The sequence below is a fragment of the Nicotiana tomentosiformis genome, chromosome 12, assembly GCF_000390325.3.
Source record: "Nicotiana tomentosiformis chromosome 12, ASM39032v3, whole genome shotgun sequence".
Lineage (NCBI taxonomy): Eukaryota > Viridiplantae > Streptophyta > Magnoliopsida > Solanales > Solanaceae > Nicotiana > Nicotiana tomentosiformis.
Genome location: NC_090823.1, coordinates 34,032,714 through 34,176,892, shown reverse-complemented (window position 1 = coordinate 34,176,892; position 144,179 = coordinate 34,032,714). Strand labels below are relative to the sequence as shown.

The following is a 144,179-nucleotide window of genomic DNA, read 5'->3' as shown; positions in this document are numbered from 1 at the left end:
ACACTTCGCTCGATTATTTTAGGGCATGAGTAGCTCTGTATGATGTAATATGACTTATGTGAATCATCGGTTTTGGTTTTCAGGTTATTCGGAATTGATTTAAAAGAATGATTATCACCTAGAAGCTTTAAATTTGAAAGAGTCGACCAAGCTTGTCTTTTTGTGAATTTGAACCCGGAACGGAGTTTTGATTGTTCTATTAACTCCGTTGGGTGATTTCGGACTTAGGAGCACGCCAGATTGTGATTCGGAGGCCCGTGGTTTATTTGGGTCGAAATGGCAAAAGTTAAAATTTTGGAAAGTTTGACCGGGAGTGGACTTTTTGATATCGAATTCGAATTATGATTTCGGAAATTTGGAATAGCTTCGTTATGTTATTTGGGACTTGTGCGCAAAATTTGAAGTCATTCTGGATTGATTTGCTATGTTTCGGGATGAGTTATTGAATTTGAAAGTTCAAAGTTCATAGATTTCGATTTGAGGTGCAATTCGTCATTTCGATATTGTTATGCATGATTTGAGGCATCGAATAGGTACGTGTTATGTTATTAGACTTGTTGGTATATTCGGGTGGGGTCCCGAGTGGCTTGGATGAGTTTGGAAGAGGTTCGAATCATTTTACTTCATGTTGCCATTGCTGGTTCTGGTGTGACCGCACCTGCAAGTAGGTTGCGCAGGTGCGATGGTCGCAGAAGCGACGAAGGGGTCACAGGAACGGAAATAGTGCTGGGAGAGGAAGAACGCAGAAGCGGAGATTTGGGTGCATATGCAGATACGCAGTAGCAAGGTATTTTGCAGGTGCGGATGGTGGCTTGCACATGCGATGTCGCAGAAGCAGATATGTTATCCACATGTGTGAGGGTCGAGTCCTCAGCTGATTCCGCAGAAGCAGAGGTTATGTCGCAGAAGCGACGCCGCAGAAGTGGCTAATGTGCCGCAGGTGCAAAAATGCTAGCAAAAGCTATAAATCGAGGTTTTGGTTCTCTCTTCATATTTTGAGATGTGGGGCCCAGATTGAGGCGATTGTAGGAGTAATTTTCATCACAAGGATTGGGATAAGTGTTCTATACTCGGTTTTGGTTATGTTAATGAATCCACCTTCGTTTCTGGTAATAGGATTGTGAATTTCAAAGAGGAAATTGGGGGTTTTGACCTAAAGTTTCATAATATGAACTTTTGAGTTTTGAACATCGAATTGGAGTCGGATTTGAGCGAAACTAGTATAGTTGGACTCGTAATTGAATGAATTATTAAATTTCGTAAATTTTATTGGGTTCCGAGGTACGGGCCCGGGTTGAGCTTTTAGCCGATTTGGGCTTTTGATTCAAGATTTGATTTTTTTCGATCGAGATTGGTTCCTTTAGCATTGTTTGATGTATTTGAGTTGTTTTTGATTAGTTTCTAGTCGTTCGGAGGTCGGAACGCTCAGGATGGCATTTTAGAGCATCGCTTGGCTTGCTCGGTGTTGGAAATGGTTTGTTCGAGATAAGTAACGCTTCTAATCTTAGTGCTGAGGGTATGCAACCCTGTAATACGTCTTATGTGATTGGTATTGAGGTGACGCACATGCTAGGTGATGGGCGTGTGGGCGTGCACCATGCTCTTGGGACTCTATTGTTTCTATGGCACTGTATAGTGGTCCTATTTTGTTGCTATCCGTGTTTTCACTGAGTGATAAAGTAATTGAGCTATCAATCATGCTAGATATCATGTTTAGGCATTATGCCGATATTGTTTGGACCCATAGTGGTCGTTTCTTACTGTCATCTCACTGATTTTATTGATATTTCATACTCAGTCATATCCGTGCATTCATACCATATCTGAGTCTCAGATATTATTTATTGATACATCATATCATTGTTGTCGGGCTAGTTTCATAACATTGTGAGCCCGCGAGTGAGACTGGAGATATTGATGACTGAGAGAGGCCGAGGGCCTGAGTGAGAGTGAAATTTTATATTGATCGGGTTGCACGCCGCAAAGAGCCTTAGGGTTGTGTGTATATATATATATATATATATATATATATGGATCAGGTTGCACGCCGCAACGATCCTTATGGCTATCTATATGTTATGGGATCAGGTTGCACACCGCAGCGATATAGCGCTTGGGCTGAAGAAGCCCCTCCGGAGTCTACACATCCCCATTGAGCGCAATCGACTATATATATGCGTGGATCGGGTTGCACACCGCAACGAGCCTTATGGTCATATATGAATCGGGTTGCATGCCACAACAGGTATTATACATTGAGTGATTGAGTGTGTCGAGCATTGAGCATAATGAGAGAGAATGTGAGGCGATGAGATTGAGTACTCTAAGAGTGTGAGTACATGAGCTCATCGCTGAGATGCATTGCATTTGACATGCGTACTTGAGATACATGCATAGAGATATTTTTCCTTCTGCTACCCAGTTTTGAGGACATTTATGATTTTACCTGTATCTTGGCATGTAGGCATAGGGAAGTACTTTCCTCATGCTATCTGAAAATGAAACATCTTACTATTTGTTGAAAGGAGTTTTGGAAAAAAACCACAGTTTTCAAACTTATTCGTACTTTGGCTTTTTCGGTAAAAGATTTGGGTTTTCACTAAGATACTTGAAAAGACATGCCTATTTTTCTGGAACTATGAATGAACTGAGCCTTTTATTTCAAAGATACCCTTTTGTTATTATACTATGCTGTTATGAACTGTGGTGGAATATTGGTGTTGTACCCGACCTTGTTGTTAGCTCGTCACTACTTTCAACTTGAGGTTAGGTTTGTTACTTATTGAGTACATGAGGTCGGTTGTACTCATACTACACTTCTGCACCTTGCGTGTATATATTGGTTGTTGATGTTGCTGTGTTCGATGATAGCTGGATTGAAGATGTACCTGCATCTCGGTTGTAACTGCCCTTTGTTCGTGGGAGCTTTAGGTATATAAAACTCTGTTTATGTATTTTTCAAATAGACGATGTATTTATTTCATTTCAGCTTTGTAAATTCTATTCTTAGAAGCTCGTGATTTGTACTACCAGTTCTTGGGGAACGTATCAGACTCAAATTCAGATAATTTCTTTACTTAATTGCTTTATTAATTATTATTGGAATTGGTTAATGGTTAACTGGCTTACCTTGCAGGTTGGGTTAGGTGCCATCACGACTAGTTGGATTTTGGGTTGTGACAAGGTGGTATCAGAGCCCTAGGTTCATAGGTTCTACAAGTCATGAGCAAGTGTTTAGTAGAGTCTTGCGGATCGGTATGATGACGTCCATAACTATCTTCGAGAGGCTACAGGATATTTAGGATATACTTCCCATCTTTCTTTCCTTATCATGCATCATTGATTCAACTTGAAGTGTAACTCTTTGAATTCCTTCCATGCATTCGTATGCGCATGTGAGCGCTCGGTATCGGCTGTGCGCCGATGGTTTGTGATTCCATGGTTGAGGTACGAGATATGATTTTGGCGTGCTGATGATGGGCCAGTCTGGAGGACTTGAGGTCGGGTTTTGACGGTGGCTTGAGCACAGAGATTTCAGTTGTGTGAGCACGTAGTTTTGGGACTTATATGTCTGGTGGTGTCCCTATTAGAGGAATTTGTGATTAGATGACTATGTGGTGAGTATGATGAGACTGTGATATGTATTCAAATTGTTCAAATGTGACGAGAAGAGTTTACTTGAGATATAGCAAGGACTATGGGGTATTTGATTTTTGTCTTGATTTGGCATATGGTCTCGAGTTATGGGTGTGTTGAGGGATATCTCATGCTATTTAGTTGTGGAGTGAAGTAGATTCTCATGTCTTGTTGATGAGTTCAGAATCAAGAAGATTAAGTGATTGTGTAGTAATCGTGACTGTGGAAGGGTATAGAGAGATATCTGTTTGAGGCAGAGTACGCGGGTTATCTTCTGCGAGGTGTCCTGAGGTCGTGTGGTCCTTATGATGTTTTGTAAAGAGTTCTCTTTTACCAGTGAATGATATATGTTGCAATTTGAGTTTGGATCGCTTGTGGGAGTTGGCTTGACTATTACAAGGGTAAATGCGAGGTTTGCAGAGAATTTGAGGTATTATATGGTTTGTGTTACATGGTCTTGCGAAGGATTTAGTTGAATTTCAGTGCGGGATTCTGGAACTAATAGAGCATGGGTATCTTGATGTTATCGACTGTTTTGTTCTATGGCTTTGAGCCAAGTGGGGGAGTCTTCTATCGATGAGTTATTTGCATGGTTATATGTCGTATTGGTTTCGGTTCGGGGTATACTGGTGAATCAGTTATGACTTGCAGAGGTCGAGATCGAGGATGACTCGGGTAAAGGAATGTCTGGATACAGGCTGTATTACGCTCTATGGGTATATGGGAATCATAAGATAATTGAGTGATATTTGAGAAGGATGTAAGGTACATGGAGTAGGAATTTGCTCGATTGCTTAGAAGTGTGGACTACTCCCTTGGGTGTTGGTGTACTAATGGGGCACCCGTCGTTCGGTTTGTTTGGTCGGTTCAATTGAGATTTGAGTAGAGTGGATGACTCTCGAGAATGGTTCTAATGGATTCAAGAATTATATGTAGAAATTGAGAATTTTGGATTGGAATATGGCTAGGATCAGATATTTGCATGGGATGGTGTCAAGACTTGTGGCATTTTTATATCATTTTGGATTATGCATTTCAGTAACAAGAAGGTGAAGGAAATAATTTTAGGTTCACATAAGGTCTCTTTAGAGTGGGTATCTCGATTTTGGTGCTTTGGGGTGCTTAAGAGGGAAGTCAGCGGCTTATGGGCCTTAGGGTGTGGTGGTTTTATACTAGGGCCTCTTTTGTGGTGAATTTTGGTTAAGGATCGTAATGATCCAGCAAGGAGAAGTATCAATTTCAAGGCAATTTGGAAGGGACTTGGAGAAATAAGACAACATGGTAGTAGGTTGGGTTAGCACAGTAATGGGTATGATCGGTTCTTTGGGTACTTATGACGTGGCTAGTCTCTACAGGTGTTTCATGGCAATGCTCTTGGGTCTTGGCAACCTGTGTGGTTGGGTAGTGTTAGAGAGATTCGGTTCAGATAGCTTGGTTATGTGCAAATGGGTTTCGAAGAGTTCTCAATGGTTTGTACCAAGGTTCGAGGGGTATATTTCTAGCCGGTGTGAGGAGCATGTGGTGTATAGTGAATTTCTCCTGGATGAAATCAAATAGAAGGTCATTGGCTAATTGAGTATGTAGTTATTTGTGACTCGGAGTGGACTATGAAGTTCTCCTATTTTTCATATGATGGAATGGTATATGCGGTGTGTTATGTGGGATTGAGACTTACGTAAGCGGGATCACAGTTCTGTTTAGAATGGAAGATCATAAAAAACAATTCGTAGACAGCATGGACAGTTTCAGATGACTAGGTAAATGATATTACTATTTGGTATGGCTTGATGAGAGTATACATTTCATAAGGGGCAATGTGTTTTAATTTATGGATACTTCACTGCTATTGCGGCACTCTCTTGGTTGATCGACTGCTGATATTCAAATTTTGCTAGGTGGCACGGGAGAATTTTAGAAGTATTCCTCGTGGGATGACCGTGTATGAGAGATGTGTTAGACATTCGGGCGATGGAGATGGAATCAGAAATGGTGATTCGTATGTTCTATGGATTTGGAGACTGAGAGTTCTTAGGAGTATATTGTTTCATGATTGAGGACTGTGAAGTCGTGGCCGAAGCTAGCCAGATGATAGTATGTGTTATGATTCAGTCATTGTGGGATTTCAGAGTGTTATTTATCTATTTGTGGGTGGCCGGCGTTGATTTGGTGGTCCCTTTATAGGCTCAATTAGGATGTGTATTCTACACCGAGCCGGATTGGTTGGCTCCATACTGCTATTGTTGAGAGATGTACCATTCGGTTGTTGTTGAACTTATTCGTGGCCGGAAATGATCTGTGAGTTACTCTTCTATGCTATGAGGAGTTGTGATGCGTTGGTTATAAGCACACCTGGTGAAGTTCTATTTGGGCTTTATAGCAGAATTTGAGCGAGATTAGTAATTGGTATTGCATGGTTGATGGCATATGGGTTATGTTCTTTTGGGTTTTGCGTGGCATTGTGTCATCTGCTTCTCCGTGGTTATGGTAATGCACTTTGAGTACTTGATATCGGATTGCGCGTGGTTATTGATTTTGAGCATGGTGGCTGAGGTATTTCATATTGATCAGTATTTGGATGGGGTCGCGCATTTTGGCAGAATTATGTTGAGATATGATCCTTGGTGTTAGATGTGTGTGTTATGGTTCTACGGTGTGTGATGGGTTCTTAGCATTGCGTTTGGGTGGTACCCGTCAAGCTTACGAGACGGTTCTCTTGTTTGAGTCATTTTCGTGATTAAGTACATCTGGAATGTTGCTTATTGGTGCACAGATTGCACGGGTTATGGCTTTAGATAGTATTGGTGTGGCATGTGAGTAGACTAGCTAGTATTTGATGAGATGAGGTCATTGTACCTAAAATGGATACTATCGGAATTGATGTCAGCATAGTTGGAAGGATAATATCGAAAGTCGTCTTAGAAATTTGCTATAGTTCTTGTCAAATGAGATGAAGTACCATGACTTGTTGATTTGATGAAGGGTTATGAGTTCTGCATGTTTCTTTTATCATTGGCAGTGTACGAAGGTTTAGAACGCGGCTTTGTTTGATATGAGGTTGTTATCTATATTGGGTTGATTTGAGCAGCTACTGTGATTAGAAATCTTTGCTTCAAGCATTTGAGCTATGTGGTATATGAGTTATGGTTATGGCTTTTGGTACAACTTGTTTAGACTTATACAGTGTGTAGGTTGCAGGATTCAGATCTTATAAGAAATTTTGGAGGTTGGAAATTGGATTCGAAGGCTTGTGGGCTAGGTTAAATTGAGAAATTTCAGTTATGTTGTGTTATCGGACCTGTATGGGATAGGGTGACATGGGATCACTCCCGGGTATGTGCATGGTAAGGTTATACGGTGGTTTGATGGCTTTGAGAACAACTCTGGACACGTTCGAGGATGAATGTATGTTTAAGTGGGAGAGGAAGTAACGACCTGTCCGGTCGTTTTGAGCATTTACACTTCGCTCGGTTGTTTGAGGGCATGAGTAGCTCCGTATCATGTAATATGACTTAAGTGAATCATCGGTTTTGATTTTCAGGTTATTCGGAATTGATTTAAAAGAATGATTCTCAGCTAGAAGCTTTAAATTTGAAAGAGTCGACCAAGTTTGACTTTTTGTGAATTTGAACCCGGAATGGAGTTTTGATTGTTCTATTAGCTCCGTTGGGTGATTTCGGACTTAGGAGCACGTCCAGATTGTGATTCGGAGGTCCGTAGTTGATTTGGGTGGAAATGGCAAAAGTTAAAATTTTGGAAAGTTTGACCGAGAGTGGACTTTTTGATATCGGATTCGGATTGTGATTCCGAAAATTTGGAATAGCTTCGTTATGTTATTTGGGACTTGTGCACAAAATTTGAAGTCATTCCGGATTGATTTGCTATGTTTCGGTACGAGTTATTGAATGAAAGTTCAAAGTTCATAGATTTCGATTTGAGGTGTGATTCGTTGTTTCGATGTTGTTATGCGTGATTTGAGGCCTCGACTAGGTCCGTGTTATGTTATTGGACTTGTTGGTATATTCGGACGGGGTCCCGAGTGGCTCGGATGAGTTTTGGACGAGGTTCAAATCATTTTACTTCTTGTTGCCATTGCTGGTTCTGGTGTGACCACACCTAAGACTGGTTTGCGTAGGTGTGATGGTCACAGAAGCGACGAAGGGGTTGCATGAGCGGAAATAGTGTTGGGTGAGTAAGACCGCAAAAGCGTAGATTTGGGCGCATATGCAGATGCGCAGGAGCGAGGTGATGGAGCGCAGGAGCGAGGTATTTCACATATGCAGATGGTGGCTTGCACCTGCGATGTCATAGAAGCGGATATGTTGTCCGCATGTGCGAGGGTCGAGTCCTCTGCTGATTTCGCAGAAGCGGAGGTTATGTCGCAGAAGCGACGCCGCAGAAGAGGCTAATGTGCTGCAGGTGCGAAAATGCTGGCAGAAGCTATAAATCGAGGTTTTGGTTCTTTCTTTATATTTTGAGATGTGGGACTCGGATTGAGGCGATTTTTGGAGCAATTTTCATCACAAGGATTGGGGTAAGTGTTCTCTACTCGGATTTGGTTATATATCATGAATCCACCTTCGTTTTTGGTAATTGGATTGAGAATCTTAAAGAGGAAACTAGGGATTTTGGCCTAAAGTTTCATAATATGAATTTTTGAGTTTTAAACATCGAATTGAAGTCGGATTTGAGTGAAACTAGTATGGTTGGACTCATAATTGAATGGGTTGTTGAATTTCTTAAATTTTGTCGGGTTCGGAGGTGCGGTCCCGGGTTGGGCTTTTGGCCGATTTGGGCTTTTGATTCAAGATTTGATCTTGTTCGATCGGGATTGATTCCTTTAGAATTGTTTGATGTATTTTGAGTCGTTTCGAGGTCGGAAAGTACGGGATGGCATTTTGGAGCATCGCTTGGCTTGCTCGGTATTGGAATTGGCTTGTTTGAGGTAAGTTACATATCTAATCATGGTGGTGGGGGTATGAAACCCCGTAATACATGTTATGTGATTGGTATTGAGGTGACACACATGCTACGTGACGGGCGTGTAGGCGTGCACCATATGAATTGGGACTCTGTTGTTTCTATGGCACTGTATAGTGGTCCTATTTTGTTGATATCCATGTTTTCACCATGTGATAAAGTAATTGAGCTGTCAATCATGCTAGTTATCATGTTTAGGCATTATGCCGATACTGTTTGGACCCATAGTGGTCGTTTCTTACTGTCATCTCACTGATTTCATTGATATTTCATACTCAGTCATATCGATGCATTCATACCATATCTCAATCTCAGATATTATTTATTAATACATCATATCATTGTTGTCGGGCTAGTTTCATGACATTGTGAGCCCGTGAGTGAGACCAGAGAGTTTGATGACTGATTGAGGTCGAGGTCCTGAGTGAGAGTGACATTTTATATGGATCGGGTTGCACGCCGCTACGAGCCTTATGGCTATTTATATGTTATGGGATCTGGCTGTACGCCGCAGCGAGCCTTATGTCTATTTATATGTTATGGGATCGGGATGTACGCCACAGCGATATAGTGCTTGGGCTGAATGAGCCCCTCTGGAATCTGCACACCCCGAAGGAGCGCAGTCGACTATATATATGTGGATCGGGTTGCACACCGCAACAGGCCTTATGGTCATATATGGATTGGACTGCACGCCGCAACAGATAATGTACAGCGCTGAGCGATTGAGTATGCTGAGCATTGGGCATAATGAGAGAGAATGCGAGACAATGAGATTGAGTACTCTAAGAGTGTGAGTACATGAGCTCATCGTTGAGATGCATTGCATTTGACATGCGTACTTGAGATACATGCGTAGAGATGCATTTTCTTCTGCTACCCGATTTTGGGAAAATTTATGATTTTACCTGTATCTTGACATGTAGGCATAGGGAAGTACTTTCCTCATGCTATTTGAAAATGAAACATCTTACTATTTGTTGAAAGGAGTTTTGGGAAAAATCAAAGTTTTCAAACTTATTCGTACTTTGGCTTATTCGGTAAAAGATTTGGGGTTTCGCTGAGATACTTGAAAAGAAATGCCTATTTTTCTGGAACTATGAACGAACTGAGCCTTTTATTTCGGAGATACCCTTTTGTTATTGTACTATGTTGTTATGAACTGTGGTGGAATATTGGTGTTGTACCCGACCTTGTTGTTAGCTCGTCACTACTTTCAACCCGAGGTTAGGTTTGTTACTTATTGAGTACATGGGGTCGGTTGTAGTCATACTACACTTCTGCACCTTGCGTGCAGATGTTGGTTGCTGATGTTGCTGTGTTCGATGCGAGCTGGATTGAAGATGTACCTGCGTCCCAGTTGTAGGTGCCCCTTGTTCGTGTTAGCTTTTGGTCTATGAAACTCTGGTTATGTATTTTTCAAACAGGCGATGTATTTATTTCATTTCAACTTTGTAAATTCTATTCTTAGAAGCTTATGATTTGTACTATCAGTTCTCGGGGAATGTATCAGATTCAGATTCTGATAATTTCTTTACTTAATTGCTTTATTAATTATTATTAGAATTGGTTAGTGGTTAACTGGCTTACCTAGCGGGTTGAGTTAGATGTCATCACGACTAATTGGATTTTGCGTCGTGAGAGTCAGTCAGTGTGTTTAACTTAGACACTGCAATCTAGAAACTTGCCTATAAGAGAGTGCATGCTCATGCTTAGAATTACCATCATTAGTCAATTAGAATAAGTTGCAATCGTAAGGGTGGAGAAATTGTTGTTTGAAATTGAAGTTGGACTCGAGTGGTCGAGTCATCCGCTGCTGTTGTTCGATCTTGGGCCTGGCCCCTAGGTTTGGATCATGCTGGAGATTTAGAAGGCCCAACAATTACCTGGGCTGTATCTTTTCTGATTGTGCCTTCATTCGACTTGGGCCTGTATTATTTTACTTCTTCCATTTTGGTCTGTAATAACTTGTTTGTAAACAAACTGCTGGGGATATAGTGAAATGGGCGTGGGGAGCTTTATTTACATGCATGCTTGGATACAAAACACGTCCATATGTCTTAATTTATTTTTCATTAGAAATCAAGCTCTTAGGAACCCAAAAAATATCATATTATTTATATGCTAATTTGCTTTTCGATTTCAAATACATACCTGCATGATCTCATACACACTAAGCCTATAGGGATTCAAATACATACTTTGTATCTAGATAACATGCCTACATGATTATGTCTATCTGACTATCTCTAATAGATTTACTGGTTTTATCTCTACACTTAGAAATCATACTCATAAGATTTCAAATACACTATGTCATTCTTTATTCATCTAGGAATCACGTCGGATTATAATTGAATAATTTGTAATACTTAATTATTTGTCCAAGTTGTCCCACGTTTTGCGCGTGCCTGCTAATTCTGCTTCATATATTACAAATCATGCTTATTTGACTAACTGTTCAGATAATCCTTATGCTTAAATCTGCCCGTTAGTGCCTTCAAAAAATCATCTAGATATCATGCCTATAGGTTTATTTAAACTTACAACTTGAAATAACTCGACAACTTAATAACTTTCTAGACAATGCTTTCACATGCTCAAACTGATTTTTTAGCTTAACCTACATCAGCATTTTAGACTGCCACTTCCTAATACGCCTCTATTTAATTTACCCATTTATATGAAGTGTCTATTTGGGAGGCTAATTGAGCCATGTGTGAGTATGTACTATGTGTTTAAGTCCTACATGCACCTCTTATTTGATGCCTTAGTTTTAATTTTTGAGCAGTCATTATGATCTTTTGTATTTAGAACTATCCCTTATAGTTGTCCAACACCTCATGGACTATAGGTATGAGACAAGTAGGCACTCATAAGGCACGGGTTAGAATTGAATTAGTATACTTTAGGTAAACAACTTAAAGATAATAATTGGGTATCAGGAGATGATAGTTTGTGCTCGCTGGAAAATATGAGCAACCATTTCACTTGGATTGCGAAGTATTATTTATGTTGCACGGAATGATTCTTTAGGCTTACAAATTTAGTTTCTCCACCCTTTCATTAATTAACCATTTAGTAATAAGTACACTTTATTTAACCACCTTAATTATTTACTTTTAATTGATGTGCGTACGTGACCACTTAGGATTAATTATAAATTTTGCAACCTACAACCTAGTTTAATCGGATAATCCCCACATAGTTAAAATTCAATAGAAAACCATATTTGTGAATTTCGAAAAGTGCCTAACACCTTCAATGTAAAGTAATTTGAACCCTTACCCGATCTTTGGTGACGTTGACTAATCAAATCAAAATTATTCATAAATAGGCGTCCTAATGTACTTTAATAATCATTAGGTGACAACTGTTTTTTTACCCATTTAATAGAGTTATCATATGTTGAAACCCTTATTTTGAGAGAAAATGGGGTGCGATAGCCAATGCTGGTGCTAAAAAGGCGGGTCTGCAAAGTACCGTGAGTCAGTTGAGTACCTGGAGGGCGGCTCTTGAGGAAGTTGTCTTTGGTGCCATAGATCCTAATGAGAGGCTCAAGGAGGTCTGGTTCCTAGAAATCAATGCTTTAACCGCCCTACAATCCTGCTAGAGTTGTTCAGAAGACGACCTTGGTTCGGGGGACTCATTCAGCAAGGAGAGCGAAGATGTTGAGGAGAAAGGTACAAAACCATATTCTAGGGTTGTGCATAGTTTGGTAAATACTGAATTACCATACCGAAATTGAAAATTTTGGTATTTGGTATGGTATTTGACTTTCGGTATTTTGGTATTTGATATGGTATTTTGGTATTAGGTATGGTATTTGATATTTTAAAATAAAATACCGAAATATCGATACTGTACCGATATATATATATTATATTACACAAAATACATATTATCAATTATAACATAAATATAAAAAATCTAAAATTTTACTTTTCTTTATTCTCTAAGTTCATCAATTAGCTTTAAACAAGTAACAAGACATTTCTAATGATCAAATTTATTCTTTTATGTATAATTTTCTCTCTATGGGTCGATATTTGCTGGTTTTGGACAAAACTTTTGTCAACAAACATTTTCAGTTTTGTATTTTTGAGTATTTAATTAAGAATAATAGAGTTTATGGCATTATGAAATAGTTAGTATTCAAACCGAAGTTACCGAATCGAATAAACCGAAATCGAAAGGAGAAAAACTGAACCATACCGAATTTAATTAGGTACGGTATTGGTAGAGGATTTTTAAAAACCGAATACTAAATCGAAATGTCTAAATACCATATTGTTCTGATCGACGAATACCCTTGTTTACCCCAAAAATGGATAGAGTTAAATTTATACGTAGTTCTAAGGGTATGTGGTATAACTTGACACAAATCGTAAGAGTAAATAGAAATATTGAATATTGACTGTAAATGATGAAAAATAATCAAATTTGAAAAGAAGATGATTTATGGATTAAACAAGATGAATCAATCTATGGAGCTAAAAAAAGATAATTCTTCAATATGGGAGTGTATGATATCTGAGTTACAATGTATCCAAAAACTGCCTTGTTACAGAAATATAGCCATCGCTCTTATAGTGGAGGAATCCTACTTTAGATATAATTAAAAATACATAGTGGGAAACCCATGATAAATCAACTTTTTCTTAATCCCCGCCGAGATTCTCTCCCTTAATGCGGTTGTAACGGCTCTTGTCTATAAGCTCGATTCTGACTGGGCTCGGTATTTGTCGGTTTCTAAGTTTAGAGCTCGATGTGGGTTCGAACTTGATGTTGACTCGGGGTCCAGTATTGGGCCGGTATTGGTTGGCCTCTAGACCTTAAGCTCGATTCCACCACTTCTCATCATAGTTCGATTTGGACCCGAACTCAATAATGACTTCGAGTTCGGTATCGACCTGTCCCCGAAACTCGAAGATCGTTTGTGCCTTCTTCGGATCCCATCTCGATCAGTCGTACGAAGGCTGAAATCAGTTTCGACCTTATATAGATAGTCCTCTCATTTCTCGGGAAGTATGTAGCGAGAAACGATATGATTTCCCAACGGCTCGATTGGATGTATACTGACGTTTGCATCGAACCCGACCATGACATGCGTGATAGTTGTCCCGTCGGTTCAGTTTACCAAGGCATTTAATGCGTGTCGGACGGTGGTCGGACACCGCTGATATTGAACCGTCATTATTCAATCTATAAATAGCCCCTTTTTTTTTTTTTTACCATTTATCACTTTTACGTCTCCAATCTACAAATTTCCAAGTTCTTTCTCGCACCTTCCGAGTTTAAGCCTATGATTTTTACTGAAAAACCTCTCTTCTGTGATTTTCATTGCGAAACCTTTCTTCAAAATACCATATCTTCGCCATCTCCTTCTATTCTCGATTTCCAAAACCAAAATGGTAAAAACATCAAAAACCGTTCCTCAAAAAGAGAAAGTTTCTTCCTCACAGCTTGTCACCGACAAAACACTGATGGAGCCACGGCTTGAGGAGTGCGTTCCTGGGGCATGTGTTCTTACCTCATATTTTAAGGTCGACAAAGGCTTGTCGGTTCCCGGCCTATATGAGCCAGTATCGAGGTATATGTGCTCGATAACCAAGGGACATCTCGAACAGATAAGGAAAGATTGCAATTGGGAGAACAAAGAAATAGTAATCCCGTCTTCTGAAGAAGATATCACCACTCATGTGAAAGTATTTTTAAGTGTGTATACTTACCCTTTCACGTTAGGTCCTCTCGACCGTGTTATTATCGATTTCTGACGTCAGTACCAAGTAACCCTAGGCCAGATCCACCCTTCTTCTTGGCGGATCGTTATTTTGATCCGTTTCTTCGTGAACAAAATTGAGGGGATGCCTTTCACCCTCGACCATCTCATTTGATTGTACAACCATTGCCTCGTTCAAGGCGGGTTAATAAAACTTCAGCGTCGGGCTACCAAGGCTCCATTCTCGAGCATAGACGAGGACAAGGATCGAGGCTGGATGGGCAGGTTCGTTTGAGTGAAGACTTCGGACCTGATTCCGACTAAAAAGATGCCATTTTCCGAGGAGTGGAACATGAAGCATAAGTGTAATTCTGATGTTATCTCCTACTATTTTGTCCCTTCATTTCTTTCTCACCGATATCTCCTTTTTATGATATAGCGGTTCCTTGGATGCCCAGTGCAGTTCCCGACCTCAAGAACTGGGTACATGATCTAGCTTCGACCTCCACATATGCCGAGTACTCATGGCGTGATTTGTCAAAGGACCAATAGGAGGCCAAAAATCATGGTAAGCCTCTTTCTCGTATCTTTGGTAGTTCGAACGAGATGCTTTCCATATACTTAAATCAATTTTCTTGTATGTAGATATGGGCAAAGATGCAGTTTTGAGGCCCCCGCCCATTGAGGAACACGCTTAGACCTCTGTTCCAAAATCAGTGAAGGATAATAAGAGAACTCTGCTACCGAAGATCCAAAATCGAAGACGAGGATGGCTCATAAGTCGAGGAAGAATACCATCCCTTTAACCATAGAATCGGTTCTGCATCTAAGGGATGAAGAAAACGACGGGTCCGTACTGGTGGCCCGAGTGAAGAAACCCATCGATGCCCCAAAGGCAGCTGGATCAATGGTGGTTCGTGTGTCTCCGCCTCGGACTGAGGTGATATTTGAGAAGGATTCGGGTAAAGTCCCCGAGTTAGTGGAGGTCGAGGATGCCTCCCACCGAAGTTGATAACCAGTGGGTATATCCGAGAGGGCCGATCCCGAAGCTCTCAGAACCGAGGAGAACGCTCCAAGTGACTCACTTGGGGAAATAGTAATCGGAGAGTTGCCTACTCTCCCTGCCTTTTCCGAACGGGTGATTCGAGAGGCCCAAGCTTTGGGTGTCCTTGAGGTAGACGGGCCTCATGGAGGAGAGGACCCTTTTCGTGACATGTTTACCGGTATCGAGGATGATGCCGACCCTAGTGATGCATTGGGTCTTTTCCACGAAGTACAGCAGGCTTTGAATCGGGTAAGCCCTAATTCCCTTCGTTGGCACCACTTTTATCTTTACTATTCTTTTCTAACTTCTTTTCTTCTTTCTTCAAAGGCTACGGAGATTCATCGAGAAGCATGTTCTCGGTCTCGAGCTGAGCTGCATTGGTTCGAGGCCGACCTCTGATGGGTTACGGAGGAGAGGAACGCCCTTAGACTCCTTTACGGGCAAAGGGAAGAAGAAATCAAAGGCCTTCGAGCTGAGTTGGCCAAGGCTCATCAAGACCAAACCGACCTGACTGAGTAGGTAATGATAATCTTAAAAACTCATGGGCTTTATTTAGGATCGGAGGCTAATATTTTGATCTCACACCTGCAGCAGAAGCTCGAGACGATCATGTAACTTGGTGAGGAAGTTGATATAATAAGGGCGGAGACCATGGGATGGAAAGATGGAATGGACTGTCTTGCTGTAGAAAAAGAAACTGTTCGGGCACAATTATTATCGGCTGCAAGCAAACTTCAAGGCATGAAGGAGAAGAGCTTGGTTAAAGCGAGAAGAATAGAGGAACTCGAGGCTCGATTGGCCTATGAACTTGCTAAGTCCAAATCTGATGCCGAGGAAGTAATGGCAAATGCTGATGCATTCGTGGCCGTCTATCGGGCCGATGCTGAAGCTGCTCAGGTACATGCAAGAAAAGCAACTGAGACCACTGAAGCTCGAGCATATTGGGTTTTTGAACTTGCTAAATGCCAATCTCGGAGGGAGACCCTCGAGGAGATCCATTCTCGAGGTTTCGATCTCACCGAAGAGATAAAAATGGCCAAAGAGCTCAAAGCCGATGCTGAAGTATTGGCTTCCGATGATGACGATGACGATGATGGGAGAGAGGGTGGGTCTGAGAGTAGGGAGGAGCCCGATGGAGAAGAGACCGCCGCTAGAGATAACCAGGAGACTTAGAGTTTTTTTATTTTTTGGTTTTTTGTGTAGGGTCCTGTTCGGACGTTGTAAACACTTATATATATATATATATATATATATATATATGAAGATATTTTCTTTTCCCGACTTGCCTCTGTTTTATTTTCTGCCTTGTGAAGATTTTGTTTCATTCATGCCTCATAAAGGTTTTCATAAGGCCTTAGGCAATTTGATCGAATTCGGACCTTGTAGACTTTATAACCGAGTGAGTGCTTGCTCGAACTCGCAATAAGGTAACTCATAGGCTTAGTAGTGATTGCTCGAACTCGAAGTAATATAGCTCGTAGGCTTAGAGGTCGAGTGAGCGATTGCGCAAACTCAAAATAAGAGTATCCCGTAGGCTTAGTAGTCGAGTGAGTGATTGCTCGAACTCGAAATGACGTAGCCCGTATGTTTAGTAGTGGAGTGAGAAATTTCTTGAACTTAAAATAATGTAACCCGCAGGCTTAATGGATGAGTGAGTGATTTATCGAACTCAAAATAAGAGTAGCCCATAGGCTTGGTACTCGAGTGAGTGCTTTGCTCAAACTCGAAGTAATGTATCTCGTATTCTTGGTGATTGAGTGAGAGATTCATCGAACTCAAAATAAGAGTAGCCCGTAGGCTTGGTAGTCGAGTGAGTGCTTGCTCGAACCCGAAGTAATGTAGCCCGTAGGCTTAATGGTTGAGTGAGTGATTTCTCGAACTCAAAATAAGAGTAGCCCGTAGTCTTGGTAGTCGAGTGAGTGCTTTACTCGAACTCAAAGTAATGTAGCCCATAGGCTTAATGGTTGAGTGAGTGATTTCTCGAACTCAAAATAAGAGTAGCCCGTAGGCTTGGTAGTCGAGTGAGTGCTTTGCTCGAACTCGAAGTAATATAGCCCGTAGGCTTAATGGTTGAGTGAGTGATTTCTCGAACTCAAAATAGGAGTAGCCCGTAGGCTTGGTAGTTGAGTGAGTGCTTTGCTCGAACTCGAAGTAATGTATCCCATAGACTTTGTGGGACTTGATCTCGTTGATTTTTCGGTTGGCAGTCCCCGATTTATGGGGTAATGGTCGGCCAATAAGCCTGTTTGCAAAATAGGTCACAAAATCGAGGATGGATTCTGAGATATAAGATACCCGTAAGAAATTCTCTTTATGTCATTATACATGTGTTTATGTTCTATTCCAGGGATCGAGCAAGCTACACAAGCATGGTTCATTTTGACCATTTGGCTCTTACAATTTTTCCCATCGAAACCTTGTTGTCATGAAGTAACTTTTCATGCTTCAAACTTGATATATTCGAGGGTAGGGTAATGCCCCCCAGTATTCGAGGTTGATTGTAAAGAGGCCTTGGATACTGTTGAATTGTTCTAAGTTAGCACGATCAATGGTTAAATATTCTGTTGGCCCTGTCGCTTAAATATTCTCGAAGGTGCCCTTTATTGAATAACCGGACTACCTCCTCTCTTAGTTGCCTGCAATCTTCCGTTCTGTGTCCATGGGTGCCATGATATTTGCACATTTGATCAGGGTTCCTCTTGGCAGGATCGGTCTGCATGGGTCGAGGCCATTTAGTGTCTTTGATGCGTCCGATAGCCGACACGATGTCGGATGCATCGATGCTGAAGTTGTACTCCGATAACCTTGGTGCTTCCTTAGGTCCGGTATGCCTACCGAACCCATTTCTGTTCATCAGCCCCCGAGACCCTTGGCTTCGATCATTTCTCTTTTCGCCTCGTATGGGGTTGCGTGAAAGTTTGCTACCCCTACGATCTCCGTTGTACTGCCTGTATCGATCCTTGTTTGACCTTGGTTCTCAATCGGTATCCCATTTAAAATCGGACCCAGAACCCAGCTGGTCATCTTCGACCCTTATTTTAGATTGATACCGATTGTGCACATCAGCCCAAATAATAGCTGGGTATTTGATTAGGTTATGCTTCAGCCGTCGTGAAGCCATTGAGCTTCGTTCATTCAGACCTTGAGTGAAAGCTTGAACAACCCAATCGTCTGTGACTGGTGGTAGATCTATTCGCTCCATTTGGAAATGAGATATAAATTCAATTAGCATCTCGTTATCCTTTTGTCTTACCTTGAATAGATACGACATCAGGGTCTCAACTTTTGTGGCCCCGGTATGTGCTTTTACGAAATAATCTGCAAGCATAGCAAAAGAATCGATAGAGTTAGACGGTAAATTATGATACCATATCAATTCCTCCTTCGACAGGGTTTCACCGAATTTTTTCAATAATACAGATTCGATCTCATCATCCTCTAGATCATTCCCTTTAATGGCACATGTGTAAGAGGTGACATGTTCGTTGGGGTCGGTCATTCCATTATACTTAGGAATTTCGGGCATGCGAAACTTCTTTGGGATTGGTTTAGGAGCCGCGCTCGGGGGGAAAGGCTTCTGAACGAATGGAATCTAAGCCTTTTAATATCGGGGGTGCCCCCAGTATCTGATCAACCCTCGAGTTGTATGTTTCTACTTTTTTGTTGTTTTCTTCGATCCTTTTTTCTCCTGACTCTATTTATTTTGTCAGTTCTTTGAATATCTTAACAATTTCGGGATTAGTCCCCGATTCTTGCTCATTTGACCTTACTATAGCTGATCTCGTTTTGTGGGTAACTTCTTGGGTTGGACTGGGCTAGAATCTGGTTGGTGCTTGGGTTTGTCTCTGCAACTGGGCTATTGCTGCTTGTTGATTTTGTAACATCTCGAAGATCATACGTAAGCTGATTTTGTTTTCCTCAGCAGTTTGAGTATTCCGAGCTGGAGACCGAGTTCCTCCTTGAACACTATTTTCAGGGTCGGAACGTTGGTTTGCCTCGATGGTCACATGTGAATTAACGTCTATTGGCTCTTCGACCTGAGCTCCAACGACGTCAATAAGCGGTCTTTCGGCCATGGGCTTCAAGTTGTTGTTCTCACCTTGAAGGCCATTTAATTTGAGAGCTTGTCGTTGCTAATTCGAAATCAAAGGCACTTCCGAAAACAAACGTAAAACAGTGTGTCTTCGCAGATTCATATCAAATAATCATTATTATCCTGAGCCCCACAGTGGGCGTCAAACTGTTTACCCAAAAAACGGATAGAGTTAAATTTATACGTAGTTCTAAGGGTATATGGTATAACTTGACACAAATAGTAAAAGTAAATAGAAATATCGAATATTAACTATAAAGGATGAAAAATAATCAAAGTTGAAAAGAAGATAATTTATGGATTAAGCAAGATGAATCAATCTATGGAGCTACAGAAGGATAATTCTTCAATATGGGAGTGTATGATATCTGAGTTACAATGTATCCAAAATATAACACCCCGGAAAAAATTTGAAGAACTTAAGTGTAAAGCCTGGTAAAATTTGCAAAGAAAATAATGTTTCATGGTGCCGGACTAGGTTTATGTGTTTAAGGATTGTAGAATAATGCACCAGAAAGTAAAAAAAATGTTTGGGGGAAAAGCGCAATTCTGCGGTCCATTATGCGAGCGCAGAATCACTTTGCGAACCGCATAATGGCCTCAGAGTGAGACAGTTAATTGGGCCAATTAGAAGCAATTATGTGGTCGACTATGCGACCGCATAATGGTTATGCGGACCGCATACACAAGCAACCTTTTTGATCATTTTGTCAGCAATTATGCGACCGGTATGCGGTCCGCATAACCACTATGCAGTCGCATATATGCGACTGCAAAACCTGTTCCGAAGCTTCATTTTTGGATTTTTAAAACCCGACCCTATTTCGTTAAATACATTCTTTGGGTCATTTTTGAGCTATTATCTAATATTTTAGAGTGAGAGAGAGTTCTCTAGAGTGAGAAGTTGTTCTTCAATAATTGTTCTTCAATTCTTGCTCAAGTTTTGGAAGATTAAGAAGGGAAGCTCACTAGGTCTTCATCCTAGAGGTAAGATTCTACATCCTAAAACCTAATTTCGAAATCTTCTGAAAATGGGTAACTAGCAAGATAATTTTTGGGCATGAGAGTTGTTTATTTTGCATGCAGGTGTTATCAAAGGGTGTAGGAAGATTGTTGAGCTAAAAATGGTAAAGATTGGGTTGTGGGATGATGGAATCCTTCATAAAAAGGACATTGAAACCTTATGCACACCTAATGTTTGATAAAATGCTCAAGTGAGCTAGAACCATGATCATCTTCCAAATTTTGATTTAAATTGTTATATTTCTACAATAGATTGAAGTTTCTAAGAATTCCGAAACGTTTTAAGAGTTTAAGGAATCTCAAGTGAGGTATGTTGGCTAAACTCTTCTCTTAGAATTGAATCCCACGATATTCATGTAAATTATGTAAGTCCCGAGTGATTCATTATGAAACTAGCTATTCCAAGTAAGATTGGGTTGAAAGATATATGCTCAACAAGCATCCCAAATTCTTTATTTATGTTATGTTACCAATTGAGGATGTGTTAAAATATGGGCTGTGCATTAATAATGTTTCGACTTTAAGTCAAGTTCAAATGAAGGCTATTATGCCAAATTTTGTAAAATATCTCTATGAGCCTTAGACTCTAAATTGCTCACATGCGTATTACACACCTTGATTTGAATTGTATTTGTTGTTGATGATGATAATGATATTTGAAATTGATAAGGTGAGCATGAAATAATGAACATGGCCAACGTGCCAAGAATGATCTTATAATTATGGCCATTAGTGCCAATGAAATGAAAAGATGTGAAAGTAATATGAAATGCGATGATTGATATAAAAAGGTTGATGTCTCAAATAAGATGGCCTAGCCAGTCGGGTCATGATCGGACACCATGCCGTACACATGGTGGTGATTGTGCTGGAAATTGTAATTGAAATTGTGATTGTGGTCGATGTCCTTAATGGATGGCCTAGACGATCGGGTCATGATCGGACTCCGTGATAAAGATGGTGGTATTGATATTGAGAGAAATTATGGTTGATGTCTCTAATGAGATGGCCTAGCCGATCGGGTCGTGATCAGACTCCGTGCTAAGAGTACGGTGGTACTGATTTTGTGGTACTGGTTTTGTGAATAATGGTATTGTGGACAATGGTATATCGATACTAAAAATCTCCCAATGTGAGATATGGAAATTAATTTGAACACTGTCTTGATCCTAAATAGTGGTTTGATGTTAATTAAGGCTTTCATTGATATTATGATAATCCTGTTTGTATTATTTGTCATTCTATTGAGAGGTTGTTTAGTTATACATACTAGTGCTATTTGATGGTACTAACGTCCCTTTTGCCGGGGGCGCTGCATCTTTAAATGGATACAGGTGGTTCCATAGCATGATATATTGATCAGTGATAGTAGTACACATTCTTCCCAGCTGACTTGGTGAGCCCCACTTCATTCCGGAGTCATGTATCTTTTGTACTTTTGTATTCGGTTTGAGGTATAGCCGGGGCATTGTTGCCGGTATTATCATTATACTCTTCTTTATCTATAGAGGCTCCGTAGACATAGTGTAGGTTGTGTATTGGTGCTGGGAAAAGACAAACTATGTTATGTTGTGGTTGCATTACTTGTCCATTTGAGACTTTAAAAATGATGAAACTATTGGAAATGAATTGGTATTGTAGACATGAACACATTTTCGTCTAATTAATGATAATATGTATTATCTCTATTCGTGGTTGAGTTTGGGTAGAATGAAATTTAACAGGCTTGCTCGATCGGGTTCACTCGGTTGAGCGTCGGTCGCGCTCCTCGATTTTTTAGGCGTGATACAAAAACTGCCTTATTACAGAATTATAGCCATCCCTCTTATAGTGGAGGGATGCTATTTTAGATATAATTAAAAATACATAGTGGGAAACCCGTGATAAATTAACTTTTTCTTAATCCCCGCCGAGATTCTCTCCCTTAATGCGGTTGTAACAGCTCTTGTCTATGAGCTTGATTCTGACTGGGCTCTGTATTTGTCGGTTTCCAAGTTTAGAGATTGATGTAGGTTCGAGCTTGATGTTGACTCGGGGCCTAGTATTGGGCCAGTATTGGTTGGCCTCTGGCCCGTAAGCTCGATTCCACCACTTATCATCATAGTTTGATTTGGACCCGAGCTTGATAATGGCTTCGAGCTCGGTATTCGACCTGTCCCCGAAACTCGAAGCTCGTTTGTGCCTTCTTCGAATCCCATCTCGATCACTCGTACAAAGGTCGAAATCTGTTTTGGCCATATACAACCCCTACCATATTCTCCTTTGCAAGATCTGGATCCTCCCTCATCTGACCCTCAACCAGTCACTAGCAATTCTGAAATCTACCAGTGATAGCAGTTTGCTTACTCCTATGTAGATGTTTGAATTTATTTATTTTTTCACTTTTTGGGCACCTAGGTGAGATGTTTTAGACCCCTAGCGCGTGAATAATATTTTCTCTCGTCAACAAAATTTAAACTTTTCCTAGTTGTATACATAATTAGGTTACTCTTTTTTGTTTTATAAATGCTTGCTCGCTTTCTTGTCCCAATTTTATTGTCATTTTGCTAGTTTTCGATACTTAGATTTATTTGAATGTTGTTTTTGTGATTGATCGTAAGCTAATAATTCTTTAGAAATTTGGGATATGGGACTTGGATATATGCAACCTTGGAGTTCCCTTAGTTGATTATTTAACACTTAACTGTGAAAGTTTTCACGCTTTACCCTTCTTTTGGAACTATGTTTCCTGGGAAAGTACTCCAGGATTGGGTTATAACTCTAGTTGGCCTTGAAGGATTTTTAGTTTTTTATTCCTTTTCTAAGATAGAGTTTCACATCAAAATCGGGTACGCAGAATCTAGAGGCATCACTATGATCGGGAGTTATCCATTCGATTCATGAACAAGAATACTTAACTGTAAGGTTCATTCCTCTTTGACCCCTTTTTTTTAGAAATAAGTTCGTACTTGCGCAACTAAGGAATATACTCAAGGATTATGTGAAAATTTTGGCTGGCTTAGAAGGAATTTTTCCTCCTTTCTAATCCTTTTATCGGTACTGAATTTTGAACTGAATCCGAGTATGTGAATTTCGATTGCATGTTATGATCGGGAATTAACCATCCAACTCATACAAATGAGGGCCCTTTTTATATTATGCTTATTAGGAGGATTTCTCGACTTCAATTCTAGGTACAAGTTCCTTTTAAAACTTTACAATTTTAGTCTAGAGATTGTGTCGTGTGTTTGTTGCAAATTTTACGATGTAAGTCTGAAGATTGTAATGCATATTTGTAGCGAGATCAATTACGATGAAAGTTCGGAGACTGTATCACATGTTTGGTTTTGACGAAAATTGTACGATGAGTCTGGAGACTTGCTGCAATAAAGAAAAATGAGAGAAAATATTTGATACTTACTTTATATTCTTTGAGAGGAAAGCGGCCCTATCTATACATGAACCTTTGCGAGTTTCCTCGTCTTAGGTTGTGAACTTTAACATGGCATGAAAAAAGAAGAAACTCTCCACTGCAGACCTGATCGTTTGGGTCGTCTCTGTCCGGTGGAGAAATCTCGGTATTTCCTCCCCTACTGCTTAAGTACGAAAGATGAATACTTGGGCACTGATGTCCTTTTACGGATCTTATATTCTGGAGTCCTGGTATATTCTCATGGTAATACGCTTTACATTTGTTGCCTCGTTAAAAATCTTACCCGAAAAGTCCATCCAGGATAAACACCTCAGCTATGGAAAAAAGTACAACACGAATCTTCAGATTTCTTGCTCGTCTTGTTACTAGACATGCAACCGTGTGTGAAGTCACAGTCTAGTGGGTGCATTATTTTTGTAACCAGAAGTTAGTAAAAATAGTAAGAATTTTGAATACAAAGTGCACATGTGTTTTAGCAATAATATCGCTTCAAATGGATAATATTCCAATTGCTTGTAATTATTCACTGGTCCCTTTTGCAAGTCAGTATGCACATTTGTCAGCAATCCCAATGTCTCGATAAGGTCCTTCCCATCTTTGACTCAATTTTATTGTGTTAATTATTTTATTACGGCTGTGACTTTCCAAAAGATGTAGACCCCGACTTTGAAGTTCCGCAGTTTAGCTTTCCGATTGAAATATTTTTCAACTTTTTATTTTTGCGCCATAGTTCGATGAGAGCAACGTCCCGCTGTTCCTTAGAGGCAAGTTCAATCCGACGACCATGGCCTCAGAATTGAATTCCTTAGTATCCTAGATAAATCTTATGCTAGGTTCCTCTAAATCAATCAGTATCAGATCCTCTACACCGTAAACGAGAGAGAAGGGTGTCTCTCTGATGCTGGCTTTTGTTATGGTTCGGTAAGCTCATAATACTCCGGGCTCCTTCGACTATTTCCCCTTAGCCTGCTCCAACTTCTTCTTGATATTTTGTACCAGAGTTTTGTTTGTTGACTCCGCTTGCCCATTTGTGCTAGGATGAAAGGAAGTTGATATGATTCTTTAGATTTTCAATCATTCAAAGATTTGTGTTACCTTGGAGCCCATGAACAACAGTTGTTATCAAAGTCTATTTACTTTGGGACACCAAATCTACACATGATATGGTCCCAAATAAAGTCGATCACCTCTCGTTCTCTAATCTCGTGGTAGGCTCCTGCTTCAACCCATTTTGAGAAATAGTCAGTCAAAACTAATAGAAATTTTACCCGACCAGGTGCTGGAGGCAATGGGCCTACTATGTTCATTCTCCATTTCATGAAGGGCCATAGTGAGATGATCGAGTGAAGGGGTTCCACTTATTGATGAACCATCCAGGCGTGCCACTACTATTTGCCACACTTTTGCACAATAGACTTAGCGTCTTGTGCTATTCTGGACCGGGAGCACTCAACCCTCATTAATTTTTGAACTAGTGACTTGTACTTGAAGTGGTTGCCACAACTACCTTCGTGTATTTCCCTCATCACCTAATCCGTTTCCTCTGAGCATAGGCACTTGTCTAGTAGAGCCATGAAAAGACATTTGGTACAATTTACACCCAACCAAGCAGTACCGGGCTGCTTTGGTTCTGAGGGCCTGGGAAGCTTTTCTATCCTCGGGTAAGGTACTGTCCTGCAAATAACCCATAACATCATTGCACCAGTCCCAAGTTAGCCTAGTGGAATATACATTGTTTTGATTTGATTCCAGGGCATAATGAAAGAGATGCATGATCAAGTTCGACCCGAGTCCGTGATGTCAGATGATGACCGAAGGTTGGCCAGGGCGTTCACCTCTACGTTCTCTTCACGTGGGATCTATGTCATCTTCCATTCCTTGAACCGGGATAGCATCACTAAGATCCTACTTAAGTATGTCTGCATCAATTCCTTTTATGCTCCGTAAATACCGAGGACCTGTTTGACTACTAGCTGCAAGTCACTTCTCAATTCCACATTCTCGGAGTCGAGTTCCCGCGCCAATTCAAGACCTACAATTACAGCCTCATACTTGGCCTCATTATTAGTTAAAGGAACACATTTTATAGCTTGTCTGATCGTTTCTCCGAACATAGTGGTCAGTACTATGCTAGGACAAGTGCTTTGTGTTAGAGGCATTGTCCATATACAAGGTTCATACCCTATAAAAATCATTTATCAACTCCACATTCTCGGAGTGAAGTCCCCGCGCCAATTCAAGACCTGCAATTACAGCTTCATACTTGGCCTCATTATTAGTTAAAGGAACATATTTTATAGCTTGCCTAATCATTTCTACGGATAGAGTAATCAGGACTACGCTAAGACTAGTGCTTCATATTAGAGGCACCGTCCATATACAAGGTCTATACCCTGTGTACAGTCCTTGAAGCAAGCATTTCATCCTTTACTGTGTCATGCATCATGCTCGGACTGAAGTCAGCTATGAAGTCGGCCAAGACCTGCGACTTAATGGCAGTCCGGGGCCGATATGTTATATTGACCGACCATTTGACCAATCATCCCAAGAGCTCTGGCTTATTCAGGATGCTCCATAATGGAAAAGTGGAGTCTACACAAATTGAATGACATTGAAAATAAGGCCTTAGTTTGTGAGCAGCTGTCACAAGTGCCAATGCCAATTTCTCTAAATGTGGATACCTAGTCTTAGCATCCAACAAGTTTTTGCTGACATAATAAATAGAGATTGTATACTTTTCTCTTTTCGGACCAAGACTATGCTTACCGCTACTTTAAACACGGCCAGGTACACGAGAAGTTGTTCAACAACCCTTGGTTTTGCAATCAGTAAACTTGACAGGTATCTTTTTAGATCCCTTAGTGCTTACTGGCAGATGCCCAACCAAAATCCTTCTTCTTATTTAAAATTTTAAAGAATTTGTGACACCATTTTGATGACCTCAAAATAAATCATTCCAACGTTGCTAACCTGCTCGTGAGCCTTTGCATGGCCTTTGTATTCGTGAGTATGTGTGGTATCTCTTCAATTCCCTAGATGTTTCCCGAATTCACTTCTATCCCTCGTTTGGATACGAGGAACTAGAGAAATATTTTAGAGTCACCCCGAAAGTGCACTTCTCTGGGTTCAGCTTCATATTGTATTCCGAAGGATGTATAGGGTTTCCTTCAAATGAATTAAAATGTTCTCTGTTTCCAGAGACATAACAAGTATATCATCAACTTAAACTTCCATAGTCTTCCCTACCTATTTTTCAAACATATTATTTACCAACCTTTAGTAAGTGGCCCCGACATTTTTGCGCTCAAAAAGCATGACATTATAATAATAAGTGTCATACTCCACGATGAACGAAGTTTTTTCCCGATCCTCGGGGTGTAACCTAATTTAGTTGTACCCGGAGTAGGCATATTTTAAAGCTGAGCAACTGGTGCCCGTTCATCGCATCGATTGTTTGATTGATATGGGGTAAAAGGAACGATTATTGGGGCATGATTTATAACATATTTGAAATCTACACACATCCAAAATTTGTTGAGCTTTCTAGGAACTACGACTATGTTAGCTAATTGTCCCGAGCATCCTACTTCTTGTATTGACCCTAGTTTAAGCAACTTAGATATCTACTCCTTGACAAACTTGTTGTGAGCGAAGGAAACCAGCTACTTTTTCTGCTTCATAGGAGGGTGATCCAGACCAATGTTGAGCTTCTAAGTAACCATATCCAGTGGAATACCTGTAATGTCTAAGTGGGACCAGTCAAACCAATCTATGTTAGCTTTTAAACTCTATAAATTTGAGTCTGATGTCAGGATTGAGGCCGGAATCTAGGAATACCTTTCTTTATGGCTGATTGGCAAAGAGGATGACTTCCTCGAGATCTTCTGTTGTTGATAATGGTATCCTCTCAATCTTTGAAGGCTCTTGAAATACTAGGCAATTCTGATTCCCGACTAATCTGTCTTTGACCTAGGGTCGACCGAAGGTATCAGCTGCAATGATTTCTATTTAGGATCTGCCCCGTTATGGTTTATCTAGTTGCTACAACTAGAGCACTCAATACGCGAGCCGCCAGTGGCTCTCCTCGAATTTCACTTATCCCCCATGGAGTAGGAAACTTCATGACTTGATGGAAAGTTGACGGGACCGCTTGCATGAAGTGGAGCCAAGGCTTTCCTAGAATGATATTGTAAGATATGTCACTGGTCATGACGTCGATCATCGTATCTTGGATCATCTCTCCGGCATAAATCAACAATTTGATCTCCCCCCAGGTATTTTCGCTAGCCATGTTGAACCCGACTAGTAGCTTTGTGGTCAAAATTATCTTATCAACTAACTGCATCTATTTTATAATCCGGAGTTGCATGATGTTGAACAAACTACCTGGATCAATTAGTACACACTTAATTTAAGAATTTAAAATACGAAGGGATTTTCCAGTGCGGATATGAGATCCCATTGCAGTCCTCGCTGTTCAAACTGATTGAATCATGCTTTGGGTACTCTTGATATCTCTTCCCGGAGGAGATGGAGACTTTAGTCTTTTGGAGGTTGAGTAGGTGACACCGCTGACCGCTTCTCCTCCGAAAACTATGTGGATTGTCTGCTTCTGTGGTAGTGGCTTCTTTGGTTCCTCGCCATTCTAGTTCCTGCTTAGGTTATGCTTGACTCGGTCACTGAGGAATTCCTTCAAGTGCCCGGCCATAAGTAGTTGCGCTACCTCGGATCGCAAATACTTACAGTCCCCAGACAAGTGCCTGTGAGTGTTGTGTAAATCACACCATAGGTCCTGATTCCTCCTGTCGAGGTTGGAATGGATCTTTCTTGGGAATTTGTGTCCTTAATATCTCTTAAGGCCATGACTAATTCAGTAGGTTCGATGTTGAAATTATATTCGAATAGCCTCGGGGGGCACATATCTCTTGGAGGTGGTCTAGAGAGGACCGCAATATCTCTCCTAACCAGCCCCCAATTACATCTAACATGATCTAGTCTCGTGATAGGTCCTATGCTATCGAAGGGTTGAGTAAGATTTGAACCAGCCACTCGGATTCCTCTGCCTGGATTTTGGTATGCCTTTGGGTTTTCCTGGAAGCGACCTTTCATTTCGATCAGCACCGGATCTATAAGGTCATCTTCAATTTCCTTCTTGGTTATATATATGTGGTTCACTACATTCTAAGTTTTAGTAGGGAACTCCCTCAGACTTTCCTTTAACTTCCACTAAGCATCAAAGTTGTTCGGGTCCAAACCATTGGTAAATTGCGCTGCATCCCAATCCTATCTATCTTGTTGTGAGCAACATCATTCTTTACCATTAGAATCTCTCCACGAATCTTTGGAGTAATTCTTCCTTGTGCTTCTTTATTTTGAATATGTATTCCTTGTGGGTATCAACCTTTTGAGCCCCGACATGAGCCTTTACGAACTCATCGGAAAGCAATAGCAAAAGAATCAATAAAATATTCTAGTAAAAGTGTATACCAGTTTAAAGCTCCCTTTGTGAGTATTTGGAAAATATTCTTGAGCATGACATATTAGATCTCATCTGGTTGTGGTCATTTCTATCGATGCCGGTTGTATAGGCTGTCACGCACTCATGCAGAACCGTTGTCCCATCATACCTCGGTATATCTATTATTTTGAACCTTTTTGGGATGAGCGTCGGAGCCGCACTTGGTTTAAATTGCAGCTTTGTATGCTCTTTGGTGTCTGCGCCACTGAAAATGGATGGGACCTCAAGTATCTTATCCATCGGGGCGTGTATCTCCTGCACGAAACTGAGGAGCTCGTCCCTGTACTTTTTTCTGACGATTGCATTGTTCTGGATCCTCTTTGTTTTGACCCCCAAACTACAAAGAACCTTTACTGCTACCATATTGGTTGTAACATTCGCTGGGGTCTTAGTCTGTATAGGATGATGGGGCACGGATGCTCCAGGATGAGTGTTGTTGGTGAAGATGGCCATGGCGTCCTCCATATGCGTCATGCATGTGTTTTTGTAGCCATCATGTCTTCCACTACTTTCTTGAGTCCGGATCTTCTGTTGTGATACATCCCCATTATCTTGGAATGATGTTGTCAACCTCTTCGTGGGGCGTATCCTTCTCTTTGATAACCGTTGTCATCATCACTTTCATCATTGGGAGCTCCAGCTTCAGCTATAGGTCGGATTTGATCTGCTTTACGTGGACAGGACTGGTTGTCCTCCTACTCGTGTCTTTTGAAGTGTTATGAACCCTGCAGGTCCTCATACACCTTTGGGCTTGGCGGGTTCACCAAATACCTCGATATGACTTGTTGACCATCTACGTGTGGGTTTTCATGTTGAGTACTAAACATGGCTAATGTTTGACACTAGGTAATCTTTTGGTGGTTTTACAAAACGGTTTAAAGCAAAAATATTAAGACGATATCATAACTGCCTATCCCCATAGACGATGCCAAACGGTTTACGAGAAAAAAATGTTATCCTTTTTAACAGTTATTTTAATAAAATGGAGGAACTAAAGACAAGTAAATCGTGAACAATCCAAAATCCTTTATTCCATAGAGCGATCAGTATAACGTGAATGAAAGCAAAGACAAAAGTTACATCAATGAACAACGAGGCTAGAGTCAAAGAAAGTGCAATAGTAAGCTTTGTATTACTTGCCAATGTTCTTCCAGAGAGAACAAAGAGTGAGTGAGAAAGAGAGAGATGATATGTTACAAGTTATGTCCTAGATCATGCCTTAGAGGGATGATAACCTCTCCTCTTTGGCTTCTCTGAGAAGCTAACTATATAAGGGAAGACAGAACTTTTCTGTGACAAAACCACTCGATATTGCAAAAAGGACTATCAAAAATGCATATTAGGCTAGGCACAGGACTCAATGCTAGCTGGAGTTAGAGGGTAAGCGAGAATGCGCTACAGTTGGCACCAGTGTCATGACCAAAGAAAAAGATCCATTGGGCCCGATGTCATTGCCCAACTCGTTAGCGATGGCTTTGATCATTCCGAGACGACACTGTTGTCTTGAGATAGAGATGATAATACCTTATAAGTCCCCAACTTAGGCCACCGACAGCAATATCCCCGAGTGCCTGACTTCTACTGGACACAAGCTGCCACATGCCGTATCCTTATTATTCCACCCAGCAAGTCCGAATTTTCACCCTATGCAGTTGCATGACCCCTCTCTCAGATGGACCATTAGAGATAATATATTTTTAATTATTTATTTCACATAAATATTTTAAATTATTTATATAAATAATTTTAATAATAATAATAATAAAAATAATAATAATAATAATAATAATAATAATAATAAAAAGTTCTCTCTTATTATCAACCAGTAGATATCACATACATGAATTTTTGTCTTCCATTATGTCCTATCTTTAGCTAAGTCTGCATTGACTCTAAGGAATAATTAGTCGAACTATAAATCATTGGAATCAATACAGACTTAGTTAAAGATGCGGCAAAATGGAAGAGAAAAATCCATATATGTGATATCTACTAGTTGAAAATAGGGTTTAGACTTGGTAGAGAATTTCTATTATTATTATTATTATATATATATATATATATATATATATATATATATATATATATATATATATATAAAGAGAGAGAGACACACTTATCTTTTTTTTTTACTTGCTTTTCTATTTTATTTTGTTAATTATGATGATATAAGTTGAGCTTAAGGAAACGAATGATGATTCATATCGTCGATCCCAACTTGTTAAGGAATGAGGCATTGTAATTGTTGCTATTGTTATAATTATGTTTCAATATGAGCTTTCACGTATAAATTTAATTCTTCTTCGTACATCAAACATATGAAAATATTTTTTTCTGTTGTTTAGCGTTAAGATTTGAATTCAGATCTTCTTGTATCTCTGATCGCTAATTATAGAGCATATTAGAGTTGTAAGGTAAATAAAATAAAATAAACCTTTTTATAAACAAAAAGCGGACAAAAAATCTCGTAACTTATTGAATTTGTCTTAAAAATACTCTCCTTCCGCCTATTGCATTATAACTTCAATGTTATTTTTTTTTCTTAAAAGCACCCCTAACACTAACGGTTGACTAGTTGACCAGGTGGGGCATTATAAAGAGCGACGTGGCACTCTTCTTTTGGTCTACGTGAAAGGATAAATTTAAAAATCGTCAACCACTGCTACCCACCCATACTGTTAACCTGCCCCATAAAATATTAACCCAGATAATAATCAGCCCCCTAAACCCAACCTCGATGTCTTAAATCTTACCCCATTTCACCTTCACTTTTCTGCAACTCTTGCTATAACTCAATAATTACTATTCTACTTTTGGCTTTACGTTTTACTCCCTTTCTCCAAAACACTAGAGAAATTGTACTAGGAGCATTGATATCTTTATATCCCATTTCCTTTCATCTGATAGTTAGAGTTCTTGAGAAAGCTCTGCTTCAATTTCACTTCAATATATAACGTACCATAGATAATACTATCACAAGAAATCAAGTGAAATAAAAAATGTTAGTTGTCTTGCATAACATCCCACGGATTTATATCCAAACTCAAAAAAATTTACCCTCATTTTAATGAAAATCCAGAGTTTAATGCGAAAAGAAGAGACAAAATTCATTGATCTTCAATAACTTACCCAAAAGAAATGTCGATATCAATGTGAAATTTTTTAAGGGAACTGCTGCATGATTTGGTTATCGTCTGTCCAAAGGTTTCACTCTCTAAAACCTAAATCATATATCCATATGTGAAATAGAATATTTGAATGCAAGCTTAATATTAAAAAGGGAGAAACAAGAAAAAGAAAAAAAAAATTCAAAGCTAGGGTTTGAAGGTTGATTCTGTGTCGGTTGTTGTGGTTGCGGTGTTCATTTGACTGTAGCAAGGCCATTAATTCCTTCCGTTGCACGAAGGAATTTGGTAATCTTGTTTCCTTGAAATTTGCATGTGTAGACTTCTTTTCTTGTCGGTTTTGTCTAGTTGAAATGTCGGACGATTGTCCTTCCCCTTCAATTATCTCTTCTTCTCCCTCTTCTCGCCCTACTTTTCATCAGGATGATTATACGCATCCTTGTCACCCTCTCTATGTTCACCCTTTCGATGTTCTGTAGTCTTCATTAGTTTCAATATAGTTTGATGGCACTTGCTATGGGAGTTGGAGACGCACTATTCTAGTTGTTTTGTCTCTTAGAAACAAATTGGAATTCATCCATAGTTCCTCTGCAAGACCTCCTGATGGTTCTCCCTTGGTACGACAGTGGCAGAGGTGTAATGATTTGGTAGTGCCCTGGCTATCTAACCCTCTGACTAAAGAAATAGCTTGTAGCGTTGAATATTCAGAGCTTGCTAAGGATATTTGGGGGAACTGGAGGAGGGGTATGGTCAAGCAGATGCTTCTCGAGTTTTTGAACTCAAAAAGGAACTGGCACACATATCTCAAGGTTCGCTTGACGTTGCCTCCTACTTTAATAAAATCAAGCAACCCTGGGATGAGATTACTGCCCTCTCAGTGAGCCGTGTGAGAACTTGTTCATATGAGTCTAAATTAGACTATAAAAGAGATGAGGATGTCCAAAACCTTTATCAATTTTTAATAGGCTTAAACGATACCTACATTCAAACTAGGAGTAATGTATTCATGATCAAGCTCTTTCCTTCTGTTAGCACTGTGTACAACATTTTGCTCTTGGATGAAAAACAGAGACAAGTGTCTACCTCACTTGAATTTTCCATTAATTCTGCATCTTTTAATGTCAGAGTGCCTAAGCAAGTGTTCCCTTTAGAGTTAGCTTTGATATTCAGAAGCCTACCCTTATTTGTAAATACTGCAAGAAGTCGGGTCATACCATAGATAAATGTTACAAATTGGATGGGTTCCCTCCAAATTTCAAGTTCACCAAAGGGTTTGGACCCATGTTTACTAATGAACCTGGTCCTAGAAAGATTGTTGCTCATGTTGAAGTTGCTTCACCTAGGTCTTCTTATGGCTTGGTTTCTAATACTAGTTCTGACCCTAATAAGTCTTCTGAGGTTATTCCTGCTTCTGTAGTACCTGCTTATCCAAGGATCATATCTCCCAGCTAGTGGTGCCACTTTAGCAATCTCAAATCAATTCTGATCTATATTCTACTCCAAATCTCTTAGCTTATATTAATTTTGATGGTAAGTTGTTGTCCGAAAGTGTTTTGCTCAAATCTTGCATGATTTCTCAAGTGGATAATTTCATTAGGATTATAGATTCTGGAGCTACTAATCATATAACTTTTCACAAAGACTTACTTTTTAACTTCCAGTCCCTACATGTTCCCTGTCTTGTTTCTTTGCCAATAGGTACAAAGTTGTCACAACCCAAAATCTCACCACAGTCGTCGTGATGGCACCTAGTCTCTAAGACTAGGTAAGCCGATTTCTATTACATTTTGAAGTCATTTTTTTTATTTAAAATCTAACAGCAGAAATAATTACAATACACAATCTCCCAAGACTGGTAGTACTGGGTCACGAACTCTACTGAATATATGAAATGATCACGAGGACCGAATATACAATACTATTTGATTACAAATTAACAGTACAATGAAATGAAAAGACTCCAAGGGACTGCGACGACCAAGCAGCTCTACCTTAAATCCTTACAATTCCACTTTAACTCTGCTCAAGTCTGTTATCTTCAATACCTGGCTCTGCACAAAAATGTGCAGAAGTATAGAGTGAGCACACTACAGCGGTGCCCAGTAAGTATCAAGACTAACCTCAATAGAGTAGAGACGAGGTACAGTCAAGACACTCACTAGTCTAATAACCTGTGCAATATAATATATAGAATAATAGAAAACAAATAATAATAAGGGCAGGATAAAACAACCAGTGATATGCACAACAGATAACATGAATACCATTAATATCACTCAACAATTAATAAACACAATTACACCCAATTAAATCCAGCCCTTCAAATAAATGTATTTCACATAGTTCTTCCACATAACTCTCTTTCAAATATAATTTTCTCAAATAATTATTTTTCAAATATAATTCTTTCAATAAATCTTTTCAAATACAATTTCCTCAAATAAATATCTTTCAAAATACAATTCTTTTATATAATACTTTCTAACTTAAAATCCTTCCAAATAAATATTTTGAATATAATTCTTTCAATTAAAAAGTCACCATGTGACACCTCATTTCAAAATCATCAAAATACGGGTCTCAGCCCATTTTCATATTTTTCGTAAATACGGGCCTCAACCCATTTTCATATTTTCACAGCACCTCGTGCCCATAATTAATTCATCATATTTGCCCGGCACCTTGTGCCCTTATTTCATATCACAACTGTACGGACAATTCACGTGCCAAATATCATTATCATTTCATCACAGCACCTCGTGCCCACATTTTATATCACAACTGCACAGACAATTCACCTGCAAATATCCCCATTTCATATCACAATTTACGGCACCTCGTGCCCACATTTTATTTTATAAACTGCCTAGCAATAGCCACAGGCTCCCAATTTCAACATAAATCAGATTATTATCAATTTACTAACAACAAGACAAGTTGCACAAGGTATAAAAATAAACACAAGAAAATCACAACATCACATGAAAATTATCAACACCACAACCCCACATCATCACATATCGTCCCTCACAATAGCCACCCTTATCGCTCCTATTGCCACCGTTATCGCTCCTATAACCACCTTTATCGCTCTGCCCAGACAATATCAATAGCCACCCTTATCGCTCCTATAGCCACCCTTATCGCTCCTATAGCCACCCTTATCGCTCCGCCAGACAATATCAATAGCCAACAAACACAACAGAGAAATGCCACCTTTATAACCACATAATATCAACGGTGAAATGCCACCCTTATCTCCCAAAAATAACAACTCACCCAACACAACAATTTACACGGGAAATTATCACAACAACATAACAAAAATCAATTCATATCACAATTTGTCAATGGCCACAACCAAATTTCAAAGCTACAACCAAGTCAATTAATTTCACAGCAAATAGCCAAATACTCCCCACAATATGTACAACACTCAAAAACAATCAATAGAGATAGAAATTACTTAACATAAAGCAAAGTCTTCATAAAATATTAAATTTTCAATAATCATATAAACACCTCTTCTTAAGCTCATTTAATTAATTATTTGCAGAGGAGAAAATCCAAAATAAAATTAAATTTCAATAATTATCAAGCCAGCAAATTCACGAAATTTCATAAATAATCAAATAACAATCACCTCACATTGTCATATAACAACAGAGTCAACAACAAGGGTTTAGGCACGACAAGTAGATGATTAAATATATGCCAACAATTATCTAATTTACTACACAATATGCTCAAGACTTTAACTTAATAAAATTTGCACATATAAACCAAGTACGTACTCGTCACCTCGCGTACATAGTTTTCAATTACCCAAGTTGCACATAAGACTCAATGCCTAAGGGGAATTTCCCCCACTCGAGGTTAAGCAAGACACTTACCTTTTGAAGTTAGGTTGATATTCCAAAATAGCCTTCTTGCTTGAATTGACCTCCGAGCCTTTCAAATCTATCCAAATTAATTGTATAACTTCATTAAAATTCATCAAAAAACCGGATAATAATACGTCGACTTAAAAATTTACTCCAAAAAGTCAACAAAAGTCAACACGGGACTCGCCTCTCAGAACCCGACACAATTTTTATGAAATTCGAACACCCATTCCGATACGAGTTCAACCATACCAATTTTATCGAATTGCAATAACAAATCGACCTCGAAATCTTAAATTTTCATTTTTGGAAGATTTTACGAAAATCTTGATTTTTTTCCATTAAATCCGAATTAAATGATGGATTCAAAGACATAATCATGAAAATTAATCAAAACTGGATAAAAATCACTTACCCCAAACACCTATGCAAGAATCTCTCCAAAACTCGCCTTCTACCGAGCTCCCAATTTGATTTTGATTTATGAACTCAAACCTCCATTTTTGGGATTTTTAATTCTGCCCAGATACACCTTCTTCGCGTTCGCGAAGGCCAAAATCCAGCTGCCTCAAATCCTTCTTCGCGTTCGCGTGACAAGCGTCGCGTTCGCGAAGGCCAACTGCTTCTGCCCCATCATTTCCTCTTCGCGTTCGTGAAGTCCTCGTCGCGTTCGAGATGACCAGATGACCAACTCCTTCGCGTTCATGTTCCAAGCTTCGCGTTCGCGAAGGCCAAACGACCCAGGCCCCTATCTTTCTTTTCTTCTTCGCGTTCGCGTTGCCTGGGACGCATTCGCGAAGGCTTGCCCTGCTCCTTCTTCGCGTTCGTGTTCACATCTTCGTGTTCGCTAAGGACAAATCATCAACCCCTCAAACTCCTCTTCGCGAACGCGAGACTTCCTTCGCGTTCGCAAAGAAGGAAATCAGCAACAGCAGTCCAAACAACTCCAATTTGGTCTGAAACCACCCCGAAAGACACCCGAGCCCCTTGGGACCCCGTTCAATCATACTAACCAGTCCCATAACATATCACAGACTCGCTCGAGATTTCAAATCACATCAAATTACGCCGAAAATACAAATCGCACCACAAATCGAACTGATAAACTTCAAAAACTTCCAACTTCTAAAACTCGTGTCGAAACCTATCAAACCAACCTAGAATGACGTAAAATTCTGCAGGCAAGTCCCAAATAATATAACGGAGCTGTTCCAACTCTCGAAATCTCATTCTGACCCCGATATCAAAAAGTCACCTCCCGGTCAAACTTTTCAAAATTTTGAGTTTCGCCATTTCAAGCTTAATTCTACTACGAACCTCCAAATAATTTTCCGGACACACTACGAAGTCCAAAATTATCATACAGAGCTAACAGAATCGATGGAACTCCATTCCGGAGTCGTCTTCATACAGTTCCGACTACGGTCAAAATCCTAAGACTTAAGCTCCCTTTTAGGAACTAAGTGTCCCAAATCACTCTGAATTATCCGTAATTCAAACTCGACCACACACGCAGGTCATAATACATATTGCGAGGATGCTCGAAACCTTAAGTCACTGAACGGGGCGTAAATTCTTAGAACAACAAGTCGGGTCGCTACAAAAGTCAAGGTCCACAATTTAGGATTCTTGACTTTGTTCACCAACTTCAACATTCACTAGGTGCTTTATGTTTCTTCGTTCTAGTATAACCTCTGCTGTGCATATTCAATGGGATTATTTTATTTACCAAGACTCTTTGTGCTATACATGCCCCTTCACTGAGGATGCCGCCAGTTCTTAGTAAATTGGATCACAATCTCTATAAGCTTATTCTGCCTCTTGTTGCTTCTGCTACTGCATCATCTTGTACTTCTATTTCACCTTCTAATTTACATTATGTTTACCTCTTTTTTACATTGTCTGTGAGTTTCCTCCTAGAATATATGAAAATGTAAATAGTATTGAATTATGTGATAAGCATGTAAATATTGATGCAAGTTTGAATAATATCAATAAAACAGATGTGGTTTGGCACTATAGACTTGGGCATACTCCTTGTTCTAAAATGAAATCCATATATGCATTTGTTTCAATTTTCTTCTCTAAGCAATCATTCCCCTGCCAATTTTTCCCCTAGCAAGGCAAGATTACCTTTTCATGATAGTAGTAGACAAATCACAAAGCCTTTTCAACTAATACACATTAACACTTAGGGGCCATATCATTCTACCATATATGATGGCTCGAAGTACTTCCTAACCATTATTGATGACTTCTCAATACCTACTTGGACTCACTTAATGGGTGCCAAGAGCAACGCCTTTGACTTCTTAAAAACCATTATTTCCATGATAGAAACCCACTTTCAACTAAAAGTTCAAACTGTAAGAAGTGATAATGCCGTGGAATTCGGGTCTAGTATAATTGGTTCCAAGTTTTCTCTGAAAAAAGAATATTGTATCGGACAACATACCCTCACACTCCAAAATAACATGGAGTAGTAGAGAAATAACGCAAATATCTTTTAGAAACTGCTAGGGCCCTTCTCTTTCAATCCAATCTTTCTATTAGATTCTAGGAAGATTGTATTTTAACTGCTACTTACCCAATAAATAGATTTCCTTCAACTCTATTGAAGGATAAAATCTCATATGAGGTTATCTATAATAAGTCTCCCACTTATTCTTACCTCAGAACTTTTGGATACTTGTGGTACTCAACTGTACCTAAATCTTATAGGGACAAGCTTCAACCTGAAGCAATTTCTTGTGTCTTTTTGGGGTATCTTTTTTCCAAAGGTGTGTAAGTTGTACAACTTGAAATCTAAAACCTGCTTTGTGTCCAGGGATGTCATATTTCACGAATACATATTTTCTTTTGTCAAGGGTTCTATTGGTTCTTATGTCATGTCCAACTTTCTATTCTCTGTCTATTTTGATCGTCCTCTTAAGCACAGCTCAACAGATACACCTTATCATTCTTCACCCCTACCCCCAACAAGTTCTTCTTCTTCTTCTTCTTCTTCTTCTTCTTCTTCTTCTTCTTCTTCTTCTATTCAGTCTCCAGCTCTTCTTTCTCCAAACATAAGTTCTAGTTTTATTCCTACTTCATCTTCCACTCAGTCACCTATTCTTGTTTCTTCAGATTTATGTTCCAATACACCTTTTGTTCCCGTGTCTTCTTCCTTTGTTCTAAGAAGACCTTCCAGGACTCATAATCCTTGTGCATACCTTCAAAATTATGTTTGCAACCTTCATCAAGCTAGCTCCAGATCTACTAACTCCGCTTCTATCACTACATCTAGTCAGCATCCTGTCATTGAGCCTCACACTTACTTGTAGGCAACAGTTTCCCCTGAGTGGAAGGATGCTATGGGAAAAGAGTTTGAGGTTTTTGGAAGCTAATGAGACTTGGGATATTATAGAGCTACCTTTTGGTAAAAAGACAGTTGGTTGCAAATGGGTTTACAAAGTAAAATATAAAGTAATGGAACTCTGGAGAGATATAAGGCTAGAAATGTAGTTAGAGGTAATACACAAATTAAATGTATATATTTTAATTAGATATTCTCCCATGTTATGAAAATGTGCATTGCTAAGATCTTAATTGTTGTAACTATGAAACGAGGTTGGCCCTTGTTCCAACTGGATGTAAATAATGTATTCTTATATGGAGATTTAGATGAGGAGGTCTTCATTAGACTCCTTTCTGGTCTTTCTGTCCACTTCTTCTTCTTCTTCTTCTTCTTTTTCTTCTTCCTCCTCCTCCTCCTCCTCATCTTCCTCTGCCTCTTCCTCTTTCTCTTCCTCTTCTTCTTTTTCTTCTTCTTCTTCTTCTTCTTCTTCTTCTTCTTCTTCTTCCTCTACTTCCTCTACTTCTTCTTCTTCTTCTTCTTCTTCTTCTTTTTCTATTTAGTCTCCAACTCTTGTTTCTACAAACAGAAGTTCTAGTTTTATTCCTACTTCATCTTTCACTCAGTCACCGTTCTTGTTTCTTCAGATTTAAGTTCCAATACACCTTTTGTTCCCGTGTCTTATTCCTTTGTTCTAAGAAGACCTTCTAGGACTCATAATCCTTGTGCATACCTTCAAAATTATGTTTGCAACCTTCATCAAGCTAGCTCCATATCTGCTAATTCCGCTTCTGTCACTACATCTAGTTAGCATCCTATCATTGAGCCTCACACTTACTCATAGGCATCAGTTTTCCCTGAGTGGAAGGATGCTATGGGAAAAGAGTTTGAGGTTTTTGGAATCTAATGAGACTTGGGATATTATAGAGCTACCTTTTGGTAAAAAGACAGTTGGTTGCAAATGGGTTTACAAAGTAAAATATAAAGTAATGGAACTCTGGAGAGATATAAGGCTAGACATGTAGTTAGAGGTAATACACAAATTAAAGGTATTTATTTTAATGAGATATTCTCCCATGTTATGAATATGTGCATTGTTAAGATCTTAATTGTTGTAACTATGAAACGAGGTTGGCCCTTGTTCCAATTGGATGTAAATAGTGTATTCTTACATGGAGATTCAGATGAGGAGGTCTTCATGAGACTCCTTTCTGGTCTTTCTGTCCACTTCTTCATCCTCTTCTTCTTCCTCCTCCTCCTCCTCCTCCTCCTCCTTCTTCTTCTTCTTCCTCTTCTTCCTCCTTCTTCTTCCTCCTCTTCCTCTTCTTCTTCTTCTTCATCTTCCTCTTCTTCTTCCTTTTCCTCTTCCTCCTCTTCTTCCTCCTCCTCCTCCTCCCCCTCCTCATTTTCCTCTTCCTCTTCCTCTTCTTCCTCTTCTTCTTCCTCCTCTTCTTCTTCTTCTTCTTCTTCTTCTTCTTCTTCTTCTTCTTCCTTCTCTTCATTTTATTCATCTTCCTCTTCCTCTTCTTCCACCTCCTTTTCTTCTTCCTTTTCCTCCTCTTCTTCCTCTTCTTATTCTTCCTCCTCCTCCTCTTCCTCTTCCTCTTCCTCTTCTTCTTCTTCCTCCTCCTCCTCCTCCTCCTCCTCTTCTTCTTCTTCCTCTTCCTCTTCTTCTTCTTCTTCCTTTTCCTCTTCTTATTCCTCTTCCTCTTCCTCTTCCTCTTCCTCGTCTTCTTCTTCTTCCTCTTCCTTTTCTTCTTCCTCTTCTTATTCTTTTTCCTCCTAGGGTCCTTTAGTGTGTAAGTTAAGAAAATCTCTGTATGATTTAATGAAGGTATTTAGGCAGCGGTATGCCAAATTATCATGGGCCTTGAGCTCTAGAGGTTATATTTATTCACTTAAAGATTATTCATTATTTACATGGGGATTTGGTATTTCCTTGGTTATTTTAGCAGTGTATATGGATGATATAATCATTACTGGAACTGATTTGGGTGAAATATCTTATGTGAAATCTTTTATACTCCAAGATTAATGATTTGGGTCATCTTTACTTCTTGGGGATTGAGGTGTTATATATAGATTGTGGGATTTTGCTTCATCAGAAAAAGTTCATCCACGACTTGCCGGGTGAGTTTCATTAATCTGATCGTAGTTCAATTGTGTATCCTTTTGAAATGCATGAAAAGCTCAAAGCTAAGGAAGGTACTCCTCCGCTAAAGCCTGAAGTTTATAGATGCTTCGTCGCTAAAATAAAAAATTTAACTCATACAAGACTTGATATGTGCTTTACTGTGCAACATTCAAGTCAATTCATGCAGGGGCCATGTCTCCCTTATATGGATGCTGCTTTACACCTTTTTAGGTATCGCAAGCGTACCTCTTATTTTGGTATTTTCTTTAAAAGTTCCCTTGATCTTTCTCTAAGTGTGTAGTATGATAATGACTGTGGCACTTGTCCGGATAGTAGGAAGTCTGTCGGTGGGTTTTGCATATTATTGGGGGGGGGGAGGGGTAGTTTGGTTGGATAGAAGTCCAAGAAATAACCTATGATTTCTCTGTCTTCTGCTGAAGCAAAATACAGATCCATGAGTAGGGCTACTGCTGAAATCACCTAGGTTTTCAGGCTTCTTTCTAATTTTGGTGTTACTAATTTTTCTCCCATTCCTTTGTTTAGTGACAACCAATCAGTTATTCACATCGCCAAGAACCCAGTATTTCGTGAATATACCAAGCATATCGAACTAGATTGCCACTTCGTCAGAAGCAAGTTGGTTGAGGGTCTAATTCAGTTGTCTCACACTTCAAGTCCACTCAATTTGCTGATCTGTTCACCAAGCCTTTAACTGGTGCAGCTCATCATGTACATCTTCGCAAGTTGGGGTTATTTTACACTCTAACTTGCAGGGAGGTGTTGGAATATTTGAAAATGCAGTTACTTAGTGTATTGGAAAATGTTTCTTTGTATTGAGTCACGAAGCCCACTTTGTTTTTGTTCTACAAGTTTTAGTTTAGTTGAGTAATAGGCGCAAGTATAGTGTTTTGGGTTTCCATAAATAGCGAGGCATAGATATTTTGTACAGTAATTTTTAATTTTTATTTTTTCTAAAATGAAAAGTCGACTTTCTCTCCCATTGCCAATATAAACCCTAACACAATTTGTTTTGATCTATCACGAATTCACCAAATTATTAAAAATATTCATATAATAGTAATGAGATGGCAATCACGAGGGCTTTAGTTAAATGGAAACAATAGTACAATATGTGAGCAAGGGTTATTCCCTCCGTTCCAGCTTATGTGAACCTATTTCTTTTTTGATTCGTTCAAAAAAGAATGACCCCTTTCTAAATTTGGAAATAATTTAGCTTAAATTTTCAATTTTACCCTTAATGAGAAGCTTTTATAACCATACAAATACTCTCGACTCCTTTTTGACTTATTTAGGACCACATATTTCAAAAGTCTTCATTTTTTCTTAAATTCCGTGTCCAGTCAAACAAGTTCACATAAATTGAAACAGAGAGAGTATTATTTTATGAGGCGGGTTAACTATATGGTCGGGTACCAATGGGTTAGGGCTTTTTAAAGTTATCCTTCTACGTGGACCGATAAAAGAGTGCCACATGGCTTTTTCAATATGCCCCACCTGGTCAACTAGTCAACCCTTAGTGCTAAGGATAGTTTTTAAGTCAAAAAAATATCATTAGGGGCATTTATGAACCACTCGATGAAAAAAGGGTATTTTTAAGACAAATTCAATAGATTAGGGACACTTTTGGCCTTTTTTATTTTATAAAACATTCTTAAGATACAGAAAAATTTACGGTAAGCAAAAACTATTTAACAAGTCACAAAGGGATACCTCAATAATTAAACAAGTGAAATATGAAAAGCAATATAAATAAACAATAATAGGTCCACTAAATTTGTCCAAGTCTCAAGGATGCAAACAATCCAACTAGGACAGATATACAACATTTAGATTTTCAAGACAATAATCGTAAAAATACAGAAAACATAACTAATGATTCTCACATCCCATGCTTTCTCCACACTCATATGTTTCATAGCATAATTTAGACTTTCCAGTTCCCAGTGTTGAATACTTAATTTGTCACGTGTAATATATTAAACAGAAGTTCTACAAGTGAACAAAAAATTATTAAAGTGATTTAGAAGTAAAGTATTTTAAGTTTAAACTGAAATTTTAACACTCATCCTTGATCTTTTTAATGTGTATAACTCTCCCATGACCATCCTCAATATTTCGTAAGTTTTCCTCCTTTTTTTCTTTGCTTTTCTTTTTCCTTTGAGTCGATCATTTTTTCCTTCTATTTCTTACTATTTTTACTGCAGTAAATAGAAAATCCCCACCAATTTTTCTTTTACTCCCTCCTATTAGAACAATAATTTTGTCTACTTTTACTAAACTTTCGTTCAAGTCACCTGTACTTCGATTAATGGAGAACGAATTGGAAGTAAAAGGAAAGAGGAAAGCCGAAAAACAGAAAAGGAAGGGAAAGAGAAAATGTATATGTCATAGAATAAAATAAAAATAATTTTTTTCATGTTTGGTGGAGTAGCATATTTGAACTCATAAGACAAATATTTTTTTTATTAACTCATTTTTCTTTACAGGCACTTCAAAACTCGATCCCTATCCCATGCCCACCCCACCTTTTGCACCCGTCCCAACACACCCGACCTAAAACCCGCTCCCCTCCACCCGACCTAAACACACCTGCCCCCTCCGACCCAAAACCCCTCTTCGCGACCCCACCCTATCCTCCGACCCATCACCCATCTCCATAACATTTGTCTAGATTATATATAAATAATTTTAGGCTAATATGTTCTACTTACTAATTAAATACTAAAAAATAAATAAGAAAATTACTTATTTTTTGAGAAAATATTTTCCTTCATACACGAACACCCTTATTTGAGTGTGATTTTAGACTTTTGAAGACCAAACAAATAGAAGACATTCAGTTTGGCGATAATATTTTATTATGAAAAATCATGTTGGAGATGATGAAGCTTTGCATTAAAATGTCTAAGATTTTCTGATTATGAAGTACAATTACTACATTGGTCAAGAATATTCCCCTAGTGCCCTGCACCATGTACTTTAATTGTTTATTTCTATTACTACATTGTTCCATAATATTCCCATAGTGCTCAGCACATTACACAATATATTTTTAATTATTTCTTCCTTTCTTGTATTTTATTTTATGTACAAATTCATTCCTTTTGTATATAATCCTAGGTATGCAGAGTGATTAAACACACATTTTTGCTGAATATACAACAGAAGGAAATCTTCAAATCATTCTCTCATTTTCTCATGGTTTCAGAGTAGATTTGATTCTGCTTTCTCAGTCATAAATCAACTTTTCTTCTTCATTTTTCTTCTTCCCTTAAGCTTGTCTGCTATGGATTCTTCACCACAGTCGGTTGATACTCTAGCTTCTGCTACTACCATCACCAATGCTCCTGCACCTGCAGTTACCAATGCTTCAGGAGTGATTGACTTTACTCACCCTTATTACTTTCATCCTTCTGACTATCCAGGGATGAACCTTGTGTCCTCAGCTTTTGATGGAAACAGATATAGAGATTGGAGAAGGGCAGTCATTATTGCCTTGTCTGCAAAGAACAAGCTGGAATTTATCGATGGTACCATGGTTGTCCCTAAGGCTGATTCTGGAATCCAGCAAGCTTGGGCTAGATGCAATGACATGGTACTTTCATGGCTGCTTAACTCCCTGTCCAAAGAGATAGCTGAAAGTGTTCTTTATTCACAGAGTGCAAATGATTTATGGAGTGACTTGAAAGACAGATTTGGTCAAGTAAATGGAGCAAAGTTGTTCCAACTATAAAAGGAGCTAAGTTCAGTGGTGCAAGGAAATTCAAGTGTGGCAACTTACTTTACCAAAATGAAGAGCCTATGGGATGAACTAGATGCACTCAACACATTTTCTGCTTGTGTTTGTTAGTGTGAGTGTGGAGCAAAAGTCAAAAGCTTGAAAGCACACCAAGACGAGAGATTATTGCAGTTCCTAATGGGACTGAATGGCATATTTATTGGGGTAAGGAGTAACATTTTGTTGTCATTACCTTTACCTTCCATTGGACATGCATATTCTCCTGTGATTCAAGATGAGAAACAAAGGGAGATACATGCTACTTCTGCATACTCAGGGGAATCTGCCTCATTCATTACTGCAAACCAACCATGAAACTTCAGGAAATTTAATGAGAACAGGATGCAGAAAACAAGTTTTGAATCTAAGAAAAATGCAGGAATTTGTTCTTATTGCAAGAAGCATGGACATAGTATAAACAAGTACTATATGATTCATGGGTTTCTAGCAGATTTCAAGTTCACAAAGCAGAAAAGGTTTTAGGGAGGTGCCCAGGCAAACAATGCTTTCTTTTAAAATGAGGAAAGTGAACAGGGAGCAGAAAATGCAATAAGAGGTCAGAATCTTATCAAGGAGAATATGGCTGAACTGCTGCAGCTCCTTTAGCAAGTGAAATTGGGACAAAACAATGCAGGAACCTCTGATGTTGCAGTAAATGTGAGCTATGCTGGTATAACTAATTTCTTTGACTCTTTTGCCTGTTTAATTCAAATCAATGATGATTCTTAGATATTGAATAGTGGAGCAACAGAACATATGTCTTTCAACAAACAATCTTTCACAGATTTAAAAATCTTGCCTGAACCTCTCATGGTTAAACTCTCAAACGCTTACAGAGTTAAAGTCACTCATTCAGAAACTGTTTCTCTTTTGCCTAATCTGATTCTGCAAAATGTTCCTTACATTCCATCCTTTAAATATAATCTGTTGTCTGTGCACAAGTTGTGCAGACAACTCAAGCAATATATTTTATTCACTCCCTCTTCATGTTTTCTTCTGCATGGCCCTTCAATGAAGAGCCCACTGGAGATTGGTAAAGAGGAAGGAGGCATCTACATTCTCAGATACATACATACAACAATAGTGTCTAAGAGTTCACCTAAGTTTAGAAGAGTTTTAATTCCAAGAAGGAATTCTGTTTCCAATCATGGTTTATAGTCATGTTTTAGTTTTTCTGATTCAAGTGTAAAGGAAAAGTTGTGGCACTACGGATTAGGCCATATGCCCCTTAGCAATATGAAAAATGTTTCATCAATTTCTATATCTAACTGTTCTAAATCTTCCACTCCATGTATTATTTGTCCTATGGTAAGGCAATCCAAACTTCTTTTTCCCTCTAGTTCTATTTCTACCAAGAAAGTGTTTGAATTAATTCATGTAGATACCTGGGGACTATACAATAGTGCTATATATGATAGTTTTAAGTATTTTCTTACAATTGTTGATGATTTCAGTAGAGGAACATGGACTTATCTACTAACCAACAAATCCAATGTATTCACTATTCTAAAAGGCTTTCGGGCCATGGTAGAAAGGCAGTTTAACAGCAAGGTCAAAATTATAAGATCAGATAATGTCTTTGAATTGGGAAGTGGGAACATTCAATCAGAATTTTTTCAGTCACAAGGTATTATTCATCAAACCACTTGTGTGTCCACACCACAATAAAATTGAGTTGTGGAGAGAAAGCATAAGCATTTATTAGAGACATCCAGAGCCTTGTTATACCAATCACACCTACCTATATCATACTGGGGTGACTGCCTTCTTACTGCAACCTATTTGATCAACAGGTTTCCTAAGTTTTTTAAAATTTAAAACTCCTTATGAAGTTCTCTTTAAAAGCAAGCCAAATTACTCTAACCTTAGATGCTTTGGGTGTTTGTGTTTTGCTTCCACTCTCTCAAATCATAGAACTAAGTTTGAACCAAGGGATACTCTTTGTGTGTTCTTAGGTTATCCTCATGGAAAGAAAGGTTACAAAGTGTTAAGCTCAAGAATTTAAAACCCTTCCTTTCTAGAGATGTTGTATTTCATGAAGAATTCTTTCCATTTGCTTCTATTAAGTCTAATTCTTCTTCTGATGTTTCTTTAACCACTCCTAAAGTTAGTATAAGTAACCGAACTCCAGAACTTTCACCCTTTGCTACCAGACCTCACACTGAAGTTTCCCAAGAGCCTACTGAATTATCAATTGATTTCTGTTCTTCTCTCATTTCTTCAATTTATCCTAGCACACCTATTTTCTCTAGCTCTTCTTCTAAGTTCTCTCCCGATTCTCCAGTATCACCCAGTCAATCACATACATTTGCACCTATTTTTCCTTCTCTAAATTCTAATCTTATGATGAATGTTCTTATTAGGAAGTCTACCAAACCACACACAACTCCAAGGATTATATTCATTGTGTAAGCAATTTTTGGTATTTCCATTGCGTCTGAAGGCTTGATGACATCCCATAAAGAAGTGCTGAACATCAAACAGTATAGTTGGTGGATTCTTCAATGAAACACATAAAGCCCACACATTATTTTATGTTTAATGTAACTTGTAATTTTGTCAATTCTAGGCTTTATTATGATGATTAAACTAGCTATTATTCTTAATTACTGTGGCAAAATATTGAAATATTTTTTTCTTTTTCAGTTATCTATATTGGATCATTTTCAAGAACCAATGAATAAAGGGACAGAATTGTGTGAAAATGTGCGCTTGCACCCCCATAACGTTCATAATAATGGACCTTTCTTTTGGATTCGAAAGAGTAATATATTATATATTAGGAGGTAATAATTATGTACTAATAATGGACTTTGTCGTATTATGTAGCACATCAATTTCTTTTTAGAGGAGGTGTATTAAACTAAGACTGTCCAACGGGACGGGACGGGAAGGGACGGGACCAAATAAACAGAACGGAACAGGACGGGACGACATTTAGCCGGGACAATAACGGGGTGGACCTAAACGGGACGGGATAAATGGGACGAACGGTAGGCACATCCCATCCTACTAACAAACAGGAAAGGACGGGACGAGACGGAACGAGACGAGACGGTTTCGCGGGCCTTAAGTGGGCCGTTTTTTTTAAAAAAATAATTATTTAAGCATTAAGTTTGGCAACGGCTAATATTTTGACAATGACTAAATTTTTAAAGTTTGCAACGGCTAGTTTTTTAACTTATTTAATAAACTTAAAACTTAATAAATTATAAGGAAATTAGGAAACTAAGTAATTAAGAATTATAAAATATTAAAATAAAAGACTTGTAATGAAATATTTTAGTAATTACAATAGAGTTATAATTTATTTAATATAATTTTAAGTCATTAAGTAACTAAGTAAGAGTGTAAGACAATTCATAAAAAAATTCAAGGCTTAGAGCCTTTTATTTCATACTAATATTTGTATACTCATATATAGTTTCGTTGTAACTTATCTATAATTTTCCTCGGACATTGTTATGGAATTGACAATATTGATTGATGTTCCATGAGTTCCATGCCGTCATCGCTCCCAGTGTTAAGTATCTCATTGTATTCTTCTTCTTCCTAGTGGTTAATTTTTCAAAACCAGGATTTCTTCTTTCTGAATTAATCCAATCTCTGAATAAAACGGAAATCACTAGGCTATCCTCCACTAATGAATGTCTATGATCTCCGATTTGAAATCTTGCCGCGCTAAAAGCACTCTCCGATGCTACTGATGATGCTTGAATAGCCAGGATATCTCGGAGCATTATTGAAAGTGTTGGAAAAGCCTTGTCACGCTCCCTCTACCATGCCAAAAGTTGTTCATTACCTTCTTCATCTTTAATACTTTTCAATCCTTGATTAAGATAAGAATCAAGTTTATCGTCAATAGAGAAATAAAAACATATTATATCATCCATACCTTCCCATAGAACTTATATTTTAGCCTTAGAAGTAGAAGGGGCAATTTCACCACATGTTGTTTCCATAGATCTATATTTATCAAATATTGATCTAGTATAAGAATATATGTTAGCTTGGTAGTCTTCGAGTGATGGTTGTTCATTTTCATGAATTACTAAATTCTCATAAATTTTATGAACAAGTCCCTTTGTACCTCTTAATTTTCATATATAGCACGTTGATGGACTTTATCATATTTAAAAAAATTTCATACAAGTGATGTTTTGGCATGTTCACCCTTAGGCTTACCCCTTACAGGAGGTACATGGGGTAAAGCTCCAGACCGAGATTGACTCTGAGTTGGAGCTTGTGTTGCGGGACTAGTGGGTGTTTCATCTAATTCTTCTTCCTCATTTTCTTCATCCTCATTTTCTTCGTCCTCAATAAAAATATCATTGCCAAATTGTCTTTGTAAAGTTTCATGATCTAGTTGTTCTCCGAAATTAATATTATAACATGCGGGGGGGTGTGTGGGAAAATGAAGCTTCATCAACATGAGTCATTTCATCTATATGTTTTCTAATTCTAGGAGAAGAAGTAGGATTAGGACTAGGATTAGGATTACTACTACTATCACCTTTACTACTTTTTTTAAAACATGCCAAATATATTTTTAGGTGCCATAATTTAAATACAAAACTAAATTAAAAAGTTAACACAAAAATTAAAAACACAAATGAAATACAAAAAAAGAACACGTAAAGTAAACAAACAAATTAAGCACTAAAATGATACACAAAAATTATATATTAAAATTAGGAGATGGAACAAGTGCGCCGTGATTAAATATTGAAACTTGAAGAAATTGCCCAAAAAATTGCTCCAAATACTTGATGAATTAATTTGAAGCTTGAAAGTTGCTCCAAATATTTGCCCAAATACTTGAAACTTAGTTGATCACTTGATTGTGAAAAAATTGAGAGAATAATATAGATAGAAAGTAAGAGATTTGAGAAAGAATGATTGATTTTTGTGGGAAAAATGAAAAAGCATGGGGTATTTATAGTTAAAAATATGGCCAAATTATAATTTAATAAACTTAAGGGTTATATTAAAAGTTTGGGGGAAGGGGGTATTTTTTTTTTTTGGGGGGTGGTGGGGGGAGTGGGGCAAATATAGCCGTTTATGGCCGTTGCCCAACGGCAATATTTCAAAAATAAGAAATTAAAAAATACGCGGTACAAACAGGATAGGCGGGACGAGACGAAAATGGGATAAACAGGACAAAATGGGCATCCCGTCTCATCCCGTATACCGTTTAACATGGGCCCATCCCGTTTAGATTTAAGTGGGCCGTCCCGTCCCGTTGGACAACCTTATATTATACTGCAAGAATTCGACATAACCACAGCTGAGAAGATTGAAAAAAGCTCATTAAACCTTCCTCTCCAACCCCTTTAACTCAAAAATGTCACAAATTTTCTCTCATTGAACAAGCCCAAACACACACTTATGTACCTTTTGGTTTTACTACTACAAATATCAATTAGGTGAACTTTCTAATCAACCTAACAAAATATCAAAACTTCTTGAAAACTCCCTCTCCAAAAATTTAGTCTCATATTATCCATATGCAGGACACATGAAAGATAACGCCGCGATCGATTGTAATGGCAAGGGTATTTAAGTTCTTGAATGTGCAAATTGATGCACCAATGTCTCAAGTTCTTAATCACAAAGATTGTAATGTCAAAGACTTGATTTTTCCTCCAGGTGTAGCATGGGAGAATGATTCTCAATATGGCTTGGTTGTGATTCAATTAACTCATTTTGATTGTGGAGGAATTGCAGTTAGTACATGTTTGTCACACAAAATTGGAGATGCATGTAACAGCTTGCAATTTTCAATTGATTGGGCAACATTAACTCGTGATCCAAATGCAAAAACAATTCCACCTTATTATATAAGTGACACTATATTTCCATCACCCCAAGTGGTAGTGCACTTAGGTCCTATATTGTTTCTGAATCAAAAGTGAAAAATCCTACACCTACTGAAATCCTTAGTGCACTTCTTTTCAAATGTGTTGCTAAAGCAGTGACCGAGAACTCGGTTTCCTTTGTCCCTTTTAAATTAATCCAGTATGCAGATTTACGCGGAATGATTTCACCAAAGTTACCTCCAAACTCTGTTGGAAATGTTTTGTCTCACTTTACTACACATATTTCCAATGAGTCAGACATGAACTTACCAGAAATAGTAAGTCTCATTAGGAATGAAAAGCAACTTTTTAGGACCAGAGACAATATCAAAGAAAATGCATGGGCATTGGAAATACTTGAATTAGCTAAAGGATTGTCACCAGAGAAAAAGGAATTTGATGATTACACTTGTAGCAGTGTTTGTAAATTTCCGTTCTATGATGTCGATTTTGGTTGGGGAAAACCTGTGGCGACAACTATAGGAACTGGTCCATACAATAAATTGTTCAATTTGATGAATTTCAGAGATGATGGGGTCGAAGCGTTTGTCATGTTGAGTGAACAAGATATGTCAGTATTGGAGCGGGATGAAGAGTTTCTTGAATTTACTTCTCCGTATGCAAATTATTTTTAGAAGTTAAGTTTTAGTTTCTGAATCATCAGTGTTGAGTAATAACTTAAAACGTTGTAGTTTCTGATAAATATTGAGCATGTTTTTCAAATAATGAAGTATATTGGTGGTTTTGCGTTATCGTCCACTGCAGATTTTATTTGCATTTCATGTATACTGTACATATCGGGGATAGGGGTGTCAAATAGGAGGATCGCCCTAGCAATAGGGGTGGGCATAGTTTGGGCAAACCCGAAATCCAAACTGAAATTCGAATTTTTTGGATTTTTGGTTTGGATTTTCGGATTACGGATTAGATATTGGATTTGGCACTTCAAATTTTTAGATATCCGAAAATCCGAAATTTTTATACTTTATATTTAGTTCATTATCCATATGTCAATAGTAATAAGTCCATTAACTCTATCTATTAGATATTATCTCATATATTCAGTACTAATTACTAAGTTACTGTCAGAATACTTCTTATCGGCCTTATTAATGTCTTTGTTTTATTTTCTTGATAATGATTTCATTACTTGAATACTTTATTTGGAAAAAGTACCGAGAACGAGGAACTTTTTGGGTAACTTAACATGAATACTTTATTTAGATGGTCATTTTGTTTTAAGAAGAATAAACATCTAAAATTATAGGCTCAAAATCGAAAATTCAAAATATCCAATGTGATTAATCCAAAACCAAACTTAAAAAATGCGATACAATCGGGCATAGGCTCACCCCTATTTTCAAACCAAAATTTTCATATCCAATCCGAAGTGCCTGAACGCACACCCCTACCTAGTAGTAGCACTGCATAATCTGGCATTCAATTGCCTGTTCCACAATTCCAGCTCTTGTTTCGTTTACTGCTCCCAAAATTCAGTCACATACTACTATAGCACAATCCTGAATAATTTACATAAAAACGGGTAAGGAAAGTCCGTAGGCTAATACAACAACGGCTGGTTAGAAGGCGAAAACCGTTTTTGCCAATTAAAGCCCCAAAATTATTAAGGGCACTCGTGCCCCTGCAACCCACCCCAATTCTACCGCCAAAGTTCGACTTTACTAAACAAGCAAGAAAGATTTCTTCTATCTTAAAAGTCAAGTGCCAAAAGAGCAAGAAAATGAATATGCACTAAGAAGCAATTTCATGCAGCTGCTACGCCCTTACTTTTTGCTTTAGAAAGATTGGTCGTTAGCTAGATCGTTTCCTATAAGGCTCGCGCTAGGCGCTCACCTTTTTACCGGCCTTAAGCAAATATATCACATTTTCATGGTGAAAATCATACTAGAGCTACAGAATAACAAAAATGGACCCAACGGCCAATTGCAATTTGCATTGTTTGTGACTTTTAATGAAAGACAAAAGGTAAAAATAAGATCCTGTCATACTTTTACAGCCAATTACATCCATGCTAACAGAACAAACATTAGGAAAGGGAAAAAAATAAGAAGAATTAACTCAAATAGCCGTCCACCTCATTTTTTTAAACTAAAAATAGCTGGTGGATGTATAAAATATGCATAACTCATGTATACTATATGTATAATAATATATAATTAATATATAATCTATGTATACCGGTAAAAAAAAGTAAACAGTAAATATGACCGGCTATTTATGTAACAATCCCAAAAAATAAAGCAAACTTGAAAACCAACGTTACGATTCTTTTATCTTCATGAGAATTGGGCTTTCTTCGTAACAAGCAACGTAAATTGTAAAAATTTACAATATCTTAACAAAAATAGTTAATTAACAAATATAGCAACAAAATAATAAGGAAACATATTAAATACCAACTAAAAACAATGAGCGAGAATCTTTCGAGGATTACCACTAATTATTCGCTTCCTACAATCTCGTTGTTTCATCTCTCCATAACACAGTTTTAGTTTTTATTCCCCTTTTATTCCTTCCATCACTTCTTTCTCCGGGAAACACATTTTAACAAAATGGTAACAATTTATATATACCAATTATGGATAGTTAAATTTATACGTGGAATAAATATATACACGGTATTATAATAATATATTATAATTATGTATAAATGCATATACCCACGGTATAATAATGGTATTCAATACTGTATAAATTACAATAGTATTCTATATATTAATATACATAATACAATGAATTCTTCAGCCATTGTACATATAGTTGTGTATTAATGTTATTAACAATGGATAATTAAATATATACCTGGAATAAATATACGATATTATAATAGTGTATAATTATATATAAAACTTATACATAATATAATGATGGTATTTAATATAGCATAAATTTGAACGATCTGGATGATTTCTTGAACCAAAATAGAGTTGTGTGAAAAGAAAAGAATGAGATGAAAAGCAAAGTATGAAGAGATGAATTTGTGTTTTTTTTATGGAGGAGGAAGGTTCTCAGTGATGGAATCATCCCTGGTTTTCTTTAGCAGCAATGAAAGTAATGAAGCCAAAACAAAAAAAAAGGAGAGAGTAGAATGGAACGGCTAGGTGAAAGTATAGGAGTAGAAATTAGGTTCAGGGAGAGAAAAAGGGGGAAATTAATTCCTAAATTAATGGGATTCTAATTTTTAAACTGTTTTAAAATATTTTAAAAGTAATGTTATTTATATTATTAACTTTTTTTAAAAAGTCAAACGAGGTAAAAATTCCATGGGGGGAAATGTAAATGGTTAGTCTTCTATAATATTTTCAACTCTGCTTAGCACTAAAAATTAGTCTAAAAATAACCCTAAATTAGTGTATCTAAATTAATTAGTTCATGGAACAGGAGCATTGGATTATCCCTCCAGAGTTACATAGGTAGCTTGAAGAAGTTGTTGATGATCATGACAAAGGCAAGGAAATTGTGGGCACAGCTGCTAATATGACCAAGGCCTTGACTAGTGGAAAGGTGCCTATTACTAATCAGTCTAGGCAGGAATGGATGCAAAGAAGGCAAAATGCCAAAGGGATAAGAGAGGTCATATAATTGAGAATGCAAAGGAACGGAGACTGCAAATCCAAGGGGAAGAACAAAACAATGGTGAGGTGATAACAACAAGCAACACGTCTGATGCATTGGAAGTTGAAGAAGCTGACAATCTACTTTGATGATCACTGATGGCAAGGGAGATGGGAATACTAATGGAAAAATCAATAAGCAGCATGAGGATGAATCCAAGAAGGTATAAGAGAAGGAGGTGTTGAGGAATGTTGATAATTCCAACTCCAATCCAAGTACAATTGGGATTACTGTAGCGGCTAAGGATGGTAATGCTAATCCTAGTTCTACAGGGATTAGGGTTGAAGAAAGAAAGGAACCTGGGAGTGAGCCGACAAAGGAAAGGAGTCCTAATCCTAATGGTGCTGGGACTGGAGGTTTAGCAACTAAGGAAAGGATAATTGACTGGGTACAAAGGAGATTGGCACCTCAAAGGAAGCACTTAATATTACACTTTATCATTCTTGTCAGGAGATACCCTCACAAACCTATGGAGAATCTCCAAGGAGAATTGACTCAACTAGAGCAACTAAGAATGGTAGCTCTTTATGGAGTAATGAAGTGCTAGTGATGAACGACAATTTTGCTGCAAACAACACTCCAACAATTGATGATCAAAGGGGCAATACTCAATTGGAATAGGCAGACACAATGAACAAGAGTGCTACAATAAACCCTAGTCTGCAAAAACCTAGGGTTGAGCATCATGATCGATAAAAGAATCAACTAGCAATGCAACCAAATAAAGGTGATAAAGGATCAATAGGGCAAGCAAAATTCACTGGTGGATCAGCTGTTGAGTCATCTGGCAAAAAGAACACCAATGGAACAGTAAAACTGTCCAGGTGTTTGACAATTCTAGAGGTGATCCGGTGGAGTTTTTGAATGTTGATCAGGTTGGGAATGTTAATGATAAGGTCTTAAATGATACAGTGAGGTCAAACCATCAAACAACTGATGGCAAGACCTCTGATCTTAATGGAACAGTAAAATCTGCACATATTGCTACAGTAACCCTAGCCTAAGTAATGTCGATGAGCTTCAATTTAGGGTGATTTAGGAGGCTTTAAGAGCTATGGAGCATGATGCTAGTGTGATAGAGGAGGCAAACATGCTGACTAAAGGGCAAAATGAGCAGGCTATAGTACCAAAGGCATCAGAAGTCATTGAGCCAATTCAAATGGCTTGTGCATCAGGAACTGGGCAGATTATGCAGCTTCGGATCAATGTACCATTGAAGACTCCTATTCACACCTTACATGACCTAGTGACACATAATGTGGCTCCTGTGTAGATTGACAAATCTCTAATAGAACAACAACAATTCGAGGATGAAAGAGATGATGAGTCATCGGCTGGAAATTTCAATGAAATGGCAAGGGAGTTTGACCTATCTCCTAGAGCTAGTTCTAAGGTAGGTAAGAAAAGTAAGAAGCAGGCACACAATAAGGAAGCACCACAACCTACAAGAGTAATGCCAGAAGGGCAATGTCACAATCTAAAGGATGATCAAAACATTAATTTAGAACATAAGGTCTGTGAATATACAAAAGACCTTTCCTAGGGTGATCAACATGCAAAGAGAGCATAATTTAGTGGGCGTTTGGACATAAGAATTATAAAATTCCAAAAGAAAGGTGAAAATAATTTTCAAATAAAAATAGTATTTGAAAATTAGAGTTGTGTTTGGACATGAATATAATTTAGGGTTGTTTTTGAAGTTTTGTGAGTGATATGAGTGGAAATTTTGAAAAATAATTTTTTGAAGTTTTTCAAATTTTTGAAAAATTCCAAAATACATCTTCAAGTGAAAATTGCAAATTATTTTGCCAAACATTGATTCCGAGAAAAAGTAAAAAATTTCTTATATGCAAACGGGCTCTTATTTGTCATTGCATTGATGGAACCATTTTAGAATCAAAGGCACATACAAAGGTACAAAAGAAGATTGAATGTGGAAGCTGCTTTTCAAATATTAATGGAAAGATTTGGCTATTTTTTTACGCTAATGCGGAATAAGAATTGGTCATGAAAACTGCACAATAGGTTACTGTTAAGGTGTTTCACCATGACATTGGGCAACATGTCATGATGACTTTTGTGTATGCAAAATGTTTACCCCTTGAGAGGTTGGAATTGTGGATAACTTGTAGTATCTTGCAAGTGATATGGAGATGCCCTGGATGGTAGGTGAAGACTTTAAAGTGGTACTTCATGAAGATGAAAAGATTGGTGGTCTTCCAGTGTGTCCTCCTGAGTATGAAGAATTTGCATTTTGTGTTAATTCAAGTGGATTGTTTGACCTAGGATACAAGGGAATCCATTCACTTGGTGGAATGAAAACCCCAATGTTGAGTGTATCTTCAAGAGACTGGATAGGATATTGGTAAATCTTCCTTTCTAGAATCTTTTTCCTACCATTGAGGTAGAGCACTTGATAAGAACTGGTTCTGATAATGCCCCTTTGTTCATGAGATGTGGAGAACATGCTTCAAATTATGTTAAGCCATTTAAGTTTCTCAAGTTTTGGACTAAACATGAATTCATTAAAGATGTGGTGAGGTAGAATTGGCATGTAGACTTTATTTGTGATCCTTTTTCTCATGTTCAAGAGCAAGTTGAATAATGTGAAGGCTGCATTGTCCCAGTGGAGTAAAGACACTTATGGTGATATCTTCAAGCAGTTGGCAATCTTGGAGGACATTATAAAGGTGACTGAGATGTTATTTGAGGAGGAACCAATAATTGCTAATAGAATAGCGCTCCAACATGCCCAAGTAGAATCGAAGAAGTACTTGAATATTGAGGAGCAATATTGGAAGCAAAAAATTGGGATGACTTGGTTTGCTGAAGGTGATAGAAATAACATTTTTTTTCATAATCATGTAAATGGCAAGGAGGAAGCTGCAACTAAAGAGGATTCAAAATGGAGGTGGGGACAGGATTGATGATCAAGTTCAACTGGTTGTTATTGTTAGGGACTTCTACCAGAATCAGTTTACCAAATAAGGTGATCCTACAAATTTTTCCTTGCTTGACAATGTACCTTCTATGGTGATTTTGGAGCAAAACATGGAGTTGTGTAGATATCCAACACTAGAAGAGATCAAAGGTGCAGTGTTTGAGTTGAGTGGAGATAGTGCTAGTGGTCCTGATGGATTTACTGGAACATTTTATCAAGACTGTTGGGAGATTATTGACTATAATATACACAGCATTGTACTACATTTCTATGGAGGTGCTACACTGCCAAAGTCCATCACACACACTAATTTGGTGTTGTTGCCTAAGAAACCTATGGTGCAAACATTCTCTGATCTCAGACCTATAAGCTTGAGCAACTTCATCTACAAGGTGATATCCAGGGTGCTACATGATAGATTGGAGAAGTTACTGCCTGCCTTGATCTCTCCTAATCAATCAAGATTTGTGAAGGGTAGGAGTATCTTTGAAAATATTCTTCTCACATAGGAGATAGTAACTGATAAAAAACTGAGAGCTAAGCCTGCTAATGTTGTGATTAAGCTGGACATGGCTAAGGCTTATGATAGGGTATCTTCGTAGTATTTGCTACAAGTTTTAAGGAAGATGGGATTTGCTGAGCATTTCATTAACATAGTGTGGAACTTAGTATCAAATATTTAGTATTCAGTATTGGTGAATGGTCAGACTTCAGGGTTCGTCAAGTACACAAGAGGGGTTCTCAGCGGTAGTGCTATCTATGTCCTTGAACAAGTTGTTTGAAAACAAAATCGTTGTATGGTTTGGTATGCCTAAGTGGTTCGAACCACTAAATCATTTGGCATATGTTGATGATACTATCATATATGCCTCAACTCATTCAGACTCTTTGAAGAAGGTGATGACAACATTGGGAAGCTATGAGAGGATTTCTGGACAGTTGATTAACAAAGCTAAGAGTTCATACTATATGCATGTCAAAGCTGTCAATTCTTTGTTTCAAGCAGTAGGAGATGCTACAGGTTTTGCTAAAGGGGAGTTTCCTTTAACCTACTTGGGATGCCCTATATTCTACACTAGAAGAAGGAAAGATTATTATAATGATCTCATAAAGAAGGTAAAAACTAAACTTCATTCTTGGAAAGGTAAATTACTATCATTTGGGGGCAAGGCAACACTCATCTCTAGTGTGTCGCAAAGTATGCCAGTACATTTTCTATCAGTACTTGATCCTCCAGATAACATTATTGAATATTTTCACAATATGTTTGCAAGATTCTTTTAGAGTACAAAAGAGGAAGGTAGAGGTTGACATTGGGCTTCTTGGCAGAAGTTATGCCTTCCTGAGGAAGAGGGTGGATTAGGGTTCATATCTCTACATGATGTCTCTAGAGCTTTGTTTTCTAAGCTTTGGTGGAGATTCAGAATAACCAAGTCATTGTGGTCTAACTTTATGTGGAACAAGTATTGCAATAAAGAGATTTCTACAATAGTGCAATTTAGGGAAGGATCTCATGTGTGGAGGTAGATGTTGAATAAAAGGGAAGGACTGGAGCATGAGATACTGTGGGAGATGAAGAGTGGTACAACAAATGCATGGCATGAAAACTGGACAGGCTTAGGGGCACTATACCACTTGGTGCCACCTGAGTTTCATATCAATGAGGAATTGTAAGAAGTGGCATAATTGAGGCAAGAAGCTAGCTGGAATGAGGAGTTGATTGACCAAACTATCCCTAAAGATATAACTGAATATATTAAACAAAAGGCGCAGTATGAAGGCAGTTCTGGCTATTGGGATAGACCTTTGTGGAAACCTACTGCTTCAGGTAAGTTTACAGTGCGTAGTGCCTGGCATATAGTGAGACATAAAGCAAACCCTAATCTAGAATACAAGCATATGTGAATTAAGGGGTTGCCATTCAAGATTTTATTCTTTCTTTGGCTATGGAGCGGCAAACCGGCCACTGATGATTTATGGAGAAGGCAAGGATACATATGTGTTTCTAGGTGTTGGTGTTGTCAACCTACACAAGAGTAGTCTTTTGAGCATTTGTTCTTGATAGGTACTACTGCTTCTAGTGTTTGGAAGACATTTATGAATGCTGGAGGGATCAATGTTCAACTGTGTTGGTTCCCCAAGTACATGCAAGTATACGTGGCCGTCAAGCAATAAAGCGACTCGAAAGTCGGATGTCGGACCCAAAGAGACTTAGATTAATCGTTAACTAAGCAGACTAAAATCAATTTAGTATTCAAGATAATCAAAAATGTTAATTTGCTACTAAACTACTATTGCAAAATTTAAACACGTAATCAAGGGAGATATATATTCCAGTGTTGTGGTCGGTTTATTAATCCTATTGAGTTTGTAATTACACTTGTTAATCCGAATTGTTTGTGGTTGTTAGTTGACCAGCTCGTTTATATAAATAGCATGTTCCCACAATACTATCCGTCTATCCATAATATATCAATCCTACATTCCTATGGTATTGAATCTATCATGAACGAATATAATACGATACTCAACTAAGCAAGACTGTGAGGTATATTCCTATCCTAACCGCGAAATCTTTCCCCGAGCCACGGGTTCAGAAACAAGCTCTCTCTAATTCTACTCTAATCTAAATATGGCTTTCCCTAGCATAACATAGATAGTTAATAGAACTCAACTGCTCGCCAAACAATTAAGCAATTATGCACAGAATTAGAGAAACAACCAAAGATGTTAACTTGAATTAACGGTAATGTAATTAATAAACTTCAATATTCATGACAAATCAAACCCTAGAACGCGAAGTTTAGCTCCACGTAGACATGGTAGCAAAACAACAAATCATCCAAAAAATATAAAGATTACTAAGTTTGATGGAAGAAAGATTGAATCTGATGCATTCTGGCCTCCACGGCGGCTCCGTGCTCTCCCTTGGTCCAAAGGTATGTTCGCTCCTTCATCCAAAATATGTCCCCTTCCCTCAAAATAGGTTTAGAACCCCTTTTATACATGTTGAGGATGTTTAGGGTTGAAATCCCCATGTCCCGGCCGAATTAGGAAAAAATCCACATGTTGGCGTTTCACTTGGTGCCTGGCGCCAACCAGGACAACAAACTTTTTTGGTCTTCTGATTTTGGCATTTTGGTTGGTGCCTAGAATCCATCTGGACAGTTAATATTTTAGCATGCTCTTAACGGTGTTTTATTTGGTGCCTAGAGCCAACCTGGGCACCAAACTTATACTTCCTCCAAATTCTTCCCTTTTTGACGTCAATTTGCATGCAAACTCCCCAAATCACTTCCAATTTACTCCTACACGTAGAAATAACATTATTAAGATCTAGTCACAAATATTCACACCAAAGTTAACAAGATCGAGGCATAATGCACAGAAAATTACATGCAAAAACATAAATTTTTAGCCAAATATCACCACCCCACACTTAAACTCTTGCTCGCCCTAGAGCAACCAACAATTTACTCTATCTTTGAGCACTTTATGTTTAAACATTTGAATCACACTACACCAATGACCATGTTTGATAGAAACAATTAAACTGTAGCATATGCATTAAGAACACACTTCCCTTTAACTTTTGCCATTCTCAAAATATATTTACAACAAAGACAACATGCTTATAACACTTCTAGCCTCAATAACTGACTCAATGTCACCAGGCACTCATGGCTTGAACACCCAACATCCTAGAGAAGTCTAATAATGTTACCTATCCCTCATGAAACCATGTGCCCTCACAATAAGAACAAAAGAGTAAGTTGAATCTACACATTCAAATCAAATGCTCAAATATATTTTAAGGACACATATATATCAAAGCAAATCACTCACTCTCACAAAAGAAGTCACATGTATGCAATTGGTACCATAGGCTTGCCCTTAATGTAAATCTCTACTAATGTAGGCTCGCTCGATCTAAAATCAATTAGGACTTTTTCATGGTTGTTATATGGGCTAAGGGACCGGTAAGATATATTTAGGAATAGTGACTAACCCCCCTAAGCACTTTAACACATCACATGATTAAGTTTACGCGCATTTTCTTCAATCCCAACTTCAATTTCACAACTAAAATCATCCCCAACAACGTTCCCTCTTTCTTTAGGCACTAATTTAATTCATATCCACTAGCAAGAACAAGATATCAATTTATTCATATATATTTTTCCTTCTCCTTTTTTTAGTTTGTTTTTCTTTACAATTTTCGCTAGTGGTGTATTCTTTTACAAAACAAGTGCACCTTTCTTCCTTTCATTGATTCCACTCGAAAGCCACCCAAATTCTCTCCTTACTTCTTTTAGCGCTTATTTCACAATTAAAGTGCTTTAAGAGGTAAAAGGATCAAAACAATGTCAATTAAGAATAAAAAGGGTATAAGCTCGTAATGTGGGTGCCAATTAAAAGTCTATAGGCTCAAAATGGTTAAATAGGGGTAGATTTTATTTGTGGTCAACATTAAGCTCAAAAAGAACAAAGACAACCTAAATTCATTTTTTAAACCGACTCTCACCTAAAATTTCGCTTCGATTCACATACCGGCAAGTTCTAGACACAAGTACAATGACATGGACTACACAAAAATCTCACTTCACATATGGCACATGACTCACTGAGGATGGTCTCATTCCGACTCTCAAACTAATGCAAGTATTCACAGAGCCACAAGATATTAAGCATTAAGCACAAAGTGAACATAAGTCAAGAATACGAGACATAGGCGTCACGAGACGTGCAATCCAATTTTCAAAGGCATCATGGACAATTTCAAAACATAGGGAAGATACTACACATGTGAAATCCTAAATATGCTACTATCAAACAAGCCATAGGCATTTAGGAATCTCATCTTTCTTCCTTCATTTTTTTCTAAGTCCTACTTTAAAAAATAAAAATAAAACTACTACCCCGTTCAAACTACATCCCATGGAAAAGAACCGAGGTACAAAGAAAACCCACGGGTGATTATTACTACCTAAAGGAAACTAAAAGACATATTTTTGGATTTTTGTTTAGACTTTAATCCCTCAAACTGTCTAGGAGATCCATCGCCAGGAAAAGTCAAATTTTTCTACTTTTCTTTCAATTTTTCTTATTTTCCACATAAAAATAATTAAACTACTAAATACTACACAACTACGAAAATAAAAATAAGAAACTAAAATCAAAATAAGAAGTTAACATTTTTACTAACATACTACTACTAATTATCTAGAGAAATTCTCCCACCCTACTTAAAAGAGTGCAGTATCCTCAATGCACAAATAAAGCAAAACAATAATAAGGGTGGAAAAGAAACTCCCCGAAAGGCCAAAGGCCGAAGCAATCACATGTCACGAGGTACTCAGACTTCCCTCAAGCATGGTTCTTTGTGTGGGCACCCCACACTTAGTTCTCATCATCTAGCTCACTTTTGCACTCCAATGGCTTTGTTTCCTATGCTTGTAATCCTACAAAATAGAAACAAATAATACAAGAAAAAAAATTACAAAAGTAAAAATAAATGAAGCAGTAAAGTTGGGTTGCCTCCCAACAAGCGCCTGATTTAACGTCGCGGCACGACTTGAACTACTTTTTGCCTCCACCTCGAACTTATGAATTGAGCCCCCAATTTGGCGTCAAGATTTTTTCTATGCTCGCTGGGTGGTGGGATAAATGTAATTGGGTCAAGTAACCAATTTCGCATTCTATACTTCCTGGTCTTTAGAGGTATGTAATTCTTTTTCTCTGGCACAATAAATTCCAGAATGTAAGCACCTTGTTCCTCATCTGTTGGCTCCTCCAAAGGCTCGAATGACTCAATTACCATATCATCATCCAAACACAATGTTGAACAATGGATGGAATGAGGACCAATGCGTTCCAACTCTAGAATTGCGTTACTATTTACATCCTCATATGTACACACACTAAAGTCTTCAAATATAACATTATCTACTTTCTCACATGACTCTAGAACACTCTTCTCAACATTGGCATCCTCAAGAAAAATATGGTCTAATGATTGGTATTCTCGTTTTAGCTACTTAATTTGGTCTAGAAGATTTTTTTTCAGTTTCACACAAATCATTATTAAATTATTGGGTGTTGAACGCATCAACCTTTGCCTTCAAATCTGCATCCAAGTTTTGCAAAGCCAAGCCAAACTTGTCAATTTCTTATGCAAGACCAACTCCTCCCTTTGACCAACCATTCACCAACTTTGTTAGAAGATAACGGAGTTCTGCATATTCCCTTAATCATGAATATCCGTCCCAATATCAACCCTTACTCCCATATTCAAATTCATACCTAGCAGAGTTCAGGTCATGACAAGCCCAAAAAGACGGGCCATAAAAGTCTTCTGTCAATCAAGTGTCTTCATCAATAACCTTATCTCCAGATATTTCATCCCCAGATGTCATGTTGAGATAACTATGAACAAACTAAAAGAAAAATAAAATTGTTGTAAAAATAAAAAATACAAATATTTACAAAAAGAAAAAATAAACAAAACCTCTAAAGATAAAAGTAAAAGTCTAATCTAGAAAATAACTAAATAGGAAAATTAAAAACTTGAACAGAAATCAGTTAAAACCTTAACATAGATAAATAATCAATAACTAAATCCCCGGCAACAACACCAAAAACCTTATTGGTTTCCCAAGTACACGCAAAGTATATGTGGCCGTAAAGTAATAAAGTGACTCGAAAGTTGGATGTCGTACCCACAGAGACTTAGATTAATCGTTAACTAAGCAGACTAAAATTAATTTAGTGTTCAAGATAATAAAAAAATATTATTTTTCTACTAAACTACTATTGCAAAATTTAAACACGTGACCAAGGGAGATATAGATTCCAGGGTTGTGGTCTGTTTATCAATCCTATTGAGTTTGTAATTACACCTGTTAATCCGAATTATCTATGATTGCTAGTTGGCCGGATCGTTTATATAAATAGCATGTTCCCACAATACTATTTGTCTTTCCATAATATATCAACCATATATTCTTTTGGTATTGAATCTATCATGAACAAATATAATACGGTACTCAACTAAGCAAGACTGTGAGGTATATTTCTATCCTAATCGCAAAATCTTTTCCCGAGCCATGGGTTCAGAAACAAGCTCTCTCTAATTCTACTCTAATATAAATATGGCTTTCCCAAGCATAGCATAGATAGTAAATAGAACACAACTGATCGCCAAACAATTAAGCAATTATGCACAGAATTAGAGAAACAACCAAAGATGTTAACTTGAATTAACGGTAATGTAATTAATAAACTTTAATATTTATGACAATCACAACCCTAGCACGCGAAGTTTAGTTCCACATAGACATGATAGCAAAACAATAAATCATACCAAAAAAACATAAAGATTACTAAGTTTGATGGAAGAAAGATTGAATCTGATGAATTCCGGCGTCCACGGCGGCTCCGTGCTCTCCCTTGGTCCAAACGTGTGTTCGCTCCTTCATTCAAAATATGTCCCCCTTACCTAAAAATAGATTTAGAACCCCTTTTATACATGTTGGGGATGTTTAGGGTTGAAATCCCCAAGTCCCAGCCGAATTAGGAAAACATCCGCCCGTTGGCGTTTCGCTTGGTGCCTGGCGCCAACCAGGACAGCAAATTGTTTTGGTCTTCTAACTTTGGAGTTTCGGTTGGTGCCTAAAACCAACCTAGATAGTGAATATTTTAGCATGCTCTCAGCAGCGTTTTGGTTGGTGCCTAGCACCAACCTGGGCACCAAACTTATACTTCCTCCAAATGCTTCCCTTTTTTATGTCAATTTGCATGCAAACTTTCCAAATCACTTCTAATTGACTCTTACACGTAGAAATACCATTATTAATCTCGAGTCACAAATATTCACACCAAAGGTAACAATATTGAGGCATAATGCACGGCAAATTACATACCAAAACATGAATTTTTAGCCAAACATCAAATTGGTACAGGTACATCAGGTTATTAGGGCATGGTGGAATGTTTCATGCTGTCCAAAACTGAAACCACTATTCCAAGCAGTGCCAGCAATTGTAACTTGGGAGCTGTGGAAGATGAGAAACACAAACATGAATGAAGGTTCAGTTTCAGTTAATAGGGTAATACATGAGATCAACAAGACACTATACTTCTTGGCAAAGTTTAGATACAGTTGACTTACTCACATTCCATATCTTTGGCTAGACATGATAAGGTTTTTTTAGGAGTATAGTCCAGTAATTGTAACTAAAAGAGTAACATGGCAATTACCTTATACTGGCTGGCACAAGTGCAATACTAATGGGCATCAATAGGCAATCCAGGTCCCCTCTCTCTTGGATTTTGTGTGAGAGATGGTGAAGGTGATCTAGTGTATGTAAAGGCACAACAACTGGAGGAAACAACTAACATTGTGCATGAGGCAAAGGCAATAAAAGAAGGACTATCTAATTGTGTAGCTCATGACCTACATTCTCCCATTTTGGAGACAGATTCATTGGGTATGAAAAAGATTATTGAAGGAGAATGGGATCCTCCATGGTGCATTGGGGCTGAAGTTAAAAGGATCAAGGAGATGAAGTAGCACTTTAATATGCTATTTCAGCATGTCTTAAAGGAGGGCAACATAGTGACAGATTATTTAACTAATCTTGTGTTTTCTTTTGCATGTACAATTCAGTTTCATTCTTTCTCTGAACTGCCAAGTGCAGGGAGGAGACTAATCAATCTTGACAAGTTACAAACTCCTAATCTTAGGGCTAGGGTTGCCAAAAAGAGAGCTCCTGATTGATGAGTATGTTATTGGTGATAATGCTTGTTCTTGCTTGTTTATTTGTTATAATTGTATTCTGTATACTGTTAGGGTACTTTCCAATGGTATTAGCATGTTATCATGCTCATTCTGGTAGGGTTCTAATGGTATATGGAAGAGTTAATGCAAGCATGCAGTGGACTTTTCATATATGGACACATTGTGTCTTCATGTCTTGCTCTAGTTCATTGTATGTCCCATACACGTTTGGCTATAGATTATGCATTAGCTACCGGATATACACTCAGAGTGTTGATAGTATTGTAACTTATCAGTGGTTTCTGAAGCCAATGGTAAACTTAAGCTGGGATCCAATGGTCTGAAAAGTATTGTTGTCTGCTATTGGTTTTATGTCTACTGTAATGACATTGTTCAGTGGTATTGGCATGTTTACATTCCCATTCTGGAGGTGTCATTGCACTGCATGTTTGTGGATTGGGATGTAGGAAAGGAACCTGAATACAAGATGCTTCTGGCAGCTCATGTTACATCCTATGATCCAGAAAAAAGGCTATTTGTCTACGCGTGTCTCTTCGTCTAATTTGCAGCCATACATTGGTATAGGGAAGAGGAGACTCTCATGCTTCATTTTGTTGCTCAAATTTTGGGTGTTTAAGCCTATACTCATTGCATATGCATACTGCTTGGATGATTGGATTGTCCTAGAGATGGATGGTATTATTTGGAGATTCACATTTTCCTTGTCCTTTGGAATGCAAAACTTGGCGTCTGGTGAGAGCTTTAGAGGTGCTACATTGAGGTTTTGCTCTTGGCTTGTGGATACACACACCACCATATGTTGAAAGTAGTCTATGATATCACTTGTAATATTTAGCATCTATAATTTAGTTAGCTTTAACTTCGCATTCTTCATTTTTGATTTTGCACAAATTGTAAATATTGGATCCTTGTTTTTACATTATTATTTATATATTAGGCACTAGGTAGCTAGCCTAGTGGTATATTTGCTAAAGAAAAGTTAATTAGATCCTCCGATAAAATTCTTATATAACAGAAAATGAGTCGAAATATTCACTCCTACAATTACAACATGAATAGTAAACAAATTTTATGGACAACTCCAATAGAAGATAGACCCAAAAAATGGGTATAGGACATTCTCTGTTTAATTCATATCCAAATTGATAAAAATTAGCAAGGAGAAGCGGCAAAACTATTTGCAAATCTATCATGAAAATGTCACGATGCAAAATCACCTCAAGTCATGATGGCACCTAACCCAAACTCTCTTGGTAAGTCAACTAACAAAACATTATCTAACCTGGAGATCATCAATAAATACAAAAATAAAAATACAAATTTAGATTCAACTACCCCAAGATCCGGAAGTACAAGTCATGAGAAACTAAGATTTGAAATTTACGATATTGGCAAGAAGAATTACATCATTTGTTTGAAAGTTGCATAAATAGAAATATAAGTTTTATATTACCATGAACAAGATGATAGTAGATGGCTGGAAAGTAGTAATCTTCAATGCTCGTCCTTGAACTCTACAGCGACTTAGCTCCAAATATTTTTACGCAAGGTGCAGAAGTGTAGTATGAGTACAATCGAACCTATGAACTCAGTAAGGACCCGTTTGGCCATAGATTTTGCCAAAATACATTTGGGCTTTTTTTTGGCAAATACATGTTTGTTCATAAATTTTATTCATATTTTGGCAAATTCCCAAAATCCAAAACCCAACTCCCAAAATTTGGCCCAAAATATTACTATTATATTTTTTAAGAATTGTCCCAAACTCTTGTATTTTATAAAAGAGCCCACCATTTATTATTTTGTAACAATACTGCTTCGTCTTCTAGGTCATCTAATAGCGCATTATGTAGTTTATTATAAAATAATAATTTTGTACTAAATTTATTTATTTTCATGACTATGGTTTGCGATAATATAATGAATGTTATTGATGAAGGTATTGTTGGGTATTTGTAATAGTTTTTAGAACTTGTGGGTATAAGTCATGTTTAATGTTTTTTCAAAAAAAAGTGAAATATGTTTTGAAAACTCATGTCCTAACACATTTTCATCTTCAAATCAAATTTCACCCAAATCAGATTTTTCAAAACAAATTTGGAAATCTATGGCCAAATGCTAGCTAAGTATCTTTACTAACCTCGGTGAAGTAATGGCGAAGTTATTAAGTCAAAAGATACTCATTTAATAAACCTGTGCAGTTTATAAGCAGAGAAAATAATAAGAAAGAATAACCAGAAACAAGTCATGAAACCACGAAAAACAACGATAAAGTACACTTTAAGGGAAAAAGATGACAACACGCTTTTCTAACCTTCCAGGTCAAATACGTATACCAATTATACAAAATCCATATGCAGAAGAAGATATACACTCGATAGCACTAACTCAACTACTTCTACATGAATGTGGAGAGTCTTTATATGAATAAGGTCAAGTTATATTAGTTACCATTTACCATTATATGAATGCTCTTGCACGAGTCCGGTGTCAAGGTCAGAAGGAGACTATTTCTTTATATTGATGCGACATCTGCCGAATGTCTAGAAGTTCATTAACAAGTACCATGCATACGTAAGAAACTATCTTAAAAACATACGAAGAAATGTGAATATATGTTGTATAAATGAATGTACATATCAACAACTCAGTTCAACAAATTACAATACTGTTGTGGTGAACAAACCGATATGGCCATAATATTGTTACAGTGTGCAACCTAATCCTATGGCCATATTGTGCGGCGTGAACCCAGTCCAATTATAATACTGTGTTGTGCGCACCCGATTCCATTATATCAATTAGCACTAAATCAGTAATAACCAAACCAGCAACACATCAAGGTAACCGTAACAACAAGGGGGAAGGCATATATGTAATAATATCAAACAAGGTAGAAGGCACATACGTAGCAGTAACAAACAAGTTAGCTTGCACAAGTGTAGCAGTAACAATCAAGGTAGAAGATAAATATGTAACAATAATAAACCAAGTAGAAAGCACAGATGTAACAGTGGCAAACTAAGTAGAAAATATAAATGTGCTAGCAACAAACCAAGTAGGAAACACAAATATGACATTGACGAACCAGGAAGAAAACATATATGAGATAGTAATTGTTGCACCCTATTTTGCACTAGTTAAAACAAGATTCAACTTGTGGTTTCTCTATTGTTGATGAAAGAGAGTAGCCACATAATATTTAAAGGTATACTAGGGCACCTATTTAATTATTAAGTCACATTTATTGTTGGTCTACTAACCGGTGAGATTATGGGTAAGGGTTCTTATTCTTCTAAGGGGAAGGTGTTATGCACCCCTTAAAATCTACCTGAGGTAGCTCCATTGGACTTCGACAAATTTTAAGGGATCAGTTATTTCTACTATGCTTAATTACTAATAAAGAGTATGGCTTACTGTATATCTAAGGGAGAGCATGATATTATTAAAAGGAACGTGAGACCCTTAAAAGGTTGTGAATTTATAAAGGAGTCTATGTTGGTGGATATAGTTGAAAGAGTTTTGAAATATGTATGTAAATGGTCTATTTTTTATAAAACTTGTGAAAAGAGGTTAAGTTATGAAAAAGTTGATTTAGGGGATAGGTGTTCATGTACTCTTAAAAGGTGTTTGTAAAAGTGAGCCTAAGATATACCTTGTCTTTTAAAACTTTGAAGAAAAGCAGTCTTTTTAAAAATCCTTTAGGGGCGACAGTACTTCACATTTTATGAAAAATTCTGATTTGCCTCTTGATAGAAAAGCTTGCGATTCAGTTATGATTCCCTTTTAAAAATGGGCCGCTGTTTTTACTATGTTATGGGCTTCAAATTTTTTTAAGAAAAGGAAAAGTGAGCGAGAACATAGTAATGATATGAGTAAATTATAATTAGAGAAGTGAGGATTAATTACTAAATAATTCCTTTTAAATCCTATATTATTTAAAGCTTACCTATGTTTTATATGATATTAAAGCATGAAAATAAAGTATGTAATCTAATATATGAGTGTTATATACATAACAACAAAGATGTGACAAAGCAACAAGGCAGTAGATAAAAGGTAATGAAGCGGTAAGCTAGATTAAGGAAACAATAGATAATAACAAAGGAATTGATGGAAAAAGGACTGGACTATGGTAATTGGGACTCAAGAAGGTAGGCCCACCAATAAAGAGATGCGGCTACAACTGATTTGGACTCTCCAGGAAAATGAAACAAGGCTGGGATTGGGCCTGAGTTCCTTAGGAACTTAGCATCCCCAAATGATGTACATGTCCAAAAGAAAAGAGAAAATCATTAGATACATGCTCCATCTTTTTCAGCATATTCAACCATGTATGAAATTTATATAAACAGACGAATGGAACAAAATATATTAAAACATCAATAGTCTAACACAATGAGAATATGGTGGTCATACATAGCAAATAAGTTATATTGAAAACCTTTCATTGTCATTAAACACTAAACCTTTAAAGAACCAAAAGTGTCAATGAATTAAAGTCTAAGGAGGAAGTTCTACTCAATGTCGATGCCCCCTTTGAGTCCCCCGGTACTTCAAAGTTCCCAAAGAACTCAAGGCTCAGTGTAATGCTTGTGCCAGGGAGAACAGCCCAACCTTGAGTTAAACGCCACTACCAAATACCCCTAACCACTAACAATATATTTTCCTTGTGGGTTTAAATGCCAATTAGGCCCTTTTAATGTAAACTAAATGCTATAGTATCACTTACCAAAAACTAATACTCTCCCTTCTAACAGAATAATATAAGGGCACACAAATAGTTCTACATTTTTCTAACACCAGATGAATAACCCACATGTTAGGTAAACCTTAAGGTCAGACCTTCGAGCACACATAAGAGAGAAACATAAACTATATAACATATTGTTAAACATCAAAACATTGGGGAGAACACATTCAAAAGAAAAGGCAAAGTGCACTCAGTTTAGGCATGCAGCAACACAAGAAATACAGACACTCCTGCTCTGGTAGACTAGTTATGAATCGATTAGCTTGCTACTAGCACATGCATGAATCAATAACACTACTTGGAACGTTTAAAAGACATCAGTGAAGGTTCAGATAAACAGTTTAACTAACCACTTCTACAGAAGTTATCAGAGATATTAGAAACATGATCAAACTCTCAACATGACTTCAGGTTCACATATTTGAACATGGAATCCCTAAGGGGCTCACAGGATCACATTCCTAACAGTATTAACCTTAAACAAACCATCATGTTCAGACAGTATCAACAAAAAAGTTTCTATAAGATTTAGAGATCAAGTTCAGTTCAAATTTGCAATGAGGAAAAGACTGAGTACATATTAAGACAAGAACATGGAATCATAGAGTCAAACGGGGATACGTGCAATATTCACTCAGCTATACATAGGCAGTTCATGTAAGGTTCTAATATTTTACAGATAGGGGAGCTTTGCATGTTACAGAATCAAGTTAAACATGTCATGAAGAGAGGGAGTTATAGACAAAGTAAGTATTATATCAAAACAAGTTTAACTCAATGATATAGCTTTAATTAGTATCTAGGTATGAAGTAATCGCACTCAACTAAAAAATATCATTTTGACTATAACAAGAATGACTGGATTCTATTTTATGGAAGATACCTTGTTGATAACTAAATGTATGCTCTACAAAGTCAGCAGTAGCATCAAAGAAATTTAAAATAGAAAAGCACTACACCAAATAGGTTTTGACTTAAACATGTAACTGAAGGTTTTAACAAACAAGGGACGACTAAGTTCAGCTTAATAGCAAGTGCCTAGTTAACTATAACAAACATGATTATGACTTATTTTATGAAGAGGAGGATAACTTAATCTTAATAGAATATATACAGTATAACTATTGGTATTCATGAAAAGAAGAATGTTCAACTCAAACAAGACTGCTTCATACAGAGGCAATCAACAGTTAGGTATAATCATGAGAATGCCATAGTGACAGCCCAGAAGTTGCCCTCAGAGTTGGTAGATATAGGTATAGAGAAGGAAAGCATCTAAACACTTAGTTTTTCATGCTATAGTTGAATGGTGGATAACATGAACTTATGAACTTTCAAGTTTATCTCAGTTAGGATTGTCAAACAACAAACTCGGCCACAACACAAACAGGATGCAAGGAAAATATTTGTAGAGGAAATATCACAATAGAATCATCAATGGAAATTAATCATGTAGAATACTAGGATTCAGATATAAGAGTTGTTACAGTCATATAACATGCTAGTCGACATCAGCTTAAGGATACTCAGAAACATGACAAAATATCATCGACCAATAGCACGTTATCATGAACATGGAGATAACATTTTGTATATTAATGATAACATCACAAATAACTATAATTAACAAAATACAATGATCATGTTTATAGCACTCCAATAAGATGATCAAAAGAGAGAAGTTAGGAATGTACTGACCTGTTCGAGGGCAGCAGACCAAACAAGAATTTCTCTTAGTTGCATAAGACCCCAAGTCTTCAAGCTCGAAGCAGTGAAAGTACTCAGAAACGAAAGAACAGAAATCAGTAAGAAACCCTAGGTTTCTGAGATCTCAAAATTAATCTTAGATGTTGTTAGGTTGTTTTTTCTCAATGTTCAGTCGTGGTAGATGAGAACATTAAATGCCCTTTTTATAGTGCCATTTAAGGCCCTTAGTGTTTCATAGATTCAAAACAATAATGGAAAGTGATGCATGGTAGATGATGATAGCAAGATTAAGTGAAATCAGAAAGAAAACAGATGGGAAAACAGGGTCAAATTTAGCTGAGCACGAGGGTCGATCGTTGAAGGCTTTGGACTAGTAGTTATAACCCTTATATCCAAAGGTCATTGAGTTTGACCTCTGGACATTGAATCCTCATGATGAACTCTGAGAGACTCCATGCATGCTCCGATTTGACAGAACACGAAGGAAAATCGGTGAGTTGATGTGGCATTGTTGAGTCTAGGGTTTCATGATTTGGGTGTTTTGAATTTGAATGACGAAATAGAAAATAGACGATCGGATTCGTGGGTTTCACAAGGAAAAGGGTGGTTTCCATCTCGATATTTGACTTATGAGAGCAAATTAGATGATTTTTCCTTTGAGCTTAGGGTTTCGAATTACGGTCCTTGAACTTGTGTGATGAAAGAGGAAATTATATGCAGGATTCATGGTGTAGCAGGGATATAAGAGATGTTTTACAGTGGTTTCAAGTGACCTTGCACAAATTTGTTCAAGGTTCCGCGAATGATGTTTGATTGAGATGAGCAAAAAGAGAAAAGAAAGGGATATGAGGGAGGCTAAGTGAAAGAGGAAATGATTAGGGAGGAATAAGGTCCGTCTCTAGGATTAAAGACAAGAGATGGAACGGGAGCCGTTGGATCTGTTGATCAACGGATCCGATTATTTTGGTAATTGAAAATTTAGAAATGATTTAAGTGGAAAAATCGGTGGCTATTGGATTACTTTAATCAGATCGGTTGAGAGTAGATCTCTGGGTGTTTAAATTAAAGAGAATTGGATATCAATTGTGAGTCGTTGATCTGAGGAACAGACAATCCAGATTCGTTGTGTTTCTTGTGTGAGTGGTGAGGGAGGGTGATGTGGCACGCGGTGATTGGTGCAAAGAGATTGGGCTGGATTGCCACATTGGAATTGAGATGGTGTGTTTGGACTGGGTATTTTCGTTGGGCCTTAGCAATTGGGCTAAAAATAATTTGAAGAATAGCCATTTTACATTTGATCGAGAATTCAATTATAGCCCTTTTGTCTTTTAATCCCTTTTTGAATTTAATTTAAATGAACTTAACAATTTTCAATAAATGTGGTAAAAATTATAATTACTATATATACTACTAATTACTTTAATTAATTATTTATAAAAATACTTTTTTTTTTCTAAATTGCAACACTAATTTCGAATTTCACATAATACTCTAATTAACTAGAAATTAAAGATGTAACGACCTGAACGGTTGTTTTGCTTTCTAGAATCTCGTTCCCCTAAATAAGGCTTCCCGTACATGCTGTTACTATTTTATGACTTGCGGGGATGGTTAGTTCGGGGTTTGGAAGGATTCGGGTTGAAATTGGAACACTTGATTCCTTAAGGTTGGCTTAAGAGGCCAAGTTTGACTTCGGTCATCATTTTGAGTAAATGACCTTGGAATCGAGATTTGATAGTTCCAATAGATTTGTATTTTAATTTCAGACTTAGGCGTATGTTCAGATCAGGTTTTGGATGACGCGGGAGCGTTTCGGCGCTTAATATCGAAAGTTGGTTCTTGAAGGCTTTAAGAGTTCTTTAAATTTGGTTTGGAACGTGTTTTGGTGATATCGAGGTCCAAATAGAATTCCGAAACCGGGAATAGTTCCGTAATGTAATTTAAGACTTTCACACAAAATTTGGTATCAATCCGAGTAGTCTAAGTACGTTTCGGTGCATTGGAAGTAAATTGAAGAATTTGAAGTTCTTAAGTTTGAATCAATTGGTTTTGGGGTGCGAATCTTAGTTTTAATGTTGTTTCGGGCATTCCGAGAGTTTGAGCGAGTCTGTTTTATGATTCCAAACTTATTGGTATGTTAGGACAGGGCCTTGGGGGCCCCGGGTTCCATTCGGATGATGCGCAAGTTGAGTTTAAAACTCAACAGGGCTGTTGGTACACCAGATCTGGTGTGCCCGCACCTGCGAGCCTTTGGTCGCAGGTGTGAGCTCGCAGGTGCGAGCCAATCCCCGCAGGTGCGGACCAAGGAGGGCAGCCCAGTTTCTGCAGAAGCGGAAGCACGTCCACAGATGCGGCCCAGCCAATTCCCCAGAAGCGGACACCTGGTCCGCAAAAACGGATCCGCAGGTGCGGCCTATGCACCGCAGGTGCGAAAATCGTTTGGGCAGTGAGGTTCATTTATTACGGGACTTAAGCTATTTTCATTCATTTTTTTCCACTCTTGGACGATTTGAGAGCTTCTAAGGAGGGGATTTCGACCTAGCTTTGTGAGGTAAGTAATCTCTACTTAATATGAGTTTAATACATAAATTATGGGTAGATTTTAACATAAAAATTGGTATAAATCAGGGGTTTAGATGAAAAATTTAGGGTTTGATAAAAATGAGATTTTACCACGAAATTGACCATGAAACTTAGTAGAGATAATATATTTATGTTCCTTGGGTTGTGGGTAACAACTTTCTTTGAAACTTTCTTGAATCCGAGCATATGGGCCCAGGGGTGAATTTTAGGAATCTTGAAATTTGGGTTGGGAAATCAATTTAATAGTGGAGATATATACTTTTGAGCATAGATTGATTGATTTATATAATGTTTGACTAGTTCTGAGTCGTTTGGCACCGAATTTGGAGGCTTGAGCACATTCTTGAATTGGGAAGTAGGCTTTAAGATGAGGTAAGTCTCTTTCCTAACTTTGTAAGAGGGAATTAACCTCTTAGGTTAACTAAAATCATAACATGTTCTATTTGTGGGGGCTACGCACGCACGACGTGACGAGAGTCCGTGCATAGCTACTGTTCATGCTTATGTCCGGGTAGATTTAGGCCTACACCATCATTTGCTTGTATCGTTCCTTGATTACACTTTCTACTTGTTGGCTTTCTTAAAGTGAAGGATGATAATTTCATATGTTAAAAGTTATGAGTTGAATTTCCTGTTATGAAAGATATTGAGGAATATTATGATAAATTGTGAATACTTGTGTGCAACCGCTTCGCAAATATATTCTGTGAGCGGAGTAAACCTTCCACTACTCTCATGGGAGCGGGCCGTTCCTCGGCAGGATTTATGGATATATATTATATGGTTTGGGCCATTCGACCTTCAGCAGTTCACAGTATATTATTATGTATATTTGGATCGGGTCGTACGTCCTCGGCATAACTCGTGCGTAGTGATATCGGAATCCCTTTTTATAATTATTACCATTTCACGGACTTGGAAGGTGAAAGGGATATATGAGTGCAATGATTTGTTTCTTACTTGAAAGAAGGATTTGTTTATTTACTTCATGTTGAGCTCTCCTATCATTATATATGTCATGCTGAATTATAACTTCATATTATCATGTTTTTGGCCCTTATTAGTGTCAAAGTCGACCCCTCGCCACTACTTCTTTGAGGTTAGACTAGATACTTACTGGGTACATATTGTTTATGTACTCACGCTACACTTCTGCACTTGAATGTGCAGGATCTAAGGCTGGTGCATCTGGTTATCAGTCTGGCACGCACGCTTGACTTGGACTTAGAGACCTTCCGGTGAGCTGCTTTCCGAGCCATTCTGCAGCAGCTGGAGTCTATTCTTTTGTTCATTTCTGTCTATTTCGTTTTCTAGACAGTAGACTGGTACTCTTTTGTATATTCTACTAGATTACCTACACACTTGTGACACTAGGTCTTGGCACACACACTAGTAGACTTATGATTTTGGGATTGTTACATGATTACGATTTGCACTTAATTTCTATCATTTGATTATGCTTAAAGTGTAAATTCTTAAGCCTTTTTAACAAATGAGAAAGTGTTATCCATTTAGTAAACTATTTAAACGGGAATTCACTAGTCTAATCAGTGTTGGCTTGCCTAACGACAACGTTGGGTGCCATCACGGCCTATTATGGAAATGGGTCGTGACAACATGGTATCAAAGCTCTAGGTTCACGTAGGTCTCACAAGTTACGGGAAGGTATAATAGAGTCTTGCGGATCGGTGCGGAGACGTCCGTACTTATCTTCGAGAGGCTATAGGATGTTAGGAAACTACTCTTTATTCATCTCATATCGTGTAGTTGATGGTATCCTAAGTTTATTCCTTCTATTCTCTCACAGATGGTGAGAATGCGTACGGTGGATGTTCCAAACCCGGGAGGAGATGCTCCTTCATTGCTAGAGGTTGAGGCCGGGGGAGGGCACCGGCCCGAGGTAGGGGACGGGGGCATCCTAGAGCTGCCCCAACAGCACCACCAGCGAATCTAGTGGAAGATCCCATTATTGAGGATCAGGGCGAGGTGCCTGCCGCAGAGCCAGCCTCGGTAGATTTCATGACAGCACCAGGCTTCTAGGTGGTCATGGGTCATATGATGCGGTTCATGGACACTATGACTCAGGCTAGTTTATTTCTGGTGGACCCTGCCACATCTCAGGAAGGAGGGGGAGCACAGACCCCTATTGCTTAGGCTCCTAGGCACGCAGCTACAGTAAATTAGACCCCGGGTACACTACTCGTGGCCGGTGCCCAGCCAGTAGCAGCAGTTGCGCCTGATCCTAGACCAGCTGCGGCCGGCGAGCCGCAAAAGCTTTTGGATAGGTGAACTAGGCTTTACCCTCCGGTATTTAGGGGTGAACGACATGGGGATCCACAAGACTTTATTGATAGGTGAAGGAACAGTATTCACAACATGAGCATATTAGAGTCTCACGGGGTGGATTTAACTACCTTTCAGTTGGAGGGCAGCACCCGTAGGTGGTGGAAGGCTTATCATCTTGGTAGACCTGCAGATTCTCCTCCTATGACTCGGGACCAGTTCACATGCCTATTCCTGGACAGCTATATTCCACCATCCCAGAGGGAAGAGTTGTGGTGTCAGTTTGAACGGCTCGAGGAGGGCCAGATGTTAGTGACCGAGTATGAGGCAAGATTTTATGAGTTATCTCGCCATGAACTTATGATACTTCCTACTGAGGCCAAGCGAGTGCAGAGGTTTGTCATGGGGTTGCACTCTAGTACTCATGCTAGCATGGCTCGGTAGATTGATATGGGGACTCCATATCAGTTAGTGGTGAAGATTACTCGCAGGATCGAGGGTTACCGTTAAAGAGGTAGGGAGCAGATGCAACGGGACAAGAGGTCCCATTTTTTCTAGAGAGTTTAGAGGTGCCCCAGCTGGGGGCAGAGGTCACTTTGGGAGGGGTCAGCCCAGCAGGCCCTCATATCTACCAGCACCACCCCCTCGAGGTGTTCCAGCGCAGCCCTATTTCAGTGTTGTGCCAGAGGGTTCTTACCGGCCACCGGCTATTCATAGTTCTTCTAGTGGGTACCCCAGTCATCAAGGATCTTCCAGTGCCTATTTCATTGCCATGCCAGAGAGTTCATACAGCCCACTAGCTATTCAAGATCCTTCTGGTGGGTATTCAGGTCATCAGGTTCAGACTTCAAGGCAACAGTCCACCGCTCTGAGAGGTTTCTATGAGTACGGGGATCCTAGTCACATGAAGAGACACTCCCCCAAGCTTCAGGGCAAGGTAATGCAGTAGGGTCAGCAGCCCATGATTTCAGCTCCAGCAGCCGCACCAGCCGCCCAGAGGTGGAGGGCATATGGGTAGGGGCCATCCTAGTGGTAGAGGTCAGGCAGGCAGGGGCCAGATAGGTGGAGCTCCAGCCAGATTTTATGCTTTTTCGGCCAGACTAGATGCAGTGGCCTCAGATGTAATGATCACAGGTATTATTTCTATCTGCGGTAGGGATGCTTCGGTATTATTTGATCCAGGGTCTACCTATTCATATGTATCATCTCTCTTTGCCCATTTCCTGGATATTCCACGTGAGTCTTTGGATACTCCTATTTATGTTTCTACTCTTGTGGGCGATTATGTGGTTGTGGATTGGATATATCGGTCATGTGTGGTCACATTCTTTGGTTACAAGACTGGAGCAGACCTTTTGTACTTGATATGACCGACTTTTAGGTCATCCTAGGCATGGACTTTTTATCTCCATATCACGCCATCCTTTATTGCCATTACAAGACTATCACTTTAGCTATGCCAGAGCTACCGAGGTTGGAGTGGAAGGGTTCATCTGTCAGTACATCCAGTCGGGTTATATCTTTTATGAAGGCTCAACACATGGTCGGGAAGGGTTGCTTAGCTTATCTAGCCTATGTTCGAGACACTACCGCAGAGACTCCGACGATTGATTCAGTGTCAGTGGTTCGAGAGTTCGCCGATGTGTTGCCTACTTACCTTCCAGGCATGCCGCCAGATCGTGATATTGATTTCTACATTGAGTTGGCTCCAGACACTCAACCTATATCTATTCCATCGTACTGTATGGCCCCGAAAGAATTGAAGGAGTTGAAGGAACAGCTTTAGGAGTTACTGGCAAAGGGGTTCATCAGGCCGAGTGTATCGCCTTGGGGTGCACCAATATTATTTGTGAAAAAGAAGGATAGGACTATGCGGATGTGCATTGATTACCGCTAGTTGAATAAAGTCACCATCAATGACAAGTATCTATTGCCGCGTATTGATGATTTGCTTGACCAGTTGGAGGGTTCTAGGGTGTTCTCTAAGATCGACTTAAGATCGGGGTACCATTAGTTGAAGATCTGGGACTCAGATGTTCCGAAGACTGCCTTCCGTACTAGATATGGTCATTATGAGTTTCTAGTGATGTCCTTCGGCTTGACTAATGCTCCAGCGACATTTATGCATTTTATGAACAGGGTATTCAGGGCTTATATTGATTCGTTCGTCATTGTCTTCATTGATGACATCTTGATTTACTCACGCAGCTCCCACGAGCAACATTTGAGAGTAGTGCTCCAGACTTTGCAGGAACAGAAGCTATATGCTAAGTTCTGCAAGTGTGAGTTTTACTTAGATTCTGTGGCATTCTTGGGGAATGTGGTATCAAGCGAGGGTATTAAGGTAGATCGCAAGAAGATTGAGACGGTACAGAGTTGGCCTCATCCTACTTCGGCGATCGAGATCAGGAGTTTCCTGGGGTAAGCAGGTTATTACCGCTGGTTTGTGGAGGGCTTTTCATCCATTGCAGCACCTTTAACTAGATTGACCCAGAAGGGTACTCAGTTCCGATGGTCCGATGATTGTGAGGCGGGCTTTCAGAAGCTCAAGACGGGTTTAACCACAACACCAGTTCTAGTGTTGCCTTCCGGTTAGAGGATGTATACAGTTTACTGCGACGCTTCATGCGTTGGCTTCGGTTGTATATTGATGCAAGAGGGGCGAGTTATTGCATATGCTTCACGTCAACTAAATGCCCGTGAGAAGAATTAACCTGTGCACGATTTGGCATTGGCCGTAATTGTTCATGCTCTTAAGATTTTAAGGCATTATTTATACGGGGTGTCTTGTGAGGTCTACACTGATCACCGCAGTTTGCAGTACTTTTTCAAGCAAAGGGATCTCAATTTGAGACAGCGTAGATGGCTTGAGTTACTGAAGGATTATGACATCACTATTCTTTATCATCCGGGCAAGGGGAACGTAGTCGCAGATGCCTTGAGCAGGAAGGAGAATGTATGGGTAGTTTGGCATTCATTTCAGCTGAGGAGAGGCCACTAGCTTTGGACATTCAACCCTTGGCTAACAGACTTGTGAGGTCAGACATTTTAGAGCCTTGCCGTGTCCTTGCATGTGTTGTTGCTCAATCTTCGTTATTAGGGTAGATCAAGGCTCGATAGTTTGATGATCCACACTTGGCAGTTCTTAGAGAGATGATACTACAGGGTGGTGCGAAAGAGGTTTCTATTGGCGAGGATGGTGTCTTGCGACTCCAGGGTCGTATATGTGTTCCTAATGTCGATGGCTAGAGGGAGAGGATTCTAGAGGAGGCACACAGTTCTCGGTATTCTATTCATCCAGGTGCTAGAAAGATGTATCAGTTCTGAGACAACACTATTGGTGGCGGATGAAGAAAGACATAGTTGAGTATGTTGCTAGGTGCCTAAATTGCCAGCAGGTTAAGTATGAGCACCAGAGGTCGGTTGGTTTACTCCAGCAGATAACTATACCAGAATGGAAGTGGGAACGCATCACTATGGACTTCATAGTTGGGTTATTACGGACCTAGCGGAAGTTCGATGCAGTTTGGGTCATTGTGACAGGTTGACCAAGTCGGCACACTTCATCCCAGTTGCCACTACTTATACTTCAGAGAGTTGGCCCAGATTTACATTTGGGAGATAGTCCGGTTGCACGGTGTGCCTGTTTCCATCATATCAGATAGAGGCCGTCAGTTCACTTCGCATTTCTGGAGAGTTGTTCAGAGTGAGTTGGGCACCCGTGTAGAGCTCAATACTGCATTTCATCCCCACACCGACGGACAGTCGGAGCGGATAGTTCAGATCTTAGAGGACATGCTCAAAGCATGTGTGATTGACTTTGGGGGATAGTGGGATCAATTCTTGCCATTGGCTGAGTTTGCTTACAATAACAGTTATCAATCCAACATTGAGATGGCTCCATTTGAGGCTTTATATGGTCGGCGGTGTCGTTCTCCCAGTGGGTGGTTTGAGCCCGGTGAAGCTAGGTTATATGGTACAGATTTGGTGAAAGATACCTTGGAAAAGGTTAAGTTGAATCAGGAGCGGCACCGCGCAGCACAGTCCAAACAGAAGAGTTACGCGGATCAGAAGGCGCGTGATGTGTCATTTATGGTAGGCGAGAAGGTCCTCTTGAAGGTCTCGCCGATGAAGGGTATTATGAGGTTCGGGAAGAAGGAAAAGCAGAGCCACAGGTTTATAGGCCCATTCGAGGTGTTGAGGCGAGTTGGGGAGGTTGCTTATGAGCTTTCTTTACCTCCCAGCTTATCAGGGGTTAACCCGATATTTCACGTGTCTATGCTCCGGAGGTATCACGCCGACCTGTCATATGTGCAAGACTTCAACACCATTCAGCTGGATGAGAGCTTGGGTTACGAGGAGGAGCCAATTGCTATTGTTGATAGGGAGGATCGCTAGTTGAGGTCCAAGAGGATTTCTGCAGTGAAGGTCCAGTGGAGGGGCCAACCAGCTAAGGAGGCAATTTGGGAGTCCGAGGAGAACATGCGGAGCAGATATCCACACTTATTCAACACTCCAGGTATGATTCTAGACCCGTTCGAGGACGAACATTTATTTAAGAGGTGGAGAATGTAACGACCTGACCGGTCGTTTTGCTTTCTAGAATCGTGTTCTCCTAAATAATGCTTCACATACATGCTTTTACTATTTTATGACTTGCGGGGATAGTTAGTTTGGGGTTTGGAAGGATTCGGGTTGAAATCAGAACACTTGGTTCCTTAAGGTTGGCTTAAGAGGCCATGTTTGACTTCGGTCAACATTTTGAGTAAACGACCTCAACATCGATATTTGACGGTTCCAATAGGTTTGTATGTTGATTTTGGACTTGGGCGTATGTTCAGATCGGGTTTTGGATGACCCGGGACAGTTTTGGCGCCTAATATCAATAGTTGGTTCTTGAAGGCTTTAAGAGTTCTTTAAATTTGGTTTGGAACGTGTTTTGGTGATATCGAGGTCCAAACGGAATTCTGAGACTGGGAATAGATCCGTAATGTCATTTAAGAATTGCACGCAAAATTTTCTATCAATCCGAGTAGTCTAAGTACGTTTCGGCGCATTGGAAGTAAATTGAAAAACTTGAAGTTCTTAAGTTTGAATCAATTGGTTTTGGGGTGCGATTCTTCGTTTTAATGTTGTTTTGGGCGTTCCGAGAGTTCGAGCAAGCCCGTTTTATGGTTAAAAACTTGTTGGTATGTTAGGATAGGGCCTCAGGGGCACCGGGTGCCATTCGGACGATGCGCAAGTTGAGTTTAAAACTCAACAGGGCCACTGGTGCACCAGATCTGCTGTGCCCGCACTTGCGAGTCTTTAGTCGCAGGTGTGAGCTCGCAGGTGCAAGCCAAGCCCTGCAGGTGCGGCCCAAGGAGGGCACCCCAGTTTCCGCAGAAGCGGAAGCCCGTCCGTAGATGCGGCCCCAACCGGCCCAGCTAATTCCGCAGAAGTGGACACCTGGTCCGCAGGAGCGAATCCGCAAGTGCGGCCTATGCACCGCAGGTGTGAAAATCGTTGGGGCAGTGAGATTCATTTATTACGGGACCTATACCATTTTTATTCATTTTCTTCCACTCTTGGGCGATTTGAGAGCTTCTAAGGAGAGCATTCCGACCTAGCTTTGTGAGGTAAGTAATCTCTGCTTAATGTGAGTTTAATACATAGATTATGGGTAGATTTTAACATAAAAATTGGTAGAAATCATAGGTTTAGATGAAAAATCTAGGGTTTGATAAAAATGATATTTTACCACGAAATGTACCATGAAACTTAGTAAAGATCATATATTTATGTTTCTTGGGTTGTGGGTAACAACCTTCTTTGAAAATTTCTGGAATCCGAGCATATGGGCACGGGGGTAAATTTTAGAAATCTTGCTATTTGGGTTGGGAAATCAATTTAATAGTGGAGATATGTACTTTTTAGCGTATATTGATTGATTTCTATAATGTTTGACTAGTTTTGAGTCGTTTAGCACCGAATTTGGAGGCTTGAGCGCATTCTTGAATTGGGAAGTAGGCTTTAAGATGAGGTAAGTTTCTTTCTTAACCTTGTAAGAGGGAATTAACCCCTTAGGTGAACTTAAATCATAATATGTTCTATTTGTGGGGGGCTACGCACGCATGACGTGACGAGAGTCCGTGCATAGCTACTATTCATGCTTATGTCCGGGTAGATTTAGGCCTATGCCATGATTTGCTTGTATCGTTGCTTGATCACACTTTCTACTTGTTAGCTTTCTTAAAGTGAAGGATGAGAATTTTATATGTTAAAAGTTACGAGTTGAATTTCCTGTTATGAAAGATATTGAAGAATATTATGATAAATTGTGAATACTTGTGTGCATTCGCTTCGCAAATATATTCCGCGAGCGGAGTAAACTTTCCACTACTCTCATGGGAGCGGGCCGTTCGACCCTCGGCAGTGCATAGTATATTATTACGTATATTTGGATCGGGCCGTACATCCTTGGCATAACTCGTGCGTAGTGATACCGGAATCCCTTTTTATATTTATTAATGTTTCACGGACTTGGAAGGTGAAAGGGATATATGAGTGCAATGATTTTTCCTTACTTGAAAGAAGGATTTGTTTATTTACTTCATGTTGAGTTCTCTTAAAATTATATATGTCATGCTTAATTAGAACTTCATATTATCATGTTTTTGGCCCTTAATAAGTGTCAAAGTCGACCATTCATCACTACTTCTTCGAGGTTAGACTAGATACTTACTGGGTACATGTTGTTTATGTACTCACTCTACACTTCTGCACTTGAATGTGTAGGATCTGAGGCAGGTGCATCTGGTTATCAGTCTGGCGCGCACACTTGACTTGGACTCAGAGACCTTCCGGTGAGCTGTTTTCCGAGCCATTCTGCAGCAGCTGTAGTCTTTTCTTTTGTTCATTTCTGTCTAGTTCTTTTTCTAGACAGTAGGCTAGTATTCTTTTGTATATTCTACTAGATTGTCCACACATTTGTGACACCAGGTCTTGGCACACACACTAATAGATTTATGATTTTGGGATTGTTAAATGATTACGATTTGCACTTAATTGCTATCGTTTGATTATGCTTCAAAGTGTAAATTCCTAAACCTTTTTAACAAATGAGAAAGTGTTATCCATTTAGTAAACTATTTAAACGGGAATTCACTAGTCTAATCAGTGTTGGCTTGCATAATGACGGCGTTGGGCGCCATCACGGCCTATTGTGGAAATGGGTCGTGACAAAAGAGTAATTCATTAAATTAATCATAGAACCTATGTAATGTATATATAAGAAATATTTTAATAAGCTTAAAATAGTAAGTATATTTGTAATTACATAATGTTAATACTACGCGATTAATTTTAAAAACTAATACTTAATTAATTTGTAAAAAAATAAGAATTTGTTACTAGAAAACACTTTTAAAATATTTATGATAAAGTATTAAGTATAAGTAAATTAATTTTAAAACGGAGGGTCAAAATTGGCCGTCAACAGCTGTCCCTCTTTGACCGGTGACGATAAAAGAGTTTTCATGCAGAGAAATTGAACCAAAGCCAATTCTGTCCCGACTTTAGGCATGTATTGCAAGAGTGGAATGAAGATTATGAATTGCAGAATTGAGTTAAGGAAGAATCTCAGAAGATTTTTGGGAAAATTTTGGAGATATTGGGGCCAAATTCTGGCTTTGAACGACTTACATCCTTGGGCTTAACGAGGATCAGACCTTATGTAGTTCTAGAGTGGAGACTTTGGGGAAGCGGCACTCGCAAAAATTGCCCCAGTATCGTATTATGATGATACGACGAGATAGAGGGTTAGACACTCATGATAGCTTGAGTTTGCGGCTTAAATTGAAGGATTTGACAATTTTGAATCTCACTGATAGTCTTGAACTTGGATCTTTGGCTTGCTAATAGGTTGGCTATCCCCATAGCGTTGTGGTTCAGTCTGCTGCTAAGAAAAGTTCCATGCTGCGGTATTTGTTCCTACAAAACAAATGAAATATACGCATACCAAAATATTGTGATGCAGAATATATTAAGATGTGATGTACATGATGCAGGAATGATGATGCTTGGCTGCCAACGAGCCGGTATTTGGGATCAGGATGATGGGACACTTGATCTTAACTCGATTTGTTAGTCGGTCTATGTACCGCAAATGTCGGAGAATACGAAAATTATCTCAACAAAAAAAATGGTAGTATCACATCTCCACCATAACTTCATTTTTTCAGCGAACAAATAACACAAATTCGTATAAAACATGATCTTGAGCCCATAAGAACCATATAAGTATTTGAAATCACCAACACGCAGCAACCCACGTAAAGGGCAAAAGAATTTCAAAACTATAGCCTTTTCCCCTCAAACAAATTTGAGACAATATATATGGCATCGTCAGAAATTGGAGTTATATAAACTGAGTCACGTTACATAAGATATATAGCATTTTAGATCAAGTTTTCTATGAATCTGTGTAATTTGTGCACTGAAAAAAATGGAGTAGTGATTGGTAGAGTGCGTCTGTTGGGAGAGCTTTGCACTGAGAAGTGTCTCCGCTTGTTGGGAGAGCTTGATTTATAGAGTGTGTCTCCACTTGTTGGGAGAGCTTTGCACTGACATGTAAAGTAATTTTCACTTGGGAGTGATTGACTAAACTGTGATCATGCCTGAAGCTACATGTGCAAAATGTTAAAACATTCAAAGTAATAATAAATGAAATAAAAGCATGCCCAAGAGATACTCTTGACTGCGGAGCTAAGTTGCGGCCATCGATTGGCAGAACATCGGTGACGAGATTTGTGACTGTCTATTCTGGCATCCGTTGTGGCAGAGCAGCGATGCAAGTTGCATTGTTTGTGAAGTTTTTCAGTTTGCTATATACAAGGCTTCGATTGGCGAATCCGACGTTCGATTTGTGCAGCGCGCTCCGATTGATTGAGCTGACAGTTTGTTATATACATGACTTCAATTAGCAAAGCCGACATTCAATTTGTACAGGCGCTCCGATTGATTAAGTTGATGATTTTCTATATACAGGACTTTAATTGATGAAGTCGACGGCTCGTTTCAAGATGCTTCAATTAGTGGAGCAGGCGATTTGCTATATACAAGTTTTTTTGTATCAACTGGCTGATTCCGAGATACCTGTAAAGGATTCAAAGATTAGCTTTAGATGTACCAGAAAAATTGAAGAGAATTAGGAAGAGAGATAATCTTAGGCAAGAGGTGGGTCCGTCATTTGCTGCAGTGTGGTCCTAGTGCTTCCTTACTCCTTGTTGACCCTGCACTCAAAATATATTCTTAGTGGGGGGGGGGGGAAGTTGGTTTGTGTTGACCACAGTGTTTGGTTTGCCCCAGCCATCGACGTGATTACGCCTCAAATTTCAGTAGATGGAACATTTTGAAAATAGTTTTTTAAGGCAAATGACATTGTTCCAGATTTTATATATATATATATAATATTGTCGTTAGAAAACATTTTGATTAAGCCAAATGTCGCCATTCCAGATTATGACATGTTACCAAAGATTCTCCACGCGTGAGCATATCCTCTTGAAACATTGTCATGTTGGTGTCGATCTTCTGTGATGTTTCTAACAACGCGACTGCTTCCTAATTTTAACTAATGCATTACAAGAATTTTCCTAAGGTTATGACCGAACCCTTTCAGGTTGCCTACGTATCCAAAATGGAATCAGTTCTGAACGTAGTTCGTAGATTGTGATAAAATAGGCTGAAGATGACCGAGCCTGATTCAGGCTTAGTTCGATTACAACAGATACAAAATGATGAGATTAAGAATGAAAATGGTCGAGTCTGACTCAGACAACCTATGTATCCAAATGGAATCAGGCCAGAACGTAGTTCAATTACAAAAGATGAGTGAATCCAATGAGGATTGCCTACGTATTCCTTTCTGAGGAAATCAAGTCGGCATAGTTCCTGAGCAACATACAAAAGTGATATTTAGTTTTTTTATTACAAGAAAAAAGGGGGGAGAGAAACCAAACCCTATATGGGTTGCCTACGTATCCCTCCGTGTGAAGTCAGGTTGAACGTAGTTCTGTTACAGCAAAAAAACTAACTTTATTTGTCTTCAAACATTGTATATCTTGATTATGTTTGAGTTGAAGGGCTTCGTGTTGACTCTTCCATCCATTTATTCAAAGATTAGAGCTCCACCAGACAGTGCTCGGTGAACCATGTAAGGACCTTTCCAATTTGGTGCGAATTTTCCTTTGGCTTCTTCTTGATGGGGAAAGATTTTCTTCAAAACCAATTGTCCCTGTGTGAATTGGCGAGGCTTCACTCTCTTGTTAAATGTGATGGTCATCCTATTGTGATATAGTTGACCATGTCATACTACATCCATTCTTTTCTCATCAATGAGCATGAGTTGTTCCTGTATGACTCGTATCCACTCTGTGTCGTCCAATTTTGCTTCTAGAATGACTCTTAAAGGCAGTATTTCGACCTCTACAGGTATCAAAGATTCAATGCCATAACAACATTTAAGGTGTTGCCCTAGTGGATGTTCTCATGGTAGTCTGATAACCCAGTAAAGCGAAAGGTAGTTTCTCAGGCCATTGTCTGTGATTATCTACTATCCTCCGTAAAATTCTCTTGATATTCTTGTTGGCTGCCTCGACTGTTCCATTTGTTTGTGGTCTGTAGGATGTGGAATTACGGTGAACAATTTTGAACTTCTCGCATATTACTCTCATGAAGTCACTATTGAGGTTAGCGGCATTGTCATTGATGATAGACTCCGGTATTCCAAATCTGCAGATGATGTTATTTCAGACATAATTTGTCACTACCTTCTTCGTGATGGCTTTGTAAGTAGACGACTCGACACATTTGGTGAAATAGTCGATAGCTACCAAGATGAAATGATGTTTGTTTGATGTGGCAGGCTCTATAGGTCCAATCACGTCCATGCCCCAAGCGGCGAATGGCCAGAGTGAAACCATTACGTTTGACTCATTCGGTGGAACCCGGCCCTGTGAATCTTGATCTGGTGACACTTTTGTACATAACAGATATTGTCACTTTCCATAGTCATCCAAAAGAATCTAGCTCTCAAGATCTTCTTGGCTAATATGAACCCACTCATGTGGGATCTGCATATTCCTGCATGTATTTCCTCCAATAATCTGGTTGCCTCAGCGGCGTCTACATATCTCAACAAACCTATGTCTGGGGTCTTTCTGTATAGGACTTCCTCGTTGAGGAAAAAGTGGTTTGCCAGCCTCCTAAGGGCTTGCTTTTGACCATTAGTAGTATTCTCTAGGTATTCTCTGGTTGCAAGGAATTTCTTGATGTCATGATACCATGGTTTACTATCTGGTTCTTCATCTACATGGAAGAAATAGGCAGGATGATCCTTAATCTCTACCTCGATAGGGTCGATGTAGTTCTTGTCTGGATGCTGAATCATAGATAATAGGGTTGCAAGGGCGCTATTTTTGGGTACTGGGGCAATGTTTGCCTACCATCTTGGATAATTGGTGACCCTTACCACATTCCCTTCTATCTGTTTGGTCACTTCTTCCATTATCCTCAAACTTAAATCAGGTTTGAATTTTGTGGGTTTCTACTTGACCGGCGGTCTGGTAGGATTGGTGGGCAGTCGATGCGAGACAATGTCAATACTTAATCCTGGCATGTCATCGTAGGACCATGCGAACACATCGATGTACTGTCGGAGGAGCTCAATCAGTTTTCCTTCTGCTCAGCTTCCAAATGAATGTTGATTCTGGTTTCTTTTACATCTTCTTCACTTCCAAGATTGACCACTTCTGTTTCTTCAAGGATGGTCTTTTTCTAACTCCCTGACTGCTCAATTTCCTGCGGGAGATTATAGGGCATCATACTCTCATCATACTCCTCATAATCTGGGTCATTATGCTCGACAATTTCATTACATGTCATAATCCCGAAACGCAGGCTTTTAGAACTTTGATTACTGAAAAAGGAAAGTTAAGTATAAATAAAGCGGTAAATAAAGTTGCAACATTTGAGAAAGTGATTCTTTTTATTTCATCAAAAGAGGAACTTCTTAAGCATTCAAAAGAGGCAAATGACAAAAAGGTACAAATACGGTCCAAGCCTCAATTGATCGTGCGCTTTTTAAAAGAAAACTTTTATAGTTCTAATACTACCAAGACTCTTGGTGAACCAAATATGGACTGGTGGTCCAATTTTGTAGCTCTTCCCCTTGTTCGGCATCCCAGATAGTCGGTGTCTTGATGTAAGTTCCTTAACGACATTCTTCAATCATATTCACGAACATCTTTCCCGTCCCTTCGATGATATCATCTTCGGGTGTTGAACTCTTCCCGGACTTGCAACATGCTCTGGCATAAAAACATTTTTCCCCGAGCTAATGGTATGAGCTTTCCCTTCCGGAGGCTGATATCCTATGTCGGCTCTTTCTTTATGCCCATTATGTTCAATTGGCTCTTTGATTTCATCCGGCCTTGGCCCTCAGCCTTGTTCCTGGTCTGTATCCATATTTCATCATCTCTCTCATATCCATCTTAGATCTATACGGAGACTGCATTCTCAAGTTTTGTTCAGTCTCCTCCATCTCGGTAGTATTCATGATTTCCACTGCATGGAAAGAAACTCCGTCTAGCCCTTCAATAAATGGAAGAGCATACTCCAAATAGGCGTAGTGTCCCCACTTTCCATGAACCACAACCTCCTGACATCCCCACTCAATTTTTATGCATTGGCGCAAAGTGGATGGCATATCCCCTGCCATATGTATCCAGGGCATGTCCAGCAGCAAGTTGTAGGAAGAGGAGATGTCCATTACTTGAAACAATATGGGGAATTTGACCGGCCCGATTTGCAAGGCCAAATAAATTTCTCCAATAACATCTTTTTGCGAACCATCAAAGGCTCTCACCCTTACGTGGCTTTCCTTGACTTCCTTCAAATGAATTCCTAACTCTCGTAGGGTGGAGAGCAGACAAATATTGACTCCTGACCCTCCATCGACCAACACTCAGGACACCACTTTGTCCCTACATTTGACTCTAATGTGAAGAGCCTTGTTGTGACTTATGCCTTTGACAGGAAGTTCGTCTCTTTTGAAAGTGATCATGTTTTCTTAGACCATTTTCTCAATTGTTGCGGCCAGCGTCTCATTGGTGGTGTTACTTGGTACACTTACCCCACTTAGTACATTCAACAAGGTGTCCTTATGAATGTCGGAACTCATTAATAGATCCATGATTGATATATGTGCTGGAGTTTTCTTACAGCTGCTCCTCCACAGAATACTCTTTGTTTGACATTCTCTTCCAGAACTCGCCGGCTTCTGGGTCTGTTATGTTCCTCCTTTGAATTTTCTCTCTTTCCGAGTACCCTCGATTGACATCTGCAGGAGAATAGAATCTCCCAGACCTAGTCATGCCATGGGCTGTGGTAGAGTTTGTCATTTTGGCCTTTCTCTTCTGTTGGTACGTCCATGGGACGGTTTTGTACTCCTGACCTTCCTCGCCATTTGTAGCAATGGCAGGTAGTCACTAATAGGTCTGAACGGTCACTGTAGGTCCCATTTGAACTATAATCATTGGAGCTCTTTGAGGAAGGTGCCTGGCGGCTTCTGCATTTCCTATAGTGACAATCATTCCCTTTAGGTCAGACTCTTCGTCCAACGTGATCATGTTAACTCCCTGGTTTCGGTGATTTGGCAGCAGATTGCGATTCATATTGGGCGGTGTCAGAGTGCACCGAATGGCTCCACTCTTGATTAGTGTTTCAATCTCATTTTTCAACTTAAAACAATATTCAGTATTATGCCCAGTTATATTCGAATGGTACACGTATCTTTTAGTGGCATCAAAATACTTGGAGAGGTATTCAGGAACCCTTCTTTCAACTGGCTGTATCAATCCGGCTCTTCTCAATCTCTCGAATAATTGAGCTAGAGGCTCAGTAATCGGAGTATAATTTCTAGGACCCCTCTCTTCAAAGTTGGGACGAGGGCGTGGTGCATAAGCAGGTCAGTTTTAATGAGTATTGGTTTGGACAGGAGCATATGGTCGTTGTGTGTTTTGGTTGTTATTTGCTCGAGAAGGATTGTATGGTGGTTGAGGGTGGTAATATGGCTGGGTGTTATAGACTGGAGCGTAAGTGGGTGGTGGTGAATGGTTGTTTGGGGAATAAGAAGTGCATATGTGATATGAGTTGGGTTGGTAGTAACGGACAACTGCTGAGACCTCCTCTTTCTTCTTGTTTCTGCTACTGATTGACCCTAATTGGATGGCCTTGCTATCCGCTTGTAGTGCTGCCATGAATTGCATTTTACCAAATTTATACCCTCTTCTAAGAAATATCACATCTTAACTAGCTCGGGGAATTTCTCTCCCATCATTCACTGTCGTCCAGCAAATATTGCGTCCTAGCGGCCTCTGACCTCCACTGACGGCTCTTCATTTGCCTTCTCAACATTTGCAACTGCTCAGCTACTGACTCTTCTTCCTTACGCCTGGCTTCCCTCTCCATCCTGATGTATTGGTCACCCTCATAAAGGAACCCTTACCGTGATAGGTGTTGTAAAGGAAGGTTTAGAAATGGCATATACGGGGGGAACGTACCGCTCATGGGCGGCAGCATGTGCCATAAGTATATGCTGGTTAGTGGTAAAAGTGACTCCGTCACGGGGAGGAGTATGAGTTACATTGGTGGTGACGGGTGGCTTTTGTGGTGTCTGAATTTACTATGGTACGTAGGGAGTGTGGATATAGGATTTGGTGTGTTTGCGGGGGTCACTGGAGGTATGACTTGAGTCGTAGGAGCTGAAGTTGGGGTGTTGTTGTTTTGGCGTGATGTGGAAGGAAAGTGGTCAGGGAGTGAATCCAAAGAAGGGAATCGAGGTGGTTGAGGAAGTATTGTCACGACCAGGTGCGCTAGTTCCCTGATATGTTGTACCTCCTCCCTTAAAAACTCCATTTCATATGCCATCCTGGCCACGTGTTGATCATTCTTGGTGTCGTCTTTTTCCCCTGATTGCCCCGGGCTATCGGCTATGACCAGAGCATGTTCAGTTAGATTTTCTACGGCTGAAAACTTTCCCTTTGATCTTAGATTGTATGGTGGTTCCGCCAGTTTCGGTCGACAAAACCCAACTTTCTTTTCTTTTTGGGGATAATAATAAAGCAAAAGAAAAATAAGAAGAAAGAAAAAAAGGAACGAGAGTCAGTTTCTTCATTTATACAAGCAGGAAGTCACACAGAGCAAATAATTCGTGCATTACAGCTAGCGTTTTTCCTAGAATTCGCAGGGACCTCTCATTGCCGGAGGTAGGCCTAATTCGCAGATATTTGACAGATATTTAGACTTGACACATTAAGATCTGAAGCAATTTTTTTTCATTGATAATTTGGACTGATACAAGTGGGAACAAGGATACATCAGTGTTTCATAGAACTGCATGGGCTTGGACAACTTGCCCTTTTGGAAAGTAAAAGAGAAAACTCAGGATAAAGGTACAAAGTGGGAAAGAAAGGGAAATCAACCAACTCTAATAACCACCCTCCCAGTTGTTTTCCATATCCTCTTCTTCTTCTAGCTCCTCCTACGGATCCTCCTCCGGGTCCTCCTCAAACTCCACCTCGTCATCAATGAATTCTGACTCCTCCTCTAGATCTTCTTCTGGCTCTATTTTGGACTCTATTTGGATGCACTCCACTACCCGATCATCGTCTTCAGCGGGTGGCAACATGTGGTCAATGGATCTTGGGACTACACGATGGTGAATTGAAGTGGTCACAAGGTAATGTGGCAGGATCTCATAGTAAATTTGCAAACCAGCCACCACGTCCTCTAACCAGGCTTTGCCCTCTCTGCTTGGCCGGGCCAACTCTTCTTCCTCGTTGATCCAGACGTAATACTCAGGAGTACACCACGAGTTTTGGCTCATAGGTGTTGTGACCAAGTCGTTCCACTCTTCTTGTAGCCTTCTTATCCTGGGAAGTAGAATCTGCCCATTGTACTCATCCTCGTATAGCGATGTCCTTGTCCACAGAGGCATATCTTGGATCATCTCGAACTGTCTGAGGAACCGCAGGGATGAGTATGGTTGAATACCTTCAAGTCCGATCAGCTCTATGAAGTATTTATGAGGAGTCCTCAAGATTTCCCTTCCACCTAACATGGGTAGCTTCCAGTTGATCCATTACCCACTCAGGTTGGTCAGCATTTCCTTCCACTCTTCTTGACCATATGGGGAGACCCAAAGTCTCATTCTTTCGTTGTGGTTGCGGATCATATTGCTGACACCCACAAAGTAGTTGATGATGGCCTCTCGCTGGAAGAAATGTTTAGTAGCCCAGATCTGAAGCAGCAAGTTACAACCTTTAAAGAAATCATACCCTTGTGCATATGTGGACAAAGTCCTCAGCATCTCACCTAACACCATCGGCTCCAAAGTAGCTTGAAGATTGCCGCGGAAGGTCACCGGAACCATAGGTAATAGGTTGATGTTAATCCAACCCCTTCGCTGCGGGAAGACCAATAGCTCCAACAATGCCGTTGAGAAAGTTATAGGCCTGAGACTCTCCCACGTCGCTTGGTCACATTGAAACTCCCCCTAATACCATTCATAGCTTTCACGGTGCCCAAATCTTTTGAACAGCTGGTTGAGGCTCACCCATCCGTCCTGGATACTTTTGAGACTCCTATTGTTGGTCAGGACTAAGGCATCCAAGAACCGGTAACCGGGCATAGTAACTGGAAATATTGGCTTCCTTTCATTGAATGGCAGCTCCATGAAACTTGTGACTTCTTCCAATGTCGTTACTAACCCACAATCGGTAAATTTGAACACTACCTTAGCTGGATCCCAAAATGCTATCAACAGGTGAGTGAGAACCTATCTACTTGGATATTCAGCAATGCGGTTAATATCCCCACGTGTGTCTGAACCTCATCTTCGTGCTCCCGACGAATATTCTTCCACCACTATTTCAACTTATGTGGTGCTCCTATTACCATGCTGATCTCAGGGTTTCGGTCTATTTCCATTGTTCTGAGGTGGGTAAAATAAAGTTGTTTGGGTAAGCGTTTACTTCGAATCTTTAAGTGTATTGTCAAGTTTGTTTGTCTTTCCACAGAAGTCATGTCGTTGGGTGCATGGCCCGTTGACATTAAGGTGGCTTTCCTAATAGTGCGTTGGTGCCAAGGACCGACTCACCTAATGTTTATGCAGTATGACCTATTTTACTAGATTAGAGTGTTTCCTACTTTTGAATTGGACTTAAGGCTGGGAGAATTTATGTCAGTACACGTGACAAAGCCATTCTTTGAAACTAGAGAGTTTTGAAAAGAAGGTTCATAAGGGTGTAAAAGTCAACCTTCGCATGCCGTTGTGGGTGATAGTGTACGGCCAAGACTCGATAGGAAGAAATATAATGAAAGTGTATATAAAGTAGTAACAGACAAAGGAATAGAGCTCTAAGCATGATAGTAGGCATAAAGAGCAACTAAACAGGAAAGCACGTAATTGCAATTTTATCCATGATAAAAGCAATGCACAAATAAATCTAGATGCCAAACTAGTCTAAGTCTGCCAAGGTCAGAACCTAAGTGAATATCCCCAGCAGAGTCGTCATGTTATTGCACCCTATTTTGTACTAGTCAAAACAAGATTCAACTTGTGGTTTCTCTGTTTTTGATGAAAGAGAGCTATCACCTAATATTTAAAGGTATACTAGGGTACCTTTTTAATTACTATGTCACATTTATTATTGTTCTACTAACCGGTAAAATTATGGGTAAGGGTTCTTGTTCTTCTAAGGGAAAGGTGGTAGGCACCCCTTAAAATCTACCTGGGGTAGCTCCATAGGACTTAGGCTAATTTTAAGGGATCAGTTATTTGTACTATGCTTAATTACTATTAAAGAGTATGGCTTACTGTATATCTAAGGGAGAGCATGATATTATTAAAAGGAACGTGAGACCCTTAAAAGGTTGTGAATTTATAAATGAGTCTATGTTGGTAGATATAGTTGAAAGAGTTTTGAAATATGTATGTAAATGGTCTATTTTTCATAAAACTTGTGAAAAGAGGTTAAGTTATGAAAAAGTTGATTTATGGGATAGGTGTTCATGTATTCCTAAAAGGTGTTTGTAAAAGTGACCCTAAGATATACCTTGGCTTTTAAAACTTTGAAGAAAAGCGGTCTTTTAAAAATCCTTTAGGGGCGACAGTACTTCACCTTTTTTGAAAATATCTGATTTACCTCGTGATAGAAAAGCTTACGATTCAGTTCTGATTCCCTTTTGAAAATGGGCCACTGTTTTTACTATGTCCTGGGCTTCAAAATCTTTTAAGAAAAGGAAAAGTGAGCGAGAATATATTAATGATATGAGCAAATTATAATTAGCAAGTTGAGGATTATTTACTAACTAATTCCTTTTAAATCTTATAGATTTAAAGCTTGACTATGTTTTATATGATATTAAAGCATGAAAATAAAGTATGTAATCTAATATATGAGTATTATATACATGACAACAAAGATGTGACAAAGCAACAATGCAGTAGATAGAAGGTAATGAAGCAGTAAGCTAGATTAAGGAAATAATAAATAATAACAAACGTATTGAGGGGAAGAGGACTGAACTCTGGTAATCTGGCGTCAAGAAGGCAGGCCCAACAGTAAAGAGATGCGGCTACAGCTGATTTGGACTCTCCAGAAAAATACAACAAGACTGAATTGGGCCTAAATTCCTTAGGAACTCAACAGGCTCAAATGATGTACATGTCCAAAATAAAAGAGAACATCATTAGATACATGCTCCATATTTTTCAGCATATTCGACCATGTATGAAATATATATAAACAAACGACTGGAACCAAATATAATAAAAATCAATAGTCTAACACTATGAGAATATGGTTGTCATACATGGCAAATAATTTACATTGAAAACCTTTCATCGTCATTAAACACTAAACCCTTAAGAACCAAAAGTGTCAATGAATTAAAGGCTAAGGTGGGAGTTCTAATCAAGGTCGATGCCACCTTTGAATCCCATGACACTTCAAAGTTCCCAAGGGACTCAAGGCTCAGGGCAATGCTTGTGCCAGGGAGAGCAGCCCAACCTAGAGTTCAACTCCACTCCTAAATACCCCTAACCACTAACAATAAATTTTCCTTATGGGTTTAAATGCCAATGAGGCCCTTTCAATGTAAACAAAATGCTATAGTATCACTTACCACAAAAGTATACTCTCCCTTCTAACAGAATAACATAAGAGCACATAAAACAGTTCTATATTTTTCTAACACTAGATGAACAACCCACATGTTAGGTAAAACTCAAGGTCAGACCTTCAAGCACACATAAGAGAGAAACATAAACTATATAACATATTGTTAAACATCAAAACATTGGGGAGAACACATTCAAAAGAAAAGGCAAAGAGCACTCAGTTTAAGCATGCAGCAACACAAGAATTACAGGCACTCCTGCCCTGGTAGACTAGTTATGAATCGATTAGCTTGCTACTAGCACATGCATGAATCAGTAACACTACTTGGAACTTTTAAAAGACATCAGTGAAGGTTCAGACAAACAGTTATAACTAACCAGTTTTACAGAAGTTATCAGATATATTAGAAACATGATCAAACTCTCAACATAACTTCAGGTTCATAGATTTGAACATGGAATCCCTAAGGGGCTCAACAAGATCACATTCCTAACAGTATTAACCTTAAACAAACCATCATGTTCAGATAGTATCAACAAAGAAGTTTTCATAAGATTTAGAGATCAAGTTCAGTTAAAATTTGCAATGAAGAAAGGATTGAGTACAGTTTAAGACAAGAACATGGAATCATAGAGTCAAACAGGGATACATGCAATATTCAGTCAGCTATACATATGCAGTTAGAGTGATGTTGCAATCTTATACAAACAGGAGAGCTTTGCATGTTACAGAATCAAGTTAAACATGTCATGAAGAGAGGGAGCCATAGACAAAGTAAGTATTATATCAAAACAAGTTTAATCAAGTATATAGCTTAAATTAGTATCTAGGTATGAAGTAATCACACTAAACTAAAAATTATCTTTTTGACTATAACAAGAATGACTGGCCTATATAATATGGAAGATACCTTGTTGATAACTAAATGTAAGCTCTACAAAGTCAACAGTAGCATCAAAAGAAATTTAAAAGAGAAAAGCACTACACAAAATAGGTTTTGACTTAAACATATAATTGATAGTTTTAACTAACATGAGACAACTAAGTTCATCTTAACAGCAAGTACCTAGTTAACTATAACAAACATGATTATGACTTATTTTATGAAGAAGAGGATAACTTAATCTTAATGGAATATATACAACAGAACTATTAGTATTTATGAAAAGAAGAAAGTTCAACTCAAACAAGACTGCTTCATACAGAGGAAATAAACAGTTATGTATAATCATGAGAATGCCACAGTGACAGCCTAGAAGTTGCCCTTAGAGTTGGCAGATATATGTATAGAGAAGAAAAGCATCTAAACACTTAGATTTTTATGCTATAGTTGAATGGTGGATGACATGAACTTATGAACTTTCAAGTTTATCTCAGTTAGGATTATCAAACAACAAACTCGGCCACAACACAAATAGAATGCAGGGAAAAAATTTGTAGAGGTAAAAATCATAGCAGAATCATCAATGATAAAACTATGAAGTTTAGGTAAACATGAGCAGTTATTTAATGCATATTAAGGGAATTTAATCATGTAGACTACTAGGATTCAGATATAAGAGTTGTTACAGTCATACAACAGACTAGTCGACATCAGTTTTAGGATAGTCAGAAACATGACAAACAATCATAGCCAATAACACCTTATCATGAACATGGAAATAACATTTTGTATATCAATGATAACATCACAAACAACTATAATTAACATGAGACAATGAGATGTTCATAGCACTCTAATAAGATGATCAAAAGACAGAAGTTAGGAATGTACTGACCTGTTCGTGAGCAGTAGACTAAACAAGAATCTCTCTTAGTTTCTTAAGACCCTAAGGCTTCAAGCTCGAAGCAGCGAAAGTACTCAGAAATGAAAGAACGGGAATCAGTACGAAACCTTGGGTTTCTAAGATCTCCAAATTACTCTTAGATATTGTTAGGTTATTTTTTTCTCAATGTTAGATCGTGGTAGATGAGAACATTAAAGGCCCCTTTTATAGTACCATTTAAGGCCCTTAAGGTTTCGCAGATTCAAAATAATAATGGAAAGTGACGCATGGTAGGTGATGATTGCAAGATTGAGTGAAATCAGAAAGAAAGCAAAGGGGAAAACAGGGTCGAGTTTACCTGAGCGCGAGGGTCGACTGTTGAAGGCTTTGGACCAGTAGTTAAAACCCTAATGTCCAAAAGTCACTTAGTTTGACCTCTGGACATCGAATCCTCATGATGAACTCTGAGATGACTCCATGCATGCTCCGATTTGAAGGAACACGAAGGAAAATCAGGGATTTAATGTTGCATTCTTGAGTCTAGGGTTTCAGGATTTGGGTGTTTTGAATTTGAATGATGAAACAGGAAATAGCCGGTTGGATTCGAGGATTTTAGAAGGCAAATGGTGGTTTCAGGCTCTACCTTTGACTTATGAGAGCAAATCAGATGATTTCTCTTTTGAGCTTAGGGTTTCAGATTAGGGGCCTTGAACTTGTGTGATGAAAGAGGAAATTATATACGGGATTCATGGTGTAGCGGGGACAGAAGAGATGTTTTACAGTGGTTTCAAGTGACCTTGCACAAATTTGTGCAAGGTTCTGAGAATGATGTTTGACTGAGATGAGATAAAAGAGAGAAGAAAGGGAAACGAGGGCAACTGAGTAAAAGAAGAAATGATTAGTGTTTGGGGGGATAGGGTACGTCTCTAGGATTAAAGACGAGAGATTGAATGGGAGCCGTTGGATTTGTTGATCAACGACTCTGATTATTTTGGTAATTAAAAATTTAGAAATAATTTAAGTGGAAAAAATCGATGGTCGTTGGATTACTTTGATCGGACAGTTGAGATTAGATCTCTAGGTGTTTAAATTAAAGAGAAACGGAGATCAATTATGAGTTGTTGATCTGAGAAACAGACGGCTCAGATTCGTTGTGTTTCTTGTGCGAGTGGTGAGGGAGGGTGACGTGGCCTGGATTGCCACATTGGAATGGAGATGGGTATTTGGACCGGGTATTCCGTTTGGGCCTTAGCAATTGGGCTGAAAATAATTTGAAGAATAGTCATTTTACAATTGATTGAGCATTGCAATTGTAGCCCTTTTGTGTTTAATTCTTTTTTGAATTTAATTTAAATAAACTTAAATTTTCAATAAATGTGGTAAACATTATAATTACTATATATACTACTAATTATTTTAATTAATTATTTATAAAAATACTTTATTTTCCTAAATTGCAACACTAATTTCAAATTTTACATAATAGTCTAATTAACTAGAAATTAAAGAGTAATTCATTAAATTAATCATAGAACCTATGTAATGTATAAATAAGAAATATTTTAATAGTATTAAGATAGTAAGTATATTTGTAATTACATAATGTTAATACTACGCGATTAAGTTTAAAAACTAATACTTAATTAATTTGTAAAAAAATACGTATTTGTTACTAGAAAACACTTTAAAAATATTTATTGTAAATTATTAAGTATAAGTAAATCAATTTAAAAAGGGAGGGTCAAAATTGGCTATCAACAGTAATAAACCAAATAGAAAATATAAATATAACGGTAACGAACCAAGTAGCAAACATAGATGAGATAGTAATAAATTAGGTAGGAAACATAAATGTAAAAGTAACTAACCAAGTAGAAATATAGATGTGATAGGAACAAACAAGATAGGAGAGCATGTAGGAGCAACCAAGGTAGAACACATTATATATCTAAGAAATGAATAAACATAACATAATGTCCAACTCCCATCCACTCTGCACAGAGAGAATCAATGTGTCAATTTTATATCAAACCGCAAGAAAATATCCATCGTGTTGTAATGACGCAGCCGGTGATTTATGCATTTAAGATATTGATGTTTTATATTTTAATACCACACAAGAGGGGGGTTGATTTGTGTGGTGCCCAATTTTCGTGTGCACTGGATTATCGAAGGTCCTAGTTCTTCTATGCGTTCCTTACACTACAGTTGCGAAATAAATAATGCAGAAAGTAAAGAACACAAGGATTTTTACGTGGAAAATACTCGGTTCAAAAGGTAAAAAAATCACGACCTACTTCCTAGTAAGATTTTTCTCAAAACTTCACTACAACTCTGAGCCATACAACAATGTTGACAAAACTCTTGTAAACCTAAGGATTACCTCTAACCCTTGTAGCAACCAACCACGGGCTGTTGCGACAGCTTCAAGTTAACTCTAACTTGAAAGATACAACTCGAGTTTACAACTTCTTGCAAACCTAAGGATTAACTCTAACCCTTGTAGCAACACACCACATACTGTTACGACTACTTCAAGTTAACTCTAACTTGAATGATACACCTCAGGTACCCAGTACAATTGTTTTCTAAGAAAGCTGAAATGTACAATTCAAAACACCTACTACACTTTGAACTAGAAATAAAGAAAGACACATAAACCACTTTATGGAACTGGTTCTTCAATCTGGTTCATGTAGCTTCAGGATCACACTCTTGAATCTCATAGGAATTGCTCACAAAATGTCTTGCTATTTTGCTCTCAATTATGCTTTTACTTCAATACATGTGTGTCACCTGTAAAAGAGAACAATACTGATATATATGGAGTTAGTAAACAAAGGGTGACTAGAAGTCTAATACTTTACTCTTCCTTGGTGGAAGAGTTTTAGTTAACTTCAATCTCTAACTCTTTTTGTATCTAGGATAGAGTTCTCTTCAAGTAAGGAGTCTTTCTCCTTATCATTTATGCAACTTTTTTGTTTAGAGAATATCATAAATAACCACTTATACTTATCCCTTTCACGCACATGCCTTTTTCTTGATTCTGTCTGTCACCTGTGTACATTGTCTATGGACCTGGTTCATGCATATGTTCCTTTGTCAATTATCAAAACCAAAACTGCTCAATTCAACAAATTCCCCATTTTTTTATGATGACAAACTCTATGCTTTTCAAAAGCATGGAACCTGTTTCAACTTAGCTCAACATCAAACATAATGTTAGAACACTTTCCATTTAAAGCCACAAATCATCAAGGACCAGGTCCATTAGGTTTTAAACATCACAGTCCAAAGCAAAAGCATACCTCATATTCCCCCTTTTGACATTATCGAAAAGTTGCATAGTTATGTTAAGTGACCAGATTTTAACATATATCACTCATGGTCACTAGGGCTACTTCAAATGTAATCATGGATTCAATTTTTTCTTTTCAATCGAAGGATATTAGCCATCTAAGAAATATCAACAAACAATTAGAGCAAAAGCAGTGGATTTCATTGATAAGATCCTACCACAAAGCATAAAAAGAAATAAAAACATAAAACCACGAGTAAAAAATAGAAAATATCCCACTTGGGTATTAAAAAGGACTGGTTACTACTGGTCTAGGAAGGGTTTAAGATTGGGAAAGACCAGGTTCTTGGTTCTTAGTATGAAGCAGTTTTAGCATATCTTGAAAATTTTCATCAATTTTCTCCCTTTTTTTTTAACTCAGCCTTGAGAGAATCGCTCTCAACTTCTACTTCAGCAAGCCTTTTCTACAGCTTCTCAATCTTAAGATCCTTCACTGTTTTCTTCCACTATCTGAGCCTTTTTTTCTCCTTTAGATAGACCTAGTTCTTTTAGACACAGCTGAGCCCTTTTCCTCAGCCTCTGTTTCTTGAGAATTCTTTTGAGAAGTCTTTCTCTTTTTGGCACTAGATGTTGGTACTTCCACATCCTCATCTTTATCTTCAAGAACCAGGTTTATCTCCTCAATATCGACCACCCTACTTGGTTACCAGCCTTTTTTTTTTTTCCAAGCAAATTTCTTAGCACTCTCAGATAAGGCCTTTTTGGCATTGGCCTCACTCTACTTCTTCTGGCTCCATATAGTTCTTTATCTTATGGGAGGAGTTGCTACTGGGATAGAAGGAGCACTCTTTCACTTTGTGCCACCCATGCCCTTCCCTACAGCCTTTCCAGCTTTGCTCTTCATCTTTTAATTGTAACTATCAGACACATTTTGCAGCAGAGCATGACTCTTGTCTATTTTATCATGAGAAGGAACTGGTTCATGCAACCTTTTCGTTAACCTAACCAGCCCATCTGCTGCATTTCTATCACCAGAACCATCATCTATCTCTTGTGATTCTATCACCATACTTTCATTCATAGTCTCCTCATTGTCATTAATCTTTTCACTCCAGACCACCATTGCACCTATCTCCTTATGTAATCCATATCCAATGGGTGAATCAAATCTACTCACTTGTTCTTCCACCATTCCCCTCGCATCAGCCTCAACATCCTCGTTTTTTTTTATTTTTTATTTTTATTTTTACCACCAATGTCTTCAATAAGAACATTTCCCTTTTCAATACCAGCCATAGACCCAAACAAAACAAATCGATTCTCATGATTTTCAGCAATTTCAAAACCAAACTCAGATGTAGGAAACTTAGAGGTTACCTGTTCAGTTCAGATAAAACTGGTTCTTCCCCCTCAGTCGCATACCAGAAAGAATTATCGGAATTTTGTGGTTTTTCTGCTATACTGGCTTGTAACTTCTCATTCAATTTCTTGACTTGTTCTTTGCTTGCTACTATTTTACGTGCAATCATTTTGATATGCTTTTTCTTGGGGGTTTGGATGGTTGAAAGTGTGGGTGAAGGTTCTTTGGGTGGTGAGGAAGGGTTTTTAGAGTTTTTGGGATTCTCATGGGTATTTTCCATTTGATCAGTTCATAAACTTGAGAGAAATAGAGAGAGTTTTGAGGTTTTGGAGATTTTGATCTTTCAAAACAAATTGAGATAAGAGGGTAAGGCCAGATCAATTTAAATAGGGAAATGGTTGAGTGTGTAACAACAACTTTTTAGAGGTTCGAAGTCTTTTTATCTTGGGAGTTACAGTTTGAAGAGACGTCGGACTCTTTCCCAAAAATCTTAGCAAGTATGGCGCATGGGTTTAGGGATGAAACTGGTTCATATGTAACTGATTGGTTCAAAAGGATTTTGGGATAAAGTGGGACTCTTTTCAAATCATGATCAATATGTAGTTATTTCAAATTATGCGGATTGTAGAATACATACCTTATAAGCTCGATGAACCAGGTTCTTCACTGAAAGTTTTTTTGTGTAAGAATAATATTTTCCAAGAAAATAAGAGTAATATCGTTAGACATTAGTGAGACATTTTAGCACATAACACAAGTGTATACTAATAAAAGTATGAGACAGAGCAATCTCTAATCTAATTATTCAAAAAAATCACTAATTATCTGACCAATCATTGAGTTAGAACCGGTATCTTTTAGGTGTTCCTAATCATACCTAATTCTAACATATTTTTTCAAAGTGATCTCTACTCAAAGATTTGGTGAGGATTTCAGCTATTTGCTTATCAGTAGCACAAAATTCCACAGTGATCAAACCCTTCTCAAAGTTTTCCCTAAATATATGATGCCTAACATATATGTGCTTAGTTCTTTTGTGATGAACGGGGTTCTTGGTCATACTAATTGCATTAGTGTTATCACAGAAGATAGGGATACAACCTACATCAATTCTAAAGTCCATTAATTTATGCTTAATCTACAACACTTGAGCACAACATGAGGCAGCAGTCACATACTCAGCTTCATCAATAGACAAAACCATAGAGTTTTGTTTTTTTGTGTGGCCCAAAACACAAGACATGAGCCAAGAAAGTGTGCCATACCTGAAGTACTCTTTCTATCCACAATAAAACCTGTATAATCAGCATTAGAATATCCTACTAAATCAAAATTACTACCTTTTGGATACCACAAGCAAAGATCAATTGTGCCCTTTAAGTATCTCAAGATCCTCTTGACAGCTTTCAAGTGAGACGCCTTTGGATTTGCCTAAAAACTGGTACAAAGGCCTACAATTTTCTGATCAATAGATGAACCAGGTTCAACCAAATCCAATTTCGTGGATATTGTAATAGGAGTGTCAATTTTTTGGATGTCCTTTCCTGGTTTTGTTCCTGAGGAATAGGTTCATGGACAGGTTCCCTCGAGGTTTGAGGATCAGTTCCCCCTATCAGGTTACCCTAGGTGGAAGGACCTGTTTTATCTCATGTTCCTTCCTGTGCTGCAGCTTCAGGCTGGACTGTGGTTTCACCATTTGAATTTCTTATCAGCCCAATCTCTTCATTATCTTCCTACCTCTCACAAAAAATGTTATTCATAAAAAACGACATATACACTTTCTTCTACACACATAGTTCTTTTATTGTATATCATATATGCTTTCCTATGTGAAGAATACTCCTTTATCACTTATGGGATCAAACTTTCCTATGGAGTCTTTTCCATTACTATGAATAAATCACTTGCGTCCAAATGTCCTAAGATAGATTATATTTGGCCTTTTCCCTTTAAGTAACTCATAGGGAGTTTTCTTAACAAGAGGTCTAGTCATGCACCTATTTATGATGTAGCATGTAGTATTAACGGCTTCTACCCAGAATCTATTAGGCAACTTACTACCAATTAACATGGTTCTAGCCATTTCCTCCAAAGTCCTATTCTTTCTTCCAACTAATCCATTTTGTCGTGGGGTTCTAGGAGCAGAAAAATTATGATCTATGTCATGCTCATCACAAAACTCAGAAAACTTAGCATTCTCGAATCTAGTACCATGATCAGACCTAATTGATGCAAGTTGATTACCTAGTTGTTTTTGAGTTTTTCTAACAAATAAAGTGAACATGTCAAAGACTTCATCTTTACATGTTAAATATAGTGTCCAATTAAATGTATAGTAATCATCAACAAGCACCACAACATATCTCTTACAACCTTTGCTCATTGTCCTCATTGGTCCACACAGATCTATATGGACCAGTTGCATCGACCTGTTAGTACTCACAATTTTCTTGCTTTTGAAAGAAGATCTTACCTGCTTCCCACTTGCACAAGCCTCACAAATATTCTCTTCCTTGAACTTAATGTCCAAGTTCTTGGAGACTAGTTTATTGACTTGACTTAGACTAGCATGTTTAAGTCTCTTATGCCAAAGGAGGGGATCATTATCCATGACACTCAAGCAAGTGAGTTCATTTTCTGAAAGTGAGGACAGATGCACCACATATATATTGTTCACTCTTTTTCCTGCAAAACTACTTTGTTAATGGTAAGATTAATCACAAAATATTTTGTAGAGGTGACAGCTACCATGTTTTCTCTATCACACAGTTATGAGATACTTATCAAGTTGTATTTCAATCCATTTATCAGGTAGACATTCTCAATTGAGTGAGAATCTGATTTTCTTACCTTCCCAACTCCAATAATCTTTTCTTTCTCTCTATTTCCAAATGAGACTGCCACGACCCAAAATTCACTAGTAGTGATGGCACCTAACACAACCCGCTAGGTAAGCCAACTAACATCTATCCAGTTTTAAAAATATTTAACAGGACAATTTAATCAAAAGAAATTATCTAAATCTTATACATTTCTCAAGGACTGGTAGTACAAATCATGAGCTTCTAAGAATAGAGTTTACAAAGCTGATATGAAGTAAATACATCTTCTGTTTGAAAGGTATATAAACAGAGTTTATAAATCTAAGGCTACCATGAACAAGAGACAACTACAACAGGGACGCAGGTACACCTTCAAATCCAGCTCCCATCGAACACAGCAATAATAGCAGCCAACATCTGCACGCAATGTGCAGAAGTGTAATATCAGTACAACTGACCCTATGTACTGGTAAGTAACAAACCTAACCTTAGGTTGAAAGTAGTGACGAGCAGGAACATAGGCCAGGTCCAACACCAATAGCCAACGACAGTTCATAACAACGTAAAGCAATTAAGTAAAGAAGTAACTCAAAGATAAAATGCTCAGCCTTTTCATAGTTTTTCGAAAATAGTTCTGATTTTCAAGTATATCAGTGAAAACCCAACACTTTTACCGAAATCATCAAAAATATACTAGTAAGTTTGAAAAGTGTGAGTTTTCCCAAAAATCCTTTCAACAGTAAATATGATGTTTCATTTTCTCTCCAGATAGCAAGTGTAAAGTACCTCTCGATGCCCATATGTCAATATATGTGAGAAGTCACGAATGATGTGATACCGTATAACATGAGAAAAATGCATCTCTATGCATGTATGTCATGTGCATGTCGAATGCGATGCGACTCAGTGATAGAACCATATGCACACTCTCAGAGTATCAATTCACTCAATCCTCCCGGTCAGTCAGTCCTCACAGTCACTCAGTCCTCCCAAGCACTCGACACTCAGTATTCGACACTTGGCACTCGGTACTCGGCACTCGGGACTCGCACTCAGTAGGTACATGCGCTCACTGGGGGTGTGTACAGACTTTGGAAGAGCTCCTATAGCCCAAGCGCAAAATCATGCCAATCATGGCATAAATCAATGAAACATGTTGCGGCGTGCAGTCCAATCCCATAAATATCCTCACAATCAGTCCCTCAGCCTCACTCAGTCATTAATCTCTCCAGTATCGCTCTCTCGGGATCACAATGTCATAAAACTACACCGAATATGATGATGTGATGTATCAATAAATAACAGCAGAGACTGAGATATGATATGCATATGAATGCGTATGACTGAGTATATAAAATAATGAAAGGACTCAATAGAAAAGATGACCTCAGTGGGTCCCAACAAGATAAGCATGTAGCCTAGATATAATGTCTAACATGGATCACAGCTCAAGTACATAGAAATTTCATGATTACAGGTAAGGTCAGGTAACTACACAGTACCACAAAAGTTACGAAGTCACAATTCACACGGTGCACTCCCAGACACCCGTCACCTAGCATGTGCGTCACCTCAACACCGATCACATAGCACAAAATTTGGGGTTTCATACCCTCAACACTAACTTTAGAAGAGTTACTTACCTCGAACAAGCCAATTCCAATACCGAGCAAGCCAAGCGATGCTCCAAAAATACCATCTCGCGTGTTCTGACCATCGAACGGCTCGAAACTAACCAAAAACAACTCAAATACATCAAACAATGCTAAAGGAACCAATCCCAATCGAAAAAGGTCGAATCTTTAATCAAAAGTCCAAAATCGGCCAAAACGTCAAACCAAGGACTGCACCTCGAAACCCAAAAAAACTCACAAAATCCGATAACTCATTCAGTTATGAGTCCAACCATACTAATTTTATCCAATTCCGACCCTGAATCGATGTTCAAAACTCAATTACTCACTTCAGAAAGATTTTGATAAAAATTCCCAATTCTCCAATCAAAATATGGATTAATTCAAAAATAAACTTCTATGATCATATTAAAATACAAAATTGTAGTTAAATACTGATCCCCATGAAAAGACGAAAAGAACGCCGTAAAAATCACCTCTTTCGGAGCTCTAGAATTCAAGATATGCTCAAAATACCAAAAGAATGCAATCTGATTTTTTTATACACAGGAATTTTCGCTTTTGCGATAAAAACCCCGCACCTGTGCATTTCCAGCTGTCATTTCCGCTTTTGCGGACCATTTTCCCCCCGTGGGGCCGCAAATGCAAACCCAACTTCGCATCTGCGAAAACACCAGCACCAACTCTCTTCTCCGACACTAAAATGAGCATAACTCCCTCATACGATGTCCAAATTCGACGATTCTTTTTGTTATGGATCCCTAATTACGATACAGATCTAATTTTTCAATCAAAACAGAAACTGGAGCTTATTTATTAATGTGGTACCATTTGTGATTGAAGAAACGACGTCGAAACATAAAAAATGAGCGCAACACAACTCAAGCCTATCTGAAACTCACTCGAGCCCCTCGGCACCCGGTTCGAACATACCAACAAGTCCCATATCATAACACGGACCTACTCGAGGCCTCAAAACACATATAAAATATCGAAATGATGAATCACACCTCAATTCGAAATCAATGAACATCAAACTTCAAACTTCCACAACCGATGCCGAAACCTATCAAATCACGTCCGATTGACCTCAAATTTTGCACACAAGTCACATTTGACCTTACGGAACTGCTCCAACTTTCGGAATCAAAATCCGACCCCGATATCAAAAAGTCCACTCCCGATCAAACTTTTCAAAATTCCAACTTTCGCCATTTCAAGCCAAATTCTACTACGGACCTCCAAATCACAATCTGGACGCGCTCCAAAGTCCAAAATCACCCAACGGAGCTAACAGAACTATCAAAATTCCAATTCGAGATCAAATACTAAAAAGTCAAACTTGGTCAAACCTTTCTAATTTAAAGCTTCTAGCTGAGAATCATTCTTCCAAATAAATTTTGAATAACCTGAAAACCAAAACAGGCGATTCACATAAGTCATAATACATCATACGGAGATACTTATGCCCTCAAACAACTGAGCAGAAAGCAAATACACAAAACGACCGATCGGGCCATTACAGAGACATTACCTCCTTTAAAAGTGACAAGTGAAAGGAACATTTTTCTTATTTCCTGTCATGTGTTTTGAGCAACCTCTTTTCATACACCATTTTTGGATGCTCTCTCTCACTTTGACCTGCAAAAGAAAATCAGAGGTTAGTCTTAGAAACCTAAACTAGTCTAGGTCCCTTTCTATGGTCAAATGGATAAATTAATTTTTTCTTTGCCCAACTTGGCAGCCTATTCTTCCCTAGAATAAAATTTTTGTTCCTTAGACTTGATTTTTCTTTTGCTACACATTCACTCCTATAGTGTCTGGTGTTATCACAATGAGTGCTAATCTTATTCTCAGGAAGTGTTAAGTACTTATTTTTGGGATACCATTTGGGTGCAGAGTTTCAAAAGCCAAGTCCCTTTCTATTGCTATTATGGTGTTCTTGTAGACATGAAAGTGCAACGGAGGGCCTATTCCATTTACGTGTTCTATATAGCTCATGATTAACCTTATTCAAGTCCTCTTTCAAGGTTCTTACTAGTTCATACTTTCATATAGCTCATCTTTCACCTTTCAAAATCCTTTTCTAGTGAGAGTTGTGTGTCACTAGCTATTTCTTTACCTTCTCCTAACTTCAATTTTAGATTTTCAGATCTAAGTTTTAGAGTAGATGTGTCAAGTGCAAGAACCTGGTTCTTTAACACAACATTTTCAGTTTCACAAGCCCTAAGTTCTAGGTTTTTGCACTTTGCTTTCAAATGACACACTCCTTCGACAAATGTCCTTTTTCAGAACTTATACTCTTAGATTCATAAATTAAAGGAATTTAATTTTATCCTTTAGGTCCAAAAAACATATCTTGGATTCTTCATCAGGTTCATCTTCAGATTCTTTAATTGCTATAAGAGCTCATTCAGTATCAGCATCATCATCAATGTCCTTATCTGAACTGTCTTCCCAAGCAACAACCATTGCTTTGGATGGCTTTTTGTTATATTTCTTCTTAACATGAACTTGTCCCTTCTTTCTATTTCTTCTTTTAGATCTCTCCTTTTACCACATGACTTCCCATATAGGAAAGTTTTTGATCATGTGGTTCTTTTTACCACATTTTAAGCATTCATCGGTCATCATATCTTCTCCTCCCCTTCCACAAAGAATAGTAGTGATCATTGGATAGTGGTAGCCTAGTGGTGGATTTCTCTTTACAATTTTTAGGTAGTGCACTCATCTTGATCTTTTTCTAAGGTGTTATCCTCTTCAAGGATAAGTTGCTCTAATACCAATTGAAGTTTTATACTTCAATACCACACAAGAAGGGGGTGAGTTGTGTGGTGCCCAATTTTTGCGTGCACTGGATTATCAAAGGACCTGGTTCTTCTATGCGTTCCTTACACAATAGTTGTGGAATAAATAATGTGGAAAGTAAAGAACACAAGGATTTTTACGTGGAAAATACCCAGCTCAAAGAGTGAGAAAACCACGACCTACTTCCCAGTAGGATTTTTCTTAAAACTCCATTACAACTCTGAGCCAAACAACAATGTTTATAAAACTCTTGTAAGTCTAAGAATTACCTCTAACCCTTGTAACAACCAGCCACATGTTGTTGCGACAGCTTCAAGTTAACTCTAACTTGAGAGATACAACTCGAGTCTACAACTTCTTACAAACCTAAGGATTAACTCTAACCCTTGTAGCAACATACGAAAGGTTATTGCGACTACTTCAAGTTAACTCTAACTTGAATGATACACCTCAACTACCTAGTATAATTTGCTTCTAAAAAAGCTGAAAGGTATAACTCAAAACGCCTACTACACTTTGAACTAGAAATAAAAAAAGACTCATAAACCTCTTTATAGAACTGGTTCTTCAATCTGGTTCATATAGCTTCAAGATCACACTCTTAAATCTCACAGAAATTGCTCACAAAATGCCTTGCTATTTCGCTCTCAATTATGCTTTTACTTCAGTACATGTGCGTCACATGTAAAAGAGGACAATACTGATATATATGGAGTTAGTAAACAAAGAGTGACTAGAAGTCTAATACTTTATTCTTCCTTGGTGGAAGAGTTTCAACTTGAATTTTCGGACTAATCTTATGAGCAAAAAGGCAGATAAAAGTAAAGATTGAGAAAAGGGTTATGGAGTTTGGCAGTCAATGTCACCTTCAAAAGCTAGTGAACTATCGATGTTATTCATCTATTAGTACCCTGAAATCTTGCAAATGATTTATTATGTTGTTTTCGAAGGAGGTACGGATTCCAATCCAAATTGGATTTCATTCTTTTAAAGAGCCGAAGGAATCGAGTAGCTCTAATCCATTTTCTTTGGCACAAAATTTTTCAAGGAAGAACCTTTCTATTCAGTTCTTTATTCAAGAAAGAGAAAGTAATAAGTCACATTCACCTACTCTATTTTTCTATTATTTCTCAGTTTGTAGCAGTAGTGCAATAGATAACTAGTGAGTAGTCAAGACCGGAGAAGAAGATGTTGGCGGGTTATGTTGAAAATGAAATAGGGGTAGAGAGAGAAAAATAATTCAGTAATTCATGAATCACTCCTTGTACGACATTTGCATGAGATGATTAATAGTCACATTTCTTATATATGTTAGGTGTCTAATAGGACGATGAATTAAAATGTCTAAATGAAAATTTATCACAAGTTTAATGGGCTGCCTATTTATTTGGCTTTTTTTTTTTTGCTGAGATGGATGTTTATTTGGACAGATTTGTAAACTTTAATTTTCTTTTCTCTCTCTTCTTTTTTTATTATTTTTTCTAATTCATTCTTCCAAGTTTCGTACTTCTCTTCCTGTAAGAGTATCCAAGTAAGAAATGGTTTCTATCTCTTTACAAATAGTTTTTTTTTTATAGAACTCTCCAAATTCAATCTTCTAAAATTTTCATTCATTTAACTATCTTAATAGCAAAAAAGAAAGTGCAAAGACCAATTTCAGTTGAGAAGTCAGTATAGGCGATTTACTGGCTATTTTCGGTATTTTAAGAATAATATTTATTTTTTTCTTAAATTTTAATCAAATATTTTTACATAAATTGAAAAGGAGGAAATAATATTAGTTCAGATCATAGATTTAGTTTAATAAGTTGTTAATGAGAAAAGACAAAAGCAAAACAACAAACGGCCTTCGTGTTTCTCTTCATCACCTTTCACGATTCAGATCTGTTTGACACCAAACTTCACTTCCCCCCAAAACACGCACATTTTCCTGACACATATATAAACATACACAGCAAAACAACTGAATACAAATTTGATTTTAGGGTTTACTGTTCTTCAAAATGGATGGTCCAGCTCATCAAACGGACACCGTGATGTCGGACGCGGCGGCGGCGCAGCAACCAGCTCCTCCGCCGCAGCCGGTGGCCGGAATCGATAACATCCCAGCGATGTTAAGCCACGGCGGCCGGTTTATTCAATACAATATTTTTGGTAATATATTTGAAGTTACTGCAAAGTATAAGCCACCGATTATGCCCATCGGTAAAGGAGCTTATGGCATTGTTTGGTAATTTTTTTCCTTTTTTCTGAACCGTTGACTTGCCTTTGTAAAAAAATTATGTTGATTTTGATTGATGAAAATATGTTTTTTTGTATTGTATTTGTGATAGTTCTGCTTTGAATTCGGAGACGAATGAGCATGTTGCGATAAAGAAAATCGCGAATGCTTTTGATAACAGAATTGATGCCAAGAGAACTTTGCGTGAGATTAAGCTTCTTCGACATATGGATCATGAAAATGTCAGTGAGTGATCCCTTTTTTTTTCCTTAGTATAATTTACTTATTGGATCAAAATTATTGTGGAATAGGTTAGGAAATATTTAATGTTACCATCTCCGGTAAAAGGTTAGAAATATTTCCTTGTGTTATACTCCCGCCGTCTCAGTTTATGTGATGGTGTTTGACCGGACACCGAGTTTCAGAAAGAAAAAAGACTTTTGAAACTTGTCGTCTAATACAAGCCATAGACATTTGTGTAGCTATACATCATCTCATTAAGGCTAAAATGAGAAATTTAAAACAAAATTGTTTCTAAGTATAGGAAATGTGTCATTTCTCTTTAGGATCCTAAAAAGGAAAGAATGTCCGATAAAATAGGACATTGGGAGTATTATATTTCTATATCAAATGGAATAAAGAGTGATATTGAAAGTATTCACTTGTCCTTTCAGGGACATTTGATAAAATTGGAACGATATAGATGGGGAATGTATTAAGGAAATAATACTACGTTGACCTACTATGGAGCGAATGAACGATTAATATTTTTTTCTATTTATACTGACATAAAGATAGAGTAATTTTTGTAGCTAGTATCGGTTATGACACGAAGTTTTGGGTCTCTTTTCCTCCTTGTTTTCAACTGAATAATACTATAAAAACAAACTTTCTTTAAAAAAAAAATTGTGGACAAATATGTAATGCATATAGAATTAGAAATATTTTCAAGTAATAGATGGAGCTACTTTATTTTACAATGGGAGTTAGATGCTTCATAAGAAAAAAAGAGATGTTAGATCACGTATTGTGTGTGTATAGAAGAAAATTTTTAAGGCTAATTCAACATCTTGCCTTGCAGATTGTTGCGATCAGAGATATAATTCCACCGCCTCAAAGAGAAGCATTCAATGATGTTTATATTGCATATGAGCTCATGGACACTGATCTCCATCAAATTATTCGCTCTAATCAGGGATTATCAGAAGAACATTGTCAGGTTAGAATTAGGATTATTTTATTCTTTCCAGGTGCCATTTAGAACATTTTATCCAATTATTTAAAAGCTTATAAGATTTGCTTATTCTTGATTAAAATCTAATTGGTTGATGTAACAAGTTTTTCAAATATGTGGTGCTTATTTGCTCTTTTCTTTATTTTTCTTTTGCATGTTGGAGTTGGATAATACATGTATCAATCCTTGTGTTGTTGGGAGTAAGCACTGTTCTGACAGTATTACTTCCTTTCTCCTTATGTTATCATTTTTGCAGCTTTCAGTTGTAGTATATTGTTTCCCAGAGTCGTAGTGAATCATTCTTGTTGTGCATGATTACAGCATTTTTAACAGGAAGCATTAGCAGTCTCTCATTCGATGGAAATGATGTTCATAAATCCTCTTTTTTGAATGTTGAAATCTATGAATGAAAACCCATGCCCTTTTCACTTTTATATTTCGTCGGTATCATTTCTAAGTTGAACTTTAGTGGGTATGCAATTCTACTGTATCCACTTATATCAAATGGGAAGTGGTAGTAACGATCAATAATAGACAATTTGGCTTCATCAGTATGCCGTTCTTAATCTTTTTTTCTTTTTCTTTTGATTGGTAGTTTGCTCTTTTCCTCTTATTTGGATTAGGACTTGGATCGCATTATCATCTTTATTTTAGGAGTGCTCTTCATTGTCATGTTAGGGTGAGGCGGTGAGCATTAATGACTGCAAATTTACGATATCTTCTTAGACATATCAACTGAAAATTGTTTGTAATTGTCATCTGATAGCAGTATGCTGTTTGTATCTTTCTTCCTTTTCTTTTCATGGTTAGTATGCTCATTTTCCCCTTACTTGGATGAGTACATAGATCATATTATCATCTGTATCATTTTCTGATAATCAGTACTCTTCTAAAGCTAGGAAAATCTTCAATGTTTAGGAGGGCGCTTTTTGGTCATTTTTAGGATGAATCTTAGTGAGTGCAAATCTACTGTATCCGCTTAGAATAATCAAGTGAAGATTGGTAGGAATGGTCAATCATAGACAATTTGACACATCAGTGTTGTTCTTGATAGTTCTCTACTTTTCTTTTTGATCAGCATTAATCTCTTTTTTCCTTCTTATTTGGATAGGAACATAGATTATTTCTAGGGATAAAGTAAGGTAAATTTTGTTGCTTGTAGCATCCGGAGTATGCAGCATGTACAGATTCGGAAATAGATCATATAACCATCGCCATCCGTTTTTGTACAATTGCTGCCCTTTTGAAGCTAGGAAAAGCTTTAAGTGTTTAGTGCTGAAATAAGATTGTTAGAGTGTAACCAACGTAATTGTGGAAGCATATATCAAAAGATAAGTCAAATGCTACCAATCAAAAGAAAAAGGTAAGTCAAACGCTTGAGTGATGTATAGTTGATTATTAGGTGAAGCTATTGGGTAGTACTGGACAATAGAAAATTTGGAAGTGCTCATCTTGGGATATTCTTTTTTTCTCTTGACAACTCAAATATCATTTTAAGAATTCACCAACAGGGTAGAAAAGGACAACCCGGTGCACAAAGTATCGCATTCACATAGGGTCTGAGGAAGGGCCGTACCCCAAGGGATGTGATAGAGACAGCCTACCATAATGCAAGCATTAGTGGTTGTTTTCGCGGCTCGAATCCGTGACCAATAGGGTGCACCGGAAAAATATGTATCTAGTGGAAACATAAACTAATGTGGTCTCCTTGCCAGTCTACCCAAAATTTATAAGAAAAAGGTTTTCTTTCTTTAAACAAAGTGTGAATCATACAAAGAAGTGTTCTTGAAGTTATTTAAACTGTTCTAGTTGTTCTTGTAAGTTAATCGCACCATTTCGCTTTAAAGAAAACATCAACAACTACTCTTTGATGCTTCTTATCGAAAACCAACTAGTCTTTGATGCTATGGACTTGTTATAAACTAAGTTGCTCCGACACGCAGTTTAGGTGCCGCACCCGTGTCGACACGACACTAGTATTGGTGTGGTTCTGGGATCCGTACTGGATGTGGTCAAATAATTTTGGGTACTTTGACCACGACGGAAGGAAAAATTCGAGACGAAATACAATTTGATTCCCGAAATCAGAACCAAAACTAGGGTAAATTTAGCATACTTTATCTATCAAATCGATCCTTTACTTATCTAGAACTTGAGAATAAAAAAGAAATCCACACTTTACAAGCCATACGTAAGTATTCCACAAAATTTCTCATAACTTAGAGATATTTTTATATTTTTTTGAATTATTTTTAGCCGGATCCCCGCACCCGTATCCGTACTAGGATACGTATCCCCGAATCTTAGAATTTACATGTCGAAGGATCCGACCTCTAGATTCGCACCCGTGTCAGACACCCGCATCCATGTCCGAGCAACTTAGGTTATAAATGTATATTTCTTGTATGGTTTACTCTTTATATAGGTTTGCCTCGTAGGAATAAACTTATTGTACTTTCTTAATAAAAAAGTGTAACAATGATGTATTGCTGGTGTATAAACAACATAACAAATCATCTTACTTCTAGATGTAACATTAGATTCCTCTGGAAATAGAGGCGGAGGAGGAAGAGAGGGTAGCCATGGTATAGGGTTCAACGGTAAATATTTATAAGAGAATAAGAGTTTAGGGTAATAGTGAGAGGCTAAAGAATGATATAAAAAGCTATCTCATTTCTAAGCTCTCTTTCCATAATTCAACATAAAAGAAATTACAATTAGACTCTAAGAACAATATGCTTGCTAAATGGTTTTCTATGTGAAATAAGTAGTTAATATACGCAAGGTTGGTACTTTGAGAATTCTGTAATGTAGATTAGTTGTCGAAGTATGGTGTAAGTTTAAAATCTTATATTGGTTATTGTTCAGTTTTTGATGAAAACGTAATCCAAGAATACACACTTCATTGCTTTATTTGCTTTAAGTGTTGCGTCTTATATTGGTTATTTTAGTTTTCGGTGAAAACTTTGTCCAAGAACATGCACTTGCTATATCTGCTGTTATGCTGAACAATACGGAAGTTTACTCTGTGTTTTTGTAATGAAGAAGTATGCTAATTATCTTGTCTATATCTCTTATTATTCTATCTCCATAACAGTCAGTGTTGCTTTTATACATACCTACCTACTTACATACATACATATTATGGTGCATTATTCTGCCAAAATTCATCTGTATAATAATTAGTCAACGTTTTTGGTGCAGTATTTCTTGTATCAGATCCTCCGTGGGTTGAAATACATACATTCTGCAAATGTTTTGCATAGGGACTTGAAGCCTAGCAATCTCCTCTTGAATGCCAATTGTGATTTAAAGATATGTGATTTTGGGCTAGCCCGTGTCACTTCTGAAACCGACTTTATGACCGAATATGTTGTGACAAGGTGGTACCGGCCACCTGAGCTGTTGTTAAATTCATCTGACTATACTGCAGCTATTGATGTATGGTCAGTGGGTTGCATTTTCATGGAATTGATGGACAGAAAGCCTCTGTTTCCTGGTAGAGATCATGTACACCAGCTACGTCTGCTTATGGAGGTATTTTGTTTGTCAAAAGTTTTCACCAAACCATCTCCAATCTTCCCCCCTAAACATTTACTTTTATCTATGTTGTATACCTTTGCCTTTTTCCCTGTGTCACCTTTTTAGTGTTCATAATTACTACCAGTTAGTCTTCATCAAAAAATAATTACTACCAGTTAGTTATGTGCAAATCTAGCTAGAAATGGAGAACACTATCAGGTTGTAGATCTGGGAAACCAGAAGAAGGTACTGATGGAGTGAACGAGCATTTGTTTTTCAACAGCCTGCTCATCTAGAGCATTGATAAGAAGCAACATGATATGTTGCTTTTTCATTGTAAAATGGATATGGATACGTTCAGTGTTTTCTTCAAATGTGGACAAGATACAATGAATTAAGTTCCTACCCTCTCTCCCCTCTCTAACTATTTCCAAGATGATTCGGTTCTTGGATTAATCATCATCTTTTAAGTTATTGATTTATACACTTGCGTGCAATGACATAGAGCACTCTCCGATATTAGTTTCATATGAGGGAACTATTTGCAGTTGATTAGCTCCTCCCGAGGTCCAAACAGAGGTTTTGCATTAAGCATCATTATTTGTATTATAAATTTATAATGCTTACTGCAATGACTGAGACTCACTCTCTAATATTTAAGATCATGCTCAGATGTGATTATTCATACTTAAGTTATTCATATGAGGGAATGTTACCTTATTCAAAACAATTATTCTTATGAGGGATTTCTCTGCAGTTGATTGGCACTCCATCTGAGGCTGAAATGGAGTTTTTGAATGAGAATGCAAAACGGTACATCAGACAACTTCCTCTTTACCGTAGACAATCTTTTGTCGAAAACTTTCCACATGTAAACCCTGGTGCTATTGATCTTGTTGAGAAAATGTTGACATTTGATCCCAGAAGAAGAATTACTGGTGAGGAGCCCCTTACATCTAGCTGCATTATTAATTTCTGTATCTTCTTGTTATGTTTTTCATTTTTTTTTTGATAAGGTAAATTGTATTAATCAAAAGGGAGAGAACTCCCGTGTACACAAAGTATACCAAAGACGTAGAGAATTTACATCAGAACATGATTCTCTACAAAAGACGCCCAATCTTCTATACAAGTAGGGGCTAAGTGAGTGCGCCAAAAAGCGATCAAAGATAAAAGACTATTCTTAAGATGTGAAAAAGGAGACTCAATCTCCTCAAAAACTCTCCTATTTCTCTCCCCCCATACTACCCACATGAGAGCTAACAGAGCGAATTTCCATGCCTTTTGCTTTCTTCTTCTACAAAAACCGCCCCAGCTATATAACATTTCCTTTACAGTGCTTGGCATCACCCATTGAACACCAAAGAGATTCAGGATTGCCCTCCACAAAGCTGAGGACACAGGGCAATGCAACATAAGGTGATTAACTTCTTCTCCTGAGCTTTTACACATGTAGCACCAACTAACAAGTGTAATTCCCCTCTTTCGGAGATTTTCAGCAGTCAAGATCACTCCCCTTGCCGCTAGCCATGCAAAAAAGCACACCTTCGTGGGCGCCCTAGAAATCCAGATCGAGGAGTATGGAAAAGTGGTCTCCTCTCTCACCAACATATTCTGGTAAAAGGACTTTACGGTGAACAAACCATCGCCACGCAAGCCCTATCTCCAAGAGTCGCAGGATGGCTGGAGCATGTCTTGCCCGTATAGCAGTGCCAACAAAACTTGAAGCTCCGCAATCTCCCAATCTTGCATGTTCCTCATGAATGAGGTCCCATACTACCCTCCCTTCATGCTCCTTGCGAATCTGTTGGACCATCAGTTCCTTCTGGTTTGAAACTCTGAAGACGTGGGGGAAGGAGGCCCTCAAAGAATCCTCTCCACACCACCTATGATTTCAAAAGCTGATTCTCCTTCCATCTCCCACCCTGTAAGTGATGTTGCCACTGAATGCTTCCCAATTCTTCATGATACTCCTCCACATGCCACACCCGAAAGGTGCTGTGATCGCCTTGGTCCTCCACCCCCCTCCCGTTGAATCATACTTTTTTACTATGACCTCCCTCCATAGAGCATGCTCTTCTACCCCGAATCTCCACAGCCACTTTCCCATTAAAGCTCTGTTAAATACCCTAAGGTCTTTCACTCCAAGTCCACCTCACTTCTTTGGGGAAGTGACTGTTTGCCAATTCACTAGATGAAACTTTCTAGTTCCATCCGCCGCATCCCATAGAAAGTTCCTTTGAAGTCTCTCCAGTTTTTCTGTGATGCTCACCGGTGCTTGCAATAGGGATAAGTAATAGGTTGGCATACTCGATAAAGTGCTTTTGATAAGCACTTCCTTACCTCCTTTTGACAAATACCGTTTCTGCTACCCTGCTAATCTATTTTCAACCCGCTCGATCACTGGATTCCAAACCGTAGTATCCTTATATGAAATGCCCAAAGGGAGGCCCAGGTAAGTAGTGGGAAGGGAGCCCACCTTGCATCTGAGAACACCAGACAAGGCATCAAAATTAGTAACCTCACCTACCGGGAAAATCTCACACTTGCCGATGTTGATTTTGAGTCCTGATACTAATTGAAACCACTGCAGGACCTGCTTCAGGTAGGTTAACTGATCCATATCGGCATCACAAAAAATCAGTGTGTCATTCGCAAAAAGCAAATGTGAGACTCTTCGGGCACTGAGCACCCCAATCGGAGCTGAGAATCCTCTCAAGAAGCCTCCGCCCGCCGCACGATCCATCATTTTGCTCAGAGCATCCATCACTAGAATGAATAACATGAGGGATAGTGGGTCACCTTGCCTGAGACCCCTGGAGCTGCCAAAGAAACCACACGGGCTACCATTAACCAGGACAGAGAATCTGACTAAGGAAATGCAGAACTTTATCCATCCCCTCCATCTTTCCCCAAAACCCATCCGCATCATAATGAAGTCCAGGAACTCCCAATTGACATGGTCGAAAGCCTTCTCAAGATCTAACTTGCATAGTAAGCCGGGTTCTCTATTTTTCCTTCTGGAGTCTACAAGTTTATTTGCCACCAAGGCAGCATCCAGGATCTGCCTACCTTCCACAAACGCATTCTGGGAGGACGAAACAGTCATGTCAAGAACCTTCTTAAGTCTGTTGGAAAGCACTTTAGAAATAATCTTGTAAATGCTCCCCACGAGACTAATAGGCCTGTAGTCTCTGATATAAGATGCACCTTCTTTCTTAGGCACAATAGTAATAAAGGAAGCATTGATACTTCTCTCGAAAACACCATTCGCATAGAAGTATTCAATGGCTTCCATCAACTCTCCCTTGATGGTGTCCCAAAAGAGCTGAAAGAAAGCCAAGGAGAAACCATCAGGCCCGGGGGCCTTATCACCAGCACAAGACGATACAGCCTCGTGCACCTCCTTCTCCTCGAAAACCCTTTCTAGCCACTCGTTGTCTCCCTCCCCTATATGGTTGAACTCTATTCCCTCCAAAGTCGGCCTCCAACTAACTTCTTCTTTATATAAGTTCTCATAAAACCCCACTATCGTCCCTTTTACTTCCTCCTCTCCCTCAATCCTCACCACAACTAAGGACTCTATGAAGTTTCTCCTTCGATTTGCGACCGCCACCCTATGAAAAAACTTGGTATTCGAATCCCCCTCCTTTAGCCAGAGCTCCCTCGATTTTTGCCGCCAACTAGTCTCCTGAGCTATTGCTAACTCGACTATTTCACTCTTAACCTCCCCCAATCTCTCTTTCTCAGATTCGTCTAACTCCCTCGCCCCTTCCCCTCTTTCTAAATCCCCCAATTCATGCATAAGCTCCCTCATTTTAGCCTCTACCCTCCCAAAAACCTCCTTATTCCACCTAATAATATCTCCCTTGAGCAATTTGAGTTTCTTCGAAAGCCGGTATGAAGGTGTCCCTGATACCCCATAGCTTGTCCACCATTCTTTCACCTTGTCACCAAATCCTGGCACCTTCAACCACATGTTTTCGAATCGGAAGGGAGCACGCACCCCCTCCCTCTGCATCCATCTAGCAAAATAGGCAAATGATCTGAAGTCAACCTAGGTAATGGAATCTGCAGCGCATTCGGCACCAGCTCATCCCATGAGGGAGATGTCAGGAATCTATCAATTCTAGACCTTGAGTTGGAATCCTCCGCCCTTGCCCAAGTAAACCTTTCCCCTGACAGAGGAAGGTCAATGAGAAGGTGATCATTGATGAAGTCAGAAAACTCCTCCATGGCCCTCGAAAACACACTACACCCTAATCTCTCCTCCGGGAATCTAATAGTGTTAAAGTTTCCCCCTAGAACCCATGGAATGTCCCATTCCCCCATAATATTGGCCAGTTCCTCCCAGAAAGACACCTTGGACCCTTCCCCTACCGGCCCATACACTCCCCCAAATCCCCACTCCACCCCACTCACTCTATCTTTGACGAGAGCTGCCAAAGAGAAAACTCCCTTCCTAATCTCCTTTACCTCCAAGCTTCTATCATCCCACATAAGTAGGATGCCCCCCGCACTTCCCGTTGCTGGGACCCAGTCATATTTCACCCAACTACCTCCCCAGACACTTCTCACGATCGCATCCGATAAAACTTCCATTTTGGTCTCCTGAAAACAAACTAGGTTGGCACCCCACTCCCTAACTCCCACTTTGATGATGGCCCTTTTGTTTGGGTCATTCATCCCCCTCACATTTCATGAAAGGATCTTAACTTCCATAAGCGACAATAGCCCCCATTTCCCCACCTCCCCTAGCCGAGGTCCCTTTCTCTTTGTCACACCCTCGCCCCCTTCTCTGATACACCACTACATCCCCTAAGTTATTTTGCTTAACACCTTTACCCAACTCCCTCCATGCACCATCGTAAAGAGATTGTTGCTCAATCTCCCTCAACAGTTCTAACATCCTATCTTCCTTCCCTGTAACAGATACACCTAGAAACTTCCCAAAATTTAAGAGTTTGTCCTCCATCCAAAAAGACATATCCCCTCCTCCGGTCCTTGACGAAATAGGGCAGGCTTCTTCTGTATGTGCCCTTTCCTTGCTATTACCAGAGGAATACAAGATCATAACATTGCTAGCACTAGGAGTTTTAACCTTCGAAATGGTCTCACCATTTCCTTGGGGGTCAACAACCTCTGAAAATAACACCCCGCTGCTATAGGAATGTCCAGAACCATCAGTAGGGTAGCATGGCAGAAGAGAGCATGGAACCCTTGGTGGCATATTAACTGAAGATACTGGTCCGACACTAACATCAATTGGGACATGCTCACCAATCTCCCCAGAAAAAGAAGAAACTTTGAGTGTGTCCTCAGCACAACTAAGCCCAGGAACAGTTGAGTGGTTGATGGAACCGGGGCCCACAGAGGTGGGGGGCCGTGGATTAACAGCACCATCCTCTGCCGGTTTTGCCCCTGCAGCGGCGGCCATCGTAGAGGGGCACATGTCACTGTGTGAAGCACCATGGCCAGAGGAAGGAGGAACCACTGTTCCCATATGCTTAGAAGCCTTATCATGCGCAGCTTGAAATAAACTGGGCCCCTTAGGATCAATTCTAATGGAATTGGGGAAAGTTGCTGGGCCCATGTGAGGAGGCCCAGGCCTATACTTGCTGAAAACATGCCCGACCCTATGATAAGTAGAAGAGGACCGTCCCATTTTGCCTTTCCAGTCCGCATCACTGACCCATTCACGTCTTCTCCTGTTATAATTTTGTCTTCCTCCTCCAATTTCAAACCTCCCGTCTCTTCTCGATCTTACGTCTGATTTCGGCTTAATCCAGTGATCCGGTGAACCCTCCCCTCCCCTCGGAGACTGATTTCCCCTCCCTTCTCTTCTGTTTGACCTTCTCTTTTCTTCCGTCGCTATCACAGGCATAAAGATAGGGCAAAATTCAGGGCTCAGCCAAACCCTATAACTCAAGTAGCCATCTTCCACCACAGTGGAGACAGGGATTCTGCCCCTTTTCCTCACCACAATCCTCACTCGCGAGAGATCGTGTAAACTGCAAGTGACATCAATAAAACCCCCACAGATTTCCCCTATCTTCTTGAATAGGTTAAGACACCAAAGATGCACCGGGAGACCCACCATGTTGACCACCAATGTTTCGCCAGTGAAGCGAGGGTCAAGACACCCATCATGCTCCACCCATCTGTCTAGATTTAAAAAGTTCCCATCGAATCACCTATTTCCTCTGACAAGAATTTTCGAAGCTTGAGACTTGTCAACAAAACGAAAAAGATATTGAGTGTCCCCCAATTGCGATATTTTTAGCCCGTCCTTGACGTTCCATGCCTTTGCTGCCTAGTTTCTAACAGCCTCCGGAGAACCAACCCATTTGGAGAAAGAACCAATGAGACTAGATTCCAAGAAACCCTTGCGTCTGAGAGTGTGCTCCTCGGACAGCGTGAAGTGCGGCTCCTGTCCTACGTCGAGCTTTCGATGGCATCTTCCCCCAAGTTCTAGGGATGGCCAAGAGACAGCTTTCATAAACGACATGTTTTCCAGTTTTCTGGATTCTAGAGAGAAAAAAGAGTTTCTCTCTGTACAATCCATCATATTCTAAATGCGGCTGTCCCGGAAAAGCTGGCCGGAAAAACCTCAATTGTTGGAATAACAGTATTCACAGTGGGTGGAGACACAAGAGAGGAATGTTTCCTCGTACTACTGTCTGAAAGAGAAAAAGAACTGGGGTTTTAAGGCCGGAAAAAGAAAAAGTCGTCGGAATTTGATGAAACTGGCACGGGATGGCTCGGAAATACCTCGCGAAGAGGCTGTCTGAAGGACAAAAATTGAAAAGTCGACGGAAAAGGCCACACGCGCCGGCGCGTGGCTGAGACTCGCCGGAAAGTCAGGCGCGTGGGGGATCGGTTGCCGGAGAAATTTACTGGGGTTTGGTCGCGGAGAGCTTGGCTCTTGAGTGGTGTGGTGGAAATTTAGGAAGAAGAAGAGATGGAAGAGGCTTGGCCATTTCTGCCACTGTTAGGCCATCCCTTACGTTTGAAGTTTTCACAAGTTCAAATGCGATCTTCTAGGTCTTGGGAAGTTTTCTAAATCCGGTAACTCGTTTCGTATAAGCTGAAATATAGTTGCTTAAGTAACTCGTTTCGTATAAGCTGAAATATACTTGCGTGCCTTTGCTAGTATGTATATTTATCCACTTGTCAGACAAATAAAGTTACTACGTGATGATATTCGTGGGAGATCACCCCCAAAAGAATATCCTCTAATCTATATACTATGGTAGGATTCTTACCTTCTCATAATTATACTTGACGGATAACAATAATCCTCTAACAATCCACAGATTGCTTTGACATGCAGCTTATTATTGTAAATAGTGGTTATTTTGTTGTTGTTGATGCTAGGGGTTTACTCCCATTTCGATTTGCTTCTAATTAAATTATTTACCTTAAGAAAAACGCAAAAACACAATGAGTTTGCTCCATTCTAAGTACTTATTTATCTTCCTTTTGGCAAGGTATTAAGGTATCAATTCTCTCAAGCGCCGAGTTTAGATACCTAATTTTGGCCCATACCATGTGGTAGTGAAAATTTATTTCCCGGACGTATTAGATTATCATTCAAACTTTTGGAGGAATATGGGAAGTTTAGCGTCATTGCATGCCTATGGAAGAAAACAGGCGTATTTTGATTTATTATTCCTGCCGATGCTAGTAAGATTGGAAATCTGCTTAGTTAGAAAGGATGAAACAAAATTAATTTCTGGAACAAGAGTGAAACTGTTTCTGGAAATTGGTTGCACATATGAGCATGATCAGTACAGAGATGTGTGAAGATGAATTATAAAGTGGAAGGAGCAAATATACGGAAAAGTGGAACGAGCAAATTGTTTTTTAGTACTGAGATGAAGGGAGTTTCTGTCCTTAACCATAATACAAGTAAAGCTTTCTAGATTATAATATTAATCATAAGACATAACCATCCATGCTCTTTAGGCAGCCATAGCATTCCTGCAGAAAATAGCTACTTGTGACAAATAGCAACTGCTGTAATTTTAATCTTGATTAGATACTCATGGGTAGGAACAAAAAGCAAAACTGATCTTTATACCAAAAAATAATTATTTCTCTAAAGACTAGAAACTAACATGGCCTATAATTTCCATGATACGTTCAAGGGTGTGTGTGAATAACATGTTTGTTTTGTGAATAATTGTTTGTCCTACCTAGGCTGTTGAAATATGTTGCTTCTCGAATTAAAGAATTTTGATTAGGAGATGAGAGGAAATATGTCTTTTCTCTCTGTACCTTCCATCTTGTGGCAATCATATTGTCCACCTCTTTATTTCTTATTAAGTGTATGTCCCACCTCTTTATCAACAAGAAGAACTCAGTTACAAACTCTTCCGACCGTGAGTCATCCAAAGAATGATTGGGCACTTATTCAAGGGTTTTAGATGGGACGGACAGAAGAGTTTGAACGGGCCAAGGAAAGACCAGCCTACTGGCTAGGCTAAAACAATTCACCAAGGTATCGGATAAAGGCTGTCCCCAGTGAAAGTCAGGTTGAAACATGCTTTAATATAAGATCAACTAACTCTAAGGAGAAGAAAAAAAAACAAATAAATAAAGGACAAACATGATGGGGTGGCCTCACCTTGGATGGCTGACAGTGCAACCATATTTCAGTCCTCGCCAGCAGTGCTCTAGCTTAGTATTCTTGAAATCTTAAGACGCCTTCTATATCAAAGGATTTGATGAGCCACACCCTACCCTAGGCGGCTAGGCCCTAATATTGGCTGGAATTGCTATAGAGTTTCCACTTTATCAAAAAAGAAAAAAAGAAAAAAGAATTTCTGATAAGTTATCTGAAACATTCTGAGCACGAACTAAGAACTGAGAATTGTTAAACATAGAATAGTATGATCTTTTGTGGACTATATGCTGGCCTGGGAAAGTGCTACTATTTATTCTGTGGGTACTGTGTGGTTTTCTTGGTCTCTCAAGTAATGAACTGCGTTTTGTAGTATACTGCTACTGCTTTAAGTGATTTGCGGCATGATTTGAATTTGGAAAGGCGTTATGGCTAGCCTCCTGTGACGCCCATGACGGAGGGTGGGCTGATGAGGGTGGGTCAAGTGGGGCCGGCATGCTTCTGAAGAAGAGGTGCACATGTCAGCTTGGGCGAATCCCACATCGAAATGGGAGAGGAAAGTGAAGAGCTATATAAGGCACGCCACAAGTTCACATGGTACGCGTGCTATTGCGGCTCGATGTGGCGTAGCCCAAAAGACAAATCCGTGCGGGCCTAGGCCCAAAACGGACAATACGTGCCATGCTTGGGTCGTGACACCTCCATCTTTTGGTCTTCACAGTTATCATATAATATTTTTTTATCCTCGGCAGTTATCATATAATATTTGCAGAGTGGTGGTTTGACCAACTCTGCTATATGGGGCGGAGTGTTGGCCAGTCAAGAACTCCATGTGCAGAAGATGAAAGTAGCAGAAATGAGGATGTGTGGAAGTACCAGGAGGGATAAGATTAGGAATGAAGTTATTCGGGACAAAGTAAGAGGCCTCCGTGGATGACAAGATGCGGGAGTCGAGGCTGAGATGGTTCAGGCATGTTAAGAGGAGAAGCGTTGACGCTCCTATTAAGAGGTGAGAGGTTGACCACGGGTTTGAGGCAGACCTAAGAAATACTGGGGAGAGGTGATTAGGCAGTACATGGCGCGGCTTCAGATCACTGAGGACATGACCCTTGATAGGAGGGTGTGGAGGTCGAGTATTAGGGTAGAAGGTTAGCAGTAGTACTAGTAGCACGCATGTACTTTCTTATCTCTTAGATTTGTATTACATCATGTTGTTTAGTTTGTTTCAGTGATCGTATTCTTCTGTTGTTACTATTTTGGTGCTACTTATTATGTTCTCCCCCCCCCCCCCCCCACCCCCCCACCCCCTCTTTTTTCTTTTTCTTCTTCTTTTTCTCCCTCTTCTTCTTCTTCTCCCTACTTTTCTAAGCCGAGGGTCTATTGGAAACAACCTCTCTACCTTCACTAGCTAGGAGTAAGGTCCGCGTACACACGACACTACCCTCCCCAGACCCCATGTGTAGGAATATACTGGGTATGTTGTTGTTTTACTTATCAGAAGTGACACTGCAATCAAATCTCCATATTTGCCTTGTTTAACAGCATACGTCTTCGCTACATACTGATTCCTCTACTCTGCATTTTGTTTTTGGTTTCAGTTGAAGATGCGCTTGCACATCCTTACCTAACATCGCTTCATGATATTAGCGACGAGCCCGTTTGCATGACTCCTTTTAACTTCGATTTTGAACAGCATGCCCTTACTGAGGAACAAATGAAAGAGCTGATTTACAGGGAGGGTCTTGCATTTAATCCTGAATACCAGCACATGTGAGTACTCATTTGCTGTTGGAAATGTCTGTGTGACTTTCATTTTTTATGCAATCAGGTGGTTTATTTTTCCATGTATATACACGTCTTTTCCACCTGATGCCTGGATGGTGTTCTTTTTGAACGCTTTAATTTATGTAGCATGATCTGTGTATGACAATTGTTTGATGTATTTTAAGAGGTTGTTTACTTGTATCGGTACTGTTTATTACACTGAACTTCTACTAGGCGATTTGGGTATTGAATATGTAATCTTGCTGCCACAGTATTTTATTTATTTACCCGCAATAAGTGCTTTTTATGCTTCGATACTGGTTACTGTCCCGAGGAACCCCCTCCAGAAAAAACTGGGTTCTAATACTTTCCTGATATCTAATGAGCAATCCTGTGAACATGCTACATTATAGTTAGCACCTGAAATCTTCATATGCATATCATGTGTACTAGACCTTTTTATTAAATATTGAAACAATTGTAAGGATTCATAATGAGTTTGTGAGTGGGAGAGAGGAAGGATATTCCTTTAGGCTTTGGGTGACAGGAGTGATGTTGAACCTTATTAATTAGGAAGTAAAAGTGGACAGTGTGCAAACCTCATTTCTACCCTTTAATGATTGAATGAAAATATAATCCTTTTGAACCTCCTTAATTGATGCCAAAACCACTTGAATTTGAATAGATAAAACTACATGTGAGAGAAGAAAATCACACTATGTTTATGAAATATCTAATACCTTGTGCCAAATTGAATGTGAACAATAATACTTGTGGGAGAAGAAAATCATGCAATGTTCCTCTTCCTTTTTTTTTTTTTTTCCTTTTTCTCCTCAAGTTAAAACAAGTATTAGTTCATTATTGTCAGCTGGGTGCTTTAATCATACAGTCCTTGTAGCATTTGTAGAGGTTGAATTCAGTATCTCATTCAAGAACTGGATACAAAACTTTACCTCAAGAAATGATGATATGCAGTTGCATCATAGCACACCTACCAGTACAGACAGGTCATAAATACGACTATGTACATGTCAAACAGTAAAAGCTTTTCATGATCCCAAATGATCTTGAAAGCAACAAAGAACCATCTTGCTCTTCGTTCTCACTAGTAGATTACTTTGACCTCCAACTATGCATCTTTTTCATTCCTCTTAGAGTTTTTTTTTAATTCCCCCCACTTGATTCCCCTTTGTTGGAGCTATCGCTCCTTTGGTGACTCGATATGCCGACCATCGGAGTAACCCCCTCTTGTCTCTTAGATTTGATATTGATTTTCTTGATTCTCTATTTTCACCCTCTGAAGGGAGCCTTGGCGTAACTGGTAAAGCTGCTGCCATGTGACCGGGAGGCCGGGGGTTCGGGCCGTGGAAATAGCCTCTTGCATAAATGCAGGGTAAGACTGCATACATTAGACTTTTGTGGTCCGCCCTTCCGGGACCCGCGCATAGCGGGAGTTTAGTGCACTGGGCTGCCCCTTTTTTTTCTATTTTCACTCTCACTATTTTTAGATTCAGAAAATGATGTTTAGAAGCTGGTAAGATTTCCTTGCTTGCTTAATTAGATATGTCATTCAAGTTTTAACCTTGGAAAGGTTGATGATGAGAAAGGGGTGACGCACATCCAAATATTGATTGCAAATGTGGTGAAGAATGCATGGAGAGAGAAGAAAGTTTCAAAGGGTTATTAATTCATCAACGAAGTTATTCAGGTAAAAACAAATAGGAACCAAGGTATATTTATGTTAAGTCCATTTACTCAATAGCACCACGAAGGTAAGCAAATTGGAAATAGGAAATATTTCTGTCAAGGGTCAGTTGCTCATCAATGATACATTGCACGCGCAATCAAACAACGATTTGTTAGTTTGGGCTATGGCTGGTGTATTTGGAGTCTATTGTGACATTCAAGTTAGTAAAATTCTTGAAAGATAGCAGAAGCAACACAAAATAAACGGAAATAGGAATAGGAAATATGAATGAACAAGTAGACAGTGTTCCTTGACTATGTTTCTATTTTCTGTTATACATGTTACATGCAAAAAAGCAAAATTGCAGGGGTCAAAAGTCACGACGATGACCCTGTTAGAATGGCATCTCAAGCAGGGCCAGCGGGCAGCCAACATGTAAACTTCTACAATAAAGAATCATTTTCTTTCAGATTTCTTAGACTGATTCTATTGGTTGAATCCTAAGATTCATGGTTCCTGATAACCTTATCTACTTTGCATTCTCCTCAATTTATATTTATATTTTTATTTACCCTTGCATTTTGTGTTAAGTTACGTCACATATCCTCGGAACTGCGTATAAATTCAACTCTATCCATTTTTCGGGTAAACACCTCCACAAAATTTTTGATTCTACTATATTATCGAGAAGGTGTGTTGCATTGATTTCTAATTCAATTTAATGCTAATACAGTAAATAAAATCAGACTAAAACTGTAAAACATATGAGAATATGCTCTAATAAAAGTAGGAGATTCTCTACGCATCCTCTGTAGATTAAGTAAACTTGATGCGTTGCCTAAATTTTCACGTTCCATAGTCTCCTTTGTTCTATCGCTTTCATCAAGCTTATGAAAAGTGCATATTGATTTTAGATAAATTCGATCTGCTCCATCTTCTAATTAAAATATTTGAAAGCGTATTTTCTTTTTCTTTTTCCCTTAGAAAAGCTAATATTAAAAGGTTGCTAAGAAACCCCGTGAACAATATCCAAAGTTACAAACATGCACGTTGTCATCCAACAAAATGTTACTCTAGTAGATATAGCCTTACACCTTTTTCAAAAGCATTAGAATGATCAAAAGTAGATTGATAAAACATCATCTTTTATGAACACTATCACAAAAAATCAAATCAGAACACAAAGAAATCGTACACAAAAATAGAAACATGCATTCAATTCATAATATGTGTGATATGGTCTATTTAATTTAATTAGCCATGAAGATATTAATTAAATCATATGCTGTTCTTCTTATGTTATTTCTATGGTATTCAGTAATCCAAATATCACGAGCATAAATACAAAAAAAAACTAGAATTACTATACCAAAAAAATAAAAAAACATTTGAACTAAGCAACCACAGAATATCAATGATTAAAGAAGATTTAGATCCATGACTGTTTTAAAAAAGATTGTGCCAATTATTTCAATTGGTTGGACTCTGACAGAAAATTGCGGAGTTTGTGCAAAAGCATTTTTCTTTATGAAGTGTTGGCTTAGAATATGCTGTTTGTAGGCGTCAGTTAATACTGAATAGTATGCTTTAGAATGGACTGTACATGAAGCGTTGTGACAGTCAAGGAGTTTGTTATAGGCGTTAATTTTTCAATTTTTTAAACTTTTAAAAATAGGTATTTAGATTAATAAAAAGGGCATTAAAGTAATTTAACTTTTGACTTAAGGGCTTTTCACTTATATATATATATATATATGTGTGTGTATGTATGTTTACCCTCAAAATCGGATAATAATTGAATTTATACGTGGTTTTAAGAATACGTGATTTAATTTGATACAAAATGAGAAATCAGATTAAAATTGAAATTAATGATAAAAGAAGTAAATGCAAACCACACAAGTTGTACAATCTTGGCCTTGAAGGTTGGTCACCCTCGAGTAAAAAATGCTACAATCAGTGCCGGGGCAGAGTAATGAGATAATAATAACTAGAAGTAAAGGAACCTGTGTCAAGTGCAAGAACCTGGTTCTTTAACACAACATTTTCAGTTTCACAAGCCCTAAGTTCTAGGTTTTTGCACTTTGCTTTCAAATGACACACTCCTTCGACAAATGTCCTTTTTCAGAACTTATACTCTTAGATTCATAAATTAAAGGAATTTAATTTTATCCTTTAGGTCCAAAAAACATATCTTGGATTCTTCATCAGGTTCATCTTCAGATTCTTTAATTGCTATAAGAGCTCATTCAGTATCAGCATCATCATCAATGTCCTTATCTGAACTGTCTTCCCAAGCAACAACCATTGCTTTGGATGGCTTTTTGTTATATTTCTTCTTAACATGAACTTGTCCCTTCTTTCTATTTCTTCTTTTAGATCTCTCCTTTTACCACATGACTTCCCATATAGGAAAGTTTTTGATCATGTGGTTCTTTTTACCATATTTTAAGCATTCATCGGTCATCATATCTTCTCCTCCCCTTCCACAAAGAATAGTAGTGATCATTGGATAGTGGTAGCCTAGTGGTGGATTTCTCTTTACAATTTTTAGGTAGTGCACTCATCTTGATCTTTTTCTAAGGTGTTATCCTCTTCAAGGATAAGTTGCTCTAATACCAATTGAAGTTTTATACTTCAATACCACACAAGAAGGGGGTGAGTTGTGTGGTGCCCAATTTTTGCGTGCACTGGATTATCAAAGGACCTGGTTCTTCTATGCGTTCCTTACACAATAGTTGTGGAATAAATAATGTGGAAAGTAAAGAACACAAGGATTTTTACGTGGAAAATACCCAGCTCAAAGAGTGAGAAAACCACGACCTACTTCCCAGTAGGATTTTTCTTAAAACTCCATTACAACTCTGAGCCAAACAACAATGTTTATAAAACTCTTGTAAGTCTAAGAATTACCTCTAACCCTTGTAACAACCAGCCACATGTTGTTGCGACAGCTTCAAGTTAACTCTAACTTGAGAGATACAACTCGAGTCTACAACTTCTTACAAACCTAAGGATTAACTCTAACCCTTGTAGCAACATACGAAAGGTTATTGCGACTACTTCAAGTTAACTCTAACTTGAATGATACACCTCAACTACCTAGTATAATTTGCTTCTAGAAAAGCTGAAAGGTATAACTCAAAACGCCTACTACACTTTGAACTAGAAATAAAAAAAGACTCATAAACCTCTTTATAGAACTGGTTCTTCAATCTGGTTCATATAGCTTCAAGATCACACTCTTAAATCTCACAGAAATTGCTCACAAAATGCCTTGCTATTTCGCTCTCAATTATGCTTTTACTTCAGTACATGTGCGTCACATGTAAAAGAGGACAATACTGATATATATGGAGTTAGTAAACAAAGAGTGACTAGAAGTCTAATACTTTATTCTTCCTTGGTGGAAGAGTTTCAACTTGAATTTTCGGACTAATCTTATGAGCAAAAAGGCAGATAAAAGTAAAGATTGAGAAAAGGGTTATGGAGTTTGGCAGTCAATGTCACCTTCAAAAGCTAGTGAACTATCGATGTTATTCATCTATTAGTACCCTGAAATCTTGCAAATGATTTATTATGTTGTTTTCGAAGGAGGTACAGATTCCAATCCAAATTGGATTTCATTCTTTTAAAGAGCCGAAGGAATCGAGTAGCTCTAATCCATTTTCTTTGGCACAAAATTTTTCAAGGAAGAACCTTTCTATTCAGTTCTTTATTCAAGAAAGAGAAAGTAATAAGTCACATTCACCTACTCTATTTTTCTATTATTTCTCAGTTTGTAGCAGTAGTGTAATAGATAACTAGTGAGTAGTCAAGACCGGAGAAGAAGATGTTGGCGGGTTATGTTGAAAATGAAATAGGGGTAGAGAGAGAAAAATAATTCAGTAATTCATGAACCACTCCTTGTACGACAGTTGCATGAGATGATTAATAGTCACATTTCTTATATATGTTAGGTGTCTAATAGGACGATGAATTAAAATGTCTAAATGAAAATTTATCACAAGTTTAATGGGCTGCCTATTTATTTGGCTTTTTTTTTTTTGCTGAGATGGATGTTTATTTGGACAGATTTGTAAACTTTAATTTTCTTTTCTCTCTCTTCTTTTTTTATTATTTTTTCTAATTCATTCTTCCAAGTTTCGTACTTCTCTTCCTGTAAGAGTATCCAAGTAAGAAATGGTTTCTATCTCTTTACAAATAGTTTTTTTTTTATAGAACTCTCCAAATTCAATCTTCTAAAATTTTCATTCATTTAACTATCTTAATAGCAAACAAGAAAGTGCAAAGACCAATTTCAGTTGAGAAGTCAGTATAGGCGATTTACTGGCTATTTTCGGTATTTTAAGAATAATATTTATTTTTTTCTTAAATTTTAATCAAATATTTTTACATAAATTGAAAAGGAGGAAATAATATTAGTTCAGATCATAGATTTAGTTTAATAAGTTGTTAATGAGAAAAGACAAAAGCAAAACAACAAACGGCCTTCGTGTTTCTCTTCATCACCTTTCACGATTCAGATCTGTTTGACACCAAACTTCACTTCCCCCCAAAACACGCACATTTTCCTGACACATATATAAACATACACAGCAAAACAACTGAATACAAATTTGATTTTAGGGTTTACTGTTCTTCAAAATGGATGGTCCAGCTCATCAAACGGACACCGTGATGTCGGACGCGGCGGCGGCGCAGCAACCAGCTCCTCCGCCGCAGCCGGTGGCCGGAATCGATAACATCCCAGCGATGTTAAGCCACGGCGGCCGGTTTATTCAATACAATATTTTTGGTAATATATTTGAAGTTACTGCAAAGTATAAGCCACCGATTATGCCCATCGGTAAAGGAGCTTATGGCATTGTTTGGTAATTTTTTTCCTTTTTTCTGAACCGTTGACTTGCCTTTGTAAACATGCACGTTGTCATCCAACAAAATGTTACTCTAGTAGATATAGCCTTACACCTTTTTCAAAAGCATTAGAATGATCAAAAGTAGATTGATAAAACATCATCTTTTATGAACACTATCACAAAAAATCAAATCAGAACACAAAGAAATCGTACACAAAAATAGAAACATGCATTCAATTCATAATATGTGTGATATGGTCTATTTAATTTAATTAGCCATGAAGATATTAATTAAATCATATGCTGTTCTTCTTATGTTATTTCTATGGTATTCAGTAATCCAAATATCACGAGCATAAATACAAAAAAAAACTAGAATTACTATACCAAAAAAATAAAAAAACATTTGAACTAAGCAACCACAGAATATCAATGATTAAAGAAGATTTAGATCCATGACTGTTTTAAAAAAGATTGTGCCAATTATTTCAATTGGTTGGACTCTGACAGAAAATTGCGGAGTTTGTGCAAAAGCATTTTTCTTTATGAAGTGTTGGCTTAGAATATGCTGTTTGTAGGCGTCAGTTAATACTGAATAGTATGCTTTAGAATGGACTGTACATGAAGCGTTGTGACAGTCAAGGAGTTTGTTATAGGCGTTAATTTTTCAATTTTTTAAACTTTTAAAAATAGGTATTTAGATTAATAAAAAGGGCATTAAAGTAATTTAACTTTTGACTTAAGGGCTTTTCACTTTTATATATATATATATATATATATATATATATATATGTGTGTGTGTATGTATGTTTACCCTCAAAATCGGATAATAATTGAATTTATACGTGGTTTTAAGAATACGTGATTTAAGTTGATACAAAATGAGAAATCAGATTAAAATTGAAATTAATGATAAAAGAAGTAAATGCAAACCACACAAGTTGTACAATCTTGGCCTTGAAGGTTGGTCACCCTCGAGTAAAAAATGCTACAATCAGTGCCGGGGCAGAGTAATGAGATAATAATAACTAGAAGTAATAAAACCCCCACAGATTTCCCCTATCTTCTTGAATAGGTTAAGACACCAAAGATGCACCGGGAGACCCACCATGTTGACCACCAATGTTTCGCCAGTGAAGCGAGGGTCAAGACACCCATCATGCTCCACCCATCTGTCTAGATTTAAAAAGTTCCCATCGAATCACCTATTTCCTCTGACAAGAATTTTCGAAGCTTGAGACTTGTCAACAAAACGAAAAAGATATTGAGTGTCCCCCAATTGCGATATTTTTAGCCCGTCCTTGACGTTCCATGCCTTTGCTGCCTAGTTTCTAACAGCCTCCGGAGAACCAACCCATTTGGAGAAAGAACCAATGAGACTAGATTCCAAGAAACCCTTGCGTCTGAGAGTGTGCTCCTCGGACAGCGTGAAGTGCGGCTCCTGTCCTACGTCGAGCTTTCGATGGCATCTTCCCCCAAGTTCTAGGGATGGCCAAGAGACAGCTTTCATAAACGACATGTTTTCCAGTTTTCTGGATTCTAGAGAGAAAAAAGAGTTTCTCTCTGTACAATCCATCATATTCTAAATGCGGCTGTCCCGGAAAAGCTGGCCGGAAAAACCTCAATTGTTGGAATAACAGTATTCACAGTGGGTGGAGACACAAGAGAGGAATGTTTCCTCGTACTACTGTCTGAAAGAGAAAAAGAACTGGGGTTTTAAGGCCGGAAAAAGAAAAAGTCGTCGGAATTTGATGAAACTGGCACGGGATGGCTCGGAAATACCTCGCGAAGAGGCTGTCTGAAGGACAAAAATTGAAAAGTCGACGGAAAAGGCCACACGCGCCGGCGCGTGGCTGAGACTCGCTGGAAAGTCAGGCGCGTGGGGGATCGGTTGCCGGAGAAATTTACTGGGGTTTGGTCGCGGAGAGCTTGGCTCTTGAGTGGTGTGGTGGAAATTTAGGAAGAAGAAGAGATGGAAGAGGCTTGGCCATTTCTGCCACTGTTAGGCCATCCCTTACGTTTGAAGTTTTCACAAGTTCAAATGCGATCTTCTAGGTCTTGGGAAGTTTTCTAAATCCGGTAACTCGTTTCGTATAAGCTGAAATATAGTTGCTTAAGTAACTCGTTTCGTATAAGCTGAAATATACTTGCGTGCCTTTGCTAGTATGTATATTTATCCACTTGTCAGACAAATAAAGTTACTACGTGATGATATTCGTGGGAGATCACCCCCAAAAGAATATCCTCTAATCTATATACTATGGTAGGATTCTTACCTTCTCATAATTATACTTGACGGATAACAATAATCCTCTAACAATCCACAGATTGCTTTGACATGCAGCTTATTATTGTAAATAGTGGTTATTTTGTTGTTGTTGATGCTAGGGGTTTACTCCCATTTCGATTTGCTTCTAATTAAATTATTTACCTTAAGAAAAACGCAAAAACACAATGAGTTTGCTCCATTCTAAGTACTTATTTATCTTCCTTTTGGCAAGGTATTAAGGTATCAATTCTCTCAAGCGCCGAGTTTAGATACCTAATTTTGGCCCATACCATGTGGTAGTGAAAATTTATTTCCCGGACGTATTAGATTATCATTCAAACTTTTGGAGGAATATGGGAAGTTTAGCGTCATTGCATGCCTATGGAAGAAAACAGGCGTATTTTGATTTATTATTCCTGCCGATGCTAGTAAGATTGGAAATCTGCTTAGTTAGAAAGGATGAAACAAAATTAATTTCTGGAACAAGAGTGAAACTGTTTCTGGAAATTGGTTGCACATATGAGCATGATCAGTACAGAGATGTGTGAAGATGAATTATAAAGTGGAAGGAGCAAATATACGGAAAAGTGGAACGAGCAAATTGTTTTTTAGTACTGAGATGAAGGGAGTTTCTGTCCTTAACCATAATACAAGTAAAGCTTTCTAGATTATAATATTAATCATAAGACATAACCATCCATGCTCTTTAGGCAGCCATAGCATTCCTGCAGAAAATAGCTACTTGTGACAAATAGCAACTGCTGTAATTTTAATCTTGATTAGATACTCATGGGTAGGAACAAAAAGCAAAACTGATCTTTATACCAAAAAATAATTATTTCTCTAAAGACTAGAAACTAACATGGCCTATAATTTCCATGATACGTTCAAGGGTGTGTGTGAATAACATGTTTGTTTTGTGAATAATTGTTTGTCCTACCTAGGCTGTTGAAATATGTTGCTTCTCGAATTAAAGAATTTTGATTAGGAGATGAGAGGAAATATGTCTTTTCTCTCTGTACCTTCCATCTTGTGGCAATCATATTGTCCACCTCTTTATTTCTTATTAAGTGTATGTCCCACCTCTTTATCAACAAGAAGAACTCAGTTACAAACTCTTCCGACCGTGAGTCATCCAAAGAATGATTGGGCACTTATTCAAGGGTTTTAGATGGGACGGACAGAAGAGTTTGAACGGGCCAAGGAAAGACCAGCCTACTGGCTAGGCTAAAACAATTCACCAAGGTATCGGATAAAGGCTGTCCCCAGTGAAAGTCGGGTTGAAACATGCTTTAATATAAGATCAACTAACTCTAAGGAGAAGAAAAAAAAACAAATAAATAAAGGACAAACATGATGGGGTGGCCTCACCTTGGATGGCTGACAGTGCAACCATATTTCAGTCCTCGCCAGCAGTGCTCTAGCTTAGTATTCTTGAAATCTTAAGACGCCTTCTATATCAAAGGATTTGATGAGCCACACCCTACCCTAGGCGGCTAGGCCCTAATATTGGCTGGAATTGCTATAGAGTTTCCACTTTATCAAAAAAGAAAAAAAGAAAAAAGAATTTCTGATAAGTTATCTGAAACATTCTGAGCACGAACTAAGAACTGAGAATTGTTAAACATAGAATAGTATGATCTTTTGTGGACTATATGCTGGCCTGGGAAAGTGCTACTATTTATTCTGTGGGTACTGTGTGGTTTTCTTGGTCTCTCAAGTAATGAACTGCGTTTTGTAGTATACTGCTACTGCTTTAAGTGATTTGCGGCATGATTTGAATTTGGAAAGGCGTTATGGCTAGCCTCCTGTGACGCCCATGACGGAGGGTGGGCTGATGAGGGTGGGTCAAGTGGGGCCGGCATGCTTCTGAAGAAGAGGTGCACATGTCAGCTTGGGCGAATCCCACATCGAAATGGGAGAGGAAAGTGAAGAGCTATATAAGGCACGCCACAAGTTCACATGGTACGCGTGCTATTGCGGCTCGATGTGGCGTAGCCCAAAAGACAAATCCGTGCGGGCCTAGGCCCAAAACGGACAATACGTGCCATGCTTGGGTCGTGACACCTCCATCTTTTGGTCTTCACAGTTATCATATAATATTTTTTTATCCTCGGCAGTTATCATATAATATTTGCAGAGTGGTGGTTTGACCAACTCTGCTATATGGGGCGGAGTGTTGGCCAGTCAAGAACTCCATGTGCAGAAGATGAAAGTAGCAGAAATGAGGATGTGTGGAAGTACCAGGAGGGATAAGATTAGGAATGAAGTTATTCGGGACAAAGTAAGAGGCCTCCGTGGATGACAAGATGCGGGAGTCGAGGCTGAGATGGTTCAGGCATGTTAAGAGGAGAAGCGTTGACGCTCCTATTAAGAGGTGAGAGGTTGACCACGGGTTTGAGGCAGACCTAAGAAATACTGGGGAGAGGTGATTAGGCAGTACATGGCGCGGCTTCAGATCACTGAGGACATGACCCTTGATAGGAGGGTGTGGAGGTCGAGTATTAGGGTAGAAGGTTAGCAGTAGTACTAGTAGCACGCATGTACTTTCTTATCTCTTAGATTTGTATTACATCATGTTGTTTAGTTTGTTTCAGTGATCGTATTCTTCTGTTGTTACTATTTTGGTGCTACTTATTATGTTCTCCCCCCCCCCCCCCACCCCCCACCCCCCCTCTTTTTTCTTTTTCTTCTTCTTTTTCTCCCTCTTCTTCTTCTTCTCCCTACTTTTCTAAGCCGAGGGTCTATTGGAAACAACCTCTCTACCTTCACTAGCTAGGAGTAAGGTCCGCGTACACACGACACTACCCTCCCCAGACCCCATGTGTAGGAATATACTGGGTATGTTGTTGTTTTACTTATCAGAAGTGACACTGCAATCAAATCTCCATATTTGCCTTGTTTAACAGCATACGTCTTCGCTACATACTGATTCCTCTACTCTGCATTTTGTTTTTGGTTTCAGTTGAAGATGCGCTTGCACATCCTTACCTAACATCGCTTCATGATATTAGCGACGAGCCCGTTTGCATGACTCCTTTTAACTTCGATTTTGAACAGCATGCCCTTACTGAGGAACAAATGAAAGAGCTGATTTACAGGGAGGGTCTTGCATTTAATCCTGAATACCAGCACATGTGAGTACTCATTTGCTGTTGGAAATGTCTGTGTGACTTTCATTTTTTATGCAATCAGGTGGTTTATTTTTCCATGTATATACACGTCTTTTCCACCTGATGCCTGGATGGTGTTCTTTTTGAACGCTTTAATTTATGTAGCATGATCTGTGTATGACAATTGTTTGATGTATTTTAAGAGGTTGTTTACTTGTATCGGTACTGTTTATTACACTGAACTTCTACTAGGCGATTTGGGTATTGAATATGTAATCTTGCTGCCACAGTATTTTATTTATTTACCCGCAATAAGTGCTTTTTATGCTTCGATACTGGTTACTGTCCCGAGGAACCCCCTCCAGAAAAAACTGGGTTCTAATACTTTCCTGATATCTAATGAGCAATCCTGTGAACATGCTACATTATAGTTAGCACCTGAAATCTTCATATGCATATCATGTGTACTAGACCTTTTTATTAAATATTGAAACAATTGTAAGGATTCATAATGAGTTTGTGAGTGGGAGAGAGGAAGGATATTCCTTTAGGCTTTGGGTGACAGGAGTGATGTTGAACCTTATTAATTAGGAAGTAAAAGTGGACAGTGTGCAAACCTCATTTCTACCCTTTAATGATTGAATGAAAATATAATCCTTTTGAACCTCCTTAATTGATGCCAAAACCACTTGAATTTGAATAGATAAAACTACATGTGAGAGAAGAAAATCACACTATGTTTATGAAATATCTAATACCTTGTGCCAAATTGAATGTGAACAATAATACTTGTGGGAGAAGAAAATCATGCAATGTTCCTCTTCCTTTTTTTTTTTTTTTCCTTTTTCTCCTCAAGTTAAAACAAGTATTAGTTCATTATTGTCAGCTGGGTGCTTTAATCATACAGTCCTTGTAGCATTTGTAGAGGTTGAATTCAGTATCTCATTCAAGAACTGGATACAAAACTTTACCTCAAGAAATGATGATATGCAGTTGCATCATAGCACACCTACCAGTACAGACAGGTCATAAATACGACTATGTACATGTCAAACAGTAAAAGCTTTTCATGATCCCAAATGATCTTGAAAGCAACAAAGAACCATCTTGCTCTTCGTTCTCACTAGTAGATTACTTTGACCTCCAACTATGCATCTTTTTCATTCCTCTTAGAGTTTTTTTTTAATTCCCCCCACTTGATTCCCCTTTGTTGGAGCTATCGCTCCTTTGGTGACTCGATATGCCGACCATCGGAGTAACCCCCTCTTGTCTCTTAGATTTGATATTGATTTTCTTGATTCTCTATTTTCACCCTCTGAAGGGAGCCTTGGCGTAACTGGTAAAGCTGCTGCCATGTGACCGGGAGGCCGGGGGTTCGGGCCGTGGAAATAGCCTCTTGCATAAATGCAGGGTAAGACTGCATACATTAGACTTTTGTGGTCCGCCCTTCCGGGACCCGCGCATAGCGGGAGTTTAGTGCACTGGGCTGCCCCTTTTTTTTCTATTTTCACTCTCACTATTTTTAGATTCAGAAAATGATGTTTAGAAGCTGGTAAGATTTCCTTGCTTGCTTAATTAGATATGTCATTCAAGTTTTAACCTTGGAAAGGTTGATGATGAGAAAGGGGTGACGCACATCCAAATATTGATTGCAAATGTGGTGAAGAATGCATGGAGAGAGAAGAAAGTTTCAAAGGGTTATTAATTCATCAACGAAGTTATTCAGGTAAAAACAAATAGGAACCAAGGTATATTTATGTTAAGTCCATTTACTCAATAGCACCACGAAGGTAAGCAAATTGGAAATAGGAAATATTTCTGTCAAGGGTCAGTTGCTCATCAATGATACATTGCACGCGCAATCAAACAACGATTTGTTAGTTTGGGCTATGGCTGGTGTATTTGGAGTCTATTGTGACATTCAAGTTAGTAAAATTCTTGAAAGATAGCAGAAGCAACACAAAATAAACGGAAATAGGAATAGGAAATATGAATGAACAAGTAGACAGTGTTCCTTGACTATGTTTCTATTTTCTGTTATACATGTTACATGCAAAAAAGCAAAATTGCAGGGGTCAAAAGTCACGACGATGACCCTGTTAGAATGGCATCTCAAGCAGGGCCAGCGGGCAGCCAACATGTAAACTTCTACAATAAAGAATCATTTTCTTTCAGATTTCTTAGACTGATTCTATTGGTTGAATCCTAAGATTCATGGTTCCTGATAACCTTATCTACTTTGCATTCTCCTCAATTTATATTTATATTTTTATTTACCCTTGCATTTTGTGTTAAGTTACGTCACATATCCTCGGAACTGCGTATAAATTCAACTCTATCCATTTTTCGGGTAAACACCTCCACAAAATTTTTGATTCTACTATATTATCGAGAAGGTGTGTTGCATTGATTTCTAATTCAATTTAATGCTAATACAGTAAATAAAATCAGACTAAAACTGTAAAACATATGAGAATATGCTCTAATAAAAGTAGGAGATTCTCTACGCATCCTCTGTAGATTAAGTAAACTTGATGCGTTGCCTAAATTTTCACGTTCCATAGTCTCCTTTGTTCTATCGCTTTCATCAAGCTTATGAAAAGTGCATATTGATTTTAGATAAATTCGATCTGCTCCATCTTCTAATTAAAATATTTGAAAGCGTATTTTCTTTTTCTTTTTCCCTTAGAAAAGCTAATATTAAAAGGTTGCTAAGAAACCCCGTGAACAATATCCAAAGTTACAAACATGCACGTTGTCATCCAACAAAATGTTACTCTAGTAGATATAGCCTTACACCTTTTTCAAAAGCATTAGAATGATCAAAAGTAGATTGATAAAACATCATCTTTTATGAACACTATCACAAAAAATCAAATCAGAACACAAAGAAATCGTACACAAAAATAGAAACATGCATTCAATTCATAATATGTGTGATATGGTCTATTTAATTTAATTAGCCATGAAGATATTAATTAAATCATATGCTGTTCTTCTTATGTTATTTCTATGGTATTCAGTAATCCAAATATCACGAGCATAAATACAAAAAAAAACTAGAATTACTATACCAAAAAAATAAAAAAACATTTGAACTAAGCAACCACAGAATATCAATGATTAAAGAAGATTTAGATCCATGACTGTTTTAAAAAAGATTGTGCCAATTATTTCAATTGGTTGGACTCTGACAGAAAATTGCGGAGTTTGTGCAAAAGCATTTTTCTTTATGAAGTGTTGGCTTAGAATATGCTGTTTGTAGGCGTCAGTTAATACTGAATAGTATGCTTTAGAATGGACTGTACATGAAGCGTTGTGACAGTCAAGGAGTTTGTTATAGGCGTTAATTTTTCAATTTTTTAAACTTTTAAAAATAGGTATTTAGATTAATAAAAAGGGCATTAAAGTAATTTAACTTTTGACTTAAGGGCTTTTCACTTATATATATATATATATATGTGTGTGTATGTATGTTTACCCTCAAAATCGGATAATAATTGAATTTATACGTGGTTTTAAGAATACGTGATTTAATTTGATACAAAATGAGAAATCAGATTAAAATTGAAATTAATGATAAAAGAAGTAAATGCAAACCACACAAGTTGTACAATCTTGGCCTTGAAGGTTGGTCACCCTCGAGTAAAAAATGCTACAATCAGTGCCGGGGCAGAGTAATGAGATAATAATAACTAGAAGTAAAG

General features: G+C 38.4%; 5 protein-coding genes and 1 pseudogene across 5 annotated transcripts; 5 read left to right on the top strand and 1 right to left on the bottom strand.

Moving 5' to 3' along the window:
• Nucleotides 1–38,201: 38,201 nt before the first annotated feature.
• On the top strand, nt 38,202–39,758 carry LOC138902455 (protein MTL1-like). Its single transcript, XM_070190324.1, has 2 exons — nt 38,202–38,368; nt 39,263–39,758. Exons 1-2 carry the CDS (start codon nt 38,202–38,204, stop codon nt 39,756–39,758), a joined length of 663 nt encoding a protein of 220 aa, XP_070046425.1.
• A 5,452-nt stretch (nt 39,759–45,210) lies between these two features.
• On the top strand, nt 45,211–46,017 carry LOC104121211 (uncharacterized). Its single transcript, XM_009633151.1, has 2 exons — nt 45,211–45,627; nt 45,775–46,017. The coding sequence occupies exons 1-2, from the start codon at nt 45,211–45,213 to the stop codon at nt 46,015–46,017; spliced, it is 660 nt and encodes a 219-aa protein (XP_009631446.1).
• A 27-nt stretch (nt 46,018–46,044) lies between these two features.
• Nucleotides 46,045–52,195, top strand: LOC104121212 (acyltransferase Pun1-like; annotated as a pseudogene).
• A 26,840-nt stretch (nt 52,196–79,035) lies between these two features.
• Nucleotides 79,036–82,661, top strand: LOC138902454 (uncharacterized). The gene is made up of 4 exons (XM_070190323.1): nt 79,036–79,200; nt 79,795–80,000; nt 80,403–80,684; nt 82,139–82,661. The coding sequence occupies exons 1-4, from the start codon at nt 79,036–79,038 to the stop codon at nt 82,659–82,661; spliced, it is 1,176 nt and encodes a 391-aa protein (XP_070046424.1).
• A 6,565-nt stretch (nt 82,662–89,226) lies between these two features.
• On the bottom strand, nt 89,227–89,694 carry LOC117273640 (uncharacterized). Its single transcript, XM_033652828.2, has one exon. It carries the CDS (start codon nt 89,692–89,694, stop codon nt 89,227–89,229), a length of 468 nt encoding a protein of 155 aa, XP_033508719.2.
• Nucleotides 89,695–112,956: 23,262 nt separating this feature from the next.
• On the top strand, nt 112,957–128,856 carry LOC104121210 (mitogen-activated protein kinase homolog NTF4). The gene is made up of 6 exons (XM_070191531.1): nt 112,957–113,407; nt 113,511–113,640; nt 114,480–114,617; nt 117,837–118,169; nt 118,912–119,092; nt 128,379–128,856. The coding sequence occupies exons 1-6, from the start codon at nt 113,181–113,183 to the stop codon at nt 128,552–128,554; spliced, it is 1,185 nt and encodes a 394-aa protein (XP_070047632.1). The 5' UTR covers nt 112,957–113,180; the 3' UTR covers nt 128,555–128,856.
• Nucleotides 128,857–144,179: the final 15,323 nt, after the last annotated feature.

Coding starts and splice junctions, on each gene's coding strand:
- LOC138902454 (XM_070190323.1), top strand. CDS start 79,036: ATGCCAGAGAGTTCATACAGCCCACTAGCTATTCAAGATCCTTCTGGT. Junction 80,001..80,402: donor CAACCTATATCTATTCCATC/GTACTGTATGGC, acceptor TTTTATGAACAG/GGTATTCAGGGCTTATATTG. Junction 80,685..82,138: donor GAGATCAGGAGTTTCCTGGG/GTAAGCAGGTTA, acceptor TTACAATAACAG/TTATCAATCCAACATTGAGA.
- LOC138902455 (XM_070190324.1), top strand. CDS start 38,202: ATGCCGCCAGTTCTTAGTAAATTGGATCACAATCTCTATAAGCTTATT. Junction 38,369..39,262: donor CTCCTAGAATATATGAAAAT/GTAAATAGTATT, acceptor CTTTGTGTCCAG/GGATGTCATATTTCACGAAT.
- LOC104121210 (XM_070191531.1), top strand. CDS start 113,181: ATGGATGGTCCAGCTCATCAAACGGACACCGTGATGTCGGACGCGGCG. Junction 113,408..113,510: donor GGAGCTTATGGCATTGTTTG/GTAATTTTTTTC, acceptor TATTTGTGATAG/TTCTGCTTTGAATTCGGAGA. Junction 113,641..114,479: donor GACATATGGATCATGAAAAT/GTCAGTGAGTGA, acceptor CTTGCCTTGCAG/ATTGTTGCGATCAGAGATAT.
- LOC117273640 (XM_033652828.2), bottom strand. CDS start 89,694: ATGATTCAGCATCCAGACAAGAACTACATCGACCCTATCGAGGTAGAG.
- LOC104121211 (XM_009633151.1), top strand. CDS start 45,211: ATGGATTCTTCACCACAGTCGGTTGATACTCTAGCTTCTGCTACTACC. Junction 45,628..45,774: donor TGAAAGACAGATTTGGTCAA/GTAAATGGAGCA, acceptor TGTGTTTGTTAG/TGTGAGTGTGGAGCAAAAGT.